This window comes from Cydia amplana, chromosome 3 (assembly GCF_948474715.1).
Source record: "Cydia amplana chromosome 3, ilCydAmpl1.1, whole genome shotgun sequence".
Classification (NCBI taxonomy): domain Eukaryota; kingdom Metazoa; phylum Arthropoda; class Insecta; order Lepidoptera; family Tortricidae; genus Cydia; species Cydia amplana.
The window spans coordinates 18900918-19027654 of NC_086071.1; the positions used below are offsets into that span (position 1 = coordinate 18900918).

At 39.9% G+C, this 126737-nt stretch overlaps 6 protein-coding genes across 6 annotated transcripts; 4 read left to right on the forward strand and 2 right to left on the reverse strand.

The window, feature by feature from the left end:
- Positions 1 to 432: 432 nt before the first annotated feature.
- On the reverse strand, positions 433 to 52452 carry LOC134662840 (heparan-alpha-glucosaminide N-acetyltransferase). The gene is given in 11 exon segments (XM_063519163.1): positions 433 to 753; positions 1623 to 1809; positions 2552 to 2721; positions 3660 to 3781; positions 4543 to 4673; positions 4676 to 4703; positions 12100 to 12304; positions 13051 to 13207; positions 35988 to 36103; positions 40597 to 40724; positions 52228 to 52452. Coding segments are annotated over 11 exon segments (1734 nt in total). The 5' UTR covers positions 52423 to 52452; the 3' UTR covers positions 433 to 458.
- On the forward strand, positions 20618 to 22738 carry LOC134662768 (juvenile hormone esterase-like). Its single transcript, XM_063519058.1, has 3 exons — positions 20618 to 20903; positions 20981 to 22206; positions 22518 to 22738. Exons 1-3 carry the CDS (start codon positions 20721 to 20723, stop codon positions 22699 to 22701), a joined length of 1593 nt encoding a protein of 530 aa, XP_063375128.1. The 5' UTR covers positions 20618 to 20720; the 3' UTR covers positions 22702 to 22738.
- LOC134662767 (carboxylesterase 4A-like) lies at positions 23009 to 26617 on the forward strand. The gene is made up of 3 exons (XM_063519057.1): positions 23009 to 23301; positions 23375 to 24618; positions 26394 to 26617. The coding sequence occupies exons 1-3, from the start codon at positions 23119 to 23121 to the stop codon at positions 26587 to 26589; spliced, it is 1623 nt and encodes a 540-aa protein (XP_063375127.1). The 5' UTR covers positions 23009 to 23118; the 3' UTR covers positions 26590 to 26617.
- Positions 52453 to 59200: 6748 nt separating the features above from the next.
- On the forward strand, positions 59201 to 66465 carry LOC134662982 (lipase member H-B-like). Its single transcript, XM_063519287.1, has 6 exons — positions 59201 to 59377; positions 60454 to 60629; positions 63769 to 63899; positions 64917 to 65098; positions 65197 to 65349; positions 66107 to 66465. Exons 1-6 carry the CDS (start codon positions 59284 to 59286, stop codon positions 66457 to 66459), a joined length of 1089 nt encoding a protein of 362 aa, XP_063375357.1. The 5' UTR covers positions 59201 to 59283; the 3' UTR covers positions 66460 to 66465.
- Positions 66466 to 71505: 5040 nt separating this feature from the next.
- Positions 71506 to 121175, reverse strand: LOC134662826 (phosphatidylinositol 4-phosphate 3-kinase C2 domain-containing subunit alpha). Its single transcript, XM_063519150.1, has 33 exons — positions 120785 to 121175; positions 118191 to 118296; positions 116459 to 116584; positions 113679 to 114180; positions 111715 to 111850; positions 107867 to 108063; positions 106384 to 106474; positions 104726 to 104869; positions 103949 to 104037; positions 103168 to 103405; positions 102713 to 102888; positions 101630 to 101843; positions 100441 to 100645; positions 97762 to 97959; positions 95809 to 95927; positions 94723 to 94892; positions 93942 to 94108; positions 93000 to 93133; positions 92412 to 92500; positions 91982 to 92155; positions 91341 to 91498; positions 90957 to 91044; positions 90576 to 90705; positions 90279 to 90434; positions 89404 to 89554; positions 88760 to 88916; positions 88160 to 88293; positions 87874 to 87981; positions 87135 to 87335; positions 78605 to 78801; positions 76565 to 76710; positions 75021 to 75185; positions 71506 to 71640 (listed from the first exon to the last, which is right to left on the reverse strand). The coding sequence occupies exons 1-33, from the start codon at positions 120897 to 120899 to the stop codon at positions 71542 to 71544; spliced, it is 5280 nt and encodes a 1759-aa protein (XP_063375220.1). The 5' UTR covers positions 120900 to 121175; the 3' UTR covers positions 71506 to 71541.
- On the forward strand, positions 78966 to 86982 carry LOC134662616 (THO complex subunit 2-like). Its single transcript, XM_063518889.1, has 3 exons — positions 78966 to 79019; positions 85731 to 85866; positions 86060 to 86982. The coding sequence occupies exons 1-3, from the start codon at positions 78966 to 78968 to the stop codon at positions 86815 to 86817; spliced, it is 948 nt and encodes a 315-aa protein (XP_063374959.1). The 3' UTR covers positions 86818 to 86982.
- Positions 121176 to 126737: the final 5562 nt, after the last annotated feature.

Below are 126737 nucleotides of genomic sequence, written 5' to 3' on the forward strand. Positions count from 1 at the left end.
ATCGTCCGGCGGACTGGTAATCAGAAGGCCCCTTTATAAGCCTTTTGGGCGCCATGGATACAAATCACAATGGTTTTCAATGTTCTCCTTACAATGAATAATAGCTAGTTTTTCTCGTATGGGCATATTCATAGACTAGGAATCCTCTAGACTAGTCTAGACGCAGTTTAGAGCAATTATTTCATGAAACCGATGCTGCCAAAAAACTGGGGTGCGGGGGACGAGGTGAGCGAGTCCCGTGCCGTGATTGGTCCGTTCAAAGACACGGACGTCACACAAAGACACTTTGACTCGAAGATGAAGTAAAACTACCGTATATTTGTGGCAGAGGGGGTAGCGCTACTATGCTCAGTCTGGAGGATGTCTTGTCTGTGGGCATATTTATCAAACGGATCTCAACATCCAAATGGTTAAGAAAAATGTTACAAAGCTCGTTTCTACTTTCATTCAGAAGCAATTCAAAGCGTTATAAAAACCTTCTTTTTCGCCATGACATGCGCTATAACAACCCAAAGCGCTGTCCCCCAAACTGCTTCCAACAAATTTATCGTATGTGTCTCCATATTTGCCACCTTCCAGTGGAACGGGAACATGTTGTAACACACCATGTGGCCAACATACAAGGCTATGGCGTTAAGGCCGGGCGCTCGGAACGGCCCGCCGCCCCAGAGGCGCCAGGCGTCGGTAAACAGGTAGCAGAGGACGAGCAGGACGAGGCAGAACGAGGTCGACACAAGGACGAAGGAAATAGACCTGGAAAATGGAGAGTATTTATTAAGATCCGGTTGCTAAGCTATTATTATTTTGCAGAGAAGAATGCAATTGTGGTACGTGATGCATGGAACGGCCATACATTGTCAGCGCCAAGTCGGTGCAAACTTAGGGTAACAAAGCGGGGTATTTTGCCCGCGGCCTCTGGGCAAACTGGGGCCCATGGGCCTCTGGCCTAAGAGGGGCCCCAGTTTGACCTAAAGACCGTGTGAGCACAGCACCCAGTGCCCCCATTCGATGGATTTTGCCACTTTGTTAGTGTAGTTACGCCATTGGTCGGTGTATATACCCACGTAACCACCGCCATACATGAGGCGAATGATTCATATGAATCTGGGGGTACGGCAGTGCCCCCGCCAAGTCGAGCAAAACAAAGAGGCACGGCCGTACCATCCTTTTCTCGAAGCGGTTCAGGCGATTTTCGACGTCCTGTAATTTTGTGCTGGTTGAAGCTAGAACCCTGAATTTTCAGTAATATAATGGCCAAGTCATTATACGTATTACAAATTAAAGATATCTTATTGATACGGTTTTAACACCCCCTGGCACTGATTAAAATAACCGACTTGGTTTCACATTATATCTCAAAACTTTTTTGTAGTAGAAGCGTTGCGAGACTTGCGCCTTTTTACATGTAATGTTTTTGATGGGATACACCTATTCCCATCTGTGCCCGGCGGGTACAAATGGGACTACACCCACTTGTCTAGACGTCATTCAAAGTTGTCTCAAATGTTTGTTTTACGTGCAGTCTCCACTGTTTTTGTAGACTCCTTGCTGCTATCGAACCAACAATACAAAAAACAATCAACCCTCCTTTTTTTTTGGGCAGTCATGTAATAATCACTCACCACAAGTTCTTATTTATTGGCACCACTCCATGCTCCCTACTGAAGCCAGTCAGCAAGGCACCGGCTAGAGCGAAAACTAGTCCCCACGCCAGCCAGCGAGATACTCGTGCTTTGTGTGAGCGCTGCAGCAATACTGTCGCTCCTGCTTGCACACCTAGTAGCGCTTGTACAGCTGATGTTAGGCAACCTGTAAAAAAAGCATTTGATTAAAATGTATTCGGATTCGCAAAGGCCTATATTATATCTTCGCTAGTGCTTACCAAGTAAACCCTCAGGGTCAGTATGTGGTCCTCCGTAGACCTGGCGACGGTCGGTCTACTGGAACAGGTGTGATGAGCCCAGGACCAGACGGTCGATGTACCACACCGCCACTGTTCTATCATAGTAACTTACCCAGTAGACCTTCAGGGTCAGTATGTGGTCCTCCGTAGACCTGGCGACGGTCGGTCCACTGGAACAGGTGTGATGAGCCCAGGACCAGACGATCTATGTACCACACCGCCACTGTTCTATCATAGTAACTTACCCAGTAGACCTTCAGGGTCAGTATGTGGTCCTCCGTAGACCTGGCGACGGTCGGTCCACTGGAACAGGTGTGATGAGCCCAGGACCAGACGATCGATGTACCACACCGCCAATGTTTTATCTTAGCTAGTGTCTTACCCAGTAAACCCACATGGTCAGTATGTGGTCCTCCGTAGACCTGGCGACGGTCGGTCCACTGGAACAGGTGTGATGAGCCCAGGACCAGACGATCTATGTACCACACCGCCACTGTTCTATCATAGTAACTTACCTAGTAGACCCTCAGGGTCAGTATGTGGTCCTCCGTAGACCTGGCGACGGTCGGTCCACTGGAACAGGTGTGATGAGCCCAGGACCAGACGATCTATGTACCACACCGCCACTGTTCTATCATAGTAACTTACCTAGTAGACCCTCAGGGTCAGTATGTGGTCCTCCGTAGACCTGGCGACGGTCGGTCCACTGGAACAGGTGTGATGAGCCTAGGACCAGACGATCGATGTAGCCAGCCGCTCCGCCGCTGCACTCCGGGGCTGCCCAGTCGTCGTGCTTGCCGCCGGGGCCGAGGTAGCCTCTGGAAGGAAAATTAACTAACTAATATGGCTCATCGACCCAAAGAGGGTCTTGGCCTCCGAGACGAGAGCACACCACTTTTCCCGAAGTAAAACATTGGTTTTGTTTAATATATATTAACCTTATTAACACTTCAAATATTTTAAATCTCGTAAACAAAATTTGTTACATCCAGTCACCCAAACGACGCATAAAGCAGTGGCCAAAGAGCCATTGATTTTAGAAGATGTATCTTTATATAATTTATCATTGCTCTGTTTGTTGTTGTTGTCTGTCCTAGGGCACCGCGGAGGTGCATAGGGCCTCCACTCCACAAGATCCTTCCACGCCTTCCTGTCTTGAGCAACCGTCTCATTGCTCTGGCCGAAGGAATTATGATGGTAAACGGATGGTGATTACGTTGTGAGCAACATCAAATTTATGATAAGTCAAATTTTGCACAAAATTTGTCTGCACGAGTCACTTGAGTAGGTGAGTGCACCAGCGATAAGAGGTAACAAGATGTGTAGTGGAATTAGTGGATATGATGTACTTACGCTCGACAGCCAGGGTCGTGAACTACGAAGGTGATCACAGTGTGAACTGCTGCGAGGGTTTTAGCTGGGTAAAGCCCAGCACCACACGCGAGAGAGGACGTCTTTCACCTGCTGATGATGATGATGTACTTACGCTGGACAGCCAGGGTCATGATTCATGAACTACGAAGGTGATCACAGTGTGAACGGCTACGCGTGCACCAGCTAATAGCGTCCAACACCACATGTAAGAGAGGACGTCTTTCGCCTGCTAATGATGATGATGTACTTACGCTGGACAGCCAGGGTCGTGAACTACGAAGGTATCACAGTATGAACAGCTACGCGTGCACCAGCTAATAGCGTCCAACACCACATGTAAGAGAGGTCGTCGTTCACCTGCTGATGATGATGATGTACTTACGCTGGACAGCCAGGGTCATGAACTACGAAGGTGATCACAGTGTGAAATGCTACAAGGGCACCAGCTAAAGCCCAGCACCACACGCACGAAAGGACATCCTTCAAAGCCTGTCCACAAGCTCCCTGGAAGACAAGCATCTCATAGTTACTCATCAATATGATATGTTATATCTCTATGGTCTTTAAATGCGGATGAAAATAATATCAATATTGAATAATTTTACGGTTTTAAGACTCACTTGTTTTAAGTCACTCGTGCGACATGTTTCGGAGAGCCTGTCTCCTTTCTCAAGCACTAATAGTGCGAGCAGGGTTCACGACGGCCGTGACTTAAAACAAGTGAATCTAAACTGTAAAATTATTCAATATATATCAACCCCTAGTATAAATTTCATTCGATAGCGTGACGAGCGTTTGCGTTGTTTATTTTGTATGGGATTTTGAACAGCGCGCCCAGCGGGCCGTTTTGGAAACTCGTCACGCTATCGAAAGAAATTTACACTAGGGGTTCAGCTATCATTTTACTAAAAGCCTACCGAACAAAGAAATTAGCAAAACCATCATACATTTGAAGAAAGCCATGTTTTTTAAAGAAGAAGATTCAAGTCCTCAAGTAAAATTGTGTAGAAAAATGCCCCCAATCCATGTAGGTGCAGGAAACTGAGAGACAGAGAATCAAACCTCATGTACCCTGGGTGGTGTGAAGTACTAAAATTGTGTAGAAAAGTGCTCCCAAACCACATTGGTAAAGGAAACTGAGAGACAGAGAATCAAACCTCATGTACCCTGGGTGGCGTGAACGTGAAGTACTAAAATTGTGTAGAAAAGTGCTCCCAAACTGTAGGTGCAGGAAACTGAGAGACAGAGAATCAAACCTCATGTACCCTGGGTGGCGTGAAGTACTTCGGCGCAGTGAGGGCGTAGAAGCCAGCCGCCACGAAGTATGCCACGGCGAGTCGTTGCAGGACGCCGAAGATGCGTATCTCGCCTAAAGTGTTGCGGCCTGCGACTGAGCAACGCCGAGCAGGAACATTATACAGGAGCGCTGAAAAAAAAAATATGTAGAATAGTTTATATAGGGGTGATTTAGGGCTCATTTAGACGGCGCGCGTACGCGTATTCGATTTTAGTTATAGTTTGTAGCTTTCTAATAGACCCCGAAGGCTAATCCTATTGTCTATTGTTAAGAAAAACCGCTCGTGCCACGTGCCACAACCACCTGCATAAAAAATCGGTACTTCGGTTACTGAGTGCCGGCGAGTCGAACGCTACAGAACCAGTCTAAAATGTGTCATCGAGATGCGTAACAAAGGCGCGTTATCGGAGAGCGCACCTACACTGGTATTTTGAGCGTTGGACTAGCCCGCGCTCAGGTGCCAAATAGAATATTAGGACCCTTTTTTGCAGGTAAGTAGCACGTGCGGTTTTACTGAACAATAGACAATAGTATACGCCTTCGGGGTCTACTAGAAAGCTACAAACTATACATTGCGGACCATTGAGGTGACATCAATTTAGCCGACCGATCAAATCGGATCGCATGCGAGTTCCCGCACCGTCTAAATGAGCCCTTAGACGGCGCGCGAACTCGCATGCGATTGTAGTTACATTGCGGACTGTTGGTTACGTCCAATTCAACCGACCGATCAAAACCCGCAATGTAATGAAACTCGCATGCGAGTTCTCGCATCGTCTAAATTATGAGCCCTAAGAGCGTGTCAAGGTAATTTTGAACACCTCGCCCGCTTAGCAACTTCTGCTGCTGGCTGGACAACTTGGACACATTCTACCCTATTTATTGGTGGGAAAATACAAACAGGGTTGAGTGGCGAAAACAAGGAGGCCTTGGCCCTGTATATTATAACGGCCTCCTAGCCTAATAGTCTGCGGTGACCCTGCCTACGAAGCAGGAGGTCCCGGTTTCGAATCTTGGTAAGGGCATTTATTTGTGTGTTTATATCACAAATATTTTTTCCTGAGCTAGGGATGTTTCTATGCATAATAAGTATTTATATATAGTATTATAGTAACGATTGTCACAAAGCTAGGCCCTTCTAGTTTACTTATGGTGATAGATATCTATGTATAACTGTATAGTTCACAAAATCAACAGCGCACACAGATCGTTACGCAAATATCGGTCACCCACTAAAGACCGCAATGAGACCATACTAATGGGAATCCACTACTTTCCTAACTTACTATCTTCTTCTACTGAAAAAGCTACCTTACGGCATTCTTAATAAAATTCATATTAGAAAATAGAACGATGGAGAGATGGGAGTTTTTGGAAGTTATTCAGATGAGTTCGCGTATCACCCACTTTTATAACTTCCTTTATTCAAAATACGACCTTGCGTCTATGTTAACATGGTTTCTATTGCAAAAGGAAAAGCAGGGAAGATAGGAGTTTTTGAAAGTGATCGATGTATAAACCGTTAGTATAACATGCACGGATGGACAAACATAGAGCATGCATGAAATCTGTCTTCACTTGTTGAGATACATTTCACTACATATGAGGAATGTGGTAAGTATGTTTGTATGTATAATACCTACTATTTTTAGAATTCTGAATTTTTTTCGCAATTAATCGGCTTTCAAAAGTTTATATTTTTAACCGACTTCAAAAAAAAAGGAGGTTCTCAGTTTGACCCGTATGTATGTATGTATGTATGTATGTATGTATGTATGTATGTATGTATGTATGTATATTTGTTCGCGATTATCTCGCGTTTGGCTGAACTGATTTTGATGCGGTTTTCAAAAAAGTGTTTCTTACATTCTGGAGAAGGTTTTAGTATACATAGATCTGAGCTGATGCTGAACCCTGGCTGTACCTAGTGGAACTCAGGTTTGGTGCAACATAGGCTCACACTGTTTTGGTCATCCGTCACATCTTTATGAGCACTTGGGAGAGCAGTACCCAAGATAGAGCTGATGCTGAACCCTGGCTGTACCTAGTGGAACTCAGGTTTGGTGCAACATAGGCTCACGCTGTTTTGGTCATCCGTCACATCTTGATGAGCACTTGGGAGAGCAGTACCCAATATAGAGCTGATGCTGAACCCTGGATGTACCTAGTGGAACTCAGGTTTGATGCAACATAGGCTCACGCTGTTTTGGTCATCCAACACGCCTTAATGAGCACTTGGGAGAGCAGTACCCAAGATAGAGCAGATGCTGAACCCTGGATGTACCTAGTGAAACTCAGGATGTACCTACTGGAACTCAGGTTTGGTGCAACATAGGCCCACGCTATTTTGGTCATCCGTTACATCTTGATCAGCACTTGGGAGAGCAGTACCCAAGATAGAGCTGATGCTGAACCCTGGCTGTACCTAGTGGAACTCAGGTTTGGTGCAACATAGGCCCACGCTATTTTGGTCATCCGTTACATCTTGATCAGCACTTGGGAGAGCAGTACCCAAGATAGAGCTGATGCTGAACCCTGGCTGTACCTAGTGGAACTCAGGTTTGGTGCAACATAGGCCCACGCTATTTTGGTCATCCGTCACATCTTGATGAGCACTTGGGAGAGCAGTACCCAAGATAGAGCTGATGCTGAACCCTGGCTGTACCTTTTTAGTGATAGGTAGGTACTTATGGTTTATGGTTTAAGAATTTATTTCTCCAAAAGAATATTACATTCACTTACATAGAGAAATACAAACAAACATTATATACATTATTTACAGAGTGCACGAATAGCATAAAATATATTCTAGGACTAAGCAAAGCAAATATTTTTTTATTAAGAATGTGGGTATTATAATTGTGAAGTATCAATCGGCAACTGGTAAGTACAGTAGGTACAGGGAAATTGTCATCGCGCGAGCGCGGGCGGACCAGGCTGTCGCGCAGTCCAGCGTAACGTGACCTAGACGTTAATAAAGAGAGCGCGCCAAAGATACGCGTGTATAATGGTTGGTCCACGCGGTCAGCATGTCCTCCGAGCTTCATTGTATAGAAGTACCTACCTATCACTAAAAGCTGGAGAACCCTGGCTGTACCTAGTGGAACTCAGGTTTGGTGCAACATAGGCCCACGCTATTTTGGTCATCCGTCACATCTTGATGAGCACTTGGGAGAGCAGTACCCAAGATAGAGCTGATGCTGAACCCTGGCTGTACCTAGTGGAACTCAGGTTTGGTGCACCATAGGCCCACGCTATTTTGGCCATCCGTCACATCTTGATGAGCACTTGGGAGAGCAGTACCCAAGATAGAGCTGATGCTGAACCCTTGCTGTACCTAATGGAACTCAGGATGTACCTAGTGGAACTCAGGTTTGGTGCAATATAGGCCCACGCTATTTTGGTCATCCGTTACATCTTGATTAGCACTTGGGAGAGCAGTACCCAAGATAGAGCTAATGCTGAACCCTGGCTGTACCTAGTGGAACTCAGGTTTGGTGCAACATAGACCCACGCTATTTTGGTCATCCGTCACATCTTGATGAGCACTTGGGAGAGCAGTACCCAAGATAGAGCTGATGCTGAACCCTTGCTGTACCTAGTGGAACTCAGGTTTGGTGCAACATACACACTTTGTTTTGGTTATCCGACTTGTCGTCGTGTGCCTATGTTGCAGAGTTCCACTAGGTGGGTCGATGAACTTTTTTCTAACTGCCTTTAAAAAAAGGACGTTCTCAGTTTGACCCGTATGTATGTATGTATGTATGTGTGTTCGTGATTATCTCGCGTTTGGCTGAACCGATTTTGATGCGGTTTTCAGAAAAGTGTTTGTTACACATTCTGGAAAAAGTTTTAGTGTACAGTACATGGATGGTTTGAAAAACCAATTGGACCCGGTAGGTGGCCATGCTATCGGTATACCTACCAACAAATTTAAGTTGCTGAAACCGATTTAGATAAAATAGTGGGAGTGGGAGCAATATACATACAAATCGTTTAGCACCGAAACGTCATATTATGTTGTGACGCAATTATCATCGAGTTAGGCCATCCCCAACATTAGTAGGTAGTTACTAGCCCAAAACTAAATGGAGAGCCTAAAAAACTAGTATTTTAGCCCAAAACCTAAAATAAATGAAGTACCTACCTATCACTAAAAAGTAAAAAATAAAATAAAATAAATAAAAAAGAATAAAAAAATTAAAAATAAACAAAAATAAACCCAAAATAAAATAACTTAATATAATATCTTTTTTAAAAAAAGGGAACCGCCTTCAAAAAACCAACCCACTGAAAAGCACAAAATAATTTCTATATGGCACTCCTCTACGTGTCCAGTCCCTATCCCGTCAAAAGCAAATTTCTGCCAAAAAGTAATTAATACCTAATAATTAGAAAATTAATAATCATCCGGGTAATTACTTAGTTTTTGAAAGCGGTGCCAAACCAACAAAAACATTCTTTACTACCAATCAGAAAAAAAATACGAGTACGTTGTAGTACCTACAAGAACTAAATTAATGAGTAAACCAACTATGTCTTTATAATGCAAGTAAGTGAAGCGTTCGTTCTTCGTTGTCTAAAATATCGGTTCTCAAAAATTTTGGTTTGGCACCGACTTCAAAAACTAAGTAATTACCCGGATGATTATTAATTTTCTTATTATTAGGTATTAATTACTTTTTGGCAGAAATTTGCTTTTGACGGGATAGGGACTGGACACGTAGAGGAGTGCCATATAGAAATTATTTTGTGCTTTTCAGTGGGTTGGTTTTTTGAAGGCGGTTCCCTTTTTTTAAAAAAGATATTATATTAAGTTATTTTATTTTGGGTTTATTTTTTTGTATTTGTTGTTAACATTATTCCTGCGTAGGTATCAAGTAATAACAAATACCTAGTCGGTAGAGAGAGAGAGTTCTAACAACACGCAAAGAATTTCCAATGAAATATGTTGCAAAAACGTACCAAAGATCAGATACGAATGATCAATAATAAGGAAATGACGTAGGTAAGTGCGAAAGTGGATTGCATGCATATCTGGTGCGTGCATACATTAATGTGGCAAACAAAAATGTATCCGATACCAAAGCCGATACCTAGTTTTTGTAGTGACACGTTGATAGGAGAACGTCAGTGGCGTTCTAACAGTTTTAATCTTTTGTCAATAGATGGCAGTGAATTTACCTTGGCTACATAATTTACTTTGACAATCCGCCTCTATTTCAAATTCTCTTTGGTAAATCGTAGCCTACTTAAAATATTACGCTAAAAATTCACCCGGGATTATACCAAACTAGAGTTTCATCAGAGTTCTTACTTGACATTAATCTTTAAACAATAAGGTTCCCATCACAAGAAACCAATCTATAGTGAGTTATTCCTATTACAATGTTATCGCGGCGTATTATACAACAAGTCACCAGAGAACAGTAAGATAAAGACAGCCAATCTCCATGCAATAAGGCCTGACTTAAATTTTATTTTGTTTAGGTGGAAAATACTGACCCAAGCGGTTGAATAATGATTCAAACGATTGTCTCAATCACTTTCACGGATATATTTTTGTAGGGTCTGACAAAAAAGAGTAAGTAGAAATTAAAAAGTGGCAACCCGTTATTCTTAGATTGATTTGTTAGGGACGACACTACAGTATTGCCACTTTTTAATTTTTAAGTTACAGCTTTAAAGACATTCCGAGTTTTTTATAAAGATCCTTCACATTCTACCACAAAATTGAAATCTGTCATTAATGACATTTCCACACTTGCCACGCAGAATTAGCCTGGTCCGACACATGATACAAGAAATGTAGTCTATCCGAGTATTAATAAAAAATAAAAATAAATATATTTCAGAGGTACAGTTACACTCAGTCACAATCTCTATATTTGGAGATTATCTTAACTAAGTTTAGCCTTATATTTATTGTATTTGTTTTAGGTAGTTAGTGCTTGCATTGCATTGCAATGAACTCGTCTCCAATATTGGAACCTGGTAATATTACCTGTGCGCAGAGTTGCGCAGACGCAGGCTCCGAAAGGTCATCGAGCCATCCTGGCAACCTGGCGAACCGGTCAGCGTTTACATAAGACCACCGGGAACCGCATTGCGATTGCGTAATTATTATACCTGAGCTTACGGTGCAAGGCTTCTTAGGCTGAGCTACATGGCTCATTTATAATATATGATTTAAAAAATATATATTTAAGTATTTATATTTTTTTGCGAACGATGCTATATTAAGCTTAGAATAAATTTAAAAATGCAGGAAAAATTACTGTCTTGGGTGAGACATGAACTCACGGCCTCTGGATCGATACTCCAGCGCTCTGCCATCTGAGCCACCAAGACCTCATCCATAGCCAGCAAATCTTTCCACTATGGGTCAAGTATTTTGTTTATTTAGAAACAAACAGCTAGTCTCTCAATTGTTACATTAGATACAATTGTATTTACTAATATTTTTGTACTTAAACATATGCAGAGTATGAGTATATAATTTCATGCGATGACGACCGAAATTTTTAATATCAGTTTATCCTTTAGGTGTAATTCAAAGTGTACCTACCTAAAGACCTTGTAACTTGTAAGCTCAACTCAATCAAATATCTCACTGTCAGGTCTGCTGGAACAGCCGCGGAGTATGCCGCCAAAATGAAACATGCCAAATACTCTGCCCTGGAACCAATGTACGACTTTGTCCCAGTTGCAGTCGAGACTGCGGGACCTTGGGCTGTGGAGGCTAGGGAGTTTGTGAGGGATTTGGGTCGGCGGCTGAGGGACAGGGGGTGCGACCCTCGGTCCGGATCGTACCTGGTCCAACAGATCTCATTGGCCATTCAGCGCGGTAACGCTGCCAGCGTAATGGGGACATTTGAGCCAGGTACGATTCGTGACGGTTATATTGTTTAACTTAGATTTTATAATGACGAAGCCTGTTGCGGATATCATCCTTGGTATGTTTGGGACGAAGCATGTTGCTGATTTGCATTTGTAGCCATCGGACGAAGCCTGCGTTGCGGATTTCTTACATATATAACTAGATTTTTTTTTCTTGAACAAACTATTTAGTTTTTTATTAAATGTACTTAAATAAACTGTGGATTATTATAATATTTTGGTTTCGATCTTAGCAATGATGTAAAATCTAATACCTTTAAACGAGCAATTCTTGTTTATTTATGTATTTATATGAATATTTATTTATACATATATATGTTTCGGGGATCTCGGAAACGGCTCTAACGATTTTGATGTAATTTGATATATGCCCCCATTTTCGGGGACGATAAATTGATCTAGCTAGGTCTTATCTTTGAGAAAACGCGCATTTTTGAGTTTTTGTATGTTTTCCGAGCAAAGCTCGGTCTCCCAGATATTGTAATTAATAATAATAATAGATATAATAATAGTAGATATTGTAATTCATATTATCTGAAAAATGACGCATTATACGAAAAAAATGGAGCATATACGAAATAAATAAATATGAAGTATGACATAAATTATATTAAGCCACACTCACCCTGACAATATGCACGAAGATCTTCCACCTCGGTACCCCCTTGGCAAAAGCCCCCTTAACAGACAGAGGGATGCACACCCCCATGATCCAGAGGAAGGAGGGGAAGACCAGGTCCCCTGCCGTCAGACCGTTCCACGTGGCGTGTTCCAGCCACCAGTACCCGCCGGCGCCATCGTTCACGAAGATCATGAACACTATGGCCATGCTGTGAACAAACATTTCGGTTACGCTACGGCTTACGTAAGCGAACAACGCGCGAACGCGGCGCGGCGCGGCGAGGATGAAACAAACCGTTGATACGTATAGGTATCTCCTACTCGTACGTGAGCGATTTAGACGCGAAGCGGCGCGGCGGCCGCGCCGCGTTCGCGCGTTGTTCGCCTACGTAAGCCGTAGCGTTAGCCTCCGAGTTTAAACTAACTTGGCATTATAACCAGTATTTTCCAAACAAGGGGCAATGGTGTCCAGGCCCCGTAGACACCATGCCAATCGCTAACGCTACGTAGCGAACGAAACGCACCTGTCACTGTCACACTAAATATGGAAGAGTGATCGAAAGACACCGAGTGATTCGATGGCGAAGCGCACAGCGATCGTCACCTTGGCTAGGCCGCCAGGACATTGGGCGAATCCTAAGCTAAAATATAAGGTAAACGTACGACGCGGTCCCAGTACATGCCATCTTGAGACTTAAGTCATTGTCAATAGAGGTGACAGCAGGGTGTCATCTATTGGGCATTAGAATGTCGAGCGCTAGTACGTTTACCTTAGAGGCTCGTTCAACCTTTACAAATGTATAAGTAGCACGCCGAGTGGATGCCACCCGTACCTGTATCATGGGTCCCACGCAAAGTCCAGCACACGCCAGTGTGCAAAAACTAAGGAGAGTTGATGGAATCTAAAAAGTACCCTCCAAATATAGGGTGAAGGGCAACACAGATTTTGACTGACCCTCGGAAGGTGTCCAGCGCCCGCAGCCGCTGCTGGATGGCCAGCTCCTTGTCTCCGTACCGCAGCTTCCCGGTCCGCCAGACCCTGGACATGATGAAGCGGACCACGCCGTAGACCACCCATGTTCCGAGGAGTACGCCGAGGAGGAGCAGGAGAGCTGGAACAGGGAAATTTCGTTAAGTTTAGACTCCTAAGGCCGTGGACTGGCCGCAAGCGGCGAGTAGCAAATCATAAAGGCCATTCATAGATTGCGCATTGCGCACTCTAACGCCTTTAGGGTTACCAGATACAAAGATAGAATTTCCTGACAAAATTCCCGAGTTCCGAATATTTTTCCTGACATTCATATTTATGACGACGACGTGGGGGGGTCTAGCCGTTAGCGATGGCCACCCGATTGAGCCGATAGCCGCGTTTTTTAAGTTTTATTAAATTTATTACTTGTATTAATTTAAGTTAATAAAAAGGTACTTTATAAAAAAAGTCCATCAATTCAAAAAAATCCTGACATTTTCGTGTTCCGTCCCCATTCCTGACAAAAGGCTAAAATTCCTGACATGTCAGGAAAATTCCTGTCATCTGGTAACCCTAAACGCCTTGCCAATAGAGGCGTGTTCATGCAGATATTTGTGAGCACCTTGGCCGCTACGACATATCTGATGGCGACTGTAAGTACAAGTACAAACTTTGAAGTGACAAAGTGTAGTGGTGTCACTATTAACGTGAGATCATGGCTAGGAAGCTAGGATAGGTACTGAAAAATATTACAAATGTGCATTTTATAATTGTTATCAATATATTTGACCGAGCGACAGCGAAGTTTCCCGTTACAGCTTGGACAAAAATACTTTCGTCCTTATTGCGATTCTCTTTAGGACCTAAACTGAATTGCTAAGGGACGGAGCTATGCGACTTATATAGCTCCGTCCTTTAGCGATTCAGTTTAGGTCATAAACAGAATCGCAATAAGGACATCATGGTAAGGCCGCTGGTCGCTTTTCTCAACCGAATCCCGTGAAATTTTGTGAGCTAGTTGAAGATTAAATATATTTTCGTGAGCTAGTTGAAGATTAAATATATTATTGTGAGCTAGTTGAAGATTAAATTATATTTTTGTGAGCTAGTTGAAGATTAAATATATTTTTGTTTGTCGATTCAGTTGTCAATTTTTTTTTTTCAAAATGACTGGGCCTTGGAGGTTCTTGAGGTCTACAGTTCTCAGAGCCACTAGTTTAATTATTGGTGTTAGTCACCTCACCACTTTCAATATTCGATATTTGTGAAAACACAATAAGGATAAATAGAATATGACTGCACTTCAAGTGACATATCAAAGCCATGTATGTAGGTAGATAACGACATAAATTGATTGGCTAAAAACTACTTTTACACTTTTTAGGGTTCCGTACCTCAAAAGGAAAAAACGGAACCCTTATATCACTCGTGCGTCTGTCTGTCTGTCCGTCCGTCTGTCACAGCCTATTTTCTCTGAAACTACTGGACCAATTAAGTTGAAATTTGGCACACATATGTAAGTTTGTGACCCAAAGACATGTAACGTAAACAAATGAATTTTAAATATGGAGGCCACTTTTGGGGGGTAAAAAAACAATATAAAAAATAAAGTTTTTCAAACTATATCGTGTTACATATCAAATGAAAGAGCTCATTTTAAGAATCTCAAATATATTTTTTTATAATTTTAAGATAAATAGTTTAGCAGTTATTCAAGATAATAGGCAAAAAATTACCATTCCCCCCGCCACCCCTTTTCTTCGAAACTATTGGGTCTAAAATTTTGAAAAAAATACACGAAATAGTTCTTTACCTATAGATGACAGGAAAACCTATTAGAAATGTGCAGTCAAGCTTGAGTCGGACTTAATGTAGGGAACCCTTCGAACGCGAGTCCGACTCGCACTTGGCCGGTTTTTTTAGGAGTAGGTACACTAAGCTGCTGGGCTAACTGACCCCCCCTGCGAACAAATTTATAGTATGCAGTTCTCTGCAGTTCACTGTACCTAAGCCTACCTAAGCAGAAGCAATCCCAGAATTGTGACTTACATAACAACTAAAAACCCAATATGTACCTGACAATCATGTGTTATCGAGACAGTTAACTTAAATGCAAGTAAGTCTGTATTATCAAGGCACTTCAATGATAAATTGTTAGATAACTAGTCATATATAAATCTTAAAAGATCAACATTCATCAGAAAACATCGTGTGTGGTAAAATGAAGATTTTGATATGGCTAAATATTTTATTTATAATAAATGCCTACAGCACGCTACAGAGGATAGACCCATTAGTGTTTATCAGACAGGGTCTGGTAAAAGGAGTAAAATCCGGTGACGGAGAGTATTCAAAATTTTTGGGAATACCATATGCAAAAGTGGATTTGGATGATCCATTTGGGGTAAGTTGGATATTTTTTGGAGGCAAATGATCGACCGGCCCGCCTGATGGAATACGGTTACCGTAACCTGGACGTGTGCAATAAAACCGTGTAAGACACGTGACCCTTTAAAAACCACTGTGTTGTTTTCCTGTGCCTACCTCATATATGGGAAAAAGTCCATGTCATAAGGGACCAGGATAATTAAATTAATTATATTCATTATACTAATTTTATAATATATTCTCTCTAATTATCTACTTTATGTAATTTTTACTTTAGGCTGCAGCAGAGGCTCCGGAATTCGAAGAAATATTCAACGCTGATGATAACTCAAGACAATGTCCTCAAACCGGCTTTGGCGAAACGACTTTTGGTAGTACTGATACCGAAAACCTTGACTGCCTTCAATTAAGTGTATATGTGCCTAATAAAGCCAGTGTCCATAATCCCCTGCCAGTCCTTGTATGGATCCACGGAGGTTACTTCCATGCAGGGAGCGCTGGAGACTTCACGGAACCCTACTTAGTCAAACACGGTATTATTGTCGTTACAGTGAACTACCGTCTAGGACCTTATGGCTTCATGTGTCTTGACGACCCCGCTGTACCAGGAAACCAGGGGCTTAAAGATCAATACGAAGCTTTAAGATGGGTTAGAGATAATATAGCTGCGTTTGGTGGAAATCCTTACAACGTCACTTTAGCTGGTCAAAGCGCTGGCTCGGGCTCAGTTCTGCTACAATTATATTCTCAAAAAGAAAAGTTATTCGATAAAGTTATAGCGCAGAGCGGAACACCTCTTAGTCCGGATATGTTTGTTCCGGGAGATCCGGATGTAGCAATAAAACTAGCCAATTATTTGGGCCTGAACACGACGGAAAATCAGAAAGCTTTGGAATTCTTGGCAAAAACTCACCATAGTTTGGTGACTGGAGCTGCCCACAGTTTGAGCATGGAATTTAGACCGTGCAACGAAAAATCATTCAGTGGCGTGGATAATTTTATCGACACTGATGCTTACGCTCTCTCAAATGAAAAGAAAATAAAAAATACTCCCATCCTTATCGGTAACACTGATTTAGAATTTACAGAATTACTACTGATAGACGGCGATGAATTTTTCGGGAAAGATTTTTTCTACACTAGATTAGATGAAAAGTTCAGTCTTGAGACAGATCAACTAGAAGAAATTGCGGAGATTGTGAGGCATTACTACATCGGTGATAGACCTATTTCAAAAGATGTCGAATCCGAAGCAGTAGATTTTCAGTCTGATTTTGTATTCAACCACCCTGTTCAGGACACGATAACTAACTTGCTGAAAGATAATGCTTATCCAGTTTATACGTATGTGTTCACTTATGTGGAATCTGGAGAAGAGGGAGCTCCTCATGGGGCTGACCTTGACTACTTATTTAATTGGACCCAAGTTGGATCAGTGACTGATCAGATGATCGTTGACCGTGTAACTACGTTGTGGGCAAATTTTATTAAATACGGGTAAGACAAAATTACTTATTTAAGTATCATTAAAAATTCATTTCATCTTTTTCTCTCAGTAAGGATTAAGGTAACGATCAAAAAATAAGTTTATTAATTTATTAGTCACGGTATGTTACGATTAGTATGTGATTATGAAGTCTACAATCGTCACTTTTTAAGCGATCACGACTTAAAGCTAAGTCATAATAAACAGATGACTACGCAGTACGTGGGTAAAAAAAAACTTTTGATATTTCAGAAATCCAACTCCGGAGACTTCTGACTCGATCCCCGTGAAATGGACACCGGTGTCAGACACCACCAGGCCGTACCTCAACATTGGTGGTGAACTCCGTATGGAGGAGAGGTTCCTGAAGGAGAGGATGGCTTTTTGGGACCTGTTCCAATCAGTCTACGGGAAGTACAGGAAAACTGTTCGTTAAACTGTAAAGTAAAATCTTAATTAATTTCTTCGAACTAAAAATATGTAACTTTTAGTAAAATCATAAAATCTATATATATAAACGTGAAAGACCTGACTGACTGACTGACTGACTGACTGACTTAAATCAACGCACAGCCCAAACCGCTGGGACTAGAAAGTCCAAATTTGGCAAGTAGGTTCCTTATAAGGTCTAGGGGTCTACTAAGAAAGGATTTTTCAAAATTTATCCCCTAAAGGGGTGAAATGGGAATCCAAAGTTTGTATGGGGTTCAAGTTTTATTTTGAGCTAGGAAATTGAAACTTCGTTAAAAGATATATTATTAAAATACAAGAAAACTAATTTCAGCGTTTATGAAAATTCATCCCTTAAGGGGGGGGGGAAAGGGGTAGAAAGTTTGTATGGAGATGGAAATTTTTATCGAGTGCGGAACTTGAAACTTTGTATATGGGCATATTATTAAAATACAAGAAAAGTAATTTCAGCGTTTTTAAAAATGCATCCCCTAACAGGGTTAAAACTGAGTTGAAAGATGGAATCCATTGCGTAACATAAAATAAAAAAATAACATTAGTTGAACATTATTAAAAATTCAACCCCTAAGGGGGTTAAAAAGGGGATGAAAGTTTGTCTTGGGGTTCAAATTTTATTGTAAGCTAGGAACTTGAAACTTCGTAAAAAAGTATTATAATAAAAGAAAAGAAAACTGATTTCAGCGTTTTTGAAAATTCATTCCCCAAGGTGGTGAAAAAGGGGTTGAAAGTTTGTATGCACATCAAATATTTTTTTGAGTGCCGGACTTGAACCTTTGTATAAGGGCATATTATAAGAATACAAGAAAAGTAATTTCAGCGTTTTTAAAAATTCATCCCTGAAAAGGGTTAAATAGGGGTTGAAAGTTTGTATGGAGATCAAACATTTTTTTGAGTGCGGGACTTGAATCTTTGTATAAAGGCATATTATTAGAATACAGGAAAAGTTATTTCAGCGTTCTTGAAAATTCATCCCCTAAGGTAGTGAAAAAGGGGTTGAAAGTTTGTATATATGTGAAATATTTTTTTGAGTGCGGGATTTGAATCTTTGTATAAGAGTATATTATAGGAATACAAGAAAAGTAATTTCAGCCTTTTTAAAATTCATCCCTTAAAAGGGTTAAATAGAGGTTGAAAGTTTGTTTTGAGATCAAACATTTTTTGAGTGCGGGACTTGAATCTTTGTATAAAGGCATATTATAAGAATACAAGAAGAGTTATTTCAGCGTTCTTGAAAATTCGTCCCCCAAGGTAGTGAAAAAGGGGTTGAAAGTTTGTATGCACGTGAAATATTACATTTATATACATTTTTTTGAGTGCGGGACTTGAATCTTTGTATAAAGGCATATTATAAGAATACAAGAAAAGTTATTTCAGTGTTTTTTAAAAATTCATCCCTCAAGGTGGTGAAAAAGGGGTTGAAAGTTTGTATGCACATCAAATATTTTTTTGAGCGTGGGACTTGAATCTTTGTATAAGGACATATTATATTAATACAAAAAAGTGATTTCAGCGTTTTTAAAAATTCATCCCTTAAAAGGGTTAAATAGGGGTTGAAACTTTGTATGGAGATCAAACATTTTTTAGTGTGCGGGACTTGAAACTTTGTATAAAGGCATATTACTAGAATACAAGAAAAGTAATTTCGGCATTTTTGAAAATTCGTCCCTCAAGCTGGTAAAAAAGGGGTTGAAAATTTGTATGGAGGTCAAACATTTATTTGAGTGCGGCACGATTCAAATCGTTGTATAAAGGCATATTATTAGAATACATGAAAACAAATTTCAGCTGTTTTAAAAATTCATCCCCTAAAAGGTTTAAGAAGGGGTTGAAAGTTGGTAGAGAGATCAAATTTTATTTAAAGCTAGGAACTACAAACTTCGTAAATAGGTAGTTAGGTAGTAGGTTTTACTAAATAGTGGACTTGAAAATATGCTAGAGGTTGAGAGGGATTATATCGAGAACAATTTTTTTCAGTTAGGGGCTTGAAACTTCGTAGCCAGGTTGTGTATAATAATTAACAAATGATTAACAGTCCCTACTGCTATCTTTTGCTGCATAATATTCTAAGCTAATGTAGAATATGTAACCACCAATATACAAATCCACGCGTACGAAGTCGCGGGCAACAGCTAGTCATTAATATTCTTCCCTTTCTCATAAAGAAAAAAGTAAACTACAGTTATAGCCTGACCAGTAATATATGATAATTGTCAAGAGGGCGCTGTTATTCTCATGTATAGGGTGACAATTCAGTGTAGTATGAAAAAATTAGTTCCAGTAAAATTCCGCAACATGGCGCACCCTCAATAGATCCTGGTTCACCTATAAAAAAAGTGGCGCTGCCTGACATAACAACAACAAACTATGAAAAATGCTGGGGTGTCCATCAAATCTGGAGTTCGTCGGACTGTTTCTTTTCAAAAAACATTTCCTTTGCAACTTAACTAGACGGAGCCCCGCTTCGCGGGGTCCTATTTCTGAGCGGTTTGCCCTTCGGGCATCTGAAGCTACCTAACGAACCTAACCTACCTACCTATTGATTTAGTGAGACGTCCGTGAAAACATTACACTTTGGGGAAAAAGCGTAGGTAGGTAAGTAGGTTAGGTTCGTTAGGAAAAGAAATAGGAGACCCGCTTGCGGGGCTCCGTCTATTTAAGTTGTGAAGGAAATGTTTTGGAAAAGAAACACATGTAGTGCGGTGGGACCATGGTAAAAATAAATTAAATTGCAAACATTGTCAAACTCCGGTTACGTAGGCGACCGAAAGAACTGGTCACTCTACAATCTAAATAGTAGATACGATGCGGCTAAACGTAGGCCGCCTTATTGAAGAACGTATCGCAATGAGTGCAATGACAATCCGGCTAATCGTCGAACCGCCGCATTTCAAAACGCCCCTGTTTTGTAAAACGGCTAGCCGTAATGTAATACGGCGGATTATACGATCTGACTACGACACATACATAACAATAAGTATACTGTGGTGTCAAGATATAGTTTGGCAACCCATTTCCGTCCGAAGAAAAAGGCTGCAAATTCAAATAATGTAGGCGCGAAGAGTTGTCCTCCCATTTACTTGTTTTTCTATGCTCTCATAGAAAATTTCAATTTCGCACGTTTTTCTACTAATAAAGTGGGATTTCCAGAGTATAAGTATGTACGTTTTATCAATAAATATCACTTGCTATCGAAGCAAGCAAAGCCCTTGAGATGCCGATGTCATGGATCAAAAAGTCTAGATTAATAGTTATCTCTGAATTTGCCAACAGTTGCACTTGGAGTGCGGAAGGTAGTTGAACGTTTTGCACAATGAAGGCCTTTATATGGCTGAATATTTTGTTCCTAGTAAATATCCATGGTGCATTACCGAGAGTAGACCCATTAGTGCTAATCAATCAGGGTCTAGTGAAAGGAATTAAAGCTAGTGATGGTGACTATTCAAAATTCTTAGGCATTCCATATGCAAAAGTGGATTTAGATGATCCGTTTGGGGTGAGTTGTATACTTGATTAAATTAAAAATGTTGTTAAGAAATTTTGAATATAATTGAATTGACTTTATTATTTTAGCCTGCTCAAGCAGCTCCAGAGTTTGAAGAAGAAATATTTCACGCCCATGATAATTCAAGGAAATGTCCTCAAACCGGTTTTGGCCCTGTGGAATCCTCTGGAAATTCAGAAGACGAATCTCCTGACTGTCTCCAATTAAATATATATTCACCAAGTAAAGCAAGCACTTTAAATCCTATGCCAGTTCTTGTTTGGATTCACGGAGGCGGTTTCAGTGGAGGAAACGGTAACCAGTATGAAACACCCAACTTGATCGAACAGGGTATCGTCGTTGTTACAGTGAATTACCGTCTAGGACCTTATGGCTTCATGTGCCTTGATGACCCCGCTGTACCAGGAAACCAGGGGCTTAAAGACCAATACGCGGCTTTAAGATGGGTCAGAGATAATATAGCTGCGTTTGGTGGAAATCCTTACAACGTCACTTTAGCTGGTCAAAGCGCTGGCTCAGGCTCAGTTCTGCTACAATTATATTCTCAAAAAGAAAAGTTATTCGATAAAGTTATAGCACAGAGCGGAACACCTCTTAGCCCGGATATGTTTGTTCCAGGGGATCCGGATTTAGCAATACAACTGGCTAATTATTTGGGCCTGAACACGACGGAAAATCAGAAAGCCTTGGAATTCTTGGCAAAAACTCACCATAGTTTGGTCACTGGTGCTGCCCGCAGTTTGAGCATGGAATTTAGACCGTGTAACGAAAAATCATTTAGTGGCGTGGAGAATTTTATCGACACTGATGCTTACGCTCTCTCAAATGAAAAGAAAATAAAAAATACTCCCATTCTAATCGGCAACACTGACATGGAAATGCATGTCGATGGCGATGACTTTTTAGAAAAAGATTTTTTCTACACTAGATTAGATGAAAAGTTCAGTCTTGAACCAGATCAGTTGAAAGAGATTGCAGAGATAGTCAGGCATTACTACATCGGTGATAGACCTATTACAAAAGATGTCGAATCAGAAGCAGTAGCTTTCCAGTCTGATTTTGCATTCAACCACCCTATTCAGGACACGATAACGAACTTGCTTAAAGATAATGCCAACCCAGTTTATGCGTATGTGTTCACTTATGTGGAATCTGGGGAAGAGGGAGCTCCTCATGGGGCTGAACTTGACTACTTGTTTAATATGAACCAACTGGATGACAAAGTTCGATCAGTGACTGAACACATGATGGTTGACCGTCTAACTACGTTGTGGGCAAACTTTATTAAATACGGGTAAGACTTAATTCATATATTTATTTAAGGCCTTCGCCGACTCACTCACCGTACACGCGCGGGTACCGTCGTGGGTAAAACTCGTCGCACGCGTCCGTGCCAGTTAGCGTTGCTCATACTATTATTAGCTAACCTGCTCACCCCCTCAAGTCTGCGAAGGGCCTTAGCATGTAAAGTAAATATTGTGAATGTATCAGAAGTTTTACCATCTTTCCCTGGATTAAGATAAACCGTCACTCGGAAAAATATAAAAATACAGTACTGCGTGGAAATACAAAGATCACAATATGACAAAACTTCATATGTTTCAGAAATCCAACTCCGGAGACTTCTGACTTGATCCCCGTGAAATGGTCACCGGTCACGGAGACCACCAGGCCGTACCTCAACATTGTTGCTGAACTCCGTATGGAGGAGAGGTTCCTGAAGGAGAGGATGGCTTTTTGGGAACTGTTCCAATCAGTCTACGGGAAATACAGGAAAACTGTTCATTAGTGTAAAGTGAAATTCTAATTAAATTTCTTCGAACTAAAAATATGTAACTTTTTGTAAGATCATAATATCCTTAAACATCCTTCATCCCAATTTTCATACATGGTTCATACACATGACAATTGCTATACCTAATAAACAACTTTTAAACAATTTCTATACCATTTTGCTACCTGATAACAATTTATCCCGTCATTTTTAAAGTTACAAAACTACCGAAGAAGTATGATCTGTACACTTAACAATAAGTATGTGTTATCAAGATAAGTATGTACGTTTTATCAAGATCACTTGCTATCGAATCATTCGATATCCTTGAGATGCCGATGTCATGGATCAAAAAGTCTAGATTAACGGTTATCTCCGAATCTGCCAGCAGTTGCATTTGAAGTGTGGAAGATACTGGGACGTTTAAAAAAAATGAAGGCTTTTATATGGTTGAATATTTTGTTCCTAGTAAATGTCCATGGTGCATTACAGAGGGTAGACCCATTAGTGCTAATCGATCAGGGTCTAGTAAAAGGAATTAAAGCTAGTGATGGTGACTATTCAAAATTCTTAGGAATTCCATTTGCAAAAGTCGATTTAGATGATCCGTTTGGGGTGAGTGGTATACTTAATTTCATTAAAAATATTGTTAAGAAAGGTTTGGATATAATGGACTTTATTATTTTAGCCTGCTCAAGCGGCGCCAGAGTTCGAGGAAGAAATATTTCACGCCCGTGATAACTCAAGGAAATGTCCTCAAAGTAATTATGGCGGTGTGAAATTATCTGGAAATTCAGAAGACGAATCTCCTGATTGCCTCCAATTAAACGTGTATTCACCGAACAAAGCAAGCACTCTTAATCCTCTGCCAGTTCTCGTTTGGATTCACGGAGGTATTTTCAGCGGAGGAAGCGGTAACGAATATGAAGCACCAAACTTGGTCAAACAGGGTATAGTTGTCGTGACAGTCAACTACCGTTTAGGACCTTATGGCTTCATGTGCCTTGATGACCCTGCTGTACCTGGGAATCAGGGGCTGAAAGACCAATACGCAGCACTCCGATGGGTCAGAAACAATATCGCAGCATTTGGTGGTAACCCTTACAACGTCACATTGGCTGGTCAAAGCGCGGGCTCCGCCTCAGTACTCCTACAGTTGTACTCTTCGAAGGAAAAGTTATTCAACAAAGTCATAGCTGAGAGTGGAACTCCGCTCAGTCCATACTTCTTTGTTACTGGAGATTCAGACGTAGCGGTGAAGCTGGCTAATTACTTGGGTCTAAACACGACCGACAATCAGCAGGCCTTAGATTTTTTGTCTAAAACCCACTACAGTCTCGTCACTGCTGCATCCTCCGATCTGAAAATTGATTTTATGCCGTGCAAAGAAAAATCTTTCAGTGGAGTCGATAATTTCATCGATAGCGAGCCTTACGCATTATCTAATGAAAGAAAAGTAAGAAATACTCCCATTCTTATTGGTAATACCGATCGAGAATATTCAGTTGATGACATAACACAACTGCAAGGCAATGATTTTTACAATGAGGACTTTTTTTATACGAGTCTAAAGGAAAATTTTAATTTGGAAAATGGTCAGTTACAAGAGATTGCAGAAATAGTCAGACACTTCTATATAGGAGATACGACTATTTCAGAAGAAGTTGAAACGGAAGCGGCAGAGTTTCTATCCGATTTTATATTTAACCATCCTATTCAGGACACGATAACAAATCTGATTAGAGACAATGCTAATCCTGTTTATGAGTATGTGTTCACATATACAGGGGAATCTGGTGAAAAAGGAGCAACGCACACAGCTGAGCTGGAGTATTTGTTCGATTTCCAGCATAATGACAAATCACAATCAGAAGCCGACCAAATCGTAGCTGATCGAATTACTACTCTCTGGGCCAACTTCATCAAATACGGGTAAGTTAATCTGCTTATAGCTTCTTGTCACGAGAGTATCTTAAATGTTGCGTACTACCTATAGGTACCTACACTAGACTATCGCTACAATTTTAGACTATCGCTATCATCTTTGATATCATTATCACGATATTCGAGATACCTTTGATGAATGATATGAGCATCTTGAAAATTAACTTATCTTTAGCTGTTTATCTCAACCAATAGATGGCTGTTCAGAAAGTAGGTATTTAAGTCTTGGAGGATATAATCAAACGGAGACGCCATGTCTGTAATTTTCTGTACAAAACAGTCTGCCGATTTTTGCGGGAGAGGGGAACGTCAAATGTATGCGTAACGTAAAAATAGCCATGTCAGATAAACGTCAGTCCATACATTGTGTATGACCGTTGGCCGCCTATTTTCGACAGAGGGGAAAGCCTGTTAATGGCTACTCCGTTTAGTTGTATCCTCCAAGTATTTAAGTACTTAAATCCTCTAAATACAGTCACGTAGTTAAAAAAGTGGTGTGACCGTTCAAATCTCACACGCGAATAGGCCTAATGACAGTAACAAAGAATCATGGAAATAATTGTTTCAAATAAACATATATGTTAATATGGTTCTAAAAATGGCCCAATCTCAGTATAAACATTAGGATGATTAATAGGTATATTCAATAAAATAAAAGTGCAAAATTCTCCAATCAGCCATTTTGACTGAAACGCCAATCAGAAGCGAGCTAAGGAGTGACGTCATCAATCCTCATTGACCGTAATCCATAAATCCTCACCAAAGAGTTTGGAGGTTCAAAAGAAATATTATTTCGCCACTAAACGTTTATTACGTCAAAAAAATATTATTACGCGATGTGTAGTAAATATTTATTTGTAATTAAATAAATATAATGCAAAATAATACGATATTTCGCCAAAAAACTTTTTTAATTATTTGGCTGAATGGAACTATCATTGCCATGTTGGCTGTTGGAACCAGAAAAAAAGAAAAATTAAAAAGTAAAACCGGCGCTTGGTGATTTCACTATTTTCACTCAGAATTTGCATGTATCTAAATAATTCATCTTAAATTGCAACCTTGTGAGAGTTTTTGTATAAAATGCGTTATTGTGATGAATGTTTGTAATGTATTTATCATCCCTAATCGTAATATATGGTGCTGAATTGACAATATCATTCGGATTCAAGGGAAAATTCGTAACTGTAAGTATGTAAACAATGTCTATCACCCTTCCACCAACTAATTCGTGACGTCACAAATCCTATATAAAATATAGCTATAAAAAAATGCAATTATTTATGTTAAATCTTATGAGTATAGCTGAAATATTGTGTTTTTCGGAACCAGTACAAGTGTACCGACAATAATAAAAGGGATTTGAAAATTTGTCATAAGGCCTATTGAAAAATTACATTTTTTTTACATGTTACATGTCAACAGGTTTAGAAAGGTCAATCAGGAACATACATCGGGGTTTTGGGTGCGGGAATGTTTTACACTAGCCAAAAATAGGTAAAAACTATAAAAACAAAAACTATTTTAAAAATGTTAAGCACATTAGGAGTTTAGTAACAGTTTATTCATAGGTTGGTAATTATTTTACAATAAACAAAGTTATAAATACACGAAATGTTCCCGCACCCAAAACCCCGATGTATGATCATGAAAATTGAAATATCATTCTAATTCCATGGTTCAAATTTCCTGCTCACAATAGGTACGAGGATAAATGTTCTTCTTAATCTTAACGTTTAAAATGGTTTTTTTCTTCTTTTTAGTAATCCTACCCCGGAAACCTCTGACCTGATCCCCATCAAGTGGACCCCCGTTACAGAATCCACCAGACCCTACCTCAACATCGGTGCAGATCTTCAAATGCAGGACAGGTTCCTCAGGGAGAGGAACGCTTTCTGGGACCTCTTCCAGTCAGTCTACGGAAAGTATAGCACCCTAGCTCGACAGTGCGACTACTAAGTGAAAACACATTTCTCATATTGCCTCGGGTGCCCATATTGCTTCGTGTTCCCCGATATGTTTGTTTCTAAGTAGTTATATGTTCGTATGCCATTACTTATTGAAAAATAAATGTTTGATAAACGTATTTTAGTCACAGAATTTCAAAGTCCTTTGAGTACCTATAAATTAGCCGTTTTTATTAAAAAGAAATTCACTTTTAAAATATAAAGAAGTCGTCACTTTCTTTGAGGAGTCAACAGCAGAAAAGTATCTAGAAAATTATACAAAAACGCACAAGTGTGTAGATTTATTGATTTTTTTTAATACCTCGTCCGCATAGCTACTTCTCATGCTGATTGTACCTGTAGGTACTAGTGTGAAATAGAGATACTAAAATATAGTTGGTCAAACCAATTTGCCAGTCAGTATGAACCAGGAAAACTATACTCATCCTTTTCTTTTGGGTGCTAGTACTAGTGTAAGACAAAGATACGTAGTATAATTCTCTCTATGTTTGAAATAAGACAGTCCTTGGACAAGCTATAAAATTCATGATTCATTAATTACTTTTGATGGTAACTTGTCATAACAACGTTGTGATAAATAAATAAAAAATAAGTAGGTAAGTAGTAAAAAATAAAAATGTCATAGTTTGACATTACTATAGCGTAATTTCCATCCATCAACCGTCTATTAGTGGTCAATACCTATCATTATACATTCGATTATTATCTTCAGTTTTATTATACACAGTTGTTGTATGTATTACTTATTAATAAATATCTGGGAGACCGAGCTTTGCTCGGAAAACATAATAAAAACTCAAAAATGCGCGTTTTCCCAGAGATAAGACCTAGCTACTTACATCGTTTTTTCACCCCGAAAACCCCCATGTAGAAAATTTCATCGAAATCGTTAGAGCCGTTTCCGAGATCCTCAAATTTATATATTAATACAAGAATTTCTCATTTAAGATAATAATATATTAAAGAAGATAGGCTACTATTATTTCGCGATAGATATTTTCTCAAACAATGTTACTTATTCTCTACAGAGTAGAGTAGGTACGCATCACGTAGGTACAGTTATGTTGATATACTTATACATGTTGTATATTTTAATTTTGTCAATTTCTCATTTTTGATAGAAATGTCGTCTAGGGGCGTGTACAACAGCAATGTGTTGACATGTCCAATGTTTAAATATCACGAGCCATAACGTAAATCAAATTAAATTCACTATAACCATAAAATTCGCCCTATCACGTAACTTAATTGGCAATAAAAACAAACCAGTAGAAAGCGTAGTAATTTACAATGTCATTGGGTAATAAAATGATAACTTGCTGGTTTATAATCTGTGGTAGTGCGGTATACAGGGTGGAAGAATTGATTGGGATCTTCAGGCAGGCGTGGCTCACTCCGCGATTTCGTTTTCTGTGAAATAAAATTTTTACTGTAGGTACCTATTGTTTGGAAAAAAGCTTTATATATCCCTCGGCATGAAATGGATTCATCTTTTTCGTTCGAAAATCGAAGCTTATCCACGAATTATCCTTATGGTTGAATATTAAACTAGCTAGAATATACCTACAATAAAATGTAATTAATATTAATGTGGTGGTGTAATAAAGGTACCATAATGAAACTCTATCAATATTATTACATATGTTGTACTGCTATACAATGTTATAGGTATAACATTTTATATTAGTCAATGTGGGAGCACCATTAAAGTAGGTGATGGAGGGCCCGATATTTTTTCCACTCTGTATCCTCTGCAGTGTTCGCGGCTTTATAATCTGTTGTAGTTGTCACGCACCAAAGGTCGTGGAAATGGGAAAAATCTGGCGGAACTAATGCCAGCGAAAGTGTTTAGACTTAGACTATCTTCGTGCACTGTGAGACTAATCTTGCTTAATTTTTTTATAACACACTTTTATTTAGCCTCACCGCATATATTTATTTGTATACTAGAGAGCCGCCCCGGCTTCGCACGGTTAACAAATTATAAATAAAACTTCAACAAAAAACAAACAAAAAAAGCTTATTACAAAAAAAGCGGCCAAGTGCGAGTCGGACTCGCCCATGAAGGGTTCCGTATTTAGGGGATTTATGACGTATTAAAAAAAACTACTTACTAGATCTCGTTCAAACCAATTTTCGGTGGAAGTTTGCATGGTAATGTACATCATATATTTTTTTTAGTTTTATCATTCTTTTATTTTAAAAGTTACAGGTGGTAAAATGTGTGTCCCCCACACACATTTTACCACTTTGGAAGTGTCTCTCGCGCAAACTATTCAGTTTAGAAAAAAATGATATTAGAAACCTCAATATCATTTTTGAAGACCTATCCAAAGATATCCCACACGTATGGGTTTGATGAAAAATAAATTTTTGAGTTTCAGTTCTATTCTAAGTATGGGGAACCCCCAAAATTTACTGTTTTTTTTTCTATTTTTGTGTGAAAATCTTAATGCGGTTCACAGAATACATCTACTTACCAAGTTTCAACAGTATAGTTCTTATAGTTTCGGAAAAAAGTGGCTGTGACATACGGACGGACAGACAGACGGACAGACAGACAGACATGACGAATCCATAAGGGTTCCGTTTTTTTCCATTTGGCTACGGAACCCTAAAAACCGGTATCAAAATCCGTTGCGTAGTTTTAAAGATCTAAGCATACATAGGGACAGACAGCGGGAAGCGACTTTGTTTTATACTATGTAGTGATAATGTACTTGTACTGTACCTACTTATACATTTTTGACGATTCCTTATTAGATTTTTTTTAAATGGCGGAGACATGCACAAACATTCTCGAAGTCGTATACTTACTAGCGGCGCTTATTCTCTTAACAATAACGTTATGTGTGTGTATAATTTTGTACGTTCGCCATCAGATATAATTATTTGTACAGACAACGGATACTAACTTGTACAAACTTGCACAAGATACTAACTTAACTTGTACAAAATATGCACAAGGTACAAGAAATTTATTGGTAAAAGTCAATAAAGTTAAAAGTCGGTAAAAAGTACTTCACATGATTTATAGTTCCAAACATATTATTTTATACACTTACATGCCTATATGACCATCAATAAGTAGTTACTTACCATCTGATTCTAAAAATATCGAGTTGTTGCACTTAAAGGAGTGCACTTGCGTTTAGTAAGATGCATCGATCCTGTTCGTTATTCTATTATCAAGTGTGTAAAAATATGGGTGCACTCATCATACTCAAAAATATGTCCCATTTGCTCTTATGGCAGCTCTTATAGCTCTTATGTATTAAGAACTATGGGACGGAAGTTGTGTTTTAGACTGTGATATTGCGAAAGAAGTTTTAATTAAAGTGCAATAAATTTGAATTTTAATGTTAAACGTGCAAAAAACCATCTGTTGGCGACTGTACCTACCGTTATGTATTTTAATCTTACATACAACATTAAAATGATGGCATATGTATACCGTCACAAAACAGTATTATGTGAAGTGAGCACGACCCCGCCGCCAAAATGCCGCTCCCACACATACAATCGAAGTAAGGGGTCGTCCATTAAGTAGGTACCTGAGATGAGAGCGTAACTTCGATGTAGATAGTGTATCTTATTATACCTTTAAACGAGCATTTCTTTTACATATATTTATTTTTATATATATTTCGGGGATCTCGGAAACAGGTTCTAAAGATTTCGATAAAGTTTGTTAATTGGGGGTTTTCGGGGGCGAAAAAACGATCTAGCTAGGTCTTATCTCTGCAGATTTTTGAGTTTTCATATGTTTTCCGAGCAAAGCTCGGTCTCCCAGATATTAGGTGAATTTATTCAACCACAACATAAAATTACAATCTAAAATTAAAAACTAAAGATAAATATAGGTATCTAAATTTAAAAAAACATCTAAAAAAAGGCCCCCGCGGCATTGTATCAAAGATGCTGGCAGCATTCCCTCGCTGAATGGCAATACTTATAAGGTTAAATTATAAGGTAGGTTTATAGGTCCTATAGCTAAATTGAATAGGTAACTAAGAACGACCAATATTCTTAATAAACGACCTTTGGTATATTACGTTACTATAGCATACGTTACCTGATAGGAATAACCTGCTCACTCCATAACATAACTATCTTACTTTCTATTTAAAGATCAGCCATGAGAATGTATTCAGAGCGTCACTTCCCTATAAAGTAATTGTATGCAAATATTCAATGTACCTCCATTACTTACGAAATACTAAAACAATTAGAAACATCACATCTAGTGTTTTTCCGTTCAAACGCAAATGTTCTGAAGATTTACAAGTAAGTATAGGAGTTTTTTTAGGCTTCCGTACCTGAAAAGGAAAAACCGGAACCCTTATAAGATCACTTTGTTGTCCGTCCGTCTGTCTGTCAAGACTCTTTATATCGGGAACGCGTGGAGATATCGAGTTGAAATTTAAACCATATAGGTACTCGTCAGGTCTACGGTACCTTGAGACAAAATCAAACTTCTAAGTTAACGTAAAAAAAAGATACGGCCGTTTATGCCGCAAAAAACGCATATTTCGACACTCTTGGGAATCAAAATTTATAGGATACTTCCGGTTGACCTAGAAGTATGAAATTTGGCAAGTAATATGTAATAGGCGTGTGCTCGCATATTAGTGAGAGCGAGATGTATAGAAAGTAAGTTAGGCAGACGTTAGTGAATATGTTAGTTTGACACTACTAAGGCAGTCGTAAGGCTACACTGGAATCAAATTAAGAATATTGCTTAAACGCTACAAGTGCATGCGTGCATGAATCCTGCCTCAGTCGCACTCGTGACTGGATAATCAACCTTAATGTCCTTATAATACATGTAATTTTGCCATGCCATCTGTCAGGCTAATGTGCCGTTCACTTTGATATGGGACAGATAAACAATAAAGACTGCAATGATAGACTTAATTCAAAAATGCTTTCATCATTGTTGTAGAGATTTAGACGTATACTAATTTTAATAACCGGATATGAATTAAATCTGGATTAGATATGGATCTGATCTGTCATTGACAATTAAGTCAAGTGACATTTTTGGTCGAGGAAATGTCAACGTGGTACAAGAAAAAGTTGTTATTTAAGTACTTGAAATTGACAAGCACCCATACTTGGCACAATACACCATTTTGAATATTCCGTCATCATGTTACTAGAGTCTGTGCGGAAAGAGAAGAGTCGTGGAATGTATGGGGCCCAATACATTCCACGACTCTTCACTTTCCGAACAGACTAACCCACGGAAGAAAGAATGAGCGCGCCGCGCTTTGTGGACTAACCGAACTGAGATTCTGTCAATAGACTATCAGCCTACTGCCGCGGGGTGAAGTTATTTCATTCATGTCCGTTCTGTATAATAATAATTGGTAGTAAATTGGAATTATTTCCTTAACAACGAGTGTGGGATGCATCGTGATGTGGTGGCAGTAGACAGGAACCTCACGCCGCTCTCCTTAGCAAACGAGAACTGGCGCAAACCTGTGGTACTAAGTACTGCGGATCGCAAAGCGGCATGGGAGAGTAAGGTGCTACACGGGCGGTTTTACAAGGCCCTCACGGGACCCGATGTAAACCTGCTCGCGTCGGTGAACTGGTTACGATTCGGGGACCTCTTCGGAGAAACCGAGGGTTTTGCCTGTGCAATTGCGGACGAAGTAATGATGACGAACAACTATCGGAAATATATCCTGAAGGACGGTACGGTCGACATTTGTCGGGCATGCCGCCGTCCCGGAGAGTCACTCAGGCATATTATTTCCGGTTGCTCTCATCTTGCAAACGGCGAGTACTTGCAGAGACATAATCTCGTAGCCAGGATTATTCACCAGCAGCTTGCTCTTCTATACGGCCTTGTGGACCACGAAGTACCGTACTACAAGTATTCACCTGCGCCAGTTCTCGAGAATGGTCGTGCCACGCTCTATTGGGATCGATCTATCATCACTGACAGGACTATTGTAGCCAATAAGCCTGACATTGTGATAATAGATCGAGCGCAACGCCGGGCCGTGCTCGTTGACATCACCATCCCCCATGATGAGAATCTCGTGAAAGCCGAGAAGGACAAGTCCAGTAAGTACCTAGACTGGGCTCACGAGATAACCGCCATGTGGGATGTTGATTCGACGATCATTGTCCCGATAGTTGTTTCAGCGAACGGTCTAATAGCGAAGAGTCTCGACCAACATCTTGAGAGACTCTCGCTAGGTGGTTGGATCAAGGGCCCGATGCAAAAGGCGGTGATCTTGGACACGGCGCGGATAGTCCGCCGGTTCCTCTCTCTGCAGCCCTGACCACCGGCAGCTTGGGCCTTGCCCCGCTGCTGGCGGCACCCTAGGTTAGGTTTTTTTTTATAATATGTTTATAATATTTTTACATTGTTTTTGTAAGTGTTTTTATATTTTAATTTTATATCCATATTGTAATAAAACCTAACTTAAGACGAAAAATGAATAATTAGAATATTGGTAGTAAATTATTTTTAAAAGAATGAAAATTTTACACTAAAATATATATTTAAAATATATTTTTATTATTATTATTTTTATACTTATTAGGTGGCTGTGATAAACGTAGTGGTTATATTCTCTTTGGCTGTGATGTCCACTTACAAAGTTTTGGCGCTACCTATTCGCTCCATGCTTGGCTGTGGCACCGCCCTAGTAGGTGTGGGAAAATTATTTATTTGACAGTTGGCACCTGCCAAATAGTATTGAACATGTGACAAGTCATCCCGCACGTAAGTTCATATTTCACCACGTCGTGCGCTGCCGTCGGTATTTTTTCCGCCACCACCAACTTTGCACATAGCCAATACATACAACAACGACGAGGCGTGACTTTCATTAGCGATTTACAGTCCTTATTCTTTTACTGTCTCTTCTTCTTCTTTTAATGAAATCGCCATGAAACTGCATGTATGCTGCGTCACGAGCGAATAATTTACTGGTGATGACTGATGGTTTACACAAATTAGGTACCGAGGCTTAAGTTGACACTAAAGAGGCCCACTGATTACCAGTCCGCCGGACGGTATCGGCCTGTCAGTTGTTCGGAACTGTCAACTTTTTGTTCTAACTGACAGGCCGATATCGTCCGCTGTTAATCAGTGGGGCCCTTTAGAGTAACGGTATCTAATAGGGATGGCGATCGCACTTATAAATTGTTAAGAGAGGGAAGCACTATAAATAGTTAGTTTTTTAGCATTACAAAGAAGGTAAACAATCTTGACGTACACTGCTGCTTTTAGTTTAAAATTGTCGTTGAATTTTATTTATCGTCCAATTTTGATAAAGTTAGGCAGATTTGGTGGTTAAGGAACACCCTATTCTGTACAAATTGTACAATACAAGCGAAATTTCACCGTATACGTATGTCATAAAAATCTTCCTCTGCGTTACGAGAACGTGTCAAATTCGTAAATTAGCGGAAAATTTCATCAGGGTTGGCATTCGGTTCGACACTGTGTTGACGCTTGTAAGTAGTCTTACCACGACCTTGTCACTGACATATTCGCTAGCGTACAGTATAGTTTGTAGCTTTCTAATAGAGCCCGCGACGACTAATCCTATTGTCTATTGTTAAGTAAAACCACTCGTGCCACGTGCCACAACTACCTGCATAAAAAATCGTTCGTTCACTTTACCCAGGTAATTGAATTACAACTCCTATGGAAATTGCAATAAGATTCAAAATGGACTAATGGATAAATATTTGGTTAGGATGTGTGTGGTCCGTTCAACTCGCCAGCACTCAGTATTTCGGTTACTGAGAGCGAGCGGTTACTGCCGGCGAGTCGAACGCTACAGGACCAGTCTAAAATGTGTCATCGAGATGCGTAACAAAGGCGTGTTATCGGAGAGCGCACCTACACTGGTTTTTTGAGCGTTGGACTAGCCCGCGCTCAGGTGCCAAATAGAATAATTAAGACCCTTCTTTGCAGGTAAGTAGCACGTGCAGTTTTACTTAACAATAGACAATAGGATTAGCCGTCGGGCTCTACTAGAAAGCTACAAACTATACAGCCGTACAGATTTGGCTTGGCAGCGACTTCAAACATTTTAGTTGCTAGCGCATAAAAAAGGGATAATACTTTATTTAATCCATTTTGGTGTCGGTTTTCCTGTTTTTAAATCCTACGCCTACTTATGAAAATTGATCAAGGCGTTGATTACGATTGGAAAGAGGCCAAGTCTGCGATAAACAACAAGGTGTCTCGTAAGATAATAAAAGAAGACCGTAAGGCCCTTTACAAGATAATAAAGGGAGAAGCAAGGACAGTAAGACAGTTGTATGTCAAGGGTTTACGATAAAGTAGTTCGATTTATGAAAATTATGCAATGTAGGACTTGTGAAATTCCTACTTAATAATTATTGTAATTGCGAAAGTAACATAACATAAATAAATATCATTTATTTCGAGTAACTTAAGACTCATGTTTTATGGTTAGTATGTATACCTACTTATAGCTTACTCTGTCTGTATGTACCCCTAAGCGGTACGCTGCAACTACTACTGCTAGTCGTAGTCACTAAAATTGGTGTGGGCCGCTTGTACTTGTAGGTACCTACTTGTAGCGACGCGACGAAATCGCGGAGTGAGCCACGCCTGCCTAGACCGTATCACGTACTACTGCTACCTACTGACACCGATTTAATATCAAATGTATTAAGTTCAAGGTCGAGTCGCTGGTCCGTAAGTTATTCAACTTATTTATGAACAAAAACTAAAATAAACAACGTAACTTTGACGGCTTACAATAATTTAGTTCGCCGAGGTGACAATGAAGAAATTTTACGACCTGTCAAATCTTTGTATGATATTGACCTTTTATGACTGACATATTTATTGCACACTTGATAAAATTGTATGTGAGAAATCAAAACTAGTGTTTAACACAATGGTATCATAATTATTTCAATCTTAAGCAGACACTTGAATCTCCCGACGTGCTGAAAAAAATGACCCATTCAAGATACCTACTAGTCTCTCGCTACGCTCTGAATTCAACACGCCTCCCTCGATGCATTTTGCTTACTTACCGTACTTACGTCTTGAAAGCTTATTACTACTATAGTTACAAGTATGTTAACTAATCCTTAGGCCCGACATACACTTGTAAATTTTACTTACGTAAGTAGGAACAAAGCTATTTGTTAAAACGATATTCATCTCTCATTCTGTAGTATAGCTTATCTGCTTTGCCTAAAGGTTGACTGGTAGAGAATGCCTTATGGCAATAAGTTCGCCTTTTGTACAGTGTGTTTTCTTATGTGCAATAAAGATTAAATAAATAAAATATATAAATAGCTGCGTGTACTTACGTAAGAAAAACTTAGAAGTGATCTTGGGCCTTACATAATATATATAATATAGGTACTCACGCATATAGATGTCAACGGGTTCTCTGAGGGTCCGGACGCTGCAGGCTTCGTCTGTCGCATTTAGGCGGTAGACCCCGAACTGGCCAAGGTCTGGCCTCGCCTGGCATACCAGACCTCTGCAAATTTAAACACAACATGAATGAAATAAAACCATTAAAACGGATTATATCGCGTATATTGAATTGATACTACATCCCGACGTTTCGAACCCTTTACAGCGTTTGTGGTCAACCGGTGACTGAGGAAAAACTACACTGTGCAAATCTACCCACTTACAAAATAATGAACCGTCACAAACTACATATAAATTTTAATGCCAGTTATACATGCAAAGTTGGTTCATAAGGCTAGTTCTACATTACAATTATTTTCAAGTAAAGATAAAGATACGCGATGAAGAAAATGCGAAAATGCGCGATGAAAGATAAAACATGAATAATAAACACCACACACACACATACAATGCCTTTTGTAATAAGTATCAAAAGTATAGTAAGCACACAGTTAAGAGTGTGGACCATCGTACCAATACCAATACGTTAACTAACTATATTTTACTCGATCAGAATTTAAATTCTAATTCCACAAGAGTTCTTTCACAAGTCGAAAGTATGTCGTGAGAACAGGTGCGGCAATAAATTCACGTGCTTTTTCGTAAAGCACTACAATGCAATGGCTATATGCATGACATATAAATAACGTAACACGGAATGAAATAATATGCAGATAGAGTAAACTGGCATCGGTAATCTCTCTCTATCATTAATATAAATGGGCTTTTTCTAAAATAAATATCGAAAACCTGATTCTTTCAAATCTGGACATTCTTGGGCTCATTCTACTCAGAATCGACAGCACTCTCCACCCTTCCATTAAAAAAAGATGTCCCAAAATGTCCATTCCATTACGTCACGTTTTATTATGAGAATTTTTTTCACTTGTATGGACGTGACGTAGTGGAATGTACAATTTTCATACAAATTTTTGGGACATTTTTTTTTATCATCAGGATTGAATATGCTAGTGATTCTGAGTTGAAAGAACCCAAAAACACCAGGATCCGTGAGAATCGGGTTTTCAATATTTATTTTAGAAAACGCCCAAATTCAACGCGTTTCATTCGCTACGGCGCAAACAATTGGCATCTTGTCTAGGCACATTCAAAGAAATATAACAAATTAATTAAATACCTACCTATGCTTGGTCAAGCAAATTTTGTCAGTAGAAAAGGCGACAAGTTTGAAAAATCGCGGTTAGCAACACTACGTGTGAATTGTTCGAAGCTCGCGTATCATTTACTGTGTGTGGAACTGTTTTGTTTACATTTCATCGTTGTTCGATGTACATTGCTGCTTTTTGTTCGTTTCTTTACACTTAGTGATACTATACTTTAGTTTGCTTTACATTGCTACCTACTGACATATATACAGCTTGACAGACTATACGGTAAAAACTTGTTGTTTCAGTTACTACATACTCATCCGAGGGTCTACCGCGAAACACGAAAATGGAAATTTGGTTAACTACCTCTCTATTGCTCGAATGTGCTAGAGTGATAGAGAGGAAGATAACGAAATTTAGATTGTCGTGAGTGTGTAGGGATTTTTTATTTTTTATTTATAGTTCCCTCATCCTACACTTCATACCATTACCAATAGCTATCGGGACCAAATCAATTTGTAGCGCAAGAAATTCTTTAACGTAAGATTACGCGTTTAATACGCAGAGCCGGAAAGGTTGCGCTGTATGTCCAATTTTGTCAAATGCTTTCACTTTCGCGTAAATATATTGCGTACTTAAAACCTATATAGTACCGTAAAATGGAGTGAGTAGGGTCAAAACTGAAATTCAAACCTCGATAACATTTTATTTTTAAATATGAAAACTGAATGGTGTATATAATAAGTGTTCCGGACGTTTGTATTTTAGTTTTTATTTTATTTTGGGTAGTTCCATTTCATAACTTTGACGATAAAGAGGAAAACCCACCTCACCCCGTAGTGCCACGTATTTGGGGTGAGAGGGGTTTTCATACAAAGGTGATTTTGGAAGATTGTTGGATCGATTTTTTTTTATGCGTATTACTATAGCCACAGATTATATAATAGTTCTTACGAACACATACTTAAAATCTCTCAAAGAAAACGCAAATACCTACCGTTTTAATACCTACACTAAAATACAATGGAATGACCTTCAACGCGCCGCCGCGCACCGGCGCAACGCTAGGGTTGCCGATGCTTAGAAATGATTTACTAATATAAGATACCTACCTACTTAGGTAGGTACAAATATAAGTTTTAATTGTTAAACTAACATTAGAACTAGTCATATAAAAGCATAGCGTAAAATAACCATGAGCAAGATAAGTTGCAATAAGTAATTACAATATTCCGTTTATGCGTTTCATTCCGACGAGTGACTGCGAGACATTTTAAAAGGTCATATCTCCCTGCAGTAAACGCAGTGTTTACGCCGTTTTATAAACCGCGCAATGAATCAATAATTCAATACGACCTAAGTAGCTTGTAGCTTGCAACCACAATTGAAACTATCGTAAAAATAAAACCAAAAGTACTTGTATTGAGAATGTCTACCTACTTTTCCTATCTATCGGAAGAGCAAAAACGGTATTTTTTATTAGTTTTGTTGTTTCTGCATTCATCCACACTACAAGTAGTGTTATTTGTTCATTGGTTCAAGACATTTCTTTCGCATACATTTTAGCATATTCGAGCGCGCGGCGACGCGACGTGCGTGCGTGAGCGCGCGTGGCAACCAACTGGCTTGCTTTTCTACCGTGAACGGGAACGGATTCGTAGGTATAAAACCGAGCTCGCGCGGAGAGTTCCATAGGCCTGCTATAGCTCCATTTTAAATTGGAATACATTATTTTTGTAGCAGTAGCCTTAAAATCCCTTCTCGCCCCCCTCTCAAACCTTCTCTCCCCATTCATAACCCACCTCTCCCCGAGAAACCTACTCACCCCGTTTTACGGTACTACATTTATTACGTCTTCCAATAAAACCGGTAAGTACCGATTTATTTATTGCTTTATTTTGTGTCAGTTTATGAGCAGAACCTTAAATTTCGCTCTCCCTTTACCATATTGAGACTTGCTCAAATCTGGAGTCCATCTGGGGCAGTAACTGTATCATATAGGTACATACTTATACATACATAGGGGATCACAGACTAATTCAATTCATTATAAATACATATTGCGCATTAGAGAGACAATCAACACTTGTGAATGAACATAGGTACCTAAACTAAACTGTCACGTTAAGTATATCATTCACATCACCATATTATTATCTTTCGTTTTATTGAACGCGATCTTGACTTGCGCTGTAGAGTACAGTGAGAGTACAGCTGTAACAGGGCTTTTTCTAAAATAAATATCGAAAACCCGATTCTTTCAAATCTGGACATTCTTGGGCTCATTCTACTCAGAATCGACAGCACTCTCCATCCTACCGTTAAAAAAAGATGTCCCAAAATGTCCATTCCATTACGTCACGTTTTTAGTATGAGAAAAATTTTCACTTGTATGTAACGTGACGTAGTGGAATGTACAATTTTCATACAAAATTTTGGGACAAATTTTTTTATCATCAGGATTGAATATGCTAGTGATTCTGAGTTGAAAGAACCCAAAAACACCAGGATCTGGGAGAATCGGGTTTTCAATATTTATTTTAGAAAACGCCCAACAATACATGGGTTACGGTGTCCCCTCACCGTCAAGCAGTCTGTACGCTCTTTCGCAATCATGGTGTAAAAGAAAGTAAGTACCTAGTAGCACAGAATAAATAATAGTACTAAGTATAGAAGACTCACTCTCTAACAAAATGCGTCTGTTACGATCAGCACAGATATGGCCGCTAGGTGGCGACAGCGCTACGCGCGGCTTATGGCTTTCCCCAAAATTGGGGCCGAACGGATGTACTTTTAGCTACCTGTAGCAAAGCGACGAAATCGCGGAGTGAGACACGCCTGCTAGTAGTAAATTCGCGTTTAGTGCGTGCTTATGCGTGCGTTTTAAAATAAACAGTTACGTTATGAATCATCAGTTGTATTGAGCGTGTTTGTATGGATATAACTGTAAGTGTAGTAAGTAGTCAGACAGTCAGACCACCCACAATGTTCTATAACATATTGTAACTGAGATGTAGGGTAATTGCTGACGTCTTTTTCAATTATCTGATAATGAAGCTTAAACGCAAAATATTCTAAACGACTTAGGTTCTTGTAAAATAGAACGCCATCAGCACAACTGAAGACATGATGATGATGGGGAGGATTTTTTAATTTCGACCGCTCGATTTCGTGTATTTCGTTCAATAATATCTCTATTACTAGGCATTTAAATTCTACTGATAGAATAGAAAACGAGTGATCAATACCACTAGATTCCCAATTTCTATCGCTCGTATTTCAAAAATTAACATTTCTCCGTTGTCCACCGATTTTCGAGTGACAAAATAGAGCAATCGAAATTCAAAAATCGCCCCCCTGACCGTGGAATCCTCTGCAGCTCTGGATATGTCTTAGCTCCATTTTGTACTTGACAGGGATAGGTAATTAGGTACATAGGGTAACTTACGTCGTGTTGGTAGCTGAGATGTACCGTTCCGAGGAGTGGTACACCCGCCATGAGGACCTGTGTGCCGTGTCCACCACCCACGACTCTTCGGTACCAGCTTTTATAATCTTCTGCAGCTCGAAGGGGCACTTGAAACAAGAGATAATACGAAAATTAAGAGTACCGTCAAACTACCTACCCAACTATACACAATCTTGGAAAAAAATCAAATTGGTCATTTTTTTAATTCAAATATTTGAATTCGTGTTTTTTAAGTATTCAGACAGATTTTACCCTCTCTGAATTTTGATTATTGTTTTGACACGACGTTGACACGAGTGGTAGTGGAAGTTCCAGTTCCAGTTCCGCGAGTTCCAATAAGGGTCTGTATGCCCATTAATTAGTATTTAGGGCGAGTTCAAACATTTTCTACTTGCGTTAAGTAACAAATGTACACTTGGTCCAGCAAATCTTGTCAGTAGAAAAGGCGGAAAATTAAAAATCGCGCTTTAGCAACACTACGTTTGAATTGTTCGAAAATCGCGTGTCATTTATATCTTATCTGTGGAACTGTTTTGTTTACATTTCATCGTTGTTCGATGTAGAGTCTGTGCGGAAAGAGAAGAGTCGTGGAATGTATTCGGCAGATTGGGCCCCATATATTCCATATTCCATGACTCTTCTTTTCTCTTTCCGCACAGACTCTACCTACATTGCTTTTGGTTCGTTGTCTAGGGATGCCACACTTTAGTTTGCTTTACATTGCTACTGACATATCCAGCTTGACAGACTATATGAACTCGTACTACTCGTGAGTAAGATGGTTATAGTTTGTCAAAGGACTGTCTCATTTCAAACATAGACAGAGATAATCATACTATAATAAAGCAAATCACAGCGTAGGTACGTCTCGCGCACCAATATGCACGAGCGAGTGTATCATATGAATAACTAACCAAAAGATCTTAAAACATGTGTGATTAACACAGATATTCCTGAGTCTTGGGTGTTTTCTATGTATTTATGTATTTGTATATTATATATATCGTTGTCTGAGTACCTACAACACAAGCCTTCTTGAGCTTACTGTGGGACTTAGTCAATCTGTGTAAGAATGTCCTATAATATTTATTTATTTATTTATAACCTGAAAATCGACATCTTAGAGTTTGCCCCCCGGAGTTTGTCCCATTAAGAGCAGGCTCCGCTTTGGCAACCTAAGTTTTTTACGAAAGCGACTGACATCTGACCTTTCAACTAGCGGGAAAATTGGCCTTATTGGGATAAGGCCTTCACCTTTAGCAAAATTCGTTTCTGTGTAAATTATCAAAAGTATTTCGATTCGGAGTAAATGAATTTCAGCTATTTATTTATTTGTTTATTTTCTTTAAACTAAGATACATTTCTGAATCAAACGATTGCTTTTCCGAGAAAATTACCGTAAAATATAGTCACCACGATTTGCATTGTTCTTTTGTTATTACTTATTATGGCACTTCATACTTTTCTCTAAAACTCTAAAACATGACATGACGTAATACTAGGTAGCTACGGAAACATTGTATACATGCAAAACAAGTCTATTTTGTATTAATGTGCTAAAATTAAACCACGTTTTTGGCACGGAAACCCAATTAACGGAGTTGGTTTTAATTTTAAATATCAACAAACAAGTTAATTAATACCTTGTTTAAGGGCAAATTAATAAAATGTATGTATACTTTGTGTATCTCTGCACAGAGTACCTACCTATATATTACGCTATTGGCCATCTTGCAGTAACTTTATGTATGTAAGTATGTAAATAAAAACCTTAAAGCAGAAAAGGATGATAGATTATAATTGAAATTTAGTTAAAGTTGAGAAAACTGCAATTGTAAGAGAAACGCCGGGTCGTTCCACAGGTGCTAACTACAATCTTAGAGTTTTGACCACTTCAAAAATTGCTAATTAAGTACATAACTAATTAACATTGTGTACGTGTGTATGCTTAATGTAATAATTTTCGTTTATTATTTCCCACTAAGTACCTATCCTTATATAAAAATTTTACACCATTAAATAAATAAATAAATATTGGGGGGACATCTTACACAGATCCACCTAGCCCCAAACTAAGCAAAGCTTGTACTATGGGTGCTAGGCGACGATATACATACATATATAGATAAATACATACTTATATACATAGAAAACATCCATGACTCCGGAACAAATATTAGTGTTCATCACACAAATAAATGCCCTTACCGGGATTCGAACCCAGGTCCATCGGCTTAGCAGGCAGGGTCACTACCCGCTAGGCCAGACCGGTCGTCAAAACACCACACAACACCATTCTTTTAAATGACAGTATCTAATTGATTTATGATAAGATTGATAAGCCTTTACGAAACTCACAATTTTAACGTAAATATTTGAAATGTTCGTAATTAAGGTCAATTGCAATGTCAATTTTTTGTTACATCTATGTCTAAACCGATATTGCTACTAACACTAATGTTTTTGACAAATTAACCTAATTGGTCAATTACGTTATGCTGTATATCTATTTAATACCTTTAAACGAGCAATATATATATATATATATTTCGGGGATCTCGGAAACGGCTCTAACGATTTCGATAAAATTTGCTATATGGGGGTTTTCGGGGGCGAAAAATCGATTTAGCTAGGTCTTATCTCTGGGAAAACGCGCATCTTCGAGTTTCGAGCGAAGCTCGGTCACCCAGATATTAGTAGTATAAAAGGCTTAAATCTATTATGCTATATTTCAGTACATGTTTCGTCAATATATGTACAGTCGCCATCATATAAATGGGAGCGGCCAAGGCACTCACAAATATCTGAACACGCCTCTATTTTCAAGGCGGCAGAGTCGTGTTCAGATATTTTTGAGCACGTCGGCCGCTCCGATATATTTGATGGCGACTGTACCTACATATGTACATACTTAGGTATTATTATACTCTATTGGCAATTTGGCACACCTCAGTAAAAAATAAAACTTAAGGAAAAAGCAATTGATTAAAGGGGCAGAGAACAGGCAGTTTCATCGCTAAAGAGCGATTTCTTTCAGAAAACACAATAACTAAAAAAAATACATTTTATTTTTAATTTGAAATAAATAAGACAGTATGCTGATTTAAAACTAGCTGGCATGGCAATGTTAATTAGAAATTAGAATAAAAACACAATTTGGACTCTATAGACCTATTTGCCTGTAGAAGTCGAAGTGGTGTCATTATTATAAACGTCAGCGTGATGATTATAATGGCACCTCAACACTTTGTCACATCGAAACGCACAGTTACCTTAACCGGACTCTAACTATTCATATGTAGATATACGTGTCTTAAGAATATAGACATTAAACAAAAGATTAACTGACTACCTGTACCTAGCCATAATCTTCTTCCTCCTGCCCTTATCCCACGTTATGTGGGGTCGGCACAACATGTTTTTCTCTTCCAATCTCCTCTGTCTTGCGTCACCTCAGCACTCACTCCTTTCTTTCTCATATTCTCTTTCACACAATCCATCCATCGTTTTTAGGGTTCCGTAGCCAAATGGCAAAAAACGGAACCCTTATGGATTCGTCATGTCTGTCTGTCTGTCCGTCCGTATGTCACAGCCACTTTTTTCCGAAACTATAAGAACTATACTGTTGAAACTCGGTAAGTAGATGTATTCTGTGAACCGCATTAAGATTTTCACACAAAAATAGAAAAAAATAACAATAAATTTTTGCGGTTCCCCATACTTAGAACTGAAACTCAATTTTTTTTATAAAACCCATACGTGTAGGGTATCTATGGATAGGTCTTCAAAAATGATATTGAGGTTTCTTATAGGGTAAAGGCTCCAGTAGTCAGCCTTATAACGACTTTTTTAAGTTTGAACGTTCGGCATTTCTACAGGATTAGTCGGAGAATTAAATAAATGACATGGTTAGATCAATTGTTTATCATAGTTTTAAAACAACATATTTAAAAAATAACAATCCTCTTTATAATATCTCTAATTAAGTTTAAACAAAAAGTGGCACTTTTCTCCAGTAGTCAGCCTCCAAAATCCAGTAAGCAGCCTCTGTGTACCCAGTACTCAGCCTATATAAACTATTCATAATAATTAGATCAAAATCAATATCAGATATAATTTTTATTATAGGTATTTATTTTTTCTTTATTATTTTTGTTATTGTTATTGTAGTTAGTTGTGGTTTTTAATTTTAGTTTATAATTTTTTGCATATATCAAAATCTACGATGTTATATTAATACTTATCTATTTTTTATTTATAATTTTAGTTATTGTTATTGTAGTTAGTTGTAGTTTTTAATTTTAGTGTGTATTACTTACTTGTTTACTTATTTAATAATAAAACAAAATTCTTATAGGTACATACAATTCTTATGACACGAAATTTGTTGGCCATAGGTACTTAACTAACACTATTCTCGCAAACTAAGAATCGCAATATTTATTTTCTAATAATTAATCCGTCAAAAATTAACGAGGTAAATCAGGTAATATATAATATTGTTCCTAGTAGATATTCGGTAAAAAATAATTAAACGAGTCTATTCAGATCTAATTATCATTAATAAACAAAGTCATATTATACCGACTAGGAAAAAGGAAAGTGATTGTTATGTACCTATAGTTAACGTCAAAAATATGTATACACTTTTGAACCTTATTTCAATGAGATAGGGATTTAAAAATGTGGACATATTTTTGGCGGCGACGTACCAAGCAAGGTCAATGGCTGAGTACTGGATCAGCGAAACCCAGTGGTCAGCCGTATTAAAACGTTATTTCAAATGGGGCTGACTACTGGGTTTTACTTTAAATTGACTAGGGCATGCCTAACTAAATTTGAAAATATAAATTTAACGGTCCTAACGGTCGCATTGGCTCGAAAATAATAAAATAAACGAATAACCCAAAGGTCAGCCGTGGGGGGCTGGGCACTGGATTCTTTGGAAAAAAGTGTTATCCAGTGGCCATCCACCTCAAATTATAAGTGAAATATTGATATTTTCATTCAAATATAATGCAATTTAATAGATAAACTAATAAATAAACTAATCATTAACAAAAACAATAACTTTTAATATTAAAACATAATTTTTCTTGCCTGTTAAGAGAACACCACGTGCAGTAAAAAATATGGCGGACATGACACTATTGCACTCGTCGACAAACAGCACCTGTATGAACGAGTATATTTCTTCCCCCCGTTCCCTCACCGCACCTGTCGTGTGACTAGGGCTTGCAATTCGAATATTCGAATATTCGAATTTGTCGAATATTCGACCTGTTTTGATATTCGAATATTCGGCCGCTCAGGTTTCGAATATTCGAATATTTTTTATTACTATAAAAAAAATCTATGTCATTCGCTGTAGTTACAGTTTCTGTGTGTTTTACGGGTATTTACAGTGAATGAGGAACGGTACCTACCCAAATACGAAGGAAATAATATTTTTACTGTATTCCTCTCGATAGACTTCGTGAATACATTGAAACCTAACTCAATTTAAAAGAAAACTAAATCAAAAGGTATGTTATTTTTACGGTGCGTAAGTTTTAAGTTAAAGGGTCATTCTGTTTATTCAGTACAAGCGTACGTTAAGCGAATTTTTGAAGTCTAAACCTTGTCACTTATCGCAATTCTCAAATTTAATCATACCAAACCTGCCCAACTTGGTAATCTAACCATGCACCTTTAGCTGACGAATAATCCACCCAGTACTCAACTAACTTTTTCCCTTAAATATTCCAATATTATATAATTAGCCGACCATTAGGAATAATAACTTGCCAAAACAAATAAAGTCAATAAAGATCCCAAAACATTACATGTAAAAAGGTGCAAGTCTCGCAACGCTTTTACTACAAAAAAGTTTTGAGATGTAATGTGAAACCAAGTCGGTTATTTTAATCAGTTCCAGGGGATGTTTAAACCCGTATCAATAAGATATCTTTAATTTGTAATACGTATAATGACTTGGCCTTCGCACGGCTGCATAATGACAAAAGGATCATCGTCACCTATTAAAAATAATTTTAATTGAACATAACGTTTGAGCATTACACATATTTACGAGTACGGTACGAGTAAAGCATTACATATATGTGCGATTGCCAAGTCATTACAAATTAAAGATATCTTATTGATACGGGTTTAAACACCCCCTGGAACTGATTAAAATAACCGACTTGGTTTCACATTACATCTCAAAACTTTTTTGTAGTAAAAGCGTTGCGAGACTTGCACCTTTTTAAATGTAATGTTTTTGATGGGATCTCATCTCTTTTTGTAGGCAGTCCTTCTTTTCGGGTACTCATACCCATACTATGTATACACATATCATTACTAAACATATCTTCATTCATACTCACATCGTACATCGTAGTGTACCTTTACTTTACCTACTATTTGTAGGAACTGCAACAGTAACTTTGTAATATCATATATTTATATGGGATTACAAACTTACTTCTGCAGTTCTTTGATCTTTAAAACGTGACTGATATTGCAATATTTTTAGGTTTCCCTTTATGTGGCCATTAAACCCTAACTCTGTACCAAGTTTCAGCTCTCTGAGTTTATGGGAAGTACTAGTTCTATTCTGATGATCATGAGTGAGTGAGTGAGTGTCATAAATGCGAAACTTTGCTTTCGCTTAACTTCGGAACTAAATGACCTACAGACTTGAAATTTTAGATTTTAAGTATGTGATTATAGCTTACTGGATGACAAAAATTTCTGCGTTCTGGTCTTATCCAGAGGTTCTCAAATAGGGGCCTGAAAATGCGGCGAAATGGTTCCAGTAAAGGATGGTACGGCAGTGTTTGCTTCGCGCTCGACTTGGCGGGGGCACTGCCGTGCCCCCAGATTCAAAATACAATGAAATTAAAGGCCTTTTTACAGGCCTCTGAGTTAATTTAAATCGGAAAATAATTACCTACTAAAAAAAATATCTTACATACCTAGGTGTTTCGATGGTTAGTTATATTATTTCACGCAACGACGAATTTATAATAAATTTATCTAGAAATATTAAATACCTACGTCTAAATTTGGCGTTTTACTTGTTTTTATAAATGTGGGCATCTTATAAGTAGTAGGCTGATAAAACCTAGTCAATTAAGTGGATTTCTGCCAAATATCCTTAGTTTTAGCAATATGTGAAAAAAGATTTTGAATAAAACGATAATAAACCGATTTCTCGTTCCTTTTCTTATTTTTTATAATATTCGAATAATTATTCGAATATTCGAATACGTCGTCAGAAAAAGTCGAATATTCGAATATCTGAAAGTTTCGAATATTTGCAAGCCCTACGTGTGACGTATTAACCAATAAGGAATCAAAGCTCCTATTTGAGTACTCGTGATTTGTTTAAACGAATATACCAGATATTTATGACCAATAAACGACTCAAAAGGCTGACCACTGGTACCTGGCTGGCCACTGGTGCTGTTACCCTATCATTTTTTTTCTAAACTGAATACGCGAGAGACACTTCCAAAGTGGTAAAATGTGTGTGTGACGTGATGACATCGCCCCCCTGTAACTTCTAAAATAAGAGAATGATAACACTAAAAAAAATATATGATGTACATTACCATGAAAACTTCTACCGAAAATTGGTTTGAACAAGATCTAGTAAGTAGTTTTTTTTTTAATACGTCATAAATCGTAAACCGCAATTTATCTTTCATTCAATTACTTGCTGCTACGGAACCCTTCATGGGCGAGTCCGACTCGCACTTGGCCGCTTTTTTGGGTCTTCCATCCGCTCTCTGTCCATCGACATTAATCCCTAACATTCTTTTGCCTATATGGCATTCATCCCTCCTCATTACATGCCCATACCATGCTAACCTACTACTCCTCATAGTAAGAGGCGATAATATTACCGTATGAAAGGAAATTGAGTAATCCCACATATAGCAATACCGCGAAGTGGGGTAGTATAGTTTCTGGGGTTCCGTACCCAAAGGGTAAAAACGGGACCCTATTACTAAGACTCTGCTGTCCGTCTGTCTGTGTCTGTCACCAGGCTGTATCTCATGAACCGTGATAGATAGACAGTTGAAATTGTCACAGATGATATATTTATTTGCCGCTATAACAACAAATACTAACCGCCCTTATATAAAACTTTACGCGTCTGATTTAGTTAAATTATGTTTTATCCCTTTCTTACAATTATTTAAGTCAAAATGACAAACGATTATTAGGTAATTGAGGTTTGTAACGCGTTTATGTATAAGGGGGTTTAATTAAACAGAATAAAATGAAATATTTAAGTGCCGTAATTTTGCGTAATGGTACGGAACCCTTCGTCCGCGAGTCCGACTCGCACTTGGCCGGTTTTTATACCGTGTAACAATGCGTATCTCGGCCGATGGCCAATCGCCGATAATTTCTCTAACGAGCTCGCATGCCGCGAGCGCTTGACACACATCGAGATTCGCTATTGCATTTATTATAGAGGAAACTGAAGTTAGTTTTGTGTCTAGTGAGATAACTGGGGTATAGTTTAAAACCGGACAAGTGCGAGTCGGACTCTCCTACCGAGGGTTCCGTACAAAATTCTTGTAATAGTCGAGTGTGCTCAGAGCATAAAAAGGTCAACGACAGCGTTGCGTGAACTAGAGATTTCCTTTGGCAGGATTGGTTCTTAGGACCCAAGGACGGATTTAAGAAGTGGAGCCACCTAGATTTTAGGCCGTCGTTTAGGGCTTCCACTCTCGACTATAATTCATTGTTATAGCGGCAACAGAAATACATCATCTGTGAAAATTATAACTGTCGAGCTATCTCGGTTCATGAGATACAGCCCTGGTGACAGACAGACAGAAGGACAGTGGAGTCTTAGTAATAAGGTCCCGTTTTTACCCTTTGCGTACGGAATCCTAAAAATTTAGCTAAGGATATAAACAATTTTTATTATTATTTTTTCCATGTATATTTTGAGTTTTGACGAAGATAACGTACTTATGTAAAGGAAAGTATTTACATATTTATTTTGACTATCGCTATAGGTTATCAACTATCAACTGACAGTCAGATGTGTATTGTAAAACTTAGCACATTTGTTACACTTAAAGGAAAGCAAAGCATACATTTTCTTCTGATCTAAATCATTTTCATAACAACAGCATTCTCTTGTGAGCTATATGATTTTCACAACAACTGTTTTTCAATTTATACATGTGCAGTTATTAGTTTTAAGGTATGTAGTATTCATTTATTGTTTTAATATTTGTGATATCTTCCTTCGGCCCTGATTGTCTGGGCGTAATCGCACCACGTCCTCCCTGGGTATCAGTAATGGCAGGGCATTGCACTTCGAGGGCCAAGCACTGGTCAGCCCGCTCCCGGGAAATCCCGTGACGTGTCAAACTTGTTTGTGTCGTAATTATAGTCCTATACCTACCAATTTAGTAGGATTTTACTTAGGGCTGGCTATAGTTTATTTTTACATTACATCAGAGTTAGTTAACAAAATATTGAATAGGTATGTCTTTTTGAGAGAAATTAAATTATTTTCAGAAAATATTTTAATTCCGTTCCGTGAACAAGTTTTTGTACGGAACACTAATAAAAATCGACTTCTACTCGAATCGTAAGTACATGTTCTATATTTTGACGATTTCTTCAAAACATTGCATACAAATATGTGTAGAAACTAGAATGGCTCAAAGACAATATGAGTCAGTATGTCGACAGGAAATTCGCATGATATTTAACCGTTTTCTACCGTGTCTTGAAAGTGTTTCCCATACAATTATGTACGTATTGTCCATGTCGCTTCGATCAATCAGTTCCGATTGAGCGGAAAGTGGTAACAATGATAGAAACAAAAGTAAACAGACTATTAGAAAGTTATTACGGGAATGGCTTTCTGCCAAGGTTACGCTAAAACTGTCGTGCGGATTTGTTGGTCATGGATCTTTTACAAGGTAATATCGATTTAACTAATTTAAAGGTTGTTCGTAAACTGAAAAATTGGTTGAAACTAGAATATTGTCTACCGTTTAACTGATGCGGTTGGTAAGAAGTAATTAAATATTTAGACCACTAGGTACTGCTGGAAGGATTTAATGGGGCTGATGCTGATTTGAATGAATGATCGTTTATTTGCATTAAACAAGCGTGTAAATATATACATAGGCGTTCAATATTTCATTACAGGACGGTTCTTGTTTTGTGTAATGTTAAGTTAGTAAAAATGTCCTTTTTCTTTATCATCCGCCTGAACGTGAAAATTAGTGACATTAGATTAGACTAGACCTAAAGAAGAACATAGTTTTTTGGCTCAGGTCTATTAAATACTAAACATCAATTACTGACGATTCCATAAAGTCTTCTTGTCCCGGTTTTCATCCTACCCCATCTCATACTATAAGTAGGTAGGTAGGTATATTGATATTGATTTATATTTTTTTGACTAATCCGTCAAAACCAAAACCGACCTAGTTTACTAACAATCCGATTAAATCGGTCTTAAGTACCTAATTAAAATTGTAACTAATTACAAGGTGTACATTGCCCTTAAATTTTTACCTCTATACCTATACTCTCTCTCTCTCTCTCAAGAGATGATTTCCGGGATAGGTATAAAGTGTGCTTAAAATGTTCAATCCAGAGGCAAAGTATTTTTGTGCCAACTTACATTCAAATCCGCTCAGCCGTTTTTAGGGTTCCGTAGCCAAATGGCAAAAAACGGAACCCTTATAGATTCGTCATGTCTGTCTGTCTGTTTGTCTGTCTGTCTGTCCGTCTGTCCGTCCGTATGTCACAGTCACTTTTCTCCGAAACTATAAGAACTATACTGTTGAAACTTGGTAAGATGGTAAGTTGATAAAACTAAAAAAAATATATGATGCAAACCACATGTAAACATTACCATGTAAACTTCCACCGAAAATTGGTTTGAACGAGATCTAGTAAGTAGTTTTTTTTTAATACGTCATAAATCGCCTAAATACGGAAGCCTTCATGGGCGAGTCCGACTCGCACTTGGCCGCTTTTAATTTTTTCGTAAATACGTAACGACATCTTCTATCCTCTCTAAGCTTTCCTATTTTCAAATTTCAGTAAGAAAATTTACTTCTATAGCTGGTCAAGCTGGGGAAGCGCTGGTGGCCTAGCGGTAAGAGCGTGCGACTTGCAATCCGGAGGTCGCGGGTTCGAACCCGGGTCGTACCAATGAGTTTTTCGGAACTTATGTACGATATATCATTTGATATTTACCAGTCGCTTTTCGGTGAAGGAAAACATCGTGAGGAAACCGGACTAATCCCAATACGGGCCTAGTTTACCCTCTGGGTTGGAAGGTCAGATGGCAGTCGCTTTCGTAAAAACTAGTGCCCACGCCAATTACTGGGATTAGTTGCCAAGCGGACCCCAGACTCCCATGAGCCGTGGCCAAATGCCGGGACAACGCGAGGAAGAAGAAGGGGGGGGGGGGAGCTGGTCAAGCAGATCTTGTTAGTAGAAAAAGACGGCAAATTTGAAAAATGTAGGCGCGAAGGGATATCGTCCCATAGAAAATTTGAATTTCGCGCCTTTTTTTACTGACAAGATCTGCTTGACCAGCTATAATTAATCTAATTTCACCCTTACCCGAAAGCAATCATCCGAAACGCTATACACCCCCACATCAACCTCCGAGTCCGCGACCATATACGCCTGATCCATCTTCAAGGCCGTCATGTTCAGACCCTGGTATTCCACCACCCCAGGATCCTCGAGCCAGGAGCGGATCGCCTCCCGGTACCATTGCCAAGTATTATTTGACACCATCACTGTTTCATTCATGATTATAAACCAGTATTTTTATAACACTTAAAAATGTGGCCAGTATTTTTCTAAATGACCAGTAATTTCGGAAAAACTTTTTAAAGACACTGGCCACTAACACGACGATTATTTTTCTAAATGGCCAGTAATTTAGGAATAACTTTTTAAACACTGGCTACTCGTACGCGATTTTTTTTAACTGCCAGTGTTTTTAAGGAAACGACACACTGGCCAGTAAAAAAGTACGGATGTTGCCGGTGTGGCGGCTATGCTCATGCGCGCGTACTGACGTCTGAACGCGCGGTGGTATGAACTCGCACTGCCGGTACTCGGTAGCGCGCCAAATTGGCCAAGCTACACATTTAACAATGAAAGAAAGTTCGCCTTATAGAGTAGTTGCTCTAAAAGTGATTTGGTCTGAAACTGTAAGCTTACATTGTGTTCAATAAATAATAATAAAATAAAAACTACGACAATGGTTATGGCTTATGGCGCTTAGCGATTTATAGTGTCGTGTTAAAAAGCAACCACAACGAGGCTTAATATTTAATATAATCATAAAATTTCCCATTTTCCCATCACTGAACAATGGTGTTCCAGACATTTGGAAGCCGTGCGATGGGCGTGCGTGCAGCCGAAGCCAACACGTAGAGCCCTTTCGACACTTTAATGAGATGTAAGGGGTACACCGAGTGGATGCTGCCCTTTTTGCCCGTGTCATGGGACACACGTAGAGGCGGAAACCGCCAGGACTATGGAGTGTAGATGGAATCTAAAATGCACTAGATTATTGGGTTAAGGCGATTGTCTATATTTTAAATATTAATATTATTCATACCCATTAACACTTATGTTATAACTTACCGATTGTAAATTCTAAAATTATGCGTCATAAGTACTAAAAGAAATAGATTGTTTTTGTGAGTTTTGGCTTTTTATAAGTTAGGTTAATTAAAGAGCCATAAAAAGACGGGCTCTAAACTATTTTTTTTTATAGACGACTAACTTTCCACAATAAGGCCGTAATCATTAAAGCTTCCCCTGATCGGCCCATACCGCAAACATCGATAGCATTTTTATTAAATTAAAAATATCTCAATCAAGCCAATGGAAACACTACCTTAGTTTCTTGCAGATACGTTTCATTTTGCAAGCGTTCACAACGCTGTACGAGTTTACAAGTGTAACCGGTATTTCCACTCTAGCATAGTGTTGCCATAATGCCTAGTTTTTTCGCGTTCTAACGCTTTATTGCCATGTTTGCGTTGACGCTGTTTTCGGACATAATTCAAGGAAACTTGAATAGCTATAGCCACGGCGCCGGCCCGAGTACTCGATCAGGGTAGAGCGAGATTAAGTTTTGGCGCTCCATGCTCAGTATTAGGTTCCGTAGTTACCCGTCCGTTTTTTCCAGATGTTTGTTTTCACAGTATTTGCCATTTTGGCGCTTCCCTACCATTTGGCGCCTAGAGCGGCCGCTCCACTCGCTCTACCCTAGATCCGGCCCTGTATAGCCAGTAAATTGAACCATATCACTACAATACACGATTTTCTTATGTTTTTTTTGGCCCTTCGTCGATATTCTGTAGGAGTGATTGATTGAAAATTATTTTCTTGCCAAACTACAGCTTTTTCGTACTAACGATCACGAAGCAAAGGACGGACAGACGGACATGGCAGAACTATAAAGGTTCCTAGTTGACAAAGGAACCCTAAAAATGGCCAATCTACCTATATGAAAAATTTGTGATAATGCCAAGAAACGAAAAAGGTTATTAGGTACTTATAGCCGGTCAAACAACTTAGTCAGTAAAAAAGGCGCGAAATTCAAATTTTATACGGAAAGATTATTCTTCGCTCCTAATTTTTTTTAAATTTGCCGCTTTTTCCCACTGACGGAAATGCCTTGACAGATTAAAGCGCTGCTACATCCTGAAATTTCCGCATTTTCTATTCTTCTTCACCTGGCAACATCACTGTAGCAGAAAACTTGCCAGACTTGCCCGTCTATTTACATTATGTCATTACATGCAACAGTGCAGTGTATTGCGTTTCACATGTTAACCTTCGAACGCAAACCCTTTTAAATGTAGGTACCTACTTCCTTTAATAAAATCATACTTAATTATATTTAACGGACATTTTAATTGATCTTAAGTGCATTATAACTAAATCAATGTTTATAGCTTTAACTATACCTACTTTTATGTGTAAAATTGTGCAAATATACCTTATTTTAATACAGATACAGGCTTTTTTTGCTTAGGAGTAGTATAATTATAATATCTGTTATGTAATATGCATTTGAGAATGGCCATGAAGCGTCTTTCCTATAATTCTTATTTAATCGAGACTAACTCAACTGACGAACAAGGTACCTTGGGGCGCCCGACACTTCTTCTATGACAGGTAACAGCTGAAAACTGAAATATCGGACGCCCAGGCCCGAGCCCGGACCGTTCTAACGTGAGTCATTCTTTATGCCTCATCGGTCTCCAGTACCTACAAGATTTAAAGTGTTTCCAATCTTTTATAATTAATCGAGCATACTTACACATAATTGTACGTGGAAGCACTTTACACATACGCGCCTTGGTTTGACTTCGCGTGATGCTAATCACAGGTGAGATTCATCCGATCTCGTGCAGGATTGGTTATTAACATAATCTTTGGTTTAAAGATACTTAATAGATGCCAATTGTCTAGATATTTCAATTTGGTAGGTTAATAAAATAAAAACGTTTAGTTTACGAAATTATAGCAACATGTAGGTACTTGTGTATCGTAGATACATAAGTACATTATGAGTACTATAGATATTATAGAACAAAGTCCCCCCTTCCGCGTCTGTCTGTCTGTATAAGTATGTTCGCGTAAACTAAAAAAGCGGCCAAGTGCGAGTCGGACTCGCCCATGAAGGGTTCCGTATTTAGGCGATTTAAGACGTATAAAAAAAACTACTTACTAGATCTCGTTCAAACCAATTTTCGGTGGAAGTTTACATGGTAATGTACATCATATATTTTTTTTAATTTTATCATTCTCTTATTTTAGAAGTTACAGGGGGCGGGGGGACACATTTTACCACTTTGGAAGTGTCTCTCGCGCAAACTATTCAGTTTAGAAAAAAATGATATTAGAAACCTCAATATCATTTTTGAAGACCTATCCATAGATACCCCACACGTATGGGTTTGATGAAAAAAAAATTTTTGAGTTTCAGTTCGAAGTATGGGGAACCCCAAAAATTTATTGCTTTTTTTATATTTTTGTGTGAAAATCTTAATGCGGTTCACAGAATACATCTACTTACCAAGTTTCAACAGTATAGTTCTTATAGTTTCGGAGAAAAGTGGCTGTGACATACGGACGGACAGACAGACGGACAGACGGACAGACGGATTGACGGACAGACGGACAGACAGACAGACAGACAGACATGACGAATCTATAAGGGTTCCGTTTTTTGCCATTTGGCTACGGAACCCTAAAAACTACTTAAGTAATGGATTTTCATGCGGTTTTTACCTATCAATAAAGGAATTCTTAGAAAGGTTTAAGTGTATAATTTGTAAAGGTTTACACGAACGAAGCCGGAGCGGATTGATAGTAGGTACACAAGTATACATAAGTAACACAATAATTATTTGTCAAGTTATGTCAATGAAAAATAATCTATAATTTCTCATAAGTCATAACGGACGGATGGATTTGTAGAATTTGATACATTGACCCCGCTTGTTCCTATCTTTATCGCACGCGCATAATTATATTGCTGTCCCGTTCGTACAGTGTCATTGACCACCGGCATCACGGAACAGCAATAACGCGCGTGCGATAGAGATAGGAACAGGTGGGTCAATGTACGGAATTCCTCGTGCTAATCGTCCTTTCTTTAGAAAAATTCCTTAAAAAAAATAGAATACAGGAAACATGATGTACACACACATAGCTCTAGGCACATACTGTCAAATGAACAGGTGGCCTAGCCAAGGTGACAATCGCTATCGCTTCGCCATCGAATCGCTTTGTGTCTCTCTATCACTCTTCCATATTAGTGTGACAGTGACAGTTGCGTTTCGTTCGCTACGGAGCGTTAGGGATTGGCATGTTGGCTACGGGGCCTGTAGGTGCTGATTCACATGCAGTACGTCTAAAAAGTACCAGTTTGCACTGACCCGAATGCCAGCTAATGCTTAATCCGACGTAATAGTTAAATTTGACCTAAGTTAGGTTTAGGTAGGGCTGACCGGTTTACAGTACTACAGGTGGGAGATTCCCTTCTGTTTTTTTTTTCTTTATACAATCATACATAATAATATCACTTACATATATACGTGTATCCAACGCGTGACCATCATCATCTGCCTGCGCCGTTTCCCATCATCTGGAGTCGGCTCTCCTTGTCCGTTTTCTTCATTCCGGGCGATTTTGGGCGATATCTGGGTTCGAATTTAAACCGTTGTGAGACATACTAACATTGAATAATTTTACGGTTTAGACTCACTTGTTTTAAGTCACTCGCGCGACATGTTTCGGAGAGCCTAGGCAGGGCCGGATTAAGCATGTCGGGGCCCCTAGGCAGTGCAATGCTCGGGGCCCCCTTAGAGTTAATTCTGCATACATAAGTTCAGTTGTTCAATACAGGAAAGTAAGTTTGCGGTTTTAATTTCAACCTTCAGGTGTCGGTTGAGCCGATCCGAACATGCCGAACGATGTCTTTTTCGCTCTTGCGTGGACATAAAGGTTTTTTATATTCGTTTTTGCCGATTCCTCCTTGCGTCGAGCATGGGGAGAGCTCTTTTTTTCTCAATAAGTAGTTAAATATTTTGCGAGGCTGAACAGCGATTGTCCGACCATACGAGCCACATGATTAAAATTAACCTAATAATAAATATTTTACATGTGTTTAAATGATTATTCATTAACCAGTCAAACTAGCATGTAAGTACAGGGTAAATTGGAAAAAGCAATAAAAACCGCAAGCGCAGCGAGCGCGAATTTTTTTGTGAAAAAATTGTGAAACCGTGTTAAAAAAACCTAAAAATCCGTAGTTACCCAGTGAGGCGAGCTTTCATGCGAGGTCAAAGCCGTGTTTCAGGATAAGCTCAGCTAGATCACAGACGCCAACCAATGTCCATTGTATTAAAAAGCGAGACCGCAGGCCGAGCTTGGCGCAGCGAGGCCAAAGGCTAAGCTGAAGAAGAGATTTGGTAGACGAACCAAAAATTGAGGTAAAAAGTGAGGCTGAAGGTCGAGCTCAGCAATCTCCACGTACTTGACAACCCGAAGCGTACTTATAACCAGCGAGGTTGTGAGCTTTCATGCGAGGCAAAAGGCTAAGCTTCTGAAATCAATGTTAATCTTTAAAAGCTATAAAATAACATAATTTACATAATCATTTGATGATTGTGTGTCTGAGAAACTGATATTGGACATTAGGTATAAGTAGGTACCATAAAAAAATATTTATGAATTTTGGCCATATGAAACACATTTTTTTTTTTGCGAGCGCGGGGCCGCCGGGCCCCCCTAGCCGAGGCGGGGCCCCCTAGCCGAGGCGGGGCCCATAGGCAGTTGCCTACTCTGCCTTAGGGTTAATCCGGCCCTGAGCCTAGGTCTCCTTTCTCAAGCACTAACAGTGACATAAAACAAGTGAGTCAAAACCGTAAAATTATTCGATATCTGGGTTCATATCTGCTTGTTTCACGTCTTTTTGGACCGTCGATGTCGTGTTCGACGCGTGATAAATATTGTTAAGACTAAACATTATTACCTAACAGATAACATGTGCAACAAGGCTAGAGTGTACTAAACTGTGGTAGGGTAGCTAAACTGTGGAATGAACTGTTGGCAGCGGTAATTCCGGACCGTTACGACCTTCAAACCTTCGAGAAAATAGTATTTTGCCAGGCCATATTAAAGGCCAGCAACTTTGCAACCCCTCTGGCGTTGCAGATGTCCTTGGGCGACGGAAATTGCTTACCATCAAGCGATTCATCTGCTTGTTTGCCTCCTACTACATCATAATGAAGCTAACTCTGGCGCTTCCACCCTTTGCCACGACAAAGTCGATATAGTATTAGTTTAGACGTAACCTAGTAAGTAGTTACAGGCTAGGGCCCACTCAATATTCGCTCGCGAGCCACCAACCATAGTTTGGAAAATGCTCCTGTAAAGTATGGCTTAAGTCAGGCTGAAAGACTTGAGAATGACTCACGTTAGACGGGGCCGTGTCCAAGCCGGACCTTCCGGAGCTTCGTTTTCTATGGAATTTATGGAAAGTATCACGTGATCACCTGTCATCTGTCATAGAAAAGTAAGCGCCGGAAGCTCCAGCCCGGTCTAACGTGAGTCATCCTTTAGTTTGGTTACCTATTTATATGGAACACAAGCGTATTGAGCAAAAAAATCGTGTTTGTTGTATGGGAGCCCCTCTTAAATATTTATTTTATTTTATTTTTAGTATTTGTTGTTATAGCGGCAACAGAGATACATCATTTGTGAAAATTTCAACTGTCTAGCTATCGCGGTTCATGAGATACAGCCTGGTGACGGACGGACGGAAGGACGGACAGCGAAGTCTTAGTAATAGGGTCCCGTTTTTTACCCTTTGGGTACGGAACCCTAAAAACCATATGTTAATCACAAGCTATAAATAATTCCTGGATCAGTCATATCAAAATAATACGTATGTCTTGGCGCATATCAAATCGAGGTCAGGAAAACTCACCAACAGAATCGCCCAGGATGCATTTTAGATATTTGCACTGCGTTTCGTTCTTCAATTGGCCGACCTTCGCGAAGGAAACTCCGTGAAGTTCGCCACTCGCGGGATGAAGTAGGCTGCGATCAGTCGCTGGTGCTATTTTTTCTGTGATGGGGACCAGACTTTTTTTAGTGGTGATTTGGATGTGTGCGTGTGTCGCTTACGAGTATGACTCGGGGAGCCCGGCTGGATACATGAGTGATTGTGAGTTTGGGATTTTCAAATTGGGGGGACAGATTTTTGAGTGGCGATAGCTGAGTTTGGTTTTGTAGAACCGGCCGGTGTCCTACTCGTATAATATGTATTCGTTAGTTAAAGGGTCGGTTGCACCAAACCGCCTGTCATCATTAAAGCGTTCGCAAAATTTTATTGTATGGAAATTTTCATAGTTCTCTGTCGAGTGATGTTGATCAGTCTGTCAAAATGTGGTTGTAGACCAAAATTAGCGGACTGATTTGATTTTTATTGCAATTTCTGAGACAGTTTTGCAGTAAAGAAATTAATTTAAACAGTAGGGACAGTGTTCACTTCCATCGGGAACTGGTAACGACGACATAATATATCGTTATATAACTTGCAACTGCCAAGTACTGCTAAAGTTTTCGTAGCGCTGCGCTCGTAGCCGATCCCAGCGTTTTCCCACTTTGTAGAGGTAAACGACTACGATTATGCCGAGCGGGTTCTGAACAGACACAAGCAAACTCGGGGAAAAATTAAACAATTGAAAGATAATGCGATAGATCCTTAAAGACCTTCACCAAGGAAAGGGTGTTCCGAGGAGTCTACTGACTCCGCGGGGACGCGTAATTTAAAATCTATGGCCCCTAGGTACCGTAAAATGGGGTGAGTAGGGTTCGCGGTTCGCGGGGAGAGTTGGGTTATGAATGGGGAGAGAAGGGATAGAAAGGGGGGTGAGATGAATTTTTAAGGCTACTGCTACAAAAATAATGTATTCCAATTTAAAATGGAGCTATAGTAATACTCATAATAAAAAAAAATCGATCCAACAATCTTCCAAAATCACCTTTGTATGAAAACCCACCTCACCCCAAATACCCCTCGTATTACGGGGTACTACGGGGTGAGGTGGGTTTTCCTGTTTATCGTCAAAGTTATGAAATGGAACTACCCAAAATAAAATAAAAACTAAAATACAAACGTTCGGAACACTTATTATATACACCATTCAGTTTGCATATGTAAAAATAAAGTGTTATCGAGGTTTGAATGTCAGTTTTGCATCTACTCACCCCATTTTACGGTACCAATTATTCTTCCAGGCCCAGGCATGAATGCATCAACAGAGTTCACAGACAAAACCCGGCGCTCGCTCAGCGTCGTGATCATGGGACCGGCAGCAGGCTACATCAGGAGTAGGGAGACCAAGTGCCGGCTCAGCGTGGCTGGAGCGGCCTGCGCGGCTCGCTGGCTGGACCTAAGGAAGCGGAGAACACAGGTAAGACAGTCCTGTTAGGGAGAATCTTCCTCATTAGGCTAGCAGCTGGCTACGTCAGGAGTAGGGAAACCAAATGCCGGCTCAGCGTGGCTGGAGCGGCCTGCGCGGCTCGCTGGCTGGACCTAAGGAAGCGGAGAACACAGGTAAGACAGTACTGGAGGGAGAATCTTCCTCATGGTACCAGCAGATGGCTACGTCAGGAGTAGGGAGACCAAGTGCCGGCTCAGCGTGGCTGGAGCGGCCTGCGCGGCTCGCTGACTGGACCTAAGGAAGCGGAGAACACAGGTAAGGAATACTGTTGGAAGAATCTCCCTCATGGGGCCTGGCTACGTCAGGAGTAGGGAGACCAAGTGCCGTCATTGTGGCTGGAGCAGCCTGCGCGGCTTGAGCAGGCTGGATCTAAGGAAGCGGAGAACACAGTTAAGACAGTACTGTAGGGATAATTTTCCTCATTGGGCTAGCAGCTGGCTACGTCAGGGGTAGGGAGACCAAGTGCCGGCTCCGTGTGGCTGGAGCGGCCTGCGCGGCTCGCTGGCTGGATCTTAGGAAGCGGAGAACACAGGTAAGACAGTACTGTAGGGAGAATCTTCCTCATTTGGCTAGCAGCTGGCTACGTCAGGAGTAGGGAAACCAAGTGCCGGCTCAGCGTGGCTGGAGCGACCTGCGCGGCTCGCTGGCTGGATCTAAGGAAGCGGAGGATACAGGTAAGGAATACTGTTGGAAGAATCTCCCTCATGGGGCCTGCAGCTGGCTACGTCAGGAGTAGGGAGACCAAGTGCCGGCTCAGCGCGGCTGGAGCGGCCTGCGCGGCTCGCTGGCTGGATCTAAGGAAGCGGAGAACACAGGTAAGACAGGACTTTGGGGAAGAGCAGCCGACTGAAAGAAACAGCAGGTCAAACGTATTGTCATTCAAGGTGGTATTTCAAGAAAGAAGGAATATACATTTAGGTAGTTACGTCACACCAGTTAAATTAACAAAACAAAGGGTATAAGAGTAATATATAAAAAGGAATTTTGGAGAAAAGTACGCACATTTTACGCCACAGAGAAACTGTTTCGCCGTGTGCCTGCTACACTGCCACATCTCAAAAAACCGTTTTTTCGAGAAATCGCGTCTCAAAGTTGTGAGAGTATAGTTCAGGGTGTTTAATAGGATCTTACTCCTTTAGTTTTAGGTCTATGAATTTAAAATTTAGCTTTTTTTACTCGGAATGATATAACCCTCCTTATGACCACGCCACTTTTTAAAAGAAATGTATATTTTTTAAGACACAACGCCCGAACAGGTATTTAGAGTTGTGGCCGTATTGCAGAAACGTTTTTTAAAGATTTTGAGATGCGGCCAAATTTAAACACAAAATTATTGGATAAAGGTTACCATGATTACCAAATTTACTAACAAAATCCCTTTATTTTATCAACTTTGATAGGAACAAGATCACTGTACGCGATAATATGTGTAACTAGCTTATAATCAGCAACATTATACCATGTCATTACCAAATAATATTAATTGTTTAAAAGGTTCTTTATAACATTTGAACAAATAAAACTTTGAAACTTCTTTTTTAAAACATTCAAAATAATAAAAAGTATTTAGAATACCTACTATATTATAAAATAAGAAATCAAAACACAATACTGTTCCTTGCTAATTTGTGAAATCAACATCTTTAAGAACATTGCAGGCAATTTATTTATTATAATGTATTCAGTAAGTTAATTCTTACAAGTAGGTAACTTCTTATAAGTAATCAGTACAAGAAATAACGAATATCACAATGTATTTCAACTTAGCACTAATTAAAAAAGCGTTGATATACAAAATATTTTGTTTTCGTTACTTTAGTAGAATCAACGTATGTAATAATCAGTCTTCTTTAAGTAGACTTACAAAATACAAAGGTAGTAAATTGCTGTATATTTTCCTTTAAAAGGCCAATATTTAGTACTTGCACAATACACATCAATAACACGTAACTACTGGACACTAAACTTAATCATAGGTAATTCTGTTTTCTGGTAAATCCTTCGCTTTTGACAAAGGTGTCACACGAGAGAGACTGTCCGAGGTGGCATTACGTGTGTTAGCAGATCTACTCGTAGTCCTCGAAATTTTAGATTTTAAATTTTAGATATAAAGCAAGCATATAAAACATAGTTATATCTAGTTTCTATCATTCTTCATAAAAGCATTTTAATGGAAATAAATTGAATAGCTAGGACACACACCGAAAAAAACATTAAACACAGTCATTACCACGAAAATGCCTTTACCATTATCAAATAAGTAAATGTAAATATATCAAAGTAACGACTTTCCACGTGATTTAATTTTTGGCGCCAAAGTCCCCAAAATAAAAGCAGTTATTATAATATTTAACAAAATTCCAATATTATGACACCATCCCGAATACAACCATCCCGAACACAGTAATTTACCTCACACAATAAAATCCGTTGCATATTATTGGCAGTAAAGCGTGCTATAGAATTAGACACACATAATATTATATACAATAAAATGTTAGTTAAATACATACACACTCTTCGAAAACATGCTCAATACTTATCTTTCTTCAGACGGGTAAAAATATGTATTAGGCTCACGACCCTCACTGATGAGCCATATTGAACCGCACTTGTAAGAAAACAAAGTTGAGATTTGCTTAATCATTTTGTTGCGTTGTGGTAGTTTCGGTGGCGAGCTGGTAATTTTGTAATAATAAGTGTAATACTTACTACTGTGACACAACCAATTGCCGTTTGTTTCTTTTATATTTATAGTGATTCATCGTAATTATCACTCAACGAATTATTATTTTCTAGGACGCAACTCAAAAGCTTCATTTAAAACGTGTGCTATATAGCCACAACTCAAAAGGGCCGTCAGTTCACGTGCGAACGCCAGACGGCAGACTGGCAAGTGGCTGTATTGTAGGGAATCGTCTGACAATTTATGGTCAAATCCATAAGGCCACTTGTGAGAAAAAAGCTCTTAAAGACCTTTTTTGCTATGGCTCTCGAAATAAGGTCGTAAATTGAACAATTTTGAATACGAATCTGCAATAATCCAGAAAATTAAAATTTTTGAATTGTGGCCGTATAGCAGGCACACGGCAGTAACCAATGATTCCAGGTGCTGATAGCCGGGTACCTGGACGCCTCCTTCTCCCCCGTAGTGCGGTCAGTAGCCGGCGCGTATCTGAACCTGGGCCGCAACGTTATCCTGGTCGAGGTGTTCCCTCTGCTCATCCGGACTTATCCCATGTGAGTTGATTCGTCATAGCCGGGTACCTGGACGCGTCATCTCCCCCGTAGTGCGGTCGGTGGCCGGCGCGTATCTGAACCTGGGCCTCAACGTTATTCTAGTCGAGGTGTTCCCGCTGCTCATCCGGACTTATCCCATGTGAGTTGATTCCTGTTAGCCGGGTACCTGGACGCGTCGTTCTCCCCCGTAGTGCGGTCGGTGGCCGGCACGTATCTGAACGTTATCCTGGTCGAGGTGTTCCCGCTGCTCATCCGGACTTATCCCATGTGAGATGATTTATATGTTGATTTAAACCAGCGGTCGGCAACCTTTTAGCAGCCAAGGGCCACATAGTAGTTAACGAAGTTGACGCGGGCCGCACTTTGTTAATATTTATGACTTTATCAGACATTGTCGTTTGTCAATATTACATACAAAATAGCCAGGGAGGCTCTCGGGCCGCAAGTGACAGGTTCACGGGTTGCCGACCGCTGATTTAAACTAACACGATTTTCACTCAGCAATTTGAAAACTGAATTGTGAAGCAAATGAAATCAGAAAACTTATTTAATTTACCTACTGTACCCAATGACATAGTATTTTATTATACGGTTATACCGTAAAATGGGGTGAGTAGGGTCAAAACTGAAATTCAAACCTCAATAACATTTTATTTTTACATATGAAAACTGAATGGTGTATATAATAAGTGTTCCGGACGTTTGTATTTTAGTTTTTATTTTATTTTGGGTAGTTCCATTTCATAACTTTGACGATAAAGAGGAAAACCCACCTCACCCCGCAGTGCCTCGTATTTGGGGTGAGAGGGGTTTTCATACAAAGGTGATTTTGGAAGATTGTTGGATCGATTTTTTTTTATTATGCGTATTAATATAGCTCCATTTTAAATTGGAATACATTATTTTTGTAGCAGTAGCCTTAAAATCCCTTCTCACCCCCCTCTCAAACCTTCTTTCCCCATTCATAACCCACATCTCCCCGCGAAACCTACTCACCCCGTTTTACGGTACCGGCAGGGCAGCGCGCATCACGCGGCCACTGGGCAGGCTTCTCGGCGAGTTCTTGGCCGAGCTGACTGGCCGCGGTCTACCTCCGAGCCGACTGGAGATATCAGGCGGCAGTCTGGGAGCCCACATCGCTTACTACGCCTCCGTCAAGTATCGGGAACTGACGGGGAGAAAGCCTGCACGGCTCACGGGTTAGTATTTATTATTTATAGAGACTACTATTACTACTTAGCGACCCGCCCCGGCTTCGCACGGGTTAACAAATTTATCTTTTTTTGTGAACTTACAGGATTGGACCCGGCCGGACCGTGTTTCCGCAACCTGCCACCATGGGAGCGCTTCAATGCGGGCGGAGCGGAGCGAGTTGACGCTCTGCACACGAATATAGACGGGTTCGGCATCGCTCATCCAATGGGACACGTGGATTTCTATGCTAATGGCGGTAAGTTTGACCTGTGCACTGCGTGTGCGTAGACGTGCACGTGCGCGTTGTAATACACAGATCCTTAATCTTTTCGCCGCCGTGTCAAACACAAAAGCTGTCGCGCTGACACCACGTCACCGAAGTGGCAAAACTGAAATTGAACTTTATGCATATGCACGTAGGTCTATGTTGCTCTGTGGTCTGTGACCGATTAATCGATCTTTGGCGTTGAACCTATGGTGCGGATATATCGGTCATTGGCGTCCAAAAGGTTAAGAGAGACGGCATGCACCTGTTGCGTTACGTACGTGGACGGCATGTCACGTCTACTCACACGCAGCCGCTGTGCTCTAGCCTTTATTTTGTGTAGTGTGTGTGTGTGTGTGTGTGTAGTAGCCCGATCACGGCCGGAACAGTAATGCGGCTCCAGTTGCCATTCGACCCTGTTATTGAGGTATATTGAATATTTTCGTCGTTTCTGTTTTCCGGTTTTTTTTATAAATTACGGAGCCATGAGGGTTAGCGAGGTCTTCAGTTCACAGAGCCACTAGTTTGCTAATAATAAAGTACGGAACACACAAGAAAATTATGCTCTGGCGGCCTAGCCAAGGTGACAATCGCTATCGCTTCGCCATCGAATCGCTTTGTCTTTGTGTGTCAGTCTTCCATATTAGTGTGACAGTGACAGTTGCGTTTCGTTAGCTACGGAGTGTTAGCGATTGGCACGTTGGCTACGGGGCCAGTACCTACTCATCAAAGTGTTTACTTCTTTCAGGTGAATTCCAACCATCAATGGTAGGAGACTTCATCATGCCATGCTTCCTACTCTGCAGCCACCTCCGCTCCGCCTTCTACTGGCTTCTAGCCTACGATAACCCCGACAAATTCATTGCAGTCCGTTGCGACACTATGCAACAGGCCCGCAAAGGAGACTGCTATAATAAACCTATAGTGCACAACTTCTTAGGACCTAAGACTAACCATAGCAAGCCAGGTATATACTACCTGCCTACGTCTGAAAGAACGCCGTATTATTTGGGGGAAGCGGGGTTGAAGAAGAGGAGATATGGGCATAATGATTATTTATTAAAGACGTCAGTGGAACCGGAGGGCGATGTAATGGTGTGACAAATAAAGATAAAGAATACGGTGTGTTTTGTTACCTAATTTTAATTTTTAACAAGCAGAAACTTCTGCGAACGATGCTATTAAGCTTAGAATTACTGTCTTGGGTGAGACCCGAACTCACGGCCTCTGGCCTATTATAATAAGAAATTGTTAAAGGTTTGAAAATAAACCCAAGTATGGCCATCGACTACGTATGTGTAAAGGGGTGTACACACAGAATGCGTGTGCGTAAACATGCACGTGCGCTCGTTGTAATATACAGATTCTTATAAGCGGCGGCACACCGCTTGCGTGACATGTGCTTGCACGGCTAAAATGTTGTTCTGGCCTTGATTGTATGTACTAGTGGGTGTGTATGTTTGTGTCGTATGTTCCAACTTTCGCCGTAGCATCAAAACTACTGAGCCGATCTTAGTTTGTCATGGATTCGCTTTATGTGGGTGCGCTACATAAAAAAACAAAATAAAAACAATTACGGTTTATTGGTTTTACAATTTTGTACACAATAATTTTGACTATTGAATTAAATTTTTGCGTGACATAAAGTTAGTATATGCTGTCTTTTCGAAAAATTAAAAAAAAAAAAGATTTAATGAAACTTTCATGAAACAGAAATATTTTAAATGAAAAACAATTAATCATTCATCAATCATTAATTATGACATTTTGAATACAACACAAAACCCTACAAAACTGAAGTAAATACATCACAAAACGCAAAAAAAACGATAACTCCGAAAATACACAATTAATATCGGTATTATTCAAAAGCATTTAAAATAGCTTTAATCCAATAAATAGTACATCTAAAAATAATTCCTATCTATACTTTAATTGAAGTAAAAATAAACACAGTCATAATTCATAATAATATTAAGATGCAGACTTCCACACCAAAATATACCTTAAGTCGTTTAGTTATTATAATATTGTACAGAAAATGTGATTATCACTTTCTTTACACTATTTGTGACATTCTCCGGCAAAAGGAACCACTTTTCTTCTTTATGTCTTGCCCCTTATGTCACCTTTCGCTTGAGAATGACACATCTCATTTTGTGCTAAAATATGAACTAAAAATACAGTGTATAATAAAACAATTGATTCACCGTGTGTCAAAAATAAATTGTTTACATTTATACATAACCGAAAAGGTATGTGCACACCGGATAAGTGTGCGTAGACGTGCTCATGCACGTTGTATACTCCGTAGATTTGAAGCTGGCCCCGAACGGCTTATCCTTTGTCTATTGTTAAGTAAATCGGCACGTGCCACTCCCTGCATAAAAATGGTGCAGTCACTTTAACTGATTATTGAATTACAACTCCTATGGAAATTGCAATAAGATTCAAAATTAACAAATGGAAAAATAATTTGCAAGTTCTTGTGTGGCAGAGACCACCCAAGTACTCCGATTACTGAGTGCCGGCGAGTCGAACGCTACAGAACTAGTCTAAAGTGTGTCATCGAGATGCGTAACAAAGGCGGGTTATCGGAGAGCGCATCTACACTGGTTTGTTGAGCGTTGGACTAGCCTGCGCTCAGGTGCCAATTAGAATTACACGACTCTTTTTTCACAGGTAGCGGCACGTGCGGTTTTACTTAACACAATAGACAAAGGATTAGCCGTTCGGGGCCAGCGTCAAACCTACGGACTATAATATACTTACAGATCGTTATGAGACGGCACACCGCTTGCGTGCGTGCACGCCGACTACATTTTAGCATACGCGCACGTGCACGTCAACGCACACGCACTCGGTGTGCTCTGGCCTTTAAACTTGTTAAGTAATCACATTCGCCCGCAACCTTCAGATCTCAATATAAATTTCATCATACCAATACAACAATAAAATCACAAATTGATTGGATTTCTTCACGATACCTATGCCACTTAATATGGGGCATTATCTATGAAAAGGGACCTTATTGTCGATGGCGCTTACGCCGCACAGCGTCGCGCGGCATTATATTTATATCGTAGCATCTTTAATAATGGCGTAAGCGCCATCGACAATGAGGTCCCTTCTCATAGATAACGTCACTTATATTGGCTATGTTTCATGATAATATAAATGATGTACAATTCATTGTTTACAGTAGCCTCCTAAGGCCCAGCCATACAAATGAAAAACCCAAAATTTGCCACTGAAATTTGAACCTATAGTGCAGGGAATAGAGTAGATTTTTATTTGTATGAAAATTAAACGAAACAAATGAAATGCAACTCTGTTCCAATTGAATACGGTTTAAATTTCATCGAACTGAAGCTGTACAATAGGTAGGACCTTGGGCCTTAGGAGAGTAGTTATAGGCCAGTTTAGCAAAAGCAAAATAACGTTCACAAATCTACCAATAATTCAATACATTAGATTTTTATTAGGTATTAAAAACCTAGCACAATACAAGTGGAATGTAAACAAAAAGGAACTGAGCCGCCAATTTCTTAAAAATGTGGCTTTCTATAGAGAAGGGTCCATATGATCCATGTGCATAAGGACCCTTGTTTCATGGAAAGCCACAATTATACATAACTATTGAAATTGATGTCATATACCTAGAAAAAAGGGACCTGTTGGTGCGATAGCCCTAATTTTCTGCGTAAGGTGTATTTGGGTAATTTTTTATCCCAATGAATTTGAGACGGTTTATTTCATGAACAAACTTACACATATCAGAGTCCATTCACGGAATTAATTATTCGGGAGTAATTCGGAATAACCCGCATACACCTTTTATATGCAATTAATAAAATCATTGGCTTTTATTGAAGTTTAATAAAAAAAGATTAGTCTACAATTATATAAATGTACAAAAGTATACAAAGTGATATGCCCTAAAATAGTAAACGATTAGTGTATCACGGCTCATAGCAAGATAATCTTGTTCTGTTTACAACTAGCGACCCGCCCCGGCTTCGCACGGGTTACACACTTAACAAATTAGGGTAATTCGCCAGTAACTGGCCACCGGACAATAACTGGCCACCCTAAACTAAAAAGTAATTATTTTAACCTATAAACAGAAATAATCTTAGTATATGATTTCAATAACTAGCCACTTTATACAAAAATTAATTGTGTTTATAGGTGAATAGAATTCATTTTTAGTTTAGGGTGGCCAGTTACTAACAGGTGGCCAGTTACTGGCGAATTACCCTTTACACCTAAACCTTCCCCAAGAATCACTCTATTGATAGGTGACGCATGAACATCCGTTCAGTAGTTTATGAGTTTATCGCGAACATACATACATACAAACAGACAGACGCGGCGGGGACACACGAAAAATCACAATTATTAAAGAAAGGACGCTGAGCACGATGAATTTCGTATATTGGCCCGCCATTTCTTATCTCTATCGCACACACATAATTATACTGCTGTCCCGCTCGCACAGTGGCAATGACCCAGCATCATGGCGGAACAATATTACGCGTGAGCGATATAGATAAGCAATGGCGGTTTAATGTACGATATTCTACGTGCTTAGCGTCGTTACTTTAGTAGTGCTAGATAAATCTAAGTAGCTAGTATTTCTAATTAGGACAGTACATACAAGAAAGGTGTCGAACTAAGCGTTAATTAGATATGCATTTTTTTAAATTTATCAATGTTTTTTTAAAGCTGCCATTTTATTTATGAGCAATATTATTATCGAATAGTACCTAGGTACGTAGGATGGACATTATAATACTAAGTCGTTACATACGTTAACTATAAACCATTTTTCAACCACTAACTATATCATAAGAACTGTTTAACAGTTATTTACCAAGCAGTCAGACAGAATACAGGTTAGAAATATATGTACAGTCGCCGTCAGATATATCGGAGCGGCTAAGGCGCCCACAAATATCTGGACACGCCTCTATTGTCAGGGCGTTAGTGCGTGTTCAGATATTGTGAACACCTTGGCCGCTCAGATATATCTGATGGCGACTGTACAAATACACGCTAAAGGAAGGACCTGCCTGTTCCTATCTCTGTCGCACTCGCGTAATTATTAATATTGTTGTCCCGCCCATAATGTCGGCGTCAATGCCACTGTGCGTGCGGGACAGCAATATAATCATGCGCGTGCGATAGGGATAGGAACATGCGAGTCAATGAACGAAATTCTTTGTGGTTAGTGTCTGTACTTTTAGTCGTAGTACTTTATCGATTTAACTGTTCATATGTATTGCCATTTCAGTTCATTATTTAATTTGGCATATTCTTTCCTTTTATTTGACACATTCATATACGTTATAATTATATAGGCAAACTGAACATGAAGAAATACCTAATCGATTAAAAAACCGTTCATGCTTATACACGACGCGCCGCTGTACCTGCATGGAGCAGTGCTTATACAGGGCACAGTAAAATTATGTAGTTTTATGCAATACCAAAGAGAATTTAAATAGAGGCGTATTGTCAAAGTAATGTTTGTAGTCACAGTAAATTTACTGCCATCTTTCGACAGATGATTAAAACTTTTAGAACACCAATCTTTCACTGATATGTGTTAAATTTGTTAAATATTGAAAGCGATGGCGCCATACCTTTGGCGTATTTTCGTGTAGATGGCGACACTTTTTGATATTTAACAAATTTAACAAATATCAATGAAAGAATAAGGATCAAAGTCAAATGGCGATCTAAAAGTTTTTATCATCTATCGAAAGATGACAGTAAGTTTGCTGTGACTACAAAATTTTCTATGACAATAACTCTTCATACACTCTATTCTCTTTGGTTATAGTCATATAGGCGAACTGAACATGAAGAAATAGTCAATTAAAAAACCGCTAACCGTTCATGCTTACACACGACGCGTCACTGTGCCTGTATGGAGCAGTGCTTATACAGCCGGGCTTGCACATGATTGGCGCGACAATATCTCGCCCGATAATTAGCGGTTAGGTTAGGCCACCGTCTCCTGGCGGAGGGACAGCGTGTTCAGGGGGCCACTCCGCCGAGGAACGTGTTTTATACTATGTAGTGATTATGTAATAGAACTACTATAGGAGGCACCTATGTTGGTGACAGTGAATAGTCCTATCTAGCGGTCCTCAGCGCGGAGCCGGCGACCAGCAGCTACCGCGGGATGTACTCCAGCGGGTACCACGCTACCGTCTCCTGGCGGAGGGGTAGCGTGTTCAGGGGGATCGTCACTCCGCCGAGGAACGTGTTCTCCTGTGAACAATACAGACGTTGGAATGATTTTTTATTTATTTAAAAATTAAATCAGGAAACACGACCCATATTATAGCAAAGTTGCATTTTATTCACATGTGAGGTTATTCACATGTGAGGCAAAGTAATCAAATGCAAATTTTCAGTTTGAATAAATGTCATATACTAAGAAAAAAAAATTCAGTTGTTTGCTGGTAGAATTGACTTTTAAATTATGACTTTGAATTATAAATATTTAATAACATTCATTTGGATTTGATTTGGTTTGATATCTTACAGTTAATTATATTTTTTTCGGGTTGATGAGGTGAAAATTTTTGTGTTTCACTCGGGGGCAAAACTTGTTTAACTCCCCTGCTTTGAAACCCTCGCAACGCTCAAGATTCAATTTTTGCGATGCGACTTTCGGACCGGCGACGACATCCGCGTAAACACGACGTGCTTTTGTTCTGACTATGAATAAAGATAATTACCTGTAATGAGTCGTAGTGCCACACTGTGGCTTGTAGACACCGATTCTGCACCACATCTATGGGCAGCCGGTACTCTAGCATCTCCATGAAGGAGTGTGAATTGTGTTCCATGAAAGAGTGTGAATTGTTCTAACTATGAATAAAGATAATTACCTGCAATGAGTCGTAGTGCCACACCGTGGCTTGTAGACACCGGTTCTGCACTACATCTATGGGCAGCCGGTACTCTAGCATCTCCATGAAGGAGTGTGAATTGTGTTCCATGAAAGAGTGTGAATTGTTCTAACTATGAATAAAGATAATTACCTGCAATGAGTCGTAGTGCCACACCGTGGCTTGTAGACACCGGTTCTGCACTACATCTATGGGCAGCCGGTACTCTAGCATCTCCATGAAGGAGTGTGAATTGTGTTCCATGAAAGAGTGTGAATTGTTCTAACTATGAATAAAGATAATTACCTGCAATGAGTCGTAGTGCCACACCGTGGCTTGTAGACACCGGTTCTGCACTACATCTATGGGCAGCCGGTACTCTAGCATCTCCATGAAGGAGTGTGAATTGTGTTCCATGAAAGAGTGTGAATTGTTCTAACTATGAATAAAGATAATTACCTGCAATGAGTCGTAGTGCCACACCGTGGCTTGTAGACACCGGTTCTGCACTACATCTATGGGCAGCCGGTACTCTAGCATCTCCATGAAGGAGTGTGAATTGTGTTCCATGAAAGAGTGTGAATTGTTCTAACTATGAATAAAGATAATTACCTGCAATGAGTCGTAGTGCCACACCGTGGCTTGTAGACACCGGTTCTGCACTACATCTATGGGCAGCCGGTACTCTAGCATCTCCATGAAGGAGTGTGAATTGTGTTCCATGAAAGAGTGTGAATTGTTCTAACTATGAATAAAGATAATTACCTGCAATGAGTCGTAGTGCCACACCGTGGCTTGTAGACACCGGTTCTGCACTACATCTATGGGCAGCCGGTACTCTAGCATCTCCATGAAGGAGTGTGAATTGTGTTCCATGAAAGAGTGTGAATTGTTCTAACTATGAATAAAGATAATTACCTGCAATGAGTCGTAGTGCCACACCGTGGCTTGTAGACACCGGTTCTGCACTACATCTATGGGCAGCCGGTACTCTAGCATCTCCATGAAGGAGTGTGAATTGTGTTCCATGAAAGAGTGTGAATTGTTCTAACTATGAATAAAGATAATTACCTGCAATGAGTCGTAGTGCCACACCGTGGCTTGTAGACACCGGTTCTGCACTACATCTATGGGCAGCCGGTACTCTAGCATCTCCATGAAGGAGTGTGAATTGTGTTCCATGAAAGAGTGTGAATTGTTCTAACTATGAATAAAGATAATTACCTGCAATGAGTCGTAGTGCCACACCGTGGCTTGTAGACACCGGTTCTGCACTACATCTATGGGCAGCCGGTACTCTAGCATCTCCATGAAGGAGTGTGAATTGTGTTCCATGAAAGAGTGTGAATTGTTCTAACTATGAATAAAGATAATTACCTGCAATGAGTCGTAGTGCCACACACTGGCTTGTAGACACCGGTTCTGCACTACATCTATGGGCAGCCGGTACTCTAGCATCTCCATGAAGGAGTGTGAATTGTGTTCCATGAAAGAGTGTGAATTGTTCTAACTATGAATAAAGATAATGACCTGCAATGAGTCGTAGTGCCACACTGTGGCTTGTAGACACCGGTTCTGCACTACATCTATGGGCAGCCGGTACTCTAGCATCTCCATGAAGGAGTGTGAATTGTGTTCCATGAAAGAGTGTGAATTGTTCTAACTATGAATAAAGATAATGACCTGCAATGAGTCGTAGTGCCACACTGTGGCTTGTAGACACCGGTTCTGCACTACATCTATGGGCAGCCGGTATTCCAGCATCTCCATGAAGGAGTGTGAATTGTGTTCCATGAAAGAGTGTGAATTGTTCTAACTATGAATAAAGATAATTACCTGCAATGAGTCGTAGTGCCACACCGTGGCTTGTAGACACCGGTTCTGCACTACATCTATGGGCAGCCGGTACTCTAGCATCTCCATGAAGGAGTGTGAATTGTGTTCCATGAAAGAGTGTGAATTGTTCTAACTATGAATAAAGATAATGACCTGCAATGAGTCGTAGTGCCACACTGTGGCTTGTAGACACCGGTTCTGCACTACATCTATGGGCAGCCGGTACTCTAGCATCTCCATGAAGGAGTGTGAATTGTGTTCCATGAAAGAGTGTGAATTGTTCTAACTATGAATAAAGATAATGACCTGCAATGAGTCGTAGTGCCACACCGTGGCTTGTAGACACCGGTTCTGCACTACATCTATGGGCAGCCGGTACTCTAGCATCTCCATGAAGGAGTGTGAATTGTGTTCCATGAAAGAGTGTGAATTGTTCTAACTATGAATAAAGATAATGACCTGCAATGAGTCGTAGTGCCACACTGTGGCTTGTAGACACCGGTTCTGCACTACATCTATGGGCAGCCGGTACTCTAGCATCTCCATGAAGGAGTGTGAATTGTGTTCCATGAAAGAGTGTGAATTGTTCTAACTATGAATAAAGATAATGACCTGCAATGAGTCGTAGTGCCACACCGTGGCTTGTAGACACCGGTTCTGCACTACATCTATGGGCAGCCGGTACTCTAGCATCTCCATGAAGGAGTGTGAATTGTGTTCCATGAAAGAGTGTGAATTGTTCTAACTATGAATAAAGATAATTACCTGCAATGAGTCGTAGTGCCACACCGTGGCTTGTAGACACCGGTTCTGCACTACATCTATGGGCAGCCGGTACTCTAGCATCTCCATGAAGGAGTGTGAATTGTGTTCCATGAAAGAGTGTGAATTGTTCTAACTATGAATAAAGATAATTACCTGCAATGAGTCGTAGTGCCACACCGTGGCTTGTAGACACCGGTTCTGCACTACATCTATGGGCAGCCGGTATTCCAGCATCTCCATGAAGGAGGGGTGGGAGTTGCGTTTGAGGACGCGAGTTTTCCGCTTCGTTTCTTTGGTTGGGTCCGGTACTAGGTACACCTGGAAATGTAGTGATTATTTGTATGAATCGATACATTAATAGGATATTTGACTACTAGTCAAATCAGTTTCTTTTTTCGAACTGTCAAAACGATTTTGCTACTATGGAATTTATATGAAATACTAGCATGTGACGTCACGATCAAATAATCTTCGATCGATCTTTGGGTTTTAAAATAGAAATTGTGTCTAAAAAGAATTGCTGTCTACGTTTGTCTATTAATCTTCTGGTGCTTTATTGCTTGCATGGTGTAAAATTATTTATTTTATATACAGTCAAATACCTTGTGCAAGAGTCGGTAGGAATAACAAGTACTTTTCCCGTCACAGGCTCAGTTTTATTGGTCAATAGGCCCCGCGTGCGGGGTGCGGGAGATTTCCGTAATGCATGTCATTATGAGTTTCGCTAGTCGTTATACCTTACCACCTGCGGAGAGTTCACCGCACGCTGTACTAGCCCCGTAGACAACATGCCAATCGCTAACGCTACGTAGCGAACGAAACGCAACTGTCACTATCACACTAATATGGAAGAGTGATAGAGAGACAAGGCGATTCGATGGCGAAACGTAAGCGATTGTTACCTTGCCTAGGCCGTCTGTATATCGATCGATTTATCGAGTTATGAGTTTCACTATTTGTCCCGCCTACGGAGTCACAGCCCGCTGTTTATCGAGCACACAGACAAGACATCCTCTAGACTGAGCATAGTAACGCTACCCCCTTTGCCACTACATACGGTAGTTATACTCCATCTTCGAGTCAATCCCGTGCCGTGATTGGTCCGTGTCTTTGAACGGACCAATCACGGCACGGGATTCGCTCACCTCGTCCCCCCGCACCCCCGTATTTTTGGCAGCATCGGTTTCATGAAATAATTGCTCTAAACTCCGTCTAGAGGATTCCTAGTCTATGATCGAGCAATAAAACTGGGCCTTAAATCAGTATGAGTGTTGAACGCGAGTCGTCTTATATGCTCCAACTTCTACGGACTAACCTACGTTATGTTATTAGGTTAAGCAATAATGTGCTCTATTACCTTGACATAAGGGTTAGGCGGGATGCCCTGCGCCGTAGCGCCGACTGCGCGTGTAGTATGAGCACGGACAACACGCCGCCCGCGTCCTGGACGGACATCTTTAGTGAGCCGGACCCGGTGTTCTACGGACTAACCTGGACATGTGGTCAAGCAATAATGTGCTCTGTTACCTTGACGTAAGGGTTGGGCGGGATGCCCTGCGCCATAGCGGCGACTGCGCGTGTAGTATGAGCACGGACAACACGCCGCCCGCGTACTGGACGGATATCTTTAGTGAGCCGGACCCGGTGTTCTACGGACTAACCTGGACATGTGGTCAAGCAATAATGTGCTCTGTTACCTTGACGTAAGGGTTGGGCGGGATGCCCTGCGCCGTGGCGGCGAGCGACTGCGCGTGCAGTATGAGCACGGACAACACGCCGCCCGCGTACTGGACCGACATCTTTAGTGATCCCGACCCGGTGTTCTCAGCTTCCACGGATTCTCCTGGACATATAATAGTTACTTGTGAGATAAGTTTGGAAAGTGGGCAATTACAAATATCGACATATCGGATAACACAAGCGATTGCGAGAGTTAATTTAAATTAAATTATATTAAAACATAGTTTTTTTTTGTTCGAAACTCTTGGGCATGAGTTAAAACTCATTGATGGGCTTTCAACTTTTTTTATAATATTTAAAGAGGAAGTCTAAACACACTCCTGTGTGGGATGTTTCAACTAATCACATCTATGCTTCATCCTCTGTCGTTCCACGTCCTGCTGGTCCCTCAACAGTGGATGGAAGAACGTGTACACCAGGTCAGAGTGGGCGATTTCGTCCAGGAGTCTGAATAGATACGTTCAAGTCTTCCACTTGATGACTGGTTGAGCTACTCACCACTATTCTTCATCCTCTGTAGCTCCACACCTCTCTGGTCTCCCAGATAGAAGATGGAATGTACACACTAGGAAATAGGCAGATAGATAGGTAGATGGAAGGTACACACCAGGTCAAAGTGGTCTGTTAGAACAGATCAGTCAGTCTAGAGACTGAAGAGACAGAACTATTCTGCACCAGGTCGAAGTTCTGTACTGGACTGACCTGCCGCGCAGAGAACGCTGTTTCTATTCCACCCCTTCGGTCCTGGAGGTATCTTTTTCTAAGTATATGACATTCATTTCGGGTTATGGTCTGATGAGACACAAGAACACATTGCACAAGCTGCTCACCTCTATGCTTCATCCTCTGTGGCTCCACATCCTGCTGGTCCCTCAACAGTGGATGGAAGCACGTGTACACCAGGTCGGAGTGGGCGATCTCGTCTGCGAGACTGAACAGCGAGGTTAGGTTAGAACACATTGCACAAGCTACTCACCTCTATGCTTCATCCTCTGTGGCTCCACATCCTGCTGGTCCCTCAACAGTGGATGGAAGCACGTGTACACCAGGTCGGAGTGGGCGATCTCGTCTGCGAGACTGAACAGCGAGGTTAGGTTAGAACACATTGCACAAGCTACTCACCTCTATGCTTCATCCTCTGCGGCTCCACATCCTGCTGGTCCCTCAACAGTGGATGGAAGAACGTGTACACCAGGTCGGAGTGGGCGATCTCGTCAGCGAGACTGAACAGCGAGGTTAGGTTAGAACACATTGCACAAGCTACTCACCTCTATGCTTCATCCTCTGTGGCTCCACATCCTGCTGGTCCCTCAACAGTGGATGGAAGCACGTGTACACCAGGTCGGAGTGGGCGATCTCGTCTGCGAGACTGAACAGCGAGGTTAGGTTAGAACACATTGCACAAGCTACTCACCTCTATGCTTCATCCTCTGTGGCTCCACATCCTGCTGGTCCCTCAACAGTGGATGGAAGCACGTGTACACCAGGTCGGAGTGGGCGATCTCGTCTGCGAGACTGAACAGCGAGGTTAGGTTAGAACACATTGCACAAGCTACTCACCTCTATGCTTCATCCTCTGTGGCTCCACATCCTGCTGGTCCCTAACAGTGGATGGAAGAACGTGTACACCAGGTCGGAGTGGGCGATCTCGTCTGCGAGACTGAACAGCGAGGTTAGGTTAGAACACATTGCACAAGCTACTCACCTCTATGCTTCATCCTCTGCGGCTCCACATCCTGCTGGTCCCTCAACAGTGGATGGAAGAACGTGTACACCAGGTCGGAGTGGGCGATCTCGTCAGCGAGACTGAACAGCGAGGTTAGGTTAGAACACATTGCACAAGCTACTCACCTCTATGCTTCATCCTCTGTGGCTCCACATCCTGCTGGTCCCTCAACAGTGGATGGAAGCACGTGTACACCAGGTCGGAGTGGGCGATCTCGTCTGCGAGACTGAAGAGCGAGGTTAGGTTAGAACACATTGCACAAGCTACTCACCTCTATGCTTCATCCTCTGTGGCTCCACATCCTGCTGGTCCCTCAACAGTGGATGGAAGAACGTGTACACCAGGTCGGAGTGGGCGATCTCGTCAGCGAGACTGAACAGCGAGGTGAGGAACGCTTGCACGTCGCCGAATCGCCGCTCGGCTACTTGGCGTATGTTTGAGCGGCCTACGTGGAGGCCTGAGGGCAAGCTAGAAAGATAAAACGGTTTTTATTGTTATAAAGAAGCTTCGGTCGTGAAAAAATAGTTTAGATTTCGGCCACGATAACTTTGCACTGGCAGTAACAAAACATACATACCACATAGAAGTGAAATACTTGAGGTAGCAATTGGAAAACTGAGCGTGGTCCGACTATGACATTCAAGAACGCTATACCTGCATCATCATACGAACACAGTAAAACCAAAGTAAGTACAAATAATTTATTGGTATTCCGGTTGTACTGTTTTCTATTAATACATCCGTGTATAATATTGTGTATCCGTGTGCATGTGTATGTGTGTATAGTTTGTAGCGTTCTAATAGAGCCCGAAGGCTAATCCTATTGTCTATTGTTAAGTAAAACCGCTCGTGCCACGTGCCACAACCACCTGCATAAAAAATCGGTACTTCGGTTACTGAGTGCCGGCGAGTCGAACGCTACAGAACCAGTCTAAAATGTGTCATCGAGATGCGTAACAAAGGCGCGTTATCGGAGAGCGCACCTACACTGTTTTTTTAAGCGTTGGACTAGCCCGCGCTCAGGTGCCAAATAGAATAATTAGGACCCTTTTTTGCAGGTAAGTAGCACGTGCGGTTTTACTGAACAATAGACAATAGGATAAGCCTTCGGGCTCTACTAGAAAGCTACAAACTATACACGGATGTATGAATCATAACAAGTATTAAACAATAAAGACACTGAGTATCTTCAAAACTAAGTCGACTGTCTTTTCTTAATACTCTTATGTTAAGTATCCTTAATTCCTTACCACTAGTTCACTAGTTTGACACTGATATATTCGCTAGCGACAGGGTAAACTAGATAGATAGATAGATAGATAAATCATTTATTTGACAGCTGCAATGACACACAATATAAATTTACACACAATCATCATAACAGAAGAAAAGGAAAAAAAAAATAATAATGATTACACTAACAAAGAAAATAACATAGAAATGAGTAGGTACAAAAGTAAGATTTAATAAAAGTAGGTAGGTATGTACAAACTGTGTGCGTTGCAGCAGGACAAAAGGGTCACGGCTCAGTGATACGCTTCGCTCTTTCGAGCAAAGCACTGATTTTCTGCCGGGACCCAGGTCACAACAAAGAATATATTTACGTACATCGGAAACAATCGTACAGTGTAAGTGTGAGTATTTGTGCATGTCGTGTGATAATTTTTGATAAAATACTTAGATAATAGGTAAAAATTGGTAAAAATTGACCCGTGTGTACTGTGTGTAAGCCTCCTAGTTGTGTGACACCAGCCCCACCATGTTATATCCTAAAATCTGCAACCAAATAGCCGAATGGAATCCCAGCGGTTTGTTTTTCAAGAAGAATTTTTTTAAAGTGATTTTTAAATGTTTTTTTGGATTTAAGCTGTCTTAAAGGCGGAGGGATATCATTCCAGCATTTGGTCGCGAGATAACGGAAACAACCGGTAAAGGCAATCGTCCTATGAGGGTGTACTTCTAAAATGCAACGTCGAGTAGATCTTGTGGCGTGTCGATTGTGAAAAGAAGAAATATTTATTTTAGAATAAAGATATTCGGGTGACTTGCAATTTATAACGCCAAAGAGAAGACAAGCAAGATGTAAATGTCTACGTGATGCCATATTCAGAGTCGAAGATTTGTTCAAAAACGGTGTGATATGGCTCCTTGGAGGAACTTTGTAGCAATATCGATAACACGCGTTTTGAACTCGTTGTATTAATCGACGAGTTTTTTGTTGCAGACGAGGCCCGTACACCAGATCGCCGTAGTTTAACTTAGACAATATGAGCGATTCGCATAATGTCAAGCGAACTTTTTCATCTAGAAGGTTTCTTACTTGATACAATACTTTCAATCTATAGAAACATGATTTGGCTAGCTCTGCTATGTGTTTTTCAAACCTTAACTGGTTGTCTATTATTATACCCAGGTTTCTGGCCTCCTCTACTCGCTCTATTAATGAGCCTCTAATATTTAGTTGAGGGCTACCATCTAAGATTCGAGAAATTTGAGTTTTACTACCCAAAATCATAAACTTTGACTTAATAGGGTTTAGCAACAGACTGTTTTGTTCAGCCCAAGCGGAGATACTTTCGAGGTCTTCATTAATTTTATTAACTGAATCAGTAAAGTCACAAGGACGGGCCGAGTAGTACATCTGAACATCATCCGCATACAAGTGATATTGACAATGCTTAATAATGTTAACGATGTCAGCGCTATATATAATAAAAAGTAAGGGTCCTAGAATGGAGCCTTGTGGGACTCCGCGATTTAGGGGTCTAGAGTCAGACACCAACAAAGTGCCATCGTTTTTAGCAATTTTAACTGACTGCATACGCCCACCAAGGTAACTTCTAAACCACGAGAGTGACCCTAAGTCTACACCGTAATAAATTAACTTAGATAGAAGCAAGTCAATATTTATGCAGTCGAACGCACGAGAAAAATCCAACAACACTAAGCAAGTACCCTTACCTGAGTCTAGGCCATAAATAATATTGTCAAGAACGTCAATAAGGGCAGTTACAGTCCCCATACCCCTACGAAATCCTGACTGTAATTGAGGTAGTATATTATTGTTTTCTACATACTTATATAACTGCTCATAAACAGCTTTTTCTAATATTTTCGAAAGAAAAGGTAAAATACTTATAGGCCGAAGATCTTTGAGCTCAGTAGGGTTATCCACCTTTGGCAGAGGTGTAACTATGGCAGATTTCCACAATGATGGCACTTCACCGGTCAAAATAGAGCGATTAATTATGGCTGTTAATACTGACAAAGTACGAGGAAGAGTAAGAAGCACCATATCTCTACTGATTCCGTCCACGCCAAGTGCATTGGTGGTAACAGACAGTATATATTTTCCCACTTGACCCTCTTCGACAGGTTTTAAGCTAAAAACAGAATTACTAAAGCGATTTTGTTCAAATTTCAACATGGTGGACAAAGAAACCCCATCACTACCAGGCACATCCAAAAAACTATCATTAATTACACTTGGATTATTGAAGTGATCAGGAAGCCGGTCACGAGTATTATCTGTCAAAACATTATTTTTAATATTTTTCCAGAGTGTTTTTTGATCTTTGTATTTTGAATTGATGTGGTGATTGTAGTAACTTTTTTTTTCATTAAATATACTTTGTTTTACCAATTTCTTTAATTCATTATAATATCGTTTATGACTTTCCGTTTTAGACTTCCTGTATGCTGAAAAAGCCTCGTTACGCTTTCTTATCATAATTTTAATAGTGTCTGTGATCCAGGGCAACGAATGGCTATGCCTAACTGTGACAGATTTAAATGGTGCATGTGAGTCATATAACGACAACAAAAGGACATTAAAAGCCTTAACCATACATTCAACAGATTCAAATGCCAACACTGACTCCCAATTAATAGCATGCAGATCCCTATTAAATTCTGCCATGTTAATATCCTTAATGGGCCTATAGGTAAACGTCTTAGGCATTATTTTGGGTCGTTTTGTTGGCAAAGTAATTGTTACCATGGCATGACCAAGAGAACCTGTTATATTAGAAACGCATACATCGGTAACAGGTGCGTCGGTACACACAACATCAAGGAGTGTTTCATTGCCTATAGAAAAGTGAGTTGGTACCTTCACCACTTGGTGTAAGCTCAAGTAGTTAAGAAAACAAGTTAATTTTATGGCATTACTGCTTATAGTTTCAAGCATATTGATATTAAAGTCTCCAAGCAAAACAACATAATCGTGTTTAGAAAAAAATGTTATGGATTCTGTCAGGGCATCTAAAAACGTATCTACATTAATCCAGTTAGGACGATACGCCGTACCTATTATATAACTCCGACGGTTAATTGAGACCGATAACCACAATTGTTCAATATTAGCAACAGGGTGGGTAGATCGGCGCGCGCGCACGCTAGTTCTAATGTAGAAACCTACCCCGCCACCGCGGCCTCCGCGCATTCCAGTCGGTCGCGGGGCGTTAATGAATTTATATCCGGGGACGAGCGGTGCGCGTTTTTCCTGGCCCTGTCTGATCCATGATTCATTGATCGCGACAATATCAGCGTCAAATCTATCCATCGCAATCAAAAAATCATCATGTCCAGTTGCCAGTGAACCCGCGTTAAAAAGACCTAATTTGAGGTATTTCGTTTTAGTCGACACTATCACTCGTATTATCTAATATTGTTTTGTAAGTTAATTCATGTGGTAAATGACAACGCGGCCGTATAACCTCAAACACTGATGCAACTTTACTCGTATTACTGAGGAAAGTGTTTAAAAGAGTGATGATATATGTGTGTTTCAACTAGTTCACAATGCATCTCCCTCGTACTGACATTGGTGCAAGCGGGATGCACTGCGTTCGAGTTGACGTAGTCGCTAGCGATTAAGGCCGCGCGATGTGGGTACAGATGATAATTGTTTATCAACAAACGCCAATCGAAATATAAAAATGTGTCGGAATGACGAATCCATAATTTTAAGTCAATTGACGTTTTCTATAACGTACAACCAATTATCTCTTGGCTCAACCCCTAGGAAAACCCATTAAAATATTTCGCAATTTTCCCGAGTTTGTGAACCTACCTACTGTATATGAAGTGCATTTGATGCATACTAACATCATTCGCTACCTTGCATTTGAAGTGCCCCACACAAGGCTACAGATATCATTTTATACTATTATAAAAGCAATCAATTATTTAGTAACCATTATTGCAACATTAAGAATCCTATTAGTTATACGAGTCATCGGTGACTATGGGTGACTAGTGTCATCTCTTAAGTTTGTCGAATTTATGTGTATACTTTTAAAGTGTGTTTTAAAGTGAGTGGCATGTAAGTAGGGTTTGCAATCCGGATCCGAAATGTATGAAATTATCCGGATATGGATCCGGATCCGCGGATCTACCCGTACATTTCAGATCCGTCGTGCAAAACCCTACATGTAAGTTAGTATAATTATTTTACACCGGGTGTGGCCGGTAATAGGAGCAATAAACTCTGTAGGCTGTACTCCTCAAACCATAGAGAAATATAGAAATGAATGCTCACTCCATACATCAGTTCAGACTATTAATTTCAGTGTCTACATCTAGCATCGAGTAGCGGAACTATCAGTACTGCTACTTGACAATAGATGTAGCACCGACCGGAAAGTCTTATCTCAACATCATAAGACTTTCCGGTCGGTGGCTACATCTATTGTCAAGTAGCAGTACTGATAGTTCCGCTACTCGATGCTAGATGCTAATAGTCTTTTTGGTACTAAAACTGATGTATGGAGTGAGCACTCTATGTATTTTTTTCTCTATGCCTCAAACTGAACAACATTGGTTCAGCAATTTTAAAAATCTCACTTTAAAGTTTATTCCAAGACGCAATGTTTTGAGAATTTTGTTATGTTATGTTATTTTCCATCGTATTTTCACTGAAACGTACGGACGTGTCTTGCTATTTCAGTCAGTCTCGGTGCAAAAAGTACTGAGGTTGACTGAAATAGCATGACAAATACGAACGTTTCCGTGAAAATACGATGGAAAACAATTATGCACTACATCTGTACATTGAAGTTAGTATTATTTTTTATGAAAAATAGGAAGTCTTACTCGTAGACTTTATATTTAAAAGTAATTAAAAGTAGTTAAACAAAAGTATCGTTTGAGGAGCACAATATTTGTTTTAATTATTTACTCGTGTTACATGGCCCACCCGGTATTTAGCCGTATTGGAAATTGATTAAGACTAATCCACATTTGGTGGTTTTTTAAATGTTCAGCTTGTTTCACGAGCTTATATATTATGTATATAGGAACAGATAAATGCGTGGTATTTATTCAGATTATTTTGGCCGGATCCGATACGATAGCGAATTCACGGCCGATAAGATAAGCATTAATCGGAACAGCCCACAATGTAATCAGTCCGCTAACGAATGTTACACAAATCGAAGATGTTAATTATTTAGTTACAATAATATTGTAAAAACCTGTTCGGGTTTGCCACGATTGTTATAGGATAAAAACACAAAACGTGAGTATTGAGTGATTTTCTTATTGTTTGTATACATAAAAACAATGAAACCCTGTTAAGGCACAGCAATATTTGTTTACGAAAATACATTCAACCTTATTTCGAATCAGTTAAGACTGAAACAGTGACCAAAGGTTTTTTACAAACAATGTTTTCTTATAAGTAGCTCTTCACTACATAGTATAAAACAAAGTCGCTTCCCGCTGTCTGTCCCTATGTAGCATACATAGATCTTTAAAACTACGCAACGAATTTTGATGCGGTTTTTTTAACACATTCACACAATAAACGGCCCACTACCCCAGAAACCGGTCGTCTATTATAGTTTGTCCGGCATGTGAGCAAAGTTCAGGAGCGCCCACCAGGTGGATTCCTGGCAATGAATGTGTTAATAGATAGAGTGATTCAAGAGGAAGGTTTATGTATAATTTGTTAACCCATGCCGGGGCGGATCACTAGTATATTATAAAGCATGAAACAAAGCTAAAATTCATTAACAAAGCTTAATACAATTTAATGTGGTTGGCTGGCCGTGCGTGGACCTTATCTCTACGATATAAGATCTACGCCTGGTTAGTTGAGTGTGATGCTATCCCGCAAGATAGATTTAAGATACATACATATAAGTAAATTTATGTTCCTAATGCTCACTTGTTACTATTAATAATTAGTGTACCTAATTTAGCTTAAGATTACTCTAGAGCGCACCGCCAACAAACTGTCTCACAGTTTGGCGAAACATTAGATTAAGGTACTAAAATGCTGTATTTTTATGAAAAATTTTCAATAAAAAAAAAAGTTAATTTTATTTTGTAAATTTATTGACATTTAGAGATTGTAGCCTATGTTATAACTAACACAACTTCTTGATTATTAGGTCCAAATGTTCAAATTCGGAGGATGGAAAGCGTCGCTAAACCTCAGCGGTGTCAGTCGCCGTCGAGAGGTCTATGAGAACGGACCGGAGCTGTCCTCAGGAGGGGCCTACAGGTCTCATAGGGAAGATGTCTTCGGTGAGTGACAGAGACTTCGGAGATTATGACTAGATTATTAGTAATTCTAGTCTAGGTAAAATCCCGTTCCGTCTAATCAGATACGTAATCAGCCACTTAAAAGTGTATCTGTTACTAGATACCGTTATCTATTCAGTTGGGTAATGACATTGATATAATAATAAACCAATGATAATAAAACTTTTAATTTCAGGACGCAACAGTATATCAGAACCACCGAAAAAACTGACGCCATCTATGGTCAAGCTTCCACCTAGTAAAGAAACGATAAAAACTTCAAAAAGTGCCAGCGACCTAAAGGACCCTCATAATCTACCTCCACAACTTAGAAAGAGTACACCAGATGTCTCCACCGATCCCAGAGGTGGAACTTCTAATAACAGAGACTCTTCAGTTTTATATAAGAACGCTAAAAACGCAAAAGACGATAAAAAAGAAAAAGACAAAGAAAAAAAGAAAGCGGAAAAGCAGCGGCTAGCTGAAGAAAAGAAGAAAGCTCAGGAACAAGCGAAGCAGGATAAATTGAGAATACAAAGAGACAAAAAGATAGCTGAGAAAAAAGCGAAAGACGTTAAACAAAGGAAAAAGGAAAGTAAAAACGCATTGCCGGAAGCGAGCGTCACAAAATCCTTAGTACCTAAAGAACCGCAAAAGAATCCTCTAGGAAGAGTAGCAACTAACACTCTAGAAAGTTCTATCAGTCGCAGCAGCGGACCTCCGCCTTACACAGAAGCTATTCCGCAAGAGAAACAAATAAACAAAAATGATTCCACCGGCAACACGAGTTTCAACAAACCGATAGAAAATAGTAGTTGGGACATGATATCGGAGCATCGGAGTCAGATGAATAGGAATCCTGTGGCCAGTGGATCTAGACAGAAGCAGATGGTTCTAGATCTGCAGCTGAGTTTTGATAAAGCGCAAACTAATGACAAGAACAGTGAAGTTTGATCAATGTTGTAATATTAAAGTTTTTTATAAGTTGTTTTGCTTTTTTTTCGTGACCCAGTAGACAAAACTTGTTGTATTGGTGGTTTCTTTCGTGACCCAGGAGACAACCATAATCCTGCCTGGGACAGTCTTAATACTAAAGGAACATTCTGGAAAGTTATATTAGTCGTAAGTGGGAAGTGTAGACATATCTTCTGATATAGCTCGGCTGCTTGCAAGACCGGTATAGTACGGACGGCATGGCCTGGCCCTGTCTGTAGATCCGTAGAACGTGGACGTAGTGCTTTTACAGGCTTTTAGCGCTTATTACCACTTACCTGTGAACTTTAGCCAGCGGGAAGTGCAGACAAATCTTCTGATAGAGCTCGGTGAAGTGCTTATACGAGCGGTATAGTACGGACGGCGTGGCTTGGCCCTGTCTGTAGATCCGTAGAGCATAGACGTAATGCTTTTCAGGGTCGTAGCGTTTCTCGAAGCCGAGACATTCGACGCTAACTAGCCGGCCTTCCTGCGCCATCCTGGGAATAATATTCGTATTCAATCTATTGTCAACACAGGTAAATTACCACTTGTAAACCTTATTGTAATGAGATAAAGGTCTACCGCTGGTTAGTTGTATTATTTATACAGTAAACAAAAAAAACATTGGTATAATTAGGACCGGTGTTTTATATTACAGACGTGTCTCCGATTTTTGTGTAAATTTATATTTTATCGTAATTAGGCTACTTAGACACAGCCGCTAGTTAAATTATGTAGCGTGACTCAGGAGACAAAAATGCTGAATTTGTAATGACAAGTGCAGTTTATATTTTACAGTCATAGTTTGAGAGTGAATCTGACGACAAAACTAAGGGCCACCCCACATTTGGCGTCTTTCGGGCATCGGCGTCTGGTCAGCGCTATGGCCACTGCTCGACGCAACATCGACGCAACTGCGCAGCGACGTCATTTCCATAGCGCTGACCAGACGCCGACGCCCGAAAGACGCCAAATGTGGGGTGGCCCTAAAGATTTTCTTCTGTAAATAATAAGTTATAAGGTAAATATGCTTACGTGTAAGTCCTGGGCATGAAGGACAACAGTTCCGAGGAGCTGTTGCTGGTGTCGCCGCTCGCTCTGAACTGCGCCAGGTTGTGCAGGAAGAAGTTTATCGGCGTGAACCTGTAACAGATACCAACGTTATTGGAATTAGACCAAAGTCTGCAACGATTTTGATAACACACGCAGTGCAAGTGTTATTTTAAACTTCAAACTTCTATGAAATTATGACGTACAAATAACACTTGCATTGCGGATGCTATCAAAATCGTTGAGTCGTATATGCATACTGAGAACTGACCGACTCTTGAGCGAGGAGTGTATGAGCCGGGCGAAGGCGGCGGCGGCCTCGGCGTTGGTGGCGTCGGGCATGAGCGCCGCGCGCACGTAGCTCACCGCCGTCGACGTTACCCCGGGGACGCCGGATGCTGCCATCTGTTGGGACATACGTGAATCTTAGTTTCATTATCGATCAATAGCAGATACATTGCTGCGTAAAAAATATCACTACTGTCTTCTGGGTCACGAGGAAGGATATATCATGCAAACGAGAAGAAAGTGCGAGGGGAAAATGATAATGAATTGATTACCTTATTGTTGTTACTCGTTGCCATGGTTACATTTCCTGAGTCACTCTTTAGAACCATGGCTTCATTGGATTAAAATTCATAAAATGTTCAGTTATATGCCTGTTCCTTATCCGTATGAGTCATCAGAAGATAACAGACACACACAATAGCAAGGAACACATTGTCCTTAAAAATATGTCAGTAATTTTACTTTTACTTTACATTTATAAATGTGTTGCAAGTGGCAACATTTGAACGCCATACATGCTCGACTAATACCCAAGGCTGAGAGTCTAGGTAAGTAAAGTTTTATATAATAAGATTAAACTTACCAAAGCAAACAGATCTAATATGTGGTCGTGGTGCTGCCTAATCACGTTGAACGCCATGCAGCACTGTTCCACGAAATGCTGGAACCTCTGCGTGGGACGGTCGCCTCCGTTGATGACGTAGACCATGTCGTTTGTTAGGACGAACGGTGCACGATCTCTGTGAATAAAGTTTAAAGTTAGAGGTGTAAGTATGTATTCGTTTTGTACAACTTCTTACGGAACGATTTTGGTGATGACGCATGTCAAAATAAGTCCTTAAATTACAATTACTGAAGTTTAGTAACATGATTTGATTTATGACAGGAAGTAATATGTTCGGTCATATTCGGTTTCCATTATGCGTGGAGTCCAGCCTGTTTGTAATGAAAAAGAATAAGTAAAAAAATATAAAAAATTGGAAGCTTATTAATAAACTAATTAATAAACAGGTGTATCTTGGGTCACGGGACACAGAGAGTCCTTATGTCTCGTGACTCAGGAGACCGAAGCAACAAAAATATATTTGACATTAACTACACGACTCATTGCTCCAAAACTTCTGCACATAATTTTTTTTACCGTTTTGAGCTTCATAATTAGTCTGCATTATATATCCACTAATGAGCTTGACTTTTCGTTAGCACCAATATTAATATAAAACTGACCTTTTAAAGTTTCCAAACATTTGCGCATCGCCCAAGAACTTGCCAAAGTCTATATGAAACAGATGGCCCGATGTCTTCAACATGATGTTGTCGTTGTGTCGGTCGCATATTCCAAGGAGATATGTCGCTACACTGTAGCCGGCGCACGAAGCTGCGAATTGAAGAGAGAATTATGGTGATAAGAGATATTTTGCTTGTGATGTGAGTTAGGCCTTAGCCGAGTCTTATGGGTCAAGGAAATTAGTTTTCCTACTTTAGTGTTAACCTCGGGTATTTAAAACGGCCTAGGCGTAACTCACAATACTTTTAGCATGTGTTCAGTCGCATCAAGGCGAGCGATTTTGATTTTTTTAACTACTATTATACTGATGCTGGTTACATTGGTAGGAAAGTAGAGATCAATTAAACAGCATTTATAGATAGCCTATTAGTTCTAATTGAAGCTCGTTAGGCCAGAAGAAATATCACAGTCGTCTCCTGGCTCACGCAGCCCTTGAGACCCTTCCGGAAATACTGTCCAGCATTGAAACATTTTTTCGGCCTTATCTTATGTCGTTCGGGGGCCCTTGTGGATACATTGCGACCCATAGGGATCTTTTGTGCAATTACCCCCTAGGAAAGACCCGTCAGCTACTCAAAAGCTTTTCCCACTATCTCCATATGTCGGATGATGTAGCTCATGGGTATTTTTCGGCCTTGCTCGCGGAGGACATGAGGAAGAATTCAATGTATCAATGATGTCCCCCGGCTCACGGAGCCAATTGAATGTTGGTCCCCTGGCTCACGAGGGAGAACAGAAACATTTTATATCGCAGGCGGGTCTGTTTTAAAATACTTCTACGATCTTAAAAATTACTTTTTTCAGATATTCTCACCGGTGAAGTTGTCTCTGGCGCGCTGGTACTCGAGCTCCGAGGGGTTATGCTTGGCGAGCCACTCGGCGATGGGTTTGTCCTTGAACGAGCCCGTGAGGCCCCACTCCGTCTGGATGGCTCGGAGGGTTTCCGCCTCCGCTACTATTTCTATCATGCCTACGAAACAAACCATAGCATTTTAAAAAGATATGATAATAAATCGATACCCTGGTTCACACTCGTAAAATTGACACTGACAGCTGAGTGACAGCTTTTGTGTTTGACACGGCGTCGAAAAGGTTAACAATAACAACTTACCTCTCCTATCGCTTGTGGGCAGTGTTTGGAAGGTGACCATCCGGAGGTCCAAATTGCCTTTCAGCCAGAGGCTATCCATTACTTTCATTACTTGAAGCACTAGGGCATCTTGGCGCAAGTCATCGCCGATCTGTCAAAAATAACGTAAAATATACTTGATGTTTTTTTTTTATTTAGTCTATATCCTTGTGCAAAATTAAATGTAAATGTGACTGCAAATAACACGTATTTTTGAAATTGTGTATTGTAATACCAGTAGGCTTAGCACAGAAGCGCCGCTATAGTAATTCGTCGACGAGACAGACTACTCCTCCCTTTCTAATGGGGTTAGCCGGTCGACCTTTAGGTTATAATCTGTGAGAGTAGATATTGCTTTCATACCTTAAACATGGCAGGTACAATAGCGTTGTCACATCCAATAAAGTTAATTTTGAGTGGTAGAGTATTCGAATTGAAGTACATACACGACCTGTAAAAAAAGTAATTTTACCGTTTTACAAAACTATTAAAAGGGTGAATCAAATTTTGTTGCCATGGTTACAGTCTTCTGGGTCACCCTTAAAACCATTATTTATAACCCCAGTTATAACCCCATTCCATTAAGAGTCATTTACTGCACCTTAAATGAATGTGGTACAAAAGTAGTTCTTTTGCAAACTGTTTTGTACCTTGGCTGACGTGAAAGTATGTCCTAAATGTTGTGTGAATGTGCTAGTTTTGTCCCCTGGCTGACGTCACAGTATACCATAATGTTGTGTGACTCACTTGACATCGACATCGTGGACGTATTGGTGTAAAGCGAGCGGTAGAGCGGCTGGTTCTGCGCGCAGTAGAGCGGCAAGTTTTTCGCCGCCAGTGCTTAGGGCGCGAGCGCGGCCGCCATCTTTAGCGGCTTTTACTGATAACGCCACTTCTGATAATGTCTGCAAATCAATAGGCAATGTTAACATCTCTAACCTTTTTAACTCCCGAAATAACAATCAATTCATTTAATTTCAATAAAAAACTGATAGTGTAAAATTATTCTGTATTCTTTAGCTTATATTATAGTAATTAGGTACTAGTATTAAGTAAGCACTGCATCTACTAATGTTAAATAGTTGTCAATCGCTCTCGCAGACTTCTAAGATACAGGCTCAGCCTAGTTTGGAGTCTGATGGATATATCTCTGCACATGTATAACTACAACCTTTATGATAATAAATTATGTGTATTATAAGTGTCTCCTGGGTCACGGGGTTTATACTTCATGGAACCAAACTTTCTATTCAAACAGTAAGTGAGTAATATCGTTTCATGTTTTCAAGATTGCAAGACCCATCCTCGAGTAATAACTGCTAACTAGCATCATTTTAACCAAGTTGTCCATGGGAAAATGAACTCTAATACAACAAAATAAGACCCACCTTCACTAGCAACTGTTGTCTGACTAGAGTTCGTGTAAGTTGTTCACCACACACCGCTAGCAGAGCCCTTAACATAAGTCTATATCTCCACGTTGCCGTCACGCATTCGACGGCTTCCTGCGGCTCTGTCGCGTTGTCTTCTAGAGTGATACCTAGGAACTCTTGACTTGGGGCCTGGAACAAAATACTGGTCAATTATTATCTGTTCAATACAAAGGTATGTCTCCTGGGTAACTTTTTAAAGGTATAATTAAATCTCACATTCTCGTTCTACATAAATAAATATATTCATTTAATTAATTATTAACAAAAAAAATATTATTATTATTGCTTCCTCAAAAATATACATGTAATTTTTTCGTTAAGAGCAGTATAACAACAGCAAAAATTGTTTTTTTAAGAGAAAACTAAAAATTAGAAATGTATTTACCTGTGGAACATTTGGTAGTGAATGGACAAGAAGCCAGAACAATCTGTGAGCTACCGCTGGTGCCGCTAAAGCTCTTGACAACAATAGTTCTGCAAAAGAAGCATGTCTCCTGGGTCACAAAGTAGAATACTAAGAGATAAAAACACGTATTTTTCATTTGTTTTTAAATTATTAAGGCAAGACTTAACAAATGAATGTGTAAAACGTTTCCTGGGTGTCCGTACAATATTACAAGAAAAAAATCTAGTTAGACCAAGATAAGTCTGCAACGATTTTGATAGCACACGCAGTGCAAGTGTTATTTTAAACGTCAAACTTCTATGAAACTATGACGATTAAATGACACTTGCACTACGTATGCTATCAACATTGTTGTAGATGTTTCTAACTCTAGTTTATATCAAAAGGTTTTCCCAAGTGAAGATAATATTGTCTTCGGTTACAGCGATAGTTATTAATATCGCGTGATCATGTGCGTTAGTTAGCAATGGACTCGAAATATCGGGACGAATTTCAATTCACAAGCGAAATCCGTTAAAATTATTATTTCATATGGTGAAAGCTGAAGAAATTTTCAACACAACATACCTGCTAGAGGGCTAGTCAAGTAGGTCTCGTGTCGTAGTGCTTGTGTCAACTGCGGGAGGACACGGCAGAGATCGTCGTCCGACATCGCGTTCAGGAGGCTTGTTGCAGTTTCTCGCACTTCCGAGTCGGGGAAACTGTGAACACGTTAATGGTAATCAGAGACAGGCGAAATACGACTATTGTATCATTCACGTGGATTCATGATACATCTCGCTTCAATACGAATTATCGCCCAGGATGAACTTGATCATAAAAATCTGTTTTAGGTGTTGCTAAGCGGGCGGGGTGGTCAAAATTACCTTGACGCGCTCTTATTCTCTTAAGGCCTGTGCACACTGGCTGCGTGTGCGTGACGTGCACGTGCGGCTTTGTAGTATACAGATCCTTATGAGAGACGGCACACCGCTTGCGTGAAGTGTGCGTGTGCGTGCTCCAACATCCAACAGTGCACGTCACGCACAAGCAGCCGGTGTGCGGCCTGTGCACACCGGCTGCGTGTTTAACAATAAAGTCCCGTCAAGATCATTTTGAACACGTCGCCCGCTTAACAACTATTGCTGCTGGCTGTACAACATAATCTTAACAGACGACCACTCACCAGGGAAGCAGCAGGTGCATGGCGTTCAGCGGCGACGGCTTCTCCCACAGCCGCAGCAGGTTGACGAGCTGTGCTCGATGCTCGCCGTACCAGTTGGTGGCTGCTAGTAACACTAGTGGTAACGCGCCTGGCAACAGACTACCACTCACTCACTTAACAGACGACCACTCACCAGGGCAGCAGCAGGTGCATGGCGTTCAGCGGAGACGGCTTCTCCCACCGCCGCAGCAGGTTGACGAGCTGTGCTCGATGCTCGCCGTACCAGTTGGTGGCTGCTAGTAACACTAGTGGTAACGCGCCTGGCAACAGACTACCACTCACTCACTTAACAGACGACCACTCACCAGGGCAGCAGCAGGTGCATGGCGTTCAGCGGCGACGGCTTCTCCCACCGCCGCAGCAGGTTGACGAGCTGTGCTCGATGCTCGCCGTACCAGTTGGTGGCTGCTAGTAACACTAGTGGTAACGCGCCTGGCAACTCGACGAGGTATTGCCGTTTTTCCCACATCACCTGTGTAAAATAATGTTATTAATATCTGGGAGACCTATCCAGATCGTTTTTTCGCCCCCCAAAACCCCCATAGCAAATTTCATCGAAATCGTTAGAGCCGTTTCCGAGATCCCCGATGTATATATAAATAAATAAATATACAAGAATTGCTCATTTAAAGGTATAAGATTATGAGAATCAGCTTTTTTGTCACTCTTTGCCATGGTTACGTTCTCCTGGGTCACTTTTTTATGATATTTAATTGATATGGTTAATCTATGGCATTTAATATATTTGATAATATTTTTTATGGTATTTAATTTGTATGGTTCATTTAAATACTAAAAACCCCGGTTTTACGGTATTAAAATTAACTACACATGCATTTTTTTTGTAGATAAAAGCTCTTAAAAGGAATAACAACAATAAATAGTTGATGCCCCTAACAGCAGAAGCATCACATCACCAAATATAGTTCTCCCACTCCATTCTAATTTAAATTTAAAATTTGATTGGTAAGTTTTGTTGTCTAGCAAAGGTTATGAAATTACTGATATGTCGGAGTTACAAAAAACTTAGAAAAATCAGCAGTAATTTTATTCGTAACAGCGCCAAAAAATGCGAAATAGGCTTACCTCCCTACAGTCTGTAGGCATCCTCTGATACGCGCCCTGCTCAATAAGATGGAGCAACTGCGATTGTGTGTGGCCGTCCAGTGAGTCGAAAGCCGGCAACGGGCCTGTTATGGACTTCTCTATCTCGCCGGCCGTCCAGCGCACGCCGTGGTTGATATACGCTGGGATTTCTAAAAAAAAATGTTACGTAATTTTATTTTGCGTTTGCAGTGGTGTCTCCTGGGTCACTTTTTAAAGGTGACCCAAGAGACACCTTTTCTACGAGAGATCGAAATGAAGTTCTAAATCATACTTGAAAGTTTGATGAAATAGTTTTTTTTAATGTGACATTGTCTTTCGGGCATTATCTTTTGGGTCAGTCACTATTAGGGCCGGTCGCACCCAACAGTTTGTCTTCGTCAACTTACTTACTTACTGCTGTGGCGCAACGACCCGAAGTGGATCTTGGCCTCCGACACCAAAGACCGCCACGCTACTCTGTCCAAAGCCGTTTCTGTTCAGTCGACGGCGCCGAGTTCGCTAAGGTCTTTCTGCACTTCGTCTCTCCAGCGGTACCTAGGGCGTCCAGACGGCCTTCCGCCACTTGGTACTAGGTACCAGAGTACGCCCTCCAGACTGCGCGATCTTCCCCCATCCGTACTACGTGCCCGAGCCATCGGAGTCTAGCGGCTTTCGATTCTCCAATGATGTTCGGCTCGGACACCAGATCTTCAATCTCCTGGTTCTTGCGGAGTCTCCAAGTTCTGTCCTCTCGACACGTGGGTCCCAATATCTTGCGGTAGATCTTCCTCTCAGCTGCCAGCAGCGCGCGCTCCTCTTTTTGTTTTAGTGTCCAGGCTTCGTGTCTTCGTCAAAGAGTTCGCTAAATTTTATTGTATGGAAAGTTTCTAAGTAAACCGCAGCGGGGCGCCGGGTGGCATTGATCAGTCTGTCAAGTGCCGATGGTGCAACTGGCCTTTAGTTGTCAGTGGTAACAATTGTTACTTTTTATATCCTCTGCATTTTCACAGGGAACTAATGGGTGGGGACAAGTGGGGATAACTTTATAAACAGAGGTGTTATCAACACGAATATTAGGCAGTTTACCAATGTTGACGACGGGCGCGGGTTCGGGCGGCACGTCCATGGGGTGCGGCGCGGGCCCGAGGCGGCGGTCGCAGCACGCCGGCCACAGCGGCAGCACGTACGCGCCCGACGCCAGCATTCTGGAACGATTGATTCTTGTCATACCACTCCCTAAGTCCCTAGCGACCCGCCCCGGCTTCACACGGGCATAGAGAAAAAAATACATAGAGTGCTCACTCCATACATCAGTTTTAGTACCAAAAAGACTATTAGCATCTAGTATCGAGTAGCGGAACTATCAGTACTGCTACTTGACAATAGATGTAGCACCGACCGGAAAGTCTTATGCTGTTGAGATAAGACTTTCCGGTCGGTGCGACATCTATTGTCAAGTAGCAGTACTGATAGTTCCGCTACTCGATGCTAGATGTAGACACTGAAATTAATAGTCTGAACTGATGTATGGAGTGAGCACTCTTGTCATACTTATTTCTCTATGACACGGGTAAGCCTTAGGGTGGATCAACTATTTCTTGTTGTTATTCGGTCCGGTCAGCCAAGAGACAATAGTAGCATACTCTGTTTACACGCTTGGTAGACGACCCTTTAAGGAAAGGGGTTATAAGTATCACAAAAAAGCGTGTTTGGTGAGTTTAAATGCCCAAAAATCAAGTATTAAAGAGTGACCTAGGAGAACGTAACCATGGCAACAAGTGATAAGAAAAAGGCGATTCACCCCTTAACAAATTATACACTAAACCTTAAAGAATCACTATTGATAGGTGAAAAGCGCATGAAAATCCGTTCAGTAGTTTTTGAGTTTATCCCGAACATACAGGCAGACAGACGCGGCGGGGGACTTTGTTTTGTAAGATGTAGTGATGAACAAATTTTAAAATGAAATGTTCCACAGCCAAGGCACACAGATTAGTAATATGAGGTTAGTGAATATATCATAGAAAGTGTATAATATGTGTGTAGATAAAGCAGTGTCTGTAACTGTACATAATCAGGCATTAAAACACGCGTGGGATCCTATTATGAAACTCACTTCGTTCGTTTCATAAACCCATACTCGAGCTTCAAAGCCTTTCATTATGTAGCAGTTACATATTCACTATTTCCATCATATTTCAGGCTTATTTATTTTATTTATTTTCTCAAACATGCACTGAAATGTCGTCGCTCCGGGCGTTATATCAGGCTTCGAAGTATCACGTTTAGGGCGGAGCAACTCCAGAGAACTGTAAAGGAATTTCATACGAAATTGAAGGCCTAGGCCGGGAAGTAATTTTTTTTTAAATTCTAATGTAAACATGGAGTCTGTGTCCATAAACAGGCTAAACAGCCGAATTATATTTTTTTTTTTAATATTTTTAGTGAATGAATGGTTATCGGACCAAAATATCCGTGTTAACGCCTGTTATACACGAACGTACTGATATTAAGAATACGAATCTGTATGATTCAATGTGTTGATGAATAAATTTAAAATTTTGTCTATACGTAATTCATCAGAGACCATAGACAATATTTAAAATCCTCTGCATTTATTTTATTTATAGAAATTGAGATTCTTATTATCAGATTGTGTATAATGGCCCTAATAAGGTCTATTCGAACACACGCAAAATACGGCCGACTTCCGTAAAAAAAAAACAACTATGGCGGGATTGGAAGGAAAATTAAAAAACTTTTGTTGTGAAGTTAGATTTTTATTATAAAGATTATAAATTTGTTTTTTTTTTGAGTGGTGTATTTTTTTATTTCATTGCATGTTTGAGAAAAGCACTATACATGCCTAGCCGTGAAAAGGTCTTGCCGGCTTCGTATCACTATCCGGCCTCCCTACGGTCGGCCGGCTATACCTACTCACCCGGCAAGCCCTTCTTTCCCGGCGTCTGCAGTAATGTACTATTATTTTATTTTATTATGGCCTGGAATAAACATTTTTTTTATCTATTTATGACTCACCCATCAAAGTCAAACAGCTGTATACTAGCCCAGCCCAACTCCACTTGATCATACAGCACGTCGTCGTTGTCGTTGTTCTGTTTGTCGTTGTCGTTCTCGTTGTGCGCGTCGTCCGGACGACGAGTGCGCCCGTATAGTGACAGGACGAGGCGCGCTTCGCGGGGGAGCTGGCTTATTGGGAGGTCTTCTAGGTTCAACCTGGAAATAACATTTATGTTAGTAACATAGTAGTTTTGAATGATTCACGATTAGTTTCACTAGACTTATATCGACCGGGATATCGAAATATCGGGAGCACGAAAACAATACATCACGGTCCATATCCCGGTCGATACTTAGTTGTTTATGTGACTGCTACATAATGAGAGGCATTAAAATACGAGTGTGTTTATGAAACGAGCCAAAAGTCTGTGTCAGCCGGAATGCTTTCAACGGTCTTATGCCTTAGTGCACCTAGCCTTAGATTTGTGATCTTTCTTAATTTTTGACTCACCAAGCACCAAATATGATCCTCTGATAGAACCCAGCGCTGTCTATCCTAGAAGTCTGCATAAGTCGAAGCGTCTTCAACGGTCTCACGCCATAGTGCACCTAGCCTACCTAGCCTTATGCCACTATCTTACTTTTCCACTCACCAAGTATCAAATATGATCCTCTGATAGAACCCAGCGCTATCTATCCTAGAAGTTTGCGTAAGTCGAAGCGTCTTCAACGGTCTCGTGCCGTATTGCACCTAGCCTTATAACACTATCTTTATTCACTCACCAAGTATCAAATATGATCCAAATGAGTGTTGTGCCCTAGCTTTATGGCACTATCTTTATTCACTCACCAAGTATCAAATATGATTCTCTGATAGAACCCAGCGCTATCCTAGAGGTTTGCGTAAGCCGGAGCGTTTCCAACGGTCTCGTGGCTTTGTGCACCTAGCCTACCTAGCCTTATAACACTATCTTTATTCACTCACCAAGTATCAAATATGATCCTCTGATAGAACCCAGCGCTGTCGATCCTAGAAGTCTGCGTAAGCCGGAGAGTCTTCAACGGTCTCGTGCCGTATTGCACCTAGCCTTATAACACTATCTTTATTCACTCACCAAGTATCAAATATAATCCAAATGAGTGTTGTGCCCTAGCTTTATGGCACTATCTTTATTCACTCACCAAGTATCAAATATGATCCTCTGATAGAACCCAGCGCTGTCTATCCTAGAGGTCTGGGTAAGCCGGAGAGTCTTCAACAGTCTCGTGCCGTAGTGCAGCTAGCCTACCTAGCCTTATAACACTATCTTTTTTCACTCACCAAGTATCAAATATGATCCTCTGATAGAACCCAGCGCTGTCTATCCTAGAGGTCTGGGTAAGCCGGAGAGTCTTCAACGGTCTCGTGCCGTAGTGCAGCTAGCCTACCTAGCCTTATAAGTTTATAACATCAACCTTTATTCACTCACCAAGTATCAAATATGATCCTCTGATAGAACCCAGCGCTGTCTATCCTAGAGGTCTGGGTAAGTCGAAGCGTCTTCAACGGTCTCGTGCCGTATTGCACCTAGCCTTATAACACTATCTTTATTCACTCACCAAGTATCAAATATGATCCAAATGAGTGTTGTGCCCTAGCTTTATGGCACTATCTTTATTCACTCACCAAGTATCAAATATGATTCTCTGATAGAACCCAGCGCTATCCTAGAGGTTTGCGTAAGCCGGAGCGTTTCCAACGGTCTCGTGGCTTTGTGCACCTAGCCTACCTAGCCTTATAACACTATCTTTATTCACTCACCAAGTATCAAATATGATCCTCTGATAGAACCCAGCGCTGTCGATCCTAGAAGTCTGCGTAAGCCGGAGAGTCTTCAACGGTCTCGTGCCGTATTGCACCTACCCTTATAACACTATCTTTATTCACTCACCAAGTATCAAATATAATCCAAATGAGTGTTGTGCCCTAGCTTTATGGCACTATCTTTATTCACTCACCAAGTATCAAATATGATCCTCTGATAGAACCCAGCGCTGTCTATCCTAGAGGTCTGGGTAAGCCGGAGAGTCTTCAACGGTCTCGTGCTACGGCACGTGCAGCTAGCCTACCTAGCCTTATAACACTATCTTTATTCACTCACCAAGTATCAAATATGATCCTCTGATAGAACCCAGCGCTGTCTATCCTAGAGGTCTGGGTAAGCCGGAGAGTCTTCAACGGTCTCGTGCCGTAGTGCAGCTAGCCTACCTAGCCTTATAACACTATCTTTATTCACTCACCAAGTATCAAATATGATCCTCTGATAGAACCCAGCGCTGTCTATCCTAGAAGTTTGCGTAAGCAGGAGCGTCTTCAGCGGTCTCGTGCCGTAGTGCAGCTAGCCTACCTAGCCTTATAACACTATCTTTATTCACTCACCAAGTATCAAATATGATCCTCTGATAGAACCCAGCGCTGTCTATCCTAGAAGTTTGCGTAAGCCGGAGCGTCTTCAGCGGTCTCGTGCCGTAGTGCAGCTAGCCTACCTAGCCTTATAACACTATCTTTATTCACTCACCAAGTATCAAATATGATCCTCTGATAGAACCCAGCGCTGTCTATCCTAGAAGTTTGCGTAAGCCGGAGCGTCTTCAGCGGTCTCGTGCCGTAGTGCAGCTAGCCTACCTAGCCTTATAACACTATCTTTATTCACTCACCAAGTATCAAATATGATCCTCTGATAGAACCCAGCGCTGTCTATCCTAGAAGTTTGCGTAAGCCGGAGCGTCTTCAACGGTCTCGTGCCGTAGTGCACCTGGGCGTGGAATACGTAATCCTCGTGGTTCCAACTTGGCGGTAGACGGTGGACAGCCTCTATGCAGAATAGTGTTGTCTCTGTCATCTTGTAGGCCGGCGTCGCTTCTGTGGACGATATGGGAAATTTTAGGCTATAAAAAAAACCGGCCAAGTGCGAGTCGGACTCGCGCACGGAGGGTTCCGCACCATCAACAAAAAATAGAGAAAAAAAATCGTGTTTGTTGTATGGGAGCCCCCCTTAAATATTTATTTTATTTTATTTTTAGTATTTAACAGAGATACATCATTTGTGAAAATTTCAACTGTCTAGCTATCGCGATTCATGAGATACAGCCTGGACGGACGGACGGACGGACAGCGAAATCTTAGGTAATAGGGTCCCGTTTTTTACCCTATGGGTAGGGAACCCTAAAAAAGTGAATGATTATGTCGCTTTTTATACCATATCGCAGTGGCAAACAGGCATACAGCCCGCCTGATGGTAAGCAGCTACCGTAGCCTATGGACGCGTGCAACTCCAGAGGCGTTGCCTACCTTTTAAAAACCTGTACACTACTTTTTTTAAAGAAACAAGAATTAGTACTTACAATAATGAAAAGAAAATCCGCTTACTTTCGACATATATACATGACAAATATAATATTTTTAAAGGGATAATAAAGGGAAAAATCTAAAGGATAACCTTAGGAGTTGGACGGGAATCGACGCTGCCACGCTAGGCAGAAAAACTGCAAATAGAGAAGAGTTGATGAATGTCAACTGCCGCTCCGTCGGTGAATGATCAAATAGGTCGTCAATCGCTAACTAGAGGGAAACTAGACCTTATTAGCATGGTACAGTGTTCAATACTCACTGTCAGACGCGCCCTGCGGGGTCAAGTGTGAATCAGCCAGTTGGAAATCCAGCAACCTGGTCCTAGTGTAGAGTGCTATGAGTGATCGCACGGCATCTCGCACACGGTTGCACTGATGCTGCACGGTCTCACGAGCGGTCGCGGAGCGGATGGACACGGAGCAGTATTGTAGGTCGTCAATCGCTAACTAGAGGGAAACTAGACCTTATTAGCATGGTACAGTGTTCAATACTCACTGTCAGACGCGCCCTGCGGGGTCAAGTGTGAATCAGCCAGTTGGAAATCCAGCAACCTGGTCCTAGTGTAGAGTGCTATGAGTGAGCGCACGGCATCTCGCACACGGTTGCACTGATGCTGCACGGTCTCACGAGCGGTAGCGGAGCGGATGGACACGGAGCAGTATTGACCCGTGTCCGCTTGGATCTCTGGGGTTATAAGGTTGTTGGTGCCCTGGGGAATAGACTAGTATGAATATGGACTTATATCGACCGGGATACGAAGTGATTACCTTACCCGTGAGCAAGATGCATGTAACTGCGTCGAAATATCGGAAGCACGAAAACAGTACAAAAGGTAATCACGGTTCATATCCCGGTCGATATAAGTCTAGTGAAACTGACCTTGAACCATTCAAGCTGTTATAGTATGAATATATTCTTAGTTTTAAATATCTGACAACAAGAATGAAAGTAGCTTGCACGCTATAAATATGGATAATTTCATTCCGGGCACAGCAACTTTGTAGATTTCTTGATATGATTTGGGAGATTGGTGCTGAGAGGTATGCTCGTACTGTTACTGAGTAATGCGAGGTCTTAAGACAGGATTCCACCAGTGTGCGGCACTGTGTGGCACAAGCACATTCAGTACAAAAGGCTTGTGCTGAACACTGGTGGAATCCCGCCTTTCGGGTCGATCAGAGTACATTCATTATCTTGAGTAGGTATTTTTGAACCGATATTTATGAAATTTAGATAGAACTTGGTTCAGTTAAATATCGAGTAGGTAGGCAGTTTATATCTGTGGCAAACTGTTAATATAACTTATGCGTAAGCGTTGAGCATGTGAGTCACCAGCACCCACTATTATTTAATTATGAACCTAGTTGAAACTAGATAAGGCCTAGCAAAATTAGATGTTGTCTGTAGACTTGTAGAGTCATATGTAGAGTCGAAGTTAGTAAGGCGATATCATGAGTATTGTTAAATGGATATTCATTAAATTTAGACAGGATGTGGTTCAGATACTTCAGATAAAGATCCAGAAATCTCTGTCGGTCGCAAATGATTTAAATTAAAAAAAAATACTAGTATACATACCGATGCACCCGTAGCTGCTTGCGCGAACGCATTAAGAGTGTGAGTCACATGTAGAGTTTCCACTCCTCCCGCCAAAGCACAGATGGCCTTGACGGCCTGGAAGACAGCTTTGGGTGAGCAAGTGCCTTCCGCGCCTACTACGCCTACTGCGCGTGATAGCTCGCCTTCTAGCGTTTCTGTAAAATCATTAAAATATTCGTTATCACAATAATTAAGAGGGAAGTATAGCTCGTACTCGTCCATACAAAAAGAAAATATGCATACTCACCATAGACTAGGAATCCTCTAGACGGAGTTTAGAGCAAATATTTCATGAAACCGATGCTGCCATTCTGGCACTGGATTTGGGATTCTGACACTTGACTCGAAGATGGAGTAAAACTACCGTATATTTGTGGCAGAGGGGGTAACGTTACTATGCTCAGTCTAGAGGATGTCTTGTCTGTGATACTCACCAAGCAAAATCGACAAATTGTCAAAAGACAGTAACGGCGCCGCTCCTTGCACAGGAATCAAATCATCCAAAGACAGATGCGCGTCTCTAGCGTCGTCTCTTTCTGTCCTAGCCAACGCCCGGTCCTTGCCTTCCTGTAGGCATAGTCTTACGTCCTTTTCTAGCCTAACGCACTCGCGAATGTAGTCGTACTCGCTCAGCGAGCTGCCCGGCGTTAGGTAGTCTTTGGCACCCCATACCTGGAATGTACAAACAGCAACACTCCTAACTGTACAACGGTGGACCTTATTACAAAAGGCGTAAGGTCCACCGATGTACACTTAACAGTGTGGGCGATGGTACAAATTAAATGAAACCTAGTAAAGTCTGATTAATGCTATATTTATACTAAGTCTACAGACTACAAGTTTCTCAAAAAAAAAACAATCAATCCAGCTTCAATGATTCATTTGAAGACAAGTCACATTTCCCGAGAATGCAATCTAATTTGAACCTTAAATCGGAATGCTAAAGTTGAAATTCTATTGGTGCATTATGTGGTCGACAAATCTTACTATGACTGGATAAGGTTTCACAAACATTATGGAACGTTACGTTTCCCAAACGCAGATACAGTGGAATATTTCACGGCTCCTTTAAATAAAGCTAATAGAAACCAATAAAATTTACTTTTACTTTATTAGGTTAGGTTAGGTTCATTAGTTGTTACGTACCTAATTACAAAGTCATATTATAAGAATCAAGGATTTCATAAGAATTACGAAAAAAATACAAAAACTTACTCTTAACATATATTCAGACATATCATCTCTTGTATGTTCGTCGAGTGAACACACTACGGTCAATATCACATGTTCTACGGTTGATTCCACTGAAACAAGCAAATTTAAACCGTATTAAAACAACAATAGATTACATTTTAGTTTAGACTGATGTTCTTGTCCACACATGGCGACCCTGCCTTATATTGTACAGTAGCCTTTATAACAATACAGTTAAGGTGTATAATAGTTTACAATCAGATGTGAAGGTGAAAGGCTTTTCTTAGTAACTGGAATGTTGATATAATTATTAGGAGTATTCTACACGTTGGTCGCGTGGTCGGAATGGACGAATCATTGTCTATGTCTAGTCTTTATGACAAGGAAGTTAGGGTTTATAATAGTTTTACCATCAGATGTGAAGATGATAGGTTCTTCCGAGTGGTTGTGATGGACTAGGATCTTGATACTAGTGTTGGGAGGGTACTTCCCTCCCGAGCGGGCCGCTATTACATGCCCGGGGTTGGTCGCGTGGTCGGAATGGACGAATCTATGTCTATGTCTAGTCTTTATGACAAAGAAGTAGGGTTTATAATAGTTTTACCATCAGATGTGAAGGTGATAGGTTCCTCTGAGTGGTTGTGATGGACTAGAATCTTGATACTAGTGTTGGGAGGGTACTTCCCTCCCGAGCGGGCCGCTATTACGTGCCCGGGGTTGGTCGCGTGGTCGGAATGGACGAATCTATGTCTATGTCTAGTCTTTATGACAAAGAAGTAGGGTTTATAATAGTTTTACCATCAGATGTGAAGGTGATAGGTTCCTCTGAGTGGTTGTGATGGACTAGAATCTTGATACTAGTGTTGGGAGGGTACTTCCCTCCCGAGCGGGCCGCTATTACGTGCCCGGGGTTGGTCGCGTGGTCGGAATGGACGAATCTTTCTGCAAAAAGAAAATCGTAACTTGTAGATGCCTATTTTTGATGTTTCAGCTTTTGTGTATATGAAAACTTCTATATTGCTGATATCGTATCAAGAACCTACATTGGACTGAATTAATCAACATTTTTGTCCTTTAAGTAATAAAACACTGAGTGAGTACGGAAATTTTCAATAATAATAATCTTGTCTATCAAATTATTTAGAAAAAGCACTCGCATTGTAAGTCGACAATCAACCATTAATATATGCAAAATCATACGTCTCTTGCGCGAGAAAATACTTGATGGCGTGTGGATTTGCAACGGTTGGGACGATTTACATAATAGGGTACGTATTATACTGCACTTAAAATAAATTATTTCACACCATGCATGAAATAAAGCACCAGATAATTATTAGAAAAACATAGATAGCAGTTATTTTCAAACACAAGATCTATTTAATAAATCGGATAGAAATATAATAAAAACCGGCCAAGTGCGAGTCAGACTCGCGCACGGAGGGTTCCGCACCATCAACAAAAAATAGAGCAAAACAAGTAAAAAAACGGTCACCCATCCAAGTACTGACCCCGCCCGACGTTGCTTAACTTCAGTCAAAAATCACGTTTGTTGTATGGGAGCCCCAATTAAATCTTTATTTTATTCTGTTTTTAGTATTTGTTGTTATAGCGGCAACAGAAATACATCATCTGTGAAAATTTCAACTGTCTAGCTATCACGGTTCGTGAGATACAGCCTGGTGACAGACGGACGGACGGACGGACGGACGGACGGACGAACGGACGGACGGATGGACGAACGGACGGACGGACGGACGGACGGACGGACGGACAGCGGAGTCTTAGTAATAGGGTCCCGTTTTTACCCTTTGGGTACGTAACCCTAAAAAGTATGAGTTGACCGTGACGTCACGATGTAATGTTTCATATAAATTCCATATTAGTAAATCGTTTTAACAGTTCTAAAAAAGAAGCTGATTTGACAATAGGAAAATACCCTATTTCAGAATTTTCTTCTGAAGCATATATTATCTACAACCTACTAAAGTCTATTTTTTAATTCGGTAGACTAAAATGACATTTCATAGTATGAAATGACATTTTATGTTCATACTATGAACTGTCATTTCAGTCTACCGAATAAAAAAACAGACTTACATATTGACCAAAACTTAAGGAAATATTACTTACTTCTAACGTCTAACACCATCTATAAAAACGCGTTGTGCTCGCTATAATGTTTCATATAAATTCCATATTAGTAAATCGTTTTAACAGTTCTAAAAAAGAAGCTGATTTGACAATAGGAAAATACCCTATTTCAGAATTTTCTTCTGAAGCATATATTATCTACAACCTACTAAAGTCTATTTTTTAATTCGTTAGACTAAAATGACATTTCATAGTATGAAATGACATTTTATGTTCATACTATGAACTGTCATTTCAGTCTACCGAATAAAAAAACAGACTTTACTTACATATTGACCAAAACTTAAGGAAATATTACTTACTTCTAACGTCTAACACCATCTTTAAAAACGCGTTGTGCTCGCTATCACTGTTCCTCGTCCTACATTTCACTATGCAGTCGTACAGTTTATTCTGAAACCAAAAATACCGAAAATAGTGATAAAGGTTAATAATCTTGTTGCATCTTGTACAATAGGGAATATTATGCGAAACTCTGCGTAGGGGCGCCAATTCCACAATCCGAAATTTTGTTATCTAACCTCTCTATCACTCTTGCATATTCGAGCGATAAAGAAGCAGGTAGCCGAGTTTCGCGTTTCCCGGTAGGACCTTTGTAAACAAACCGCCTTGATGTATCAAATGTCATATTTTATTGTCTGTGAAAACTTGTCAAAAAACAGTTCATAGCACAGTATGTATAAGTTACTCTATGGTTTACGAAAGGCGCTAGTGCTGCACTCTGGCGGCAAAACTTTGTGGTAAAACTCCCTGTTTAAAGCCTGTGCACACCGAGCGTGCGCGTTGTAATATATACAGATCTTTACGAGACGGCATACCGCTTACGTGACGTGTGCGTGCACGGCTCCAACATTTTAGCGCACGTGCACGTCCACGCACATGCAGCCGGTGTGCTCTGGCATTTATAATGACTAAATTTTATATTAAAGGAAAAATGGAAAAATTACGCTTCCGGCAGGACTTGAACCCGCAACCTCCGCAATCCGTGCGTTAGCTCTGCCAATTGAGCCACGTGCAAAGGCGTGTATGCATGAGGGAAGGAATGGAAAAAATCGCAAGATTCTGGTAGGCTTCCGTAGCTCAATTGGCAGAGCTAACGCACGGATTGCGGAGGTTGCGGGTTCAAGTCCTGCCGGAAGCGTAATTTTTCCATTTTTCCTTTAATATAAAATTTGGAATATCGCTCGCGGACGTAATCTGCATGTTTAAAAAATTGATTTATAATGACTAAAGTTAATTTCTTCTTTCTAAAACAGGGGTCACCAATTAGTTTCTTCAGGGGTCCGGTTCTTAAAATAAAATGACCATCGCGGTCTGTTTGTACTTGAGTTTATTAATTACTAGCGACCCGCCCCGGCTTTGCACGGGTTAACAAATTATACATAAACCTTCGTCTTGAAGCACCCTATCTATTAAAAAAAATCATCAAAATCCGTTGCGTAGTTTTAAAGATCTAAGCATACATAGGGACAGACAGACAACGGGAAGCGACTTTGTCTTATACTATGTAGTAAAGCATAAAAATAAAATAGGTCGGCGGTCCGGATCCGGACCGCGGTCTACCATTTGGTGACCCCTGTTCTAAAACATTAAAGACAGCTTAAAGTGCAAAAGTGCCCATAATGCTCATGACTATACCGCGTTGAATGAAGAGCCTATTTTTGATTAGAAAATGTTTTCTGTCCAGATGTTTCTTAGATAGGATTCAACTCACTAAATCACTCTGTTTTAATATACGTACATATTTTTTTTATATAAGTTAAAAGTTAAAGGCAAAACACTTACAGTAGTAGTCCTCTTAACTACGGCCGGCACGCTAGGTATATTCTTAGGCGGAGGCGACGGCAATATAGCGCTCTCTTTCCTTCTATCGATCTTCCCGTACACAGGCGTCTCTCGCATCTCTGTCTCGCCGTATAGAAAGTCTAAAGGGTCGTACTCTTCGTACACACTGCCCGAGCCTTCGCTAGTGACTGCATATTCTGTCAAAAGATTTAGAATAAAACAAATTGTCAAAATAGTTATTTACGATACAAGCGCGGAAAAGAGGAAATTCGAAACGAGTGGCGATAAATTAAAACACGACCGAAGGGAGTTGCGAATTACCTACGTGTATCGTACAGCGTTTTACAGTACATATGGCACTTTAAACTTTCGACATACGCACGGAAAGTGCTTATTCCCGCACTATAGTTCGTTTTTTTTAGCGTTAGTAATAAGGTAAACAATCTTGATGTGTCTTTTAATTGAAAAACACATTTTAAAAATAAGTTACGGCAAATATGTAACAAAAATGAATCTAATACGATCATTTATATTCTTCTGCTTTCATAAGTAATAGTTACTGATTTTTAAAAAGCGTTTTACAATTAAAAGACATGTCAAGATCGCTTACCTTCTTTCAAGTTCTTTCTAATGCTAAAACAAACGAACTATAGTGCGGGAAAGTAGCACTATAAATATGTACTGTAAAAATATTTTTGGTACCAGCTTTTATAGCTAAATGTACTTCTTTTCACAGACAACTAATACTCATCGAGACAATCCTAACAACCCCAAACACAATAAAATTTGTTTACGTTGTTTTATCTCAGAGTTCCCATGGCCACCTCCTGTCTCCATCATCAGGTCAGCTCCATGTCATCATAATATTGCATTGTCATCCGATTTACATATGTATGCAAATTTCAGGTCAATCGGAAATCGGGAAGTGGGTCAAATTTAGCTTGCGAGATTTGACCTACACTAACCAACATACCTACATACTAACGGGGCAAGTTAAATAAAAGCTTGAAATATCGATGCGGACATAGTGGTCATAAATACATGGTCATGTGAAATTTCGGGCTAGGACAATCCGTGTAAGATTGCCTTAAAATATGTATTTATTTATTGTTAATGTTTATGGCCCTTTAGTAACGGTTATTTTATATATCCGTAAAAAGTAGCAACATTAATTACTGAACGTAAAAACTAGTGCCTACGTAAATTCTTGGGATTGGTTGTCAAGCGAACCCAGGCTCCCAAGAGGCGTGGCAAGTGCCGGGATAACGCGAGGAAAAAGTGATCTTAAAGATGAAATCATTTTACCTGTTCAAAGTACGTATTACAACAGAGAAGTACAGATAATTGTATAAAAAGTTAAGAAAAAAATAAAGTAATCAAAGTTGTTATAAGAGTGGCAAAAATTTTGAAATATAATTTCTAGTAATTAATATAAAAAACGTGTTTTATGAGATGTCAGATATATTATAATAAAACAAAAACTTGCAAACCAATGTACAGTCGACATCAGATATATCGGAGCGACCAAAGTCTCATAAATATCTGAACACTCCTCTATTGCCAAGGCGTTAGAGTGCGTGTTCAGATATTTTTGAGCACCTTGGCCGCTCCGATATATCTGATGGCGACTGTACGTGAATAGTGTCATAATGTAAATGTCATGATAGTCACATATGATCAGATTAACACAACACACATAGGCACACCACACAGTTATCACACAACACAACATGTCACCTCAACACTGATCCCGGGAAATATACCTGCTCTATCAGATGAAACACACGATGTCAAACATATGAATTAAAAAATATGATTGAAAAAAGTCTTCACTTCTAGGTGAATGAGTTATTTAAAAAAAAGATTACGAATAAGGAATATTACGCGATACTCTGCGTAGGGGGCGCCACTCGCACAATCAGTCACAATCTAAGGGTCTACCGCAAACGAGAGAGTGGAAATTTTGTTATCTAACCTCTGTATAACTCTTGCATATTCGAGCGATAAAGAGGCAGATAGCTGAGTTTCGATTTCGCGTTTCCCGGTAGGCCCTTTGTAAACAAACCGCCTTGATGTATCAATGTCATATTTTACTGTGTGTGAAAACTTGACAATAAACAGTTTAAGGCACAGTATGTACCTATAAGTTACTCTTCTATGGTTTACTAAAGGCGCTAGTGCTGCACTCTGGCGGCAAAACATTGCAGTAATACGGGGAGTATTGATAAATATTTTTTATATATTTCGACGTATGTCTTAACTTTAATGAGCATACCTCGGGATTTTCGGTGAATTTTATTTGAAATTTTAGTAAGTATCATATATTTAAGAAATTTATTTATCATATATTTATGAAATTTTAGTAAGTATCTTATATTTATAAACCCCCGAAGTAGGTAACGCCTCCTAAGTCCCAGAGTCATTATTGCAATATTGAAATTGAACTTTTTTTATTCCGTTACAGTTGATAATTTGATTGTATAAAAGGACAACCTTTTAAAACGAAAGTGGAGGACCCGCGCAAAATCGCCTTTAAATACAAACGTAGACTTCATTTTCCTCTCTGGATATTAACATAATATATCAGCTATGCCCCTAACTTTGTTTTTTTTTTCTATAAGAGTAAGGAGCATTTAATAATTTGTATAACATCTTCTTTTCGCTCCTAATTTTCACCATACTCAAAAAATCTAAAAGAGTCAAACGTAGGGGCATATATGGCTATGGTTAATATACATCCAATTATGTAAAAATATACTCCATACTGTCAATATCCAGAGGGGAAAATGGGGACTACTTTTGTATAGAGAAACGGCCGTCCCTTTTCCTCATAAGGGGCCCCCTGATTAACAGTCCGCCGGACGACATCAGCCTGTCAGTTAGACAAAAAGTTGACAGTTCCGAACAAAGAGAATAGATAGTATAGAGGGGTCCTGTCATAGTAAATTTGTAGTCGCAGTAAATTTACTGCCATCTATCGACACACGATTAAAACTCAAAATTAAAATGTATAAAACTATAAAAAAAATGTATACATGTGGATAAATGATTTATTATTTTTATATCATTTTGACTTTGACCCATGTTCTTTGACTGATACCTATGAGTTAAAAATGTTAAATATCAAAAGGTGTCGTCAACGCCATCTACCCGAGCATAGGCCAAAGGTGTGTGCGCCATCTATCCGAGAATGACTTTTTCTTGATTTCCGAGGCGCGTTTTTTCCTTAGACTTTATTCATCTTATACGGAGTTACATATATGTATGGGTGAATCAACTTTTTCTTGTCACTCGTTGCCATGGTTACCTTCCCCTGGGTCACTCTTTAAAACCTGATTTTTAGGCATTTAAATTCTCCAAACACGGTTTTTTGTGAAACTTATAAACCCTCTCCATAGAGGGTCGTCTACCAAGCGTGTCAGAAGAAGGTGGTGGACAATGTCTTCTAACAAACTATGCTACTATTGTCTCTTGGCTAACCGGACAGAATAACAACAAGAAATAGTTAATCCACCCGTATCTCTTTGGTTCCGAACAGGCTGATAAAATCCCCTTTCCTAAAGACACCGGGACTTGGGAGATAAAGAATGAGACACACCCACTGACAATCCAACCTCTAGACTGAGCTTAGGCCAATTATTTCATGAAACCGATGCTGCCAAAAATACGGGGGTGCGGGGGGACGAGGTGAGCGAATCCCGTGCCGTGATTGGTCCGTTCAAAGACACGGACCAATCACGGCACGGGATTGACTCGAAGATGGAGTAACGCTACCGTATGTGTGGCAGAGGGGGTAGCGCGACTATGCTATGTCTAGAGGTTGGATTGTCTGTGGACACACCACTCACCCGGGCTACTGGGCTCAGTTAGTAGCGGATCGAAGGCCTCTAACACACTGACTCGCACGCTACCTTGCCCGCGGCGGCCGAAGTCGATCAGGTTGGATTGAGGGAGGCTGCCGACCGTGTCCGCTGATTCGTTCGACTGTGAACATTATGGAAACTGGTGAATTGGTGAAAACTATGACAATTAATTGTTGTACATAGAGACGTTTGGAATAATAGGCTACATGACTAATTTTTTTTATGGTATCAATCGATCGGGTTTGTTTTTAGGATCAAATGTCTATATGGGACCCATTGCATTAAAGTAACACAAAAGTCAGAAATTGTAGTCAAAGTCCGACAGTCGCACTTCACACGCGAAACGCCCTATACAAAACGGCCAGAGGCCGTGACGTCATCGCCCATCTTGTAGTATGGACAAAACAAGAAAATTGCGTTTTTGTCGGTGAAATATTGCGTTTATGTATATAGTTGCTAAACAATATTTTTTTGGATGAAATGTAAGGAATCGAATGGTACCCTTACTTTTATCGTTTTTGGAAGTTAAAAAAAAACTTAAATTTTGAAACTTTCAGGTCCTGTAATTTTGTAATTTTTCAATATTTTATTTTAATATCCACATTATTGTGATAAATTGCTCGTTTGCTATCTATTTTACTAGATTTTGTTATAAAATTCAACATGTGTCATCATCCCTATTATAATTGTATCGTCGTGCCTTGTTTTTTCACGGAAACGTACGAACGTGTCTTGCTATTTCAGTCTACAGTCATAATAAAAAGTTATTGGCAATAATAACATTTTTGGTACAAGCTTTGACTGTACTTTTCTTTCCACAGACAACTAATACTCATCGAGACCATTCTAAAAACCAGAAACACAATTAGGTTGCGTTGTTTTATCACCGAGTTTCTATGGCCACCTCCTGTCTCCATCATCAGATCAGCTCGATGGTAACATTATATTGCATTGTCACCCGACTTACGTATGCAAATTTTCAGCTTCATCGGAAACCGGGTCAAATTTAACTTGCAAGATTTGACCCGTACAAACATGTATACATACAATGCAAGTTCGGTTTAAAGAAATATTGAAGTTAAGTAAAAGCTTGTAGCGTCTGTGCGGAAAGAGAAGAGTCGTGAAATGTATGGGCTCCCTTACATTCTACAACTCTTCTCTTTCCGCACAGACTCTAAAAAGTACTGCGGTTGACTGGAGTCGCACGACAAATATGCATTACATCAGTACATCCAGATCTGTCAAGTTAAGAAGGGTCCGGATATCATCAAATTCGTTTGATGTCACCATAATTTTACGTTTCTCAACTATGTATAATAGGGTGGGTCACATGTGTATGGAGAAAAAAAAAGTATTAGTTATCCTTCGGGCACAGTTACAAAATGTTGCGTAATAATGCCAATAAACAGTGTTTCAAATTATTCTGTAATCGAAATTCATTTTCTGCCTCCGGATCCATTTCAAAGTTTTCATATAAATATTGTTATATTTTGTATGGTCTGCGGAGTATATTTATGTATCGTCTCTTTATTCAAATTTTAGCTAAAAAGTTATACCATTATTAGCTCGAAATAGCATGGTAAAGGTTCAGAGCCATAAATAAATAAAAAAGTACTCAAAAAGAAAAATTTTTTTTTCACAATGTCCATACATTTAACAAAAAATTTAACTAAAATCCGGAGGCAGTAAAATTAAAGCTAAAAATAAAATAAAAATACGTGCAATAATGAATTACCAAATAGCTTTTTTTTTTTAACTGTGCCCCCTAATAAATTTAAAAAAAGTAAAAATGACCCACCCTAATGTGTAACCGATTACTAGCCGAGATGTCAGCCGTAAAAAGGTGATTCCGATTTTTCGTAACATTGTCTCATTACCTGTATGCATGTGAAATGAAACAATCAACTTTGAACTTTATGTCAATAATGATAAGGTAAAAGTAAACTCACCCCATTGCTGACTTCCGACGTTTTCCTTACTTTACTATCAACCGTTTCTTTCACTTCAGTACTATTAGCAGTACCAGTTGTATTAACAGTACCAGCTTGCATAGGCGGGTAACTATGCACTTGGCTCAACTGCGGATATATGCTCGGTGTCGGCCGCGTAGGTCGGGATATCATATTAGTTGTGTTATAGTTGTATATAGGCGTGTGAGGGGAGGGTGGGTAACCGACATAAGGTGCTGGTGTTGACAATCTAGTTTGACTATAGGGTATGTTAGGGAATCTTGTAGTGTAAGGTTCAGGGTAGTAAGGGTGAGGTGGTGTTATGGGTGTGGGCATGCCGTAGGGCGTGCTCGGGTATGGGGGCGACTGGTAGGGAGGGTAGTTGTAAGGGGGTTGGTTGTAAGTGTATGGGGGGAAGCCGGGGCGCTGGTTGTAGTAGTGGTTGTTCATGGTTGCTGGCTGATTTGTGGTTAGTGTTAATTCTTGTGTCTGCTGGGTTACGCTGAAATTAAAAAAAAAAATTTTAGAATTATGGATACCTGTTTATTTGTTACTAGCGACCCGCCCCGGATTTGCACGGGTGAACAAATTATACATAAACCTTCCTCTTCAATCACTTTATCTATTTAAAAAAACCGCATCAAAATCCGTTGCGTACTTTTAAAGATCTAAGCATACATACAGACAGACAGACAGATAGCGGGAAGCGACTTTGTTTTATACTATATAGTGATGATTACGTCGTAATTTTAAGCGGCATTCTAGACTAAATGGGTGTTTTTATTTATATTCTTGTCTCCATTTTTTTAATGCAGTCACGAAACATAGATTGTGAAAATAGGGGGTCCGTCTATTTAAGTTGTGAAGGAAATGTTTTGGAAAAGAAACACATGTAGTGCGGTGGGACCATGGTAAAAATAAATTAAATTGCAAACATTGTCAAACTCCGGTTACGTAGACGACCGAAAGAACTGGTCACTACAATCTACAATCTAAATAGTAGATACGATGCGGCTAAACGTAGGCCGCCTTATTGAAGAACGTATCGCAATAACAATCCGGCTAATCGTCGAACCGCCGCATTTCAAACGCCCCTGTTTTGTAAAACGGCTAGCCGTAATGTAATACGGCGGATTATACAATCTGACTACGACATATATTCAATTAAGATGCGATTACAAAAAATCGATCAATTCCGGTTGGCGATCGGTCAATCGATTACGTAGCTACCGTAAAACCTCCCAACTATAATAGTTCAAAGGGCCAACTATGGTGCAAAACTAACTGTATTTTTTTCGTTCAGGTGTGTTTTACTGTATTTTACAGTACCTACATATGGTGCTACTTTTCCGAACTAGTGCGGGAAATAGCACTTTCCGTGCGTATGTCAAAAGTTTAAAGTGCCATATGTACTGTAAAACGTTATAGGATACACGTGCGAATAGGTAATTCAAGGTAGGTAGGTAGGCAACTCGTGTCGATTTAAAACACTCCCTTCGTTCGTGTTTTAATTAATAGAATAGAATAGAATAGAATAGAAATAATTTTATTCGTGAGCACAAACACAAAATAGAAACAGATATAACAGATATAACAGAGATATAACAAGAGATGACAAGAGATATAACAGAGAATAAAAGGATAAAGTGCCACGAAATGGTCTCAATCGCCAATCGTTTCGAATTTCCTCTTTTCCGCACTTGTATCGTAATAGTTATTTTCGATACAAGTGCGAAAAAGAGGAAATTCGAAACGAGTGGCGATAAATTAAAACACGACCGAAGGGAGTGTTTTAAATCGACACGAGTTGCGAATTACCTATTCGCACGTGTATCGAACAACGTTTTACAGTACATATGGTACTTTAAAGTTTCGACACACGCACGAAAAGTGCTATTTTACGCACTAGTGCGGAAAAGTAGCCCCATATGTACTGTAAATAACTATTTTGTAGTGAAAATGGGCAATGAAATCTATGTTTCTAAATGCACCCCCAGATTGTGAACATGTGAAAATAGAAAACAATATAAGAAAGGCATAAAATACGAAGCACACGATATCTATGTTGTCATTGTTATCTCAGTCGAATCGTGTTATCAGTAGGTACTACTTAAATTGCAGATTATTTCTTATCTCGATATAAGTACACAAGTTTTGTATACGGGAGACGCGTTTAGAGCAAATTAATCAGAACCATCGCCCACACTGTTAACTGTACATCGGTGTACCTTATGCCTTTCGTAATAAGGTCCACCGACGTACAGTTAGGAATGTTGCTGTACTACGGCCTAGGCTATTAGCCTATTAGCCGGTAGTGGCCCTGCCTACGAAGCAGGAAACGGGTTCAAATCCTGGCAAGGGCATTCATATATTTGTGTGTCCATCACAGATTTGTTCCTGAGTTATAGATGTTTTCTATGTATTTAAGTATTTACATATACCTATATCTTTCTATTAAATAGATCAATATTGTTTACGGTTCTGCACCCAAAGGGTAAAAACGGGACCCTATTACTAAGACTCCGCTGTCCGTCCATCTGTCTGTCTGTCACCAGGCTGTAACTCACGAACCGTGATAGCTAGACAGTTGAAATTTTCGCACATGATGTATTTATGTTGCCGCTATAACAACAAATACTCAAAACAAAATAAAATAAATATTAAAGTGTGGCTCCCATACAACAAGCATGTTTTTTTTTTGCAGTTTTTTGCGTCATAGTACGGAACCCTTCGTGCGCGAGTCCGACTCGCACTTGGCCGGTTTTTTTTAATAATCTTACTTGGTAAACTGTTCGATGTACTCCTTGAGAGACGCGTGCGGGTCCTTGGGGGGCGTTTTGCTCGTCGGGCTCGCAAATGATATGAGGTCACTGCTTTCGTTCCTAGTAGGACTTGTGCTTGTAGACCTGAAAATGGTAAAGATACCATTATGATTAACACATTCAGTGCCGAAAACCCGACTGTCGGGTATTTTATGATTTCGTTCCCAGGCCGGACGACCCGATAGTCGGGATCGTGGTACTACAGCTTTATATGACGAAATTGTTGTGGCCTGGCGCGGATGCCTTGTTGGGCTGGGTGCCAATGAATGTGTTAATAAGTTTTTGGCAAAAATTTCATTCTGTAGTTTTCTTTCCACAGGCAACTAATACTCATCGAGACAATTCTAAAAACCCCAAACACAATTAGGTTGCGTTGTTTTATCACAGGAACCTATGGCCAACTCCTGTCTCCATCATCAGATCAGCTCGATGGTACCATAATATAGCATTGTCACCCTTATTACACTACTTACTTACTTTCATATAGCTCATACTCATACCATAAGGTATATAATTTTTGCATTCACTTCTTCATAATACAGTCAGCAGAGTTGCTAAGCGGGCGAGGTGTTCAAAATTACCTTGACGCGCTCTTATTCTTTTAACAATAAAGTCGCGTCAAGATCATTGTGAACACCTCGCCCGCTTAGCAACTATTGCTGCTGACTGTACCTACAACAGTGCGTATTTGAAACAAAAAGATGATGCAACGCATGAGTTTAATTAAACGTATCGTATACGTGAGCAAGTCACGATATATTAATAATTAATAGATACGCCATTCCCTTCGCGGCACCTGTCTTATGATAGTTATGATGAATGAAGCAACTTGTTTCTAGATAAACATAGTGAACAGTAGCCCTCAAATATAACGGATCGGCCAAGGTGTCTCAAATATCTAAACACGCCTTTTGTCAAGGCGCTAGAGTGCGTGTTCAGATATTTTTTGAGCACCTCGGCCACTCCGATATATCTGATGGCAACTATACATAATACAATACATATTCACTTCGAAGCGTGAAATATGTACTGCGTTTTATCTTGTTTAGAATTTCAAGTTGAGCATGAGGTTCGAATTTACATGAAAATGTATTGAATTGATTATTGGCTAAAGTCGGACCAATTTAACTGTGCACAGATTTTGCAGTAACAGAGTTTCCATTTTTGCCACAGAGTGCGCTGCTTTCGGTTCGGTCTCCTCAAATGTTAACACTGACATTCAGAATATATTGGAGCGGCCGAGGTGCTCATAAATATCTGAACCCGCACTCTAACGCCTTAACAATAGAGGGCAGGCGTGTTCAGATATTTGCAGTCTCATAATAAGGGCTCATTTAGACGGCGCGGCGCGCGGACTTGCATGCGATTTTAGTTACATTGCGAACCATTGAGGTTACAACAATTCAGTCGAACGATCAAATGACGCAATGTAACGAAACTCGCATGCGAATTCTCGCACCGTCTAAACTAAATGAGCCCTAAGGAGTCTCCGTGATAATCCGGTCGTGAGCGCCACGGACACAGGGAGTATTTAGCTATTTGTGACGTTATCTATGAAAAGGGACCTTATTGTCGATGGCGCTTACGGAGCCGCTCGACGCTGTACGGCGTAAGCGCCATCGACAATAAGGTCCCTTTTCATAGATAATGCCCCATTTGCTACCGATGAGTACCAGGGCCTCATACTCACTTGGAAGTATCGGTGCTCGGTCGCCCTCGTGACGGGCGGCGCGGAGGCGGCGGCAGCGCGGGCGGCGGTCCCTCCGTCTCGTCGCGCCGGCGGGCACTGGCGGTCGCTGTCGCATTATCTGTCGATATGGATTTATCGATGAGATATGGATTCACCAATGGAGGTGTTTGTTTATCTAAACTTTAGATAAGTTTGACAACACAACAACAATACTTTAGATTCTAAAGTATTGTTTTTGTGTTGTCAAACAAAGGCATAATGTCAAAGGACCGAAAAATTACAAAGTGACTGTCATTGTTTTGTTTGTAGAAACAACTTTGTTCCTAAATATTTAGATTTCAAACATGAGCTAGTACGCAAAACAAGTAAACATTCTGAAAAACTTTTGCAACTTTGTTAAAAATGTAGATACTTAATGCCAAAAAATTTGAATCCGTTGACCTCATGAAACAAAATCGGCTTAGTAGTTTTGATGTTAGTATAAATAAAACAAACATCAAAAACAACGTACCTAACCTGCAAAAACTATTACTTAGGTACTTTGTGGCTATGCCATTATTGGATAAAAAAAATCAGGGTCCAAACTTTTTATAAGCCTATAAAACCTAAGTCTATAGGCTTAAAGTCTATGGATATACCGCAAAAACATCTAATTAATATGTCCTCTAATAATCTTAAATGATTATTGGTCTAATTAGGAAACTTAGCATTAATTAGATGCATTAGAATGAAAGTTTAGCATTAACTGCTAATTAACACGCTCAGACCGGAACAACACTGCAAAATGTGTGAAACCACTAAATCATCCTCGATGTATGTAATTAGTTTAGGTACATTAATGATATCAATTATCCGTGGAAATGCTGCTAGCATCATGGGCACAATGAATTGGGAATGGCAGTGTGAGGTTTGTTTGTTATGATTTTAGTTGTAATCATAATTTAATAATTAATTAGCAATTTGTATCCTTAATTTTGTCATAATACCTATGTAAATAAATAGGTAACATAAATGTCTCATTGCAACATATCATCATAATTTTGAACTGCAGTTGGAGCAAAATGGTTAAACACATTGAAACATATCACTCACAGAAAGCACTTGGCACCATTTTTAATATTTTTTATTAATATTCATTGACTGTCAGCCACCAAAGGCAAAATAATGCATGCACTGATAGGTTGTCAACCTCTGCTTCCTTTTTCCTATTGATAAGCAAATACTGACTATATTGTAGTTGTATATTTATGTAGTAGAAGCTCATTTGGTGTAGGGGTCACCAAATGGCGGACGCAGTCAGGGCTATAACCGCGAAAATCGAAGTTCGCAAATTGCGGGTAGTTTTCTCTGTCACTTACACCTTCATTGGATAATAAGAGAAAGATCCCCGCAATTTGCGAAAAACGGTTTTCGCGGTAGCCCCTCTGGCTCCGGATGTCAACCTATATTATTTTGTTACTTATTTAATAAACTCAAGTAAAATCAGACCTTTTAAAAACTGGACCCTCAAAGAAACTAATTGATGACCCCTGATTTAGTGTTTGCACTACTGATAGTACTGATTAAATCAGAAAAATGGAACCACTAAAAAACGTTTTAATATAAGAGCCAAACAAGCCTGAAGAGATGGCTAGGCATATAATCTGAGTGACTTGGAAGCGTGTAAAGAATGGTTGAAACTTCAGCTAAGGTTGAGTGAAGAAAGGTAAGGTACTTCCCAATGGGACTCAATGCATGCTAAACAGAAAAAGGAGGTAACATTTTAAAGTATTTAGAGAACCTACATATAAATTTGTTTGACATCAAAGTAATAAGGTAAACATACTAGTGCTCGACACGACACAACATGCTGATGTCAATAGAGGTGACAGCAGTGACAACTACTGTCACCTCTATTGACAATGACTTAAGTTTCAAGATGACATGTACTGGTACCGCGTCGAGCACCAGTATGTTTACCTTAATATTGATATATCAATTAAAAGTGAATTAATTACCATGAGGAAAATCAAAGGTACATAAACTACGGCTATAAAATAATGAGTAAAAGAGTAAACATTGCAAACAAATGTACACAAACAGCAAATTAATTAGATCTATCAAGACCAACACTCAATTTAATGTAAAGTCTCCATATCGCGTGGCAAACTAAGGCGAGCCAACCCAGTATCTTAATTATGCACAACATCGGTACAGCAGTAATTCCTAATCACGGCCAGTCTTCGGTTTAACCAAAATCATTCCTTGATACATATTATGATTAGTCAGTTAGCATTCAAAACCAACTCAAAAGCACAAACTTTTGAGCACTTTAAAAATTCATCTAATGTTGTTCATTGCATAAACAAGAATGTTTATAACATCAAATAACATCCCATAAAGTTAGTTCAAAGTTCATCCTAAACAAGGCAGAGGCCTTGATTGATGTTGTAAACACAAACTACTTGAGATGACAGTTGTGAATGCTAAACATTACGACAGTTGACGAAGGGAAGGGTCATAGCCTGTCCGAGCAAATTAAAAAAAAGTAACACCACGGAATAATGAGATGCGTTTAAATCGGAGTAAGATTATTGTGAGCCAATTAAACTTACAGTTTTCACCTCCGTTCAGTTTCTTTCTCCGAAATTGCTCGAGCGCTAGGCTTTCTAAACTCAGAGCCTGCGCCTTCTCCAAGTCTGCTTCGAACTGAAGATCGTACTCCGACATTATCAGGTCGTCCGACGACCATCTAGAACACGGAACACGAGCGTGAGAACATAAACTGTTAGCACAATAAGTCAAACACTCGTTATGGTAGAAAAACTTCACAAAAGTAGCGGTTTAACCACATCACTTCACAAAATCTCGGGCGGTTACCTCACCAAAAGAAAGTTCCCGATAACGCGCAGTTTGTTTACTTTTCAAAACATTGTGTAAACCATCTTTGGTTGAAAATCTCAAATGAATTTCGTATAAAAAAAGATATGTGTCGACAAAGAGTCGAATGTTAGTGGTAAGACAACTGACTGAATTTAATTGGCTATAATCCGACTTTATAAAAAAGCCACGTTCGACTGTCACAACTGTCACAAGGTGGCGAAAGTGAGACATACTTACGTCAGAAGCCGTATCAAAGAAAGAATTGTCACATACCAATAGCATGTCATGTCATTATACTGGCTACATTTTAATTTAGTCGAGTATGCGTTTTGAGTGTTGTACTTCACTAACAATTTACTGTATCGATTAAAAATGTCTTATTTCTTGTTGGTATAAATCTTTATATACGTTTATTTACATACACGGGTTGTAAAGAAGAAAAATTTAATTAAAACTACTCGTAACAAATTACTTAATGTTATTACCGGTCGGTATTCCAAGCATTACAATAGGGATGTTGACATGAATCGCGAATATATAATATGTTATGTTTTTACCCACTGACTTAATATAAAAGAAATAGACACACAAAGCAGAACAAAAACGTCAAGAAATGTGGATCCCAATGACGTTTCGCACCATTTGTATTGATGATAAAAACGCTTACGTAAATTTTGAGTCAAGATAAATGTTTCGTACAGAAAAGAGCTTAATGTCGTAAGCATTAAGTGTCAAATTGGCATACATAAGTACCAACACTGTTAAAAAATTTAGTCCGATGGCACTAAACGTAACGTATTTACGTCAAGCAACGTCAAACGAGAATAATGAACGAATGGAGTCACTTTGGTACACTTGACTATTCAAGTCTGTTGGTTTTTCTGTACAGTAATACCTACCTATGTAGGTATTACTGTACAGAAAAACCAATTGAAGTAATAAATAAAACAAATTTAATTTAATCGGGAGTTTAAATAAAATTAATTCGTGGTTCAAATTCAAACAAATTAAATTTTTAATAAGTAAGTATACGTCTTTAAATACTAATTTCCTTGAAATAAATTCAACTTATTAAATAAAATAACTGTGTATTTTAGATCTACATTTACTCATCGCACGGGTGCACGGGGACATTTAGGTACTGATTGGATTTTTTTTTATAAAGTCCATACTTTATAAAAAAAATCGGGTTGTTCCCACTAGTTACCACCAAGTTGATATCAGTGGTAACTACTAGGATTTTTTTTTCCCACCTTTTACCACTGGGAAAAATAATTCCCACTAGTTACCACCAAAGCGAGTTGGTGGAAATAACCCAAAAAAAATCTGTGGTTTTCACTGTGTTCAGACAGGTTTAGCATTTACAGTTAGTCGATATAAGCCCTTATTTGTTGTCGGAAACAGGGAAATGGGCCGATCACACAAGTGCCGTTTTGCTTCGTTTAAAACTGCATCACCCCTATCTCTTGCTATAATTAAATAGCAGTCCACTTTGCACGTCGCATAGGTTTTCTTGGAAATCTTGAATTTAAACATAATATTATTCCTTACGAATTCCATATAAAAATAAAAATAAATATTGACCTCACATCGACTCATTAGATTTTTGTTCCTTGACATCCCTTCATTGGTATTAACAAATTAATTTATTCAAAACCATAAAATTACCACCAGATTACATAAATTATGTAATGCTATCCAAAGAACTAACCGAAAGAAATACATTCCATCCTTTTTCCTTGTTTTATCATTGTTATTTTTACATATTTTAACGGCACATTTCGTAATTGTTGACAACTTCACATTTGAGCGTTTCAAACAAGACTAAACGAAAAAGTAACGCGTGATCTGTTTCAACGTTACTTTTGTGGGGCCATTTTTTGCGGCTGATTGGGTATCCAGTTCTTTATTCTATATCAATGTTTTTACCATAGCAGGGAATATTAGAACGCGGAAAATCATATTTTGCAAGTGTAAATATGCGTAATAAATTAATTAAAAATAATCAAAAGTATTTAAAATAATGCCCAGTATCACGTGACTGCAAACGCCAATCGGAGCGCGTGACGTAATCACAGTGGAATCACCAAAGACAAGTTATAAAACCTGCCTAAGTGTCTACAGATTATCGTACCGAAACGCGATCTTGGTGCGGTGCAGCGCACGAATCGATAGTGTGTAAGGTGGTGCATTAAGGACGTAGCTATAAGTTAGAGCGAGAAAGAAGGTCACTGTCCGATGCGGTAGTGTGTTAAGGCTTTTAAAAAAATTGTCAATTGCCATATAAAGAATTTAAAAAAATTACTGACAGCAGTTTGTTTAAAACGCCGTTACGTCATCAAGGTCACGTGACAGTTTGGAGCGTTTAGGCGCGAAATTTAAACACGAAACTTATTATACATGTTTTTTTATTCAAAATTAATGAATATATTTTTTTAATATTTTTTTCTGTAATTATTACGTGTCTATCTACAAAATGAAACCAGTTCCAAAAAATTGTCAACATCCCTATTTAAGATGGCAACTTCATCTCAACCTGTCAAATTTATGGCCTCTACAAACGTCACTGATAATCGCACGCGATTTACGATACATTCAAAGCATAGATGGTAGTATTTTCAAAGAGTAGTATAATATAGCTGGTCAAGCAAATCTTGTCAGTAAAAAAAGGCGCGAAATTCAAATTTTCTATGAGACGATATCCCTTCGCGCCTACATTTTTCATATTTGCCGCCTTTTTCTACTGACAAGATCTGCTTGACCAGCTATATATGGGATACATTGCAGCATTTGTTCGATCGATGAAATTCGTTATGCTTTGGTTTCCTCCGATAGCGGTGCCGTCATATACCGGCCGTCTCCATACAAATACTACGACACCCATATTTAGCCGTATTATTTAGTATGGAGACGGCCGCTATATGACGGCACCGCTATCGGAGGAAACCAAAGCTTTACTCCGACGACATAGCTCCATAAGACTACATTTGTTTGACTGTGACTGTTTCTTCAATTATTTTTATATTAATATTAAGTCTATCCGAAATCAAGTCGGAGGAACGGTCACAGTATAGGGATCATCATTCGCCACATCAAGTATAGTGTGTCAAAGGAATGTCTAAATAATAATTTATTTTATTTATTTAACATTTTAAATCAGGCAACAAGGCCCATATTATATTACAATGTCTTACACTAGTACTAGCACCCAAAAGAAATGGATGATTATTGTTTTTGTTCCTATTTACTGACAAATTGGTTTGACCAGAGGGCCTACCGCGAACCACGTTCGACGTGTTGCCTCCCTGTCACACTTACGTACGAATTTACAAGTGCGACAGAGAGCCAACACGGCGAACGTGGTTCGCGGTAGGCCCTCAGTTGGTCATCGCTTCGACTTCGTGGTACGCCGTTTATCATTCGTCCGTCAAATTTAGCGACTAGTGTTGTTCTACCGATCGCTTCTAATAATCGATTTTATTCGATATCGGACAGATTGTATTATAAATTTCTATTGTGTTAAAAAAACTTTCATTATTTTTGTTTTCCACATGATCCAGTCATAGATTTTGAAAATACCAGTTTCATTGAAGGGAAAAGTTGGGAAGAAAACATTTGTCTGTTTTTATCATTCGTCTGTCAGAAAATCGATGTCATTCATGACAATCGATTTGTGATTTTTGGCGTGGTTCGCGGGGAGTGAGCGAGCGAGACCGCAGATATACAATCTATGAGTATGAGCAAGACAGTTGAATCGTAGCGGGGCAGAGGGGCATCGGTGTCTTTGAATCGGTTAGGATTTCCCATCATTAAATTGCGGCTGTGACGTCACAGTAGGTGCTAAAAAGTCGGCACGCTTGGTTTCAATACAAATCGTGATATTTGCTTGATCTATGGTATATTTAAGTCTGTGTTTGACACACTATAGTATGTTCTTGTTCAATCCAAAGTTTAAATCGCATGCCATTTGTTGCACGATCTGTAGAAGCCTTTAGTCTATGCCTTTAGTGAGAAAGTTTGAAAACTTTTCAGTGAGGCCATTGATGGGCCATTGGAGGCCACCGTGACAAACGTCGTTTTTCGAAATTTCTTTATCCGCCTCTCTATCACTCTTGCATATTCGAGTGAGAGAGAGGCAGATAAAGCAATTTCGATTTTCGCGGTAGAGCCTCAGAGCTCTTCCTCGAGCCTCTCGCTTAGCACGTTTTTCTCCTTACCATCAGGCGAAATTAATCTTTAACCAAATAGAAATAGAATACATTTCATTTATTAACCTTTTTGTCACTACTTTCCTTGTTTTTAAAATAAAATGAAACACGAATTGGTTTTGTTGCTCATTTATTGTCTTCATACAAACTCATGGTAAATACTAAAACACTCAGGATATTTTTCAACTAGACATACTAAATGATTTTACATTTTTTTTTGTAGGAACTTTTACCTCTTATAATATATTTTTACTAGACCTATAGTATTTTTCACATAGCTCGGGTACGGTGACTGCTGCCATCTCCATACAATTTATATCCTGAAAACGCAATATATGTATTTAATTAATATGATACCTACATACTTTGCGTTTCCAGCGGCGGTAGCACGTTCGCATTTTTATCGTTTATCACCATGCCTGTCACGTTCTAACAAGTGGGTAAGTGCGAAAGTGACGGGCATAGTGACAGGCGACAAAAATGGAACCATGCTGCGCCCGCAGTTATCCTATAAGTATCGAGTGGTATCGATAACAGTTATGTCGATATTTATTTTGTCAATCCCTCGTCTTTGCTGGAAAAAAAATCTAGGTTTATTTTGGGTTTATTAATTAGTATTAATTACATTACACATAATTACATTGTATTATTTGAAATTAATATAGCTTAATTATCATGTCTTGATTTTTTTAAGAAGAGGCAAATGCAACCAATGACAAACTTCAAACGGCTTACAAAATAAGAAATATTGTTGGTCGAAGAAAACATTTAAAAAATTCTAAGAAAAAAAAAATAGTGCCTCGAAGTTTGACTGCTGAAATAGATGGCGGTGTGCGACGCCATGTTTTGTGACAGACTGTCAAACGACATATTTTGACAATCAGCGTTAGCGCATAATGTACGGAACGTACAGCGTCATCTACCACAGCTGTCAAATTCTAATACGCGGATTAGACTCGCGCGAGCCACGAGACGAGCCGCGAGCCGCGCCACGAGACGCGAGTCACCGCTTACACTCGCGTTCGGCTTGTCATTCGGTTATATACCTTATGCCGTGCCGTTAGTGTTTAAATTATATTAGCTCGACGAGCTTGCGAGCCACGAGACGAGCCGCGAGCCCACCGCTTACACTCGCATCTCGTGGCGCGGCTCGCGGCTCGTCTCGTGGCTCGCGCGAGAGTCTAATCCGCCTATAACAAGTGCCATAAACATCAGTTAAAAATACTTAACCCACCTCATAAGCCACCCGCCCACAGTAGCGTCACCCAAGCGTCGGCGTGTAGTCAACTCTATGGCTGCTGCTGGACGCAACGTTGGCGCAACTGCGCAGCGACGCCATTTTTATCCATAGAATAGCTCAAAAGACGCTAGTGTGGGGTGGCCCTCTATCATAAATTTAAAAGAATTTAAGAATCATTTAAAAAAGCTTTTAATTATAATTTCCATAAAAACGCTCTGTTAAGAATATATTTCTAGA

What these genes read in the sequence shown, in the direction of transcription:
- LOC134662768 (XM_063519058.1), top strand. Translation starts at nt 20,721, where the DNA reads ATGAAGGCCTTTATATGGCTGAATATTTTGTTCCTAGTAAATATCCAT. An exon ending in ATTTAGATGATCCGTTTGGG is followed by an intron (nt 20,904 to 20,980) that starts GTGAGTTGTATA and finishes TTATTATTTTAG; the next exon opens with CCTGCTCAAGCAGCTCCAGA. An exon ending in GCAAACTTTATTAAATACGG is followed by an intron (nt 22,207 to 22,517) that starts GTAAGACTTAAT and finishes CATATGTTTCAG; the next exon opens with AAATCCAACTCCGGAGACTT.
- LOC134662767 (XM_063519057.1), top strand. Translation starts at nt 23,119, where the DNA reads ATGAAGGCTTTTATATGGTTGAATATTTTGTTCCTAGTAAATGTCCAT. An exon ending in ATTTAGATGATCCGTTTGGG is followed by an intron (nt 23,302 to 23,374) that starts GTGAGTGGTATA and finishes TTATTATTTTAG; the next exon opens with CCTGCTCAAGCGGCGCCAGA. An exon ending in GCCAACTTCATCAAATACGG is followed by an intron (nt 24,619 to 26,393) that starts GTAAGTTAATCT and finishes TCTTCTTTTTAG; the next exon opens with TAATCCTACCCCGGAAACCT.
- LOC134662982 (XM_063519287.1), top strand. Translation starts at nt 59,284, where the DNA reads ATGGGGACCAGACTTTTTTTAGTGGTGATTTGGATGTGTGCGTGTGTC. An exon ending in GGCTGGATACATGAGTGATT is followed by an intron (nt 59,378 to 60,453) that starts GTGAGTTTGGGA and finishes TTATTCTTCCAG; the next exon opens with GCCCAGGCATGAATGCATCA. An exon ending in TAAGGAAGCGGAGAACACAG is followed by an intron (nt 60,630 to 63,768) that starts GTAAGACAGTCC and finishes CAATGATTCCAG; the next exon opens with GTGCTGATAGCCGGGTACCT.
- LOC134662616 (XM_063518889.1), top strand. Translation starts at nt 78,966, where the DNA reads ATGACATTCAAGAACGCTATACCTGCATCATCATACGAACACAGTAAA. An exon ending in ACGAACACAGTAAAACCAAA is followed by an intron (nt 79,020 to 85,730) that starts GTAAGTACAAAT and finishes CTTGATTATTAG; the next exon opens with GTCCAAATGTTCAAATTCGG. An exon ending in TCATAGGGAAGATGTCTTCG is followed by an intron (nt 85,867 to 86,059) that starts GTGAGTGACAGA and finishes TTTTAATTTCAG; the next exon opens with GACGCAACAGTATATCAGAA.
- LOC134662826 (XM_063519150.1), bottom strand. Translation starts at nt 120,899, where the DNA reads ATGTCGGAGTACGATCTTCAGTTCGAAGCAGACTTGGAGAAGGCGCAG. An exon ending in TTGTACCTGCCATGTTTAAG is followed by an intron (nt 90,706 to 90,956) that starts GTATGAAAGCAA and finishes TATTTTTGACAG; the next exon opens with ATCGGCGATGACTTGCGCCA. An exon ending in ACAGAGGATGAAGCATAGAG is followed by an intron (nt 76,711 to 78,604) that starts GTGAGTAGCTTG and finishes TTATATGTCCAG; the next exon opens with GAGAATCCGTGGAAGCTGAG.